The 144179-nt window shown below is 47.0% G+C and overlaps 1 protein-coding gene across 2 annotated transcripts; it reads right to left on the bottom strand.

Annotated features, from left to right (window-relative positions):
• Nucleotides 1–58638: 58638 nt before the first annotated feature.
• Nucleotides 58639–133649, bottom strand: CCDC12 (coiled-coil domain containing 12). Of its 2 annotated transcripts, none has more exons than XM_039527770.1 (8): nucleotides 133449–133649; nucleotides 88618–88688; nucleotides 67633–67712; nucleotides 63543–63604; nucleotides 63386–63420; nucleotides 61824–61900; nucleotides 59537–59620; nucleotides 58639–59012 (listed from the first exon to the last, which is right to left on the bottom strand). In XM_039527770.1, the coding sequence occupies exons 1-7, from the start codon at nucleotides 133581–133583 to the stop codon at nucleotides 59541–59543; spliced, it is 540 nt and encodes a 179-aa protein (XP_039383704.1). In that variant the 5' UTR covers nucleotides 133584–133649; the 3' UTR covers nucleotides 58639–59012; nucleotides 59537–59540. The 2 variants fall into 2 exon arrangements, with proteins under 2 accessions (XP_039383704.1, XP_039383703.1); XM_039527769.1 differs by having other exon boundaries at nucleotides 58639–59017; nucleotides 133449–133647.
• Nucleotides 133650–144179: the final 10530 nt, after the last annotated feature.

The following is a 144179-nucleotide window of genomic DNA, read 5'->3' as shown; positions in this document are numbered from 1 at the left end:
TTAAATGAATTACTCAAAGTTCTGTTTTAATATGCCTAGTAAAGAATCTATTTGTCAAAAAAAAAATTCCTGAATTTTTTTTTGTCTGTATTATTACAGACATATTGCTGACAGGTATTTTGAAATAAATTACCAAAATTATTGAAACTGGCATGATAATATTGTGCTATTTTGACAAATATGTAGAATTTTGCAGAATTTTAAAATATTGTGTACAGAATTTGTAACTTTTTGGCACACCATTTTTAATTTTTTGGTGCAGAATTCTGCCAGGAATACATCTGCCAACAGGGGAAACTGTCTCATATGGTGGTCCCTATGGGATCTGCAAATATGGAATCTACCGACATGGGGGTGGCCAAGCAAGAGTCTGTTCACATTGCAGCCTAGAGTATAGGGGGGAGACAGGCAGCAGTTACCTCTGCTTTTCTCAGTGGCGTTAGCAGCCAAGCAACGTTTGCCTCTTCTATCAGTGCATGGAATAAAGGTCCAGGAGTGTTAACCCTTAGAGTACTGAGCATACACTTCCTCTGTGAGTTACACTGTGGGGATGAAGGCAGAGTACGTGTCTTCTTCTTGTTCCTTCTCATGTTCTTTGCTTATCAGATATACCTCCAGTTCCTCTAGTACCAGCCAGCCTTTGTTCTCATCCCCACTTTCCATGATTTGGTTGGCTCTTGGGGAGTTTTGGAGAGGGGCGAATTATTATTAACCTAGTTGCTGTTGCTCTGGGAAAGCTGGAGCAGAGACAGGGCTCATCTTGCACCCGGAAGCCAGTAAGAACCGTGGTCACTCCTAACTCCTGTGGAAGTGAGTGCAATAGCTGTAGGAGCTCCATCCATTGTTCTCATGAGTCATGTCCCTCTGGCTGCCTGTAATTCCATTCTACCTATGTAGTGTGGGCATTGCACTAGGTCATAATTACGGCCATACTGGGTCAGACAAAAGGTCCATGAAGTCCAGTATCCTGTCTACTGACAGTGGCCAGTGCCAGGTGCCCCAGAGGGAATGAACAGAACAGGGAATCATCAAGTGATCCATCCCCTGTCGCCCGTTCCCAGCTTCTGGCAAACAGAGGCTGGGGACATCATCCCTGACCATCCTGGTTAATAGCCATTAATGGACCTAACCTCCATGAAGTTATCTAGTTCTCTTCTGAAGCCCATTATAGTCTTGGCCTTCACAACATCCTCTGGCAAAGAGTTCCACAGGTTGACTGTGCGCTGTGTGAAGAAATCCTCCTTTTGTTTGTTTTAAACCTGCTGCCTATTAAAAAAATAGATCTTCAGTGTGGAAGAAGAGGTGGTCCCTGACATAGAGCGCTGAAGGTGAATGAATACTTTAAGCTGATATTCCACACAGAGCCAGCATAGCAACTGGCACACCAGAGTGATGTGTCACCTGTGGAGGAGCTTCTGCACATTGTACCAAACAGAGCTTCTACAGGGCTTGCCTTCTCATCCCTGGATACAGAACGAGGCGCTTCTCCCTTCCCTGCAAAGAGTGCATTGCAGCAAGCCAGGTAGGGGCTTACGAAAACATCAGCATCATTATGCTCACCGCATACACATAGAGAAATTAGATAAAGACAAATACTCTTGCTGTAAAGTTGCAACGCAACACAACTTTATTTCTTAGAATCCAGAACCCTAGCACGTAAGAACCCAAAAGCAGAGAGAGAGGAAACAGACTGCTCCCTAAGGCAGTGAGGACTAACTCACCTTTGCTTTACAATGGCTCTTTCCAGATTGACTCTGCTCACACACTTTGCTACAGAGTCATTTAGCCTGAAAGCAGGACCCAGAGTCCCTCCTTTCCCTCCTCTACCCACTCCATCTTCTTAAAGTACTAGCTTGTAATTCCAATACAGACCTAAATATGCTACAAGCGTGGCCATGTCTGTCCCAAAGGGATGTGGCCATAGGTGGGAGAAGACAGCTGGTAGCTGCTGTGGGGCGGGTATCGGTCATCAGCAAGAGAGCCTCAGATTGCATGCTGCTTTGAGCATGGCAAGGGCATACACCCTTTCTGTCAGTGATGATAAAGCATTGGCTACGTCTGCTACACACTTCAATCTTTCCATCAGCCTCACCTCTGCCTAAGCAGGAGTCACACCTTCTGCCTTTCTAAGGGAATTATCTAGCCATTACCACAGTATCTGAGCAACACATCAGCTTTTACATATTTATCCGCACAACTCCCCTGTGAGGCAGGGAAGTGCTATTCACCCCAGTGTATAGATGGGAAACTCAGGCACAGAGAGACCAAATGGACTTGCCCAAGGTAACACAGGAAGTCTGTGGCAGAGCAGGGAATTGAACCCAGGTTTCTGGCTAATATCCAAACCACTGGATCATCCTTCTACCTCCCCTGATATAGGACAAGTCCCTTCTCCCCGCTCCCCCAGCCCTCCCTGAAAAGAGCCCCCATCTGAAAGTCCAACCCCCAGGCAGATGCCCTCCCCTAACTCCACATCAGTCCCTTTCTTTCTCCCCTTGGATGTTCTCCAAACCAGGCCTCTTCCCTCTGCAATTTCTTGGCCTGGTAGATGGGCTGAGAGACCAGCAACAGAGAGGCAGATTACTAGGGTCTGGTGGAGGCCTTGGCTTCACGGATTCTGGCAACAGGGGACAGGATCAAGGTGAGTCAGGACTTGCTCCAAGCAAGAGTCCCATCTCCCTTGTTGCATAGGCGCCAAAGAGGGGGTGCTCAGCACCCGCAGGGCTGCATTAGTATTTTTTGGGGCCCTGTGCCCCTGCTGTGTGGTTCCACCTGCTCCTCCACCTGTGTGCTGCCCTGAGCCACATCCCCTGCCTTCTTCTGCTTGCCCCCCACCTGCTGTTGCACGGGAGGGGATGTGGTGGAGAGGAGCAAGCAGTGGGCGGGGCCTCGGGGCAGAGCGCAGGAGGAGCAGAGAGGCCAGCGGCCATGGTCCAGGCACCGGGGCTCCTTCAGTGTGTGAGCCCAGAGCCACGGCACCATTGGCCCACAGTAAATCCCATTCTGAGCACAGTGTTGCTGATATCCAGAAAGCTACAGTGAGATGTAATGTCTCTAACCGGGGACATTAGTGAAGACAGCTCAGAGGTGAGTGCAATGATGTTAATTCATTATCATATAATGATGTCATTCATTACTGCTTGAATATTATTGACAGTGGAAGTCCCGCCTCCCTGGCAGGACTGAGCATGCTCCATATGCTCTAGCGGTATAAAGGGAAGGAGCCCAGCTCATTCTGGGCTGGAAGCCGCAGGGGAAGGACCTGTCTGGGCAGTTCCTGCAGAGGGCCAGCCACCGCCTCTGACTGGGCTGGGAATCAGAGCCGCCCTGGACCTGCCTGCACCCCAGCAACTGGAGGAGCCATTGGAGGCAACCGACCCCGCTGACCACGGAGGCCCCAACATCTCATGGGAGACCCCAACGCAGACGCTGGCAGGAAGTGACCCAGGGAGGTTGATGGAGTGGTACCTACCACCTGGGAAACCTCAGCATGTTTCGCTAGGACCACCCAGCTGCATCAGTGGCAAGCTGCTATGCCACTGTTAGGACCCTGGGTTGGGGCCTGGTGGAGTCGGGTGGGCATGGGCCCCCCCTACCAGGGCCACCACACCCCTTAGTGAGTGCCCCAACTTTATAGACTCTGGCCGATAGGCCTCGGTGCCCTGCACTGAAGGGTGGCCCTATAGACTCTGGCCACTAGGCCATTCTGCCTTGACCCTAGGGGCGTAGACTGTCACACTGCTTTAGTAACAATCAGATTGATAAGATATCAATGATACACACATTCAGTAACTAGAATATGGAAGAAGTGTATAAATGTGCTGAAAACAGACTCCACCCAAAACTGGCAGAGCCCCCCCCAAACACATACACTTCTTCCGAAGCCCCCACTGGCAAAAACAAAAGTCATTGCCATCCTAGCACCAACTCCCAGCCCCCCCTCGAGAAGCCAGCCAGCATCTAGCGTCCACGTGCTAAGCACTGGCTCGTAAGGGTTACGCAACAGCAAAGAACCGTGTCACATCAATGACAGCCGGCTGCCTGTTTGTAATAGCATCTCTCGCGGGGATACTCGGGTGAGGTCTGCGCTCATTGCAGTGTAACTAGCTCAGAAATCCTTCGCTCTTCCAGGAAATATAAAAGGCGAGAAGGGAGGGGAATGCTGAAATAAATAAATAAAAGCCAGCGGGAGGTGATCGACATGCTGATTGCATTAGAGCTCCGGGTAATTGTAAACAGCAGGGGAAACGTGCCTAGGATCATTGCTTAGGACCTGGTGGAGTTTTGTCTGGACCACAGTCAAGTAGGAAAAGATTTCCCTAGGACAATGAGGCATGAGGCATAAATTAGCAGAGCTGTGATATTTATGGAAGGTAATTATGGCTCATTTTGCATTTGCTGTGTGAGTGAGAGACCGAGAGGGAATGGCATGCAGGGTGTGGGGGTTTAAATGCACTGCTGAGTCTGGTTTGAAAGATGTTGAAACAGGAAGCCTAGAAGGTGACGCAGAGTCTAAGGCGACAGGACGCCTGGATTTTATTTGCACCTCGGCTACTGGCTCCCTGTAGGTACATCTACACAAGCGGGCGTCCACGCCTGGGTCCACGGATTCAGGCTTGCACTAAAAACAGTTTTGCAGATGTTGCGGCTCCCGCTGGAGCTCAGGCTCTGAAGCCTAGGGAAGGGGTGGGCTTCAGAGCCTGAGCCACGACTTAAACGCAGCTCTTTTTAGCATGGTAGCGGGAGCCCTGTGAGCCCAGGTCTGTCGACTCCAGATGCTGGCTGCATGTGCCCTGTGGGGCCTGGGGCATGTTGCTAACTTCTCTGCATTTCACTGGGGGTATGTGACATACCCAGGTACAATCTAGACTAGTGAGCAGCTTTGCCCTGCAGTCCTGGGTGCCTTACAATGCCTTGCTGAAGTAGCTCCCACCTGGGCCATCACAACCAACCTGCCAGCAGTCAAGCCACACCCTGAGCATCTGTGTGTAACTGCAGCCTGCCAGCCACACTTGGGTTACACTCTGGCTCTCACCAGCCTGGGTTATACTGCAGGGTGACCCCAACACACCCCCAGTCTTAGATTTCCCCTCAAGAATGTATGTCCAGCTCTCTCCTGGACAATACAAGTTTATATAAAGTCCGTTATTTCTTTAACTAGAAATACACCCCAAATGGAGTTTGGCAGATACTTCAATTTAAGCACAGTGGATTAGATAAAGCAACAAAACAAGTTTGTTAACTACAAAGAGATTTTACATGACTACAAGTAATGAGGCATAAAAGTCAGAAATGGTTACAAGAAAAACAAATAAATTAGGAATTAGCTGCCTTTTATAACAAACTACGTTAAATTCAGTGCAAAGTTTACTCACCACATGCTTTCAGCAGTCTTACTGACCAAACTTCTTGCATCTGGACCTCTTCTCCAGTCCAACAAATGCTTATTTTGTGAATCAATGGGTAGAGAGAGGAGGGTAGTGCCTAGGGGGTTTTGTCCCTCCTTTTCATAGTGTCAGTATCCTCCTTGAGAAACTTTTCTGCTGAGATTCAGGAGACAAAGAGTCTATGGGGAAGGATGTTCCCTGCTGCTTTTTCCTCACCTGGTTCAGTTTCTTTCATTTCCCTTTCTGCTTCATGACTGTTTACTGCTTAAAAGCAAATTAAGCCGAGCACACATTCCTTCATTTAGGACAGACCTGTTTGCCAACTTCTGCTTGGGTATGACTGTGATTTGGAACATGTGTTAATGACATCATACAGGGAAATCTTATGACTTCACGTACAGTGTTGCCTCACATATCTTATCAGGACATTCATAGAATCATAGAATATCAGGGTTGGAAGGGACCTCAGGAGGTCATCTAGTCCAACCCCCTGCTCAAAGCAGGACCAATTCCCAACTAAATCATCCCAGCCAGGGCTTTGTCAAGCCTGACCTTAAAAACCTCTAAGGAAGAAGATTCCACCACCTCCCTAGGGAACCCATTCCAGTGCTTCACCACTCTCTGAGTGAAAAAGTTTTCCTAATATCCAGCCTAAACCTCCCCCACTGCAACTTGAGACCATTACTCCTTGTTCTGTCATCAGGTACCACTGAGAACAGTCTAGTTCCATCCTCTTTGGAACCCCCTTTCAGGTAGTTGAAAGCAGCTATCAAATCCCCCCTCATTCTTCTCTTCTGCAGACTAAACCATCCCAGTTCCCTCAGCCTCTCCTCATAAGTCATGTGCTCCAGCCCCCTAATCATTTTTGTTGCCCTCCGCTGGACTCTTTCCAATTTTTCCACATCCTTCTTGTAGTGTGGGGCCCAAAACTGGACACAGTACTCCAGATGAGGCCTCACCAATGCCCAATAGAGGGGAATGATCACATCCCTCGATCTGCTGGCAATGCCCCTACTTATACAGCCCAGAATGCCGTTAGCCTTCTTGGCAACAAGGGCACACTGTTGACTCATATCCAGCTTCTCGTCCACTGTAACCCCTAGGTCCTTTTCTGCAGAACTGTTTCCTAGCCATTCGGTCCCTAGTCTGTAGCAGTGCATGGGATTCTTCCATCCTAAGTGCAGGACTCTGCACTTGTCCTTGTTGAACCTCATCAGGTTTCTTTTGGCCCAGTCCTCTAATTTGTCTAGGTCCCTCTGTATCCTATCCCTACCCTCCAGCGTATCTACCACTCCTCCCAGTTTAGTGTCATCTGCAAACTTGCTGAGCGTGCAGTCCACACCATCCTCCAGATCATTAATGAAGATATTGAACAAAACCGGCCCCAGGACCGACCCTTAGAGCACTCCACGTGAAACCGGCTGCCAGCTAGACATGGAGCCGTTGATCTCTACCCGTTGAGCCCGACGATCTAGCCAGCTTTCTATCCATCTTATAGTCCAATCATCCAGCCCATACTTCTTTAACTTGCTGGCAAGTGTGCTCCCAACTGTGGGAGACCGTATCAAAAGCTTTGCTGAAGTCAAGGAATAACACATCCACTGCTTTCCCCTCATCCACAGACCCAGTTATCTCCTCATAGAAGGCAATTAGGTTAGTCAGGCATGACATTACTCACCAACAAATTATAAGTTTTCAAATGAGACTTTATAAGACATGCCTTGTACAAAAGTTATTACAATAGTGTGTAGGGTGTGGCCACAGGGGTACACTCTGTCACAGGATAACATTTCACATGGTAGGAGTACTGGGGAAATGTATTAGTCATTATTAAATACTTTCAGATCCTCGAATGACTGGGGTCATGCACTACAAGTGTTAAATGTTACCATCAGAGTGAAGCTGTTTTAGGTGACCAGGAGACCAGAAAAAAATGGTGGCTCTACTGGGGTTAGTCTTTAGCTAGTGGCCCAACATCTCTACATGGGCAAACTTAGAGAGTTCTTGACAGTCATTTAAGCCAGCTTGTGCCAGACTTACACCTCATATTACCTCTTTGACCTCAACAGGGTTGTAGGAGCATGACGGGAGTACTGTCTGTGTGGGGTTGTTCGTCATTATCTGTGTCATGGTGCTGTCTAAGCACCAACTGAGCTCAGGTTCCCATAGTGCAAGGCTCTGTACAAAGATGCCATAAGAGACAGTCCCTGCCCTGAAGGGCTTGCAATATAAACAGAAAACACAGAGTTATTAACCTCATTTAACAGCTAGGGAGCTAAAGCACAGAAGAATAGAGGACATAGGACTGGAAGGGGCCTCGTGGGTCATTGAATACAGTCCTGTGCTATTACAGGCAACCTCATCCTATAATCTCAGTCATAAACTGATCAAGCCCCATCTGAAAACCAGTTCGGTTTCTTGCCCTCACTACTCCTCTTTTGGGAGTAGCTTAACAAAGAAGGTTAAGGGGTGACTTGATTAGTCTGTAAGCATCTCCACGGGGAACAAACATTTAATAATGGGCTCTTCAATCGAGCAGAGACGGGTGTAATACAATCCAATGGCTGGAAGTTGAAACTGGAAATAAGGCCTACATTTTTAACAGTGAGGGTAATTAACCATTTACCAAGGGTCATGGTGGATTCTCCATCACTGACAATTTTTAAATCAAAATTGGATGTTTTTTCTAAAAGCTCTGCTCTAGGAATTGTTTTGGGGACATTCTCTGGCCTATGTTATACAGGAGGTCAGACTAGATGATCACAATGGTCCCTTCTGGCCTTGGAATCTATAAATATGAGGCTGTTCCAGAACTTCACCCCTCTGATTACAAACCACCTTCTCATTTCCAGCCCAAATTTATTCCTGGCCAGTTTATCCCCAGGCGTCCTCATGCCAGCATCGTCCTTTAGCTTCAATGGCTCTTCCTGCTCCCCAGTGTAGTTATAGAGAGCAACGAGATCCCCTCTCAGCCTGCATTTTACTAAGCTAAACAAGCCAAGTTCTTCTAGTCTCCTTTCATCAAGTAGGCTCTCCATTCCCCGATCATCCTAGCAGCCCTTCTCTGCACCTGTTCCAGAGTGTTTCAGGCTAGGATATTTAAGAGAGCTAAGGGAGTTAGGCACCCACTCCCACTGAAATACAATAGAATTTGGGCACCTAATTATGTTAGACTACTTTGAAAACCCCACTGTAATTGACTAGCCCAATGTCATATAAAAAGCATGTAACAGAGCTGAGCCTACAACCCATATTCCCTACATCCCAGTCCTTAACCACAAGACCATCATCCCTTAACACTTACTTTGCCTAAACATTAATTAAACTGATTTACTGCTCCTATTTGCTTGCAGCTTTTTTTAATGCTAGCTGCAGAAGAAAATTCACTTTTACCTGGGACCCTTCAAACTTTTTACCACCTTATTCTGTAACCTGAATAACCAATATTAATTTTATTATCTGATTTTATTTTCTTCCCTCACACACCATAATGAAGTTTAAAACCAACTCTATTATCTCCTGGAATAACATAAAGGAAATCGGTATCCACTTTCCTCAGGCCAGAAGTAGAGAAATTCAAAAAATAAGCAGCATTGGTCACGATTAATAAACCGTGAAATGTGTTTCCTTTATAAGATGAATGACCTGGTCTGATTTTGCTCCTGCTTGAGGCGGGTGCAAATCAGAAGCAAATCCATTGACGTCAGTGGATTTACATTAGTTGAAAAGTAATTTAAGTGAGAGCAGAATCAAATCTTCCAATTCTGAGCTGACATGCTGGAGACGGGCAGCCATCTTGCTGACAGCGACACCATTTTGTGACACTAGGCAGGGCTCAGAAACAGCCAATAACAGCAATAGTTATGCTGTTCCAGCATCTATTGGAAGCTACGATCTTGTCCTCCAGAATCTCGGGGCATGTCTACACTACAGTTTTAAGTCGACCTATGTCAGGTGGCTGATGTCCACACTACCCTCCTTCTGTCAGAGGGGCGCGTCCTCGCCAGAAGCGCTTCCACTAACTGAAGAGGGGAAGCGTGGGGGGCTGAGAGCCAAGGCTCTCAGCTCCTCACAGCTCTCCCCACCCCACCCCGGGAGTCCTACTCCCAGCTGGAAGTGCAGTGTGGGGGCAGCCTTTGTAGGCCAAAAGCAAAATGGAGTACAATTTTACTTGAGACAATTTCTTTCCATTAGGCTTTATATTCCTTTTGCTAGCTTTGAATTAGTAAGAAGGAATTGTAGCCTTGAATTAGTCGAAAGAAATTGTTCTGAGTTTATTCTTTACAGATTGTTAATGACTGTTTTTAGAAGGATAGAAGTTTTACGGCTGTAATTGCCTTATTTACTGTTTGGTGTGAGTGAAGGATGTGTGGGGAATTCACTGAGAAAGGACAGCCAGCTAGGCCAGATGGTCAAGAAGGGAGTGGAGGAGGCGAGAGGCGCCAACTTTCACCCGGATGGCAGATTGATGACCCCAAAGCAAAGGCAGAAACCCAAGGACAAGATAAAGAGTGGAGCCAGAGGGACGAGATAAGAAACAGCTGCGGATAACTCCCAGTAACAACCCAAATAATGGTGACTGGAGCAACCTTGAACAGCTCCGGTGTAACACAGCAAGGTCCAGAGACTTGTATGGGAACTTAATACTATAAGAGAAGGGTGTATTGCCATGGGACTTCGGGTTCGTTCTGCCTCAACATCGGAGCTTCCAGCGCGTTCGCCAGAGACCCAGCTCCCCTCCCTCATGTGCAGTTTCGGATCTGACCGAGCAATACTAAGGACTGGTAACTATAAGATCCAGCTGCAGAACCTTTTGGGGTGGGTGGATGGAAGCATATGCTGATTTCAGTGCTTAAATTGTACTCAATAAACATGGCTTATTGCCTTATCCCCTTTAAAAAGATTCCGTGTGCTTCTTATAAGCATAACACCACCAGGGACTTCTTGCCTCTCGTGGAGAAATCAGCACCCAGAGTCCTGTTGCCTGGCATGCTCCTGGTGGGGAGCAGGGAGCCAGGACCCCAGGGGGCAGCAGTATGTCAGTTGTATGGCTCCAGCAGAACCGTGAAACTGACAAGCCAGCCAACAGCCAATATAAGGAACACAGTGTCTACACAAAAACAAGGAGGAGCCCTTGTGGCACCTTAGAGACTAACAAATTTATTTGGGCATAAGCTTTCGTGGGCTACAGCCCACTTCATCAGATGCATGAAGTGAAAAATACAGGAGCAGGTATAAATACATGAAAGGCTGGGGGTTGCTTTACCAAGTCTGAGGTCAGTCTAACGAGAAAATCAATTAACAGCAGGATATCAAGGGAGGAAAAATAACTTTTGGAGTGGCCCATTACAGACAGTTGACCAGAAGGTGTGAGTAACAGTAGGGAGAAATTAGTATTGGGGAAATTAAGTTTAAGTTTTGTAATGACCCAACCACTCTCAGTCTTTATTCAGGCCTAATCTGATAGTATTCCGGTTCTGCAGCTTCACGTTGGATTCTGTTTTTGTTGTTGAAGAATTGCCACTTTTAGGTCTGTTCTTGAGTGACCAGGGAGATTGAAGTGTTCTCCTACTGGTTTTTTTTAATGTTATGATCCCTGATGTCAGATTTGTGTCCATTTATTCTTTTGCATATAGAAGGACTCCTGGTTGTTTTTGCTGCTACAGACTGTGGCATAGCTCCAACCTTGTCTCGGTGGGTCCCACAATTCCAGACGGTTTATGCTAGCTTCAGAGACTCACTGCGACCCTCCACGTAGGTCTTCTCTCTCTAGGGCCAGATACAGTCTACTGAGCCCTTTTCATCAGAAGCCAGCAAGGAGGTTGGTGAGAGAACTCCCACAGTCTCTGTTGTCCTTATGGGTTTATTCAAGAACAGTTGAGTCTCCAGTCCTGACAGGGGCCCACCTTCCCCTCCCAGGAGGTGTTTCTGTAGTGGCGGGTTGGGGGTGAAGGGGACCCAGACCCACCCTCTACTCTGGGTTCTGGCCTAGGGACCCTACTGGCAGCAGCTGTTGGCAGCTGACCTTTCACTGCCAGAGTTGCTACATTTCCCTGGGCCACTTCCCCAGAGCTCCCCCGGTTCTCTCTCTTAACACCTTCTTCATCCTTACCTTAGGACTCCTTTTCCAGTGGTTTCAGGGTGTCTTCATTACCCAGCCCTTCAGCCACGCTTCCTCTCCTCTGGCTCCCTGGCTCTCTTTGGCCTGACTGGAATGAGCCTTAGAGTCAGGTGCTTAACAGCCTCACCTGACTCTTTGCAAGTTAATTGGAGTCAGGTGTTCTCATTAGCCTGGAGCAGCCCCTGCTCTGGTCAGTCAGGGAACAGAAAACTGCTTATCCAGTGGCCAGTATATCTGCCTTCTACTACTCTGCTGTTCCCAACTGGCCTGGGTCTGTCACAAGACTAACATGCCTACCACTCTGAAAAGTGTCAGCACAGACACTGCGTCACCCTAACTACACCAACATAAGCCCTATGCCTCTCATGAAGGTGGCGTTGTTATGTCGGCGTAGTAGGGCACTTACATCGGCGGGACAAGACTGTTGTGTAGACACTGATGTAGTTAGGTCAAGATAAACTGCCTTATGTCGACCTAACTCTGTAGTGTAGAGCAAGCCATAGCTTTCACTTTAAAAACAAACAAAGTTTCTAGCTGTTCTGGTTGTAAAGAACAGTGAGCAGTGGGGGAAAAATACCTGACTGGCTTCAAACCTGTGCCTGATAAGTTTATGGAGGAGATGGTATGATGAGACAGCCTACAATAGGATGTAGCGACTGCTAGCAGCAGATATGCCCAACAGCTGGAGATGGGACACCAGTTGGGGAGGGCTCCAAGTTACTACAGAGAATTATTTCCCAGGTCTGTGGCTGGGTGGTCTTGCCCACATGCTCAGGGTCTAACTGACCGCCATATTTTGGGTCGGGAAGGAATTGTCCCCCAGGTCAGATTGGCAGAGACCTTGGGGTTTTTTCGCTTTCTCTGCAGCATGGGGCACAGGTCACTTGCAGGTTAAAACTAGTGTAAATGGTGGATTCTCTGTAATTTGAAGTCTTTAAACCATGATTTGAGGACTTCAGTAACTCAGCCAGAGGTTAGGGGTCTATTACGGAGGCGGGGGCGGTGAGGTTCTGTGGCCTGCAATGTGAGGAGGTCAAACTAAAACTTAAAAGTTTGAAAAAAGATTCAAAATTGTGGCAATATTTTGTTTTGGCATTTTCTAAACGAAATATTCCAGTTTCCAGTTTAAAACAACTTTTTGTTTAGAAATTTATGCTAATTATAGTTTATAAAAGTATAAATGAAAAATGGTTGAAATTAAAAACATTTGAAACGATCAAAACAAAAAAAACTTTGATTGACCCAAACTGACTTTTTTTTTCTTTTTTTCCACCCAGTTCACAAAAAATTTCCAGATTTTGACTTTTTGTCCTGACTCAGGATGGAAAAATGTTTTTGAAATCTAAAAATTTTCATGAGACAGGAAAACAGTTTCCCGACTGGTTCTAATCTGTCCAAGCTATAAAATCCCAGCTTCATTTGGGAAGAAAAGGACATGATTCCATTCTGGCCTCTCTGGGTACATCTACACTGCAATGAAAGATCAGCGGCACAGCCATGGCTGGCCCAGATCAGCTGCCTCGGGCTTGCAGGGCTCAGGCTGCAGAGTTATAACATTGCAGTGTAGACACTCTGGCTTGGGCTGGAGCCTGGGCTCTGAGACCCCATGCGGTGAGAAAGTCTCGGAGCCCGGGCTCCAGCATGAACCTGGATGTCTACACTGCAATTTTATAGCCCCTCCACCTGAGCCAGGTGACCCGGGCTCTGAGACTCAGTGCCACGGGTCTTTTATGGCAGTGTAGATGAACCCTCAGAGATGTGTTTCATCTCCAGAGAGGGTACAGTGGGTTGGATCCTCAGCTGGTGTCCTCTGGGCACAGCGACAACTTCCCCAGCCAGGGACCTGGCTCAACATTTCTTTTTTAGACCAAAGTGTTAATAAAATATGGGGAGACCCTTACGCTCTCACGTTGGCATCGAATGTTTTCCACCCATCTCAGCGCTCTGAAGAATTATAACTCACACAGAATGGGACAAGTTCTTCAGAGTTCTCATGCCTGAGCTGTCCTTCAGTGTTGTGAAAGAGTAAAGTCCCACCGGCGTGAATGCCTCAGGCAGCCATTTTGAAAAAAATGAGTCAGGATTATTGGTACCAAACACTTCCAGGATAAAGACGACCTGAAAATTACAAACATGCTATGATTTTCCATCTGAACTTTAAGGTCCTTGGTTTTCTTTTATTACTTCAGTGAACAATGGGGCCAAATTCTGAAGCCAACACTTGCAGAATTGAAACTCACCTCCCGGCTGTTGTCATATTGCGCCTCCCCGCCCCAAAAACGTCAAACCTTTTACGGACCATGTCTGGATAGAACGATTTCATACTGTCTTCGCTTTCCCTTAATAGCTCAAAAAACACAAGAGGGCAGAAGTCACGAATAACAATGTTACGGGTTTGATGATTATTTGTTACCTTTACAGCACCCCAATGCCTCGTCTCCACTGCTTTATGGCATATACAGTTTCATCTAACACCACTTTTTGTATGGAGAACCACAGCAGTTGACTTGGCGTTCGGGTCTGTTTCTTTCTGGGTACTCTCTGTGGTGTCTGCTCCATAACAGTCACAGAATAAGAGCAACAGAAGTTTTACTGCAAATACTTGTTTGTTTGTTTTTAAAAAAGAAGACGCCGGTAATAAGAAGAAAATAGCACACATATAGCTCCGAGCTCTTCCTGGCCCTCTTGCTCCATTAAAAATGTTTGAAAGAAAGTACATTTCATAGCCTGTGAAGGATAAGTGTATTTTACCCTGTGAACTTACTTCCTGATGGGCTGGGTGGAATGGATGCTGTTTCCCTTTATGATAGTTATTTTCTACCACTCACGGCCTACCCTTTTCATTTTATATAGAAAATGGATGTTTGAGTCTTTATTTCTTTTTTAAGGTGGTCGATTTTGTGGAGTGTGATTTAAGCAAGTGAAGGTGAGCTCCCAGTACAATGCCGTGGGCAAGAAGGCGTATGTGATCCCTGGATGCATAAGCAGGGGAATATGGAGTTGGAGTAAAGAGGCGGTAATACCTCTGCAGAGGGCACTGGTGAGACCCTTACTGGAAAGCAGGGTCCAGTTTTGGTGCCCACACCTTAAAAAGGAAGTTGGAAAATGGCAAAGGGTTCATAAAAGGATGACTTGGAAAACCTGTCTTACAGTGAGGGTCTTAAGGAGCTCCATCTAGTTAGCTTATCAAAGAGAATTAAGACTTTATCGTGGTCGATGAGTGCCTATATTCTGATATTAGAGGGCTCCCTAACCTAGCAGATGGACCCAGCAAGATCTAATGGCTGGAAGCTGAAACTAGATAAATTCAAACTGGAAATAAGGTCCGTGTTTTTTAATAGAGAGGGTAATTCGTCACTGGAACAACTTACCAAGCAGTGGATGCTGCATCACTTGAAGCCTTTAAAATCAAGAGTGGATGTCTTTCTAAAAGATACGCTTTGCTCAGCCAGAAGTCATATGGCTTAATATGGGAAATACTGGGTGAAACTACATGGCCTGTGTGATGCAGGAGGTCAGAGGAGATGAACATTATGGTCCCTTCTGGCTTTAGGGTCTATGAACTTCTGTAGAAAGGTAATATGGCAGTCCTGGCTGGTTGCACAGATGCACTTTGAAACAACTTGATGCCATTATAATAATGTCTCCTCCCACCCCACCCCAATACTTTGAGGCAGAGGAAAAGAAAATATATTTGTGGAGATTTTCCTCCAAGTTAAATCAAGTAAACCAAGCTGTGACACTGCATCGTGGCTTAGGATAATCAGAAGCTCATCTTTGTGAACCCTATTTTATTGGAAGCGCTCAGAGTCCAGCCCCTTATCTTTAAACCAACACGTTTTGATGCACATGAAGGCCTGATTTCTGCAGATGCAGGGAAGAATATAATCAGCAGGCAGCGTCTGAGATCTTGTCATCTTGTGTCTACTGGCCCACTGAGAGAATAAGGAACCTTAAATGAAAATAACCACTACTTAAATAACACCAGGAATTCTGTTTTAGCTCAAATGGTTTTTGGAACTAGAAAACCAGAATTCCACTAATAGTTACTTAAGGGAAAAGGTGGAAGTGTGCAATTTATCTAGTAATTCTGTCTGTTGCCCATGGATTTGTTAGTGAGTCCTGCTTGGATGTCAATTTTGAGCCAAAAGCTTTAACTCCTGTTCTATTTGCAAACCCATTTCTACCCTCTTTCTCTCGCTTTCTTCTGGCTGAATTCCTACTCCATTTTAACAACCTCTTGTTTTAATTGATTGCTCTTCAGCATCTTAAGAATAAAAGATCACAGAGACTGGATTTCTGCTTCTTTTCCCTCCTATTATTACTTAAACAGTTAGTCAATTTGTCAGCATGCATTAATGTTGACTTTAATGAGAGTAGTGATTTATATAAAACAAAAGTATGCTGTACTTTACTTTTCAAGTTACTGTTGAAACTTTAAACCCTTTGCCAATGGGAAATTTGGAAGTCATGCTGCACAAATTCCCTTTTCAAGGGTACAAACATATTCTTGCACCTGCAAAATGCACAGTGGACTCAAATCTGAGTAATGGCGACTCTAGATCCCCACATCTGTGCTTACAATCAGGTAGTTTAAAGGTGCCAGAATTCATACTTGTGTTCAGAATCTAACAGCAGGTAGGAAAAATATGGTCCCAAGTTTTGCAGGTAGAAAAAGATAAGTGCTGGGGGAGTGTGAGGCCGTCCTCCTGAAAATGTGAACCCTCATTCTGTTCCACCCTTGAATCATCAGTTGGGCACCTGCTTACAACCCTCACGGGAGTGACTCCTATAGCAAAAGTCACAGTCGGTGGCCTATGTATCTGAAGTACTTATGGCTTCCCTTACTGTAAGAGACGAGTGCCTTGCAATTTTTAATGTATTTAAAGTGCAACACCCAGAGGTATTGATCTTTATAGTCTGGCATCAGACACATGACCTAGATCAGGGTCACCAGTGGCCAATGCTGACCCAAAGTGTATCATTCCCCATTCCCTTGAGATCCCTATCTGTGTCCACAGTAAGATCATGTTACCAGCACGGCTTAGTTCTTCGACCCAGCCAGCCAGCAATTTCAGAGAAAATGGGTTCACAATCTGTACAGGATTTACAGCACAGAGGAGAGGTTCTTTGGCAGATGGGCTCCTTCCCGTGCCGTTGGTCGACGTACCTACAAACCCTTCATGAATTCACAGCCCCGGGGAAGATGCTGAAATTAGCACCAAGCAGTTCTGTAACATCACGCCATGATGAACCCCTCAGTGCTCTCAGTCTGGGAAGGTAGGAAGTGCACCCAGGAGATAAGCAAGTTAATTAACTACGGGGCTATAGGACAACCATGTCCCATTGGTCCATCGCCCAATGAAGGGTATAAGAGGCCATGCCAATTATGATATTTAATGGAATCTAAACATCACAGTGTCCTGACTTATGACACTACAAGGGACAGGAGAACCAGGTCCTAGGTCTTTTCATCTCTAACTTCTATGCACCGAACTGAGATCACCAATTGGCATCTCATAGCCAGCCAAACAGGCATCAGATGGTGATTACTTGTGGTCACCACCAGATTTGACCTAGAGTTGAAAAAGCCTGGTATCCTAACAGCAGCCAGTCCCTTCGACTCGCCAGTCCCCCTCACCCTGCTTTGAACATCTCCCCTCCCCCCCCCACCCATGAAATCAGACATCCAGATGTCAAAACCTAGATGGAGACGAGAGACAAGAAGGGCCAGATCCTCAGCTGGTGTACATCGTCCGAGCCTTGTCTCCAATAGAGCTCTGACATTTCACAGCAGCGGAGGAAAAATGCCTGGCCGCAAAATGCCTATTTATGCATTTTGGAATCTAAACATCACAGTGCAAAAAATTAAGCAAAGTAATTCAGAGCATGAGCTCTTCTGATCGGAGGCTGAACCCATTTTCCACTGGAACGTCGCCTGGTAAGTGCTTCTTCTGTTCAGTGACACCCAGACCACTGTTGCCAACAACGTTTCCTGCTGAGAAACTAAGCCAACTTCCCCTCCAGCACCTGGATTGGCTATAGCAATACTGGGAACCTATTAAATTGCTGTTGGCTCCAGAGAGTCCAAGTGATTCAATTCAGTGACGAACACACACGTTTACTGACACAAATTCTCCCTGGCTGGGAGGTCTCTGGCTTCAATGGCCTTCACAGAGTCATGGACTCCAAGGCAAGAACGGACCACCATGGTCATCTAGTCTGTCCTCCTGCATCACACGGGCCACAAGTGCTCCCTGTATTAATGATACCTGCAACGGACCTGTGCATCTTCCAAGGGCAAAGATTTAATGAAACAAATAAATTAAATGAAAGTGTCCTAAAGACGACAACTGCTAGCCTGCCTGTCCCATATATTCACCCTTGGAGGGCCTGATCCAAGCCTGCTGAAGCCTATAGGACAGTGGTTCTCAGCCTTTCCTGACTACTGTTCCCCTTTCAGGAGTCCGAAGCCTGAGCCTTAGCTTCGCAGGACCTCTGAGGCCCCAGGCAATTGCCCTGCTTGCTACCCCCTAATACTGGCCCTACACTTGCGACCCCTACTAAACCCGTCCTGCGACCAGGGTCGGTCATAGACCATAGTCTTTGGTGTCCCCCTGCCATTTGTTAAACTTTTGAATTCCTTATTTTTATTGCATTTGTAAGCCACTTCATGACTTTGATGCACGCTTTGCGTGCATGATTTATCCCCGTTATATAAGACGATAAATTTGCACACTAGGATCTGTAAATCTATATTTATTTGTGCCGTATATAAGCAAATAAAAAAATTATTTCCTCTAAGGTTATAGAAACTTTTTAATTTTAAGAATAACTTAAATGTACTAACATCAAGAAATTGAACTGTGCACCAATGTTGGTTGGACCAATATTAAATAGTGTTACAGTAGGTGACAGCCTTAGATTGTTAACCCTAGTCCTCTAGCCCCGCTCCGCCTTATATACCCGTGAGGGCCTTGAAGGGGCGGGAGGACTCAGGGCTCCTCCGGCAGCAAGGGGGTGAAGGGGGATCGGGGCTCTGGTGGGTGGGGGGCCGGGGCCTCAGGCAGAAAGTCTAGCCTCCCTGAAGTGTGGGTCCACCTGCTGCCCATATTTATAGCCCATATCCCATGACCCACTAAGAGTCTGCAATGAATGCTTGGAAGCAAAGCTGAGAATCTAAGATCTCAGGGCACGTCTTCACTACAAAGCTAAATCGGCACTGCTGCAATCGACGCAGCGGCATCAATTTAGCGGGTCTGGTGAAGACGTGATAAATCAATGGGAGAGCGCTCTCCTGTCAATTTCTGCACTCCACCTCCTCGAGAAGCGTAAAGTAAGTTGACAGGAGAGTGTCTCCATCAATACAGCGTGGTGTAGACATCGTGGTAAGTGGATCTAGCTACATTGACTTCAGTTACGTTATTCACATAACTGGTGTAGTGTAGCTTAGATCAATTTATCACGGTAGTTTTCAGAGTAGCAGCCGTGTTAGTCTGGATCCGCAAAAAGAACAGGAGTACTTGTGGCACCTTAGAGACTAACAAATTTATTTCAGCATGAGCTTTCGTGAGCTACATCCGAAGAAGTGAGCTGTAGCTCACGAAAGCTCATGCTGAAATAAATTTGTTAGTCTCTAAGGTGCCACAAGTACTCCTGTTCTTATCACGGTAGTGTAGATCTAGCTTCAGATGCCATTAAGGGTATCTCATAGAATATCAGGGTTGGAAGAGACCTCAGGAGGTCATCTAGTCCAACCCCCTGCTCAAAGCAGGACCAACACCAACTAAATCAACCAGATGTGAGTGCAGCTCATAAAGACACTCTCAAGTTAGTTTTAATCTGGGTAGCTCAGGTGCCAGAACAGTGAAGCCAGCGCTGGCTCTAGGCATCAGCATCCCAAGCATGTGCTTGGGGCGGCACTTTTCAAGGGGCGGCATTCCAGCTCTTTGGGGGCAGCACTTTTCTACGGGTGGCACCCCGGCCCTTTTTTTCCCCTGCGATTTGGTGGCGGCACTCAGTCTTTTTTTTTTTTTTTTGGCTTGGGGCGGCAAAAAAACCTGGAGCCATCCCTGAGTGAAACCACAGCAGTATGTGCTGTCCACACCCACCCAGAACCATGAGTAATTCCTGGGGAGACTAGTCCATGGTGAAACGGCTTCATTGCTCCGATACCACGCTCACTGAGCTCTGGTCTACATTACAGAATTAGGTCAACACAAGGCAGCTTACGTCAACCCAACTCTGTAAGTGTCTACAGTAAAACTCTGCTCCCTCCGACATAACTCGCCCACCACACCGACTTCATTACTCCACCTCCGCCAGAAGGGTAGCACTTAGGTCGACGTAGTCAGGCCGACGCGGTGTCACAGCGTACCGATGGGCATTCTACTGGTGACGTGAGTCTAATGCAATGAGTATCCAATATGCCCATGCACCATAGAATGGATTCTCCCAGTGCCAACCATTCGCAAATCTTGAGTCAGCCCCACCCCCCTCCAAAATATCATGTGATTACTAAGTCTCCTGATTTTAAACCAATACATGCTGGTTTTCTTTTTTATTTGCCTTGTGGGTTTTTTTGAGCCTTTAGAGGTCACATTTCCAGGACTTCCCCACAATCACAAAGGGCAGAAACTTACTTATTTTTGTAATGAAAGCTGAGATTCTCATGTAACCACAGGAGCTCCAGAAGGTGCGGCTTTTGAGGAAACCACCCAATATCGCAAATAAAATTCACAAGAGCGGACAGCGCTGAGTTGCTCCAGTGCAAAGGTTAGCTTTCCTCCTTCATCCGTTTGGTCTGAATGCATTGCATTTGGAAGTGAAAAATTGCTGACACTTGCTAGAGCCAATATAGTAACCCTACCCCACACAATTCTGCTAATCCCTCTCCATTCTGAGATGGAACACACCATCCTATCCCAGTCTTGGGCTCCTGGCCATAATTCTACCCATGTACCTCAATCCTGACCTGTGTCAATCCTCTGCTATTCCAGTCCTGGGCTCCCCCGCACAGCTTTGCCTCTAAACCTGGCCTGCAACCCCCATCCCCCTGCTATTCCAGTCCCGTTCCCTGCAGCACATTTCTTTCTGTCTGAAATACCTTATATTCATGACTGTCATGTCAGTGAAATGTGACCAAAAATAAACGGCAGCTGTGCCCATCAAACAGATGCTAATGAACTTCCAGACAATAAAATTATATGGGGCTCTCTATTGTTTCCTACTTCTTTCTTCATTCTCCCCAGGAGCTGACTTTATGGAATTACTGCAGGAAGTTCCAGATGCCTGAATAAGTAGGGAATGGACAATCCTCGATGAGGCTAGCAGGTTGCTATATACCGTAATCTTTCGTGTATTGGGCCATAGGCTTTGCTTTAGGCACCTGTTCTAAATGTACAGGAATCACAATGAGCCCCAGATGGAGTTAGCCAAAACCGCAATGATCAGGGGTTGTAACGTGAAAGAGAAAAATCCTGGGAAAAAAAGTTATTTTTCTCCCCCGCCTGCTACGGTCCTAAGAAGCCTTGTTGCTGGCTGGTGATATATGTGGGCAAGTTTGCTGGTCTCTCCTTGTGGGCCCACGTCTGCTTCTGTTCAGCGCCGTGGCAGTTTGACCACTAATTTCATTGGGAGCGGAGTCAAACCCCTTTGTTATGTCTAAGGCCTGGTCTACACTACAAGTTTATCTCAAATTTAGCAGCGTTAAACCGAATTAACCCTGCACCCGTCCACACACCGAAGCCCTTTATTTCGATATAAAGGGCTCTTAATATCGAAATCTGTACTCCACCCCGACGAGGGGAGTAGCGCTGAAATAGGTATATTGCCATTTCGAATTAGGGTTAGTGTGGCCGCAATTCGATGGTATTGGCCTCCGGGCGCTATCCCACAGTGCACCATTGTGACCGCTCTGGACAGCGATCTGAACAGCTCCTCTTAGCTTCATGCGGGGCACATAGCATCTCCCAAAATATGCTAGTAGGTGCTAGACCAATTGTAGCAGATACTGGACCTGATCTGATCTCATTCACACCAGTTGCATGCTGATATGATAAATACCTAGCTCTTATATAGCATTTTTTGTCAATAGATCTGAAAGCACTTTGCAAAGGAGGTCAGTATTATTATCCCCACTTTACAGATGGGGAAATTGAGGCACAGTGAGATGAAGAGACTTGCTTAAGGTCACCAAGCAGACCAGTAGCAGAGGTAGGACTAGAACCTGAAGGGTTAAAATTCATGTGCATTTTATATAACAACCTGGTATATGGATTGTGCCAGCTCTTTTCCAGACCCAAAGTCCAGCGTGTGGTCAAGAGACCAGAGGTCTAGCAAATAGTGATTAGCTAAGAGAAAGCTGGGTAAACAGATCATCTTGTTTTGCTAAAATAAGCCTAGTCAGCAAATTGACAGGTGTTGGAGCTAAGAACTAAATAATTGTGTCTTATTCAGAGTTGCATATTGAACAAAGAATCCCTGTTCCTATGTGTTTGCTTCTTCTGTAGAGAGACGTTCTTCCCACAGATCCAACCCTGAGTTTATGAAAAGTTGGCACGTCAGTATAAGATATGGCATCCTCCCACCTCCCCGTCCAAGGGACCAATGCCTGCCTTAAGACACAAAGAAGACAATCTTTATTGCCATATACTTTCACTGTATCTTTGTTTTAACCCCTACGAATGTATCTGTTGAACAATAAGAGGAGCTACCCATTCCTATGGACCCCAAAAATCAGAATTCAACATATATATTTTATACTAATAACATTTTATCAAAGTATTAATTAAATGTTAACGCGCTAACTTGAGACCATGGGTGGAGACATTATGTAACCTGTTAACCGTTGGCTACTGTGCTATCTTGTCTCGCTGAAAAAACTATCCCAGGGTGTGGAACTGCCTACCCCGTCACTGTCCCCCACCCATGGAAAATCCATATATTCCATGTTAATCAATTGATTGACAGTGTCTCTGAGCCTAATAAGCAAGGTGACACTCTGCCAGCGCTGTGTGTAATAAACTCCTCTGCTTAACCTCTACACGGTGTGGATTCATGTCCATCAAACCCATATTACCTGAGTCTCTGTTCAGGCCGCTATCTGCTAGACTATACTATTGACATCAGTTGGGTTGCTCTTCCCACCATGTGAGATGAGAATCAGGCCAATTGTCTTGAAGAAGCAGCATTATTCAGTGGGCAGGTGGCTCAGCTGGGACTGGGAGACCTAGGTTCTACTGCAGACTTTGTTACTGACCTTTCTGTGTGACCTTGGGCAAGCGGCTTTGTTTCTCTGTGCTTCTGTTTTCCCTCCCACCCTTCATCTGGCTGGTCTAGTCAGATTTTAAGTGCTTCATGACAAGGAATGTCTCACTATATATCTACAGAACTCACTGCTGCAGGATGTTACCAAGGCAAAGAACTTACAAGATGCAAAAGATATTAGCCATCTATGAAAGAGAATAGCTGGCAAAATCGGATGTGTTTACAAGGGCCATCACTCCTCATGCTTCAGGGCATAAAATGATCATCAGATGGGGTTAGCAAGAAATTGTTTCTCTTTATATTTTAGTAATACAGTGTTAGGAGCACATGATAAGGGGAAGTGCATTATGATTTGCTGCAAAGCATCCACCAGTAACCAATGTCTAAGACAAGATACCTGAACTGATGGACCATTGGTCTGGTCTCCTGTGAAACTCTTCTGTTCTTAGACTTTATCTTAGACTTCTCTAAGGTCATATATATATATATATATATATGTTACAGATACCATCACATCAGAAGACAGAGTTACAACAAGCTTCCAAGCTGAACTGAAGGAATTAGCTTAGCCATATCCTGTAAGAGGCTTTAGCCTGGTGATGGGACATAGGTAAGGTCACCTTATATATTTATGTTGCATGCAGGTCAGGGAACAATTGGGTTGTAAGTGGATCCCCTGATACAGTTGTATTTGACAGACCATAAGGCAGAGGTTGTGCTACAAATGACCAAGACATGTCATGACATAAATCACTGCATCGTGATAACACTATGTCACTGCATCATTTAATGACAACATTGTGTCAGACCGAAAGACATTTTGGGATTGTTTTAATGCCATATAAGCCCTACAAACAGTACCTGGAGCAACCCTAAAGAATTGTCGTTCCCCGTTTACTCTGCCCATCAGCTTCTGCCCCGATGCCAGTTTCTTAACCATGCAGCTACGATGAACGTCGGATCTGCTATGTGATGCCTAAGAAATCCAACATGACAGTATCAAGTTTTAAAAGGGTGTAAAAAGCTCCTGTTATCAGAAATGTATTTCAATGAGTATTTTCTGCTCTAAACACAAAGGAGGATGAGACAACTATGCCGACTGGATACTTTGGAAAGCCTGCTCTGCTTGGCTAGAAGGACCCAATTGGAAAGGGCTCAAGATCCTGAGTAAGTAAAACATGTGTGAGTAAAAGGAGAATAAGCCCGGGGGTAAGCCAGTGAAATGTGTCATCGGCTCAGCAAGCAGAAAGGGGGGAGGGGAAGCACATATTTACTGCAATATGGCAAGTGGAACTGGAAAAAGAGGGTGAGGTTTCAGGAGGGACCCAGTTTGGTGTGACACCATGAGCATCAGGCCTGCCAGCTGGGGCCAGGCTGCTAGCAGACAAACACAGGCTTCTCGGCATGTAGCATATTCAGTGAGAAGTGCATATTCAGCCCTGTGCATATTCAGTGAGAAGTGTTGTAGGAAAGAGATCTTTGTTGCCACATGTCCTATTGCTGATGAAACACCTACAGGCTGAGAGAGAAAACGATGCAGTCAGCAACCACTGATTGCAAAATGGCCTCCATAGTCCTCCAGCTGCCTGGCTCTAGAAAATATAAAGACCAGCGTCAGAAAGGCATGCTGGGAAAAAACAGATCTATAAGACAACAACCCTACCCTGGGGAGAATTAGGAGCCAGAAGTCGCTAAGGGTACACAGATACTGGAGCTGCTCCATCAGGGCTAGCGTGTTAAAAACAGCAGTGTAGCTTCCATGCTGTGAGTGGTAGGAGAAGTCAGCAGCTCTGTGATCTCACCCGAGACCCTAAGTACTTACTCAAGCATCTAGCCCCTTGCACTGCTGCGGCTACATGTTATTTTAATGCATTGACTTGCTCCGGGTTAGCATGGGTATGTCTACTTGTGCTGGAAGTTATTCCTTCCAGTTCCAGGGTAGATACACCCAACGTTAGATGCTCACAGGGAAGGTGCTGAACCTATCACTGAAATGTACAACTTGGAATAGAGAAAAAAATATAGAAACTATATGCACCTTGATTTGGATAAGCATCAAACCATGAAGAATGACCTACAAGTATCTCAAGCACTGCACAATCCTTCAAAAATGTTATTAGCTGCGGTCGCAAGTCTTAAAAGAAACTCAGCAGCCACTTCATTAACTCCATCTTTCTTCAAGGCTTGCCACTTTATGTTTCTTAAAATATATTGGGTAATAAAATATTACGCTCTGATTGAGAGAGCGACTGCAAGCAAGATGGACGGTGTTGCTGGGTCTTATTTTTTAGTTTCCAGACCTGGGATGTGAGAAAACATTTTTTCACAACTCCTCTAGCTCAGGAGTTTAATTTTCTTCTTTTCCATTTGCAGCCAGAATTTATGTAGCGATTTATGCTCAGCTGAGACACCAATTTGGGAATGGAAAAACCGGAGAGGAAGATGGAGAGCTGAGTAATAAAGGAATACTCCTTAAGATGTGTGAACAGCACTTTTGTAAAGTGAATTTAGTGCTGGCGAAAACATGGCTGGTTTGGAAAGCCCTGCAGAAGAAAGCCCTCTGTTTATCCACAGAATAGATAGCAGAGGTGCAAGCTTCCCATTACTGCTCCATCAGTGTGGGCTAACTCTGAGCTGCAGAGATTACCTCCGAGTGACATGGGCAGTCTCCATAGCCCATGTCACAATACAGGGCAACTGCACCAGTGTTTCTCCTCAGTGGTTCAACAAGGGCATCCACTCTCAGGCTTCCAGGACCCTAGCAGTTGCATTTCTTGGGTGGAGACCTGCGTCTCTCCCACTCCTGACTGGGATATTTCCAGGCCAAACAGTTCTCTGCCTACACTGTTATTCTTAGCAAAAGACAGTCTGCCAAAACAGACCTGCTTGCTTTCTCTTCAGAGAGTAACAACAGTGTGACTGCCACCATTATAAGTTACAGCACAGCACTTCCTGTGCCAGCAAATTTATTCTTAAAGTAGAAAGTATTACAGAGAAAACAAATTCAGAACAATCCAAGAACCTACACGCATGCTAACAAGCTCACCAGAGATCACCACAACCCAGGGGCGGCTCCAAGCACCAGCACGCAAAGCACGTGCCTGAGCGGCAAGCCGTGCAGGGCGGCCTGCTGGTCACCGTGAGGGTGGCAGTCAGGCTGCCTTTGGCGGCATGTCTTCGGGAGGTCCGCCAGTCCCACGGTTTTGGGAGCAATTCAGCGGTGGGTACACCAAAGGCGCGGGACCGGCGGACCTCCCACAGGCGCGCCACCGAATCTGCATTACCAGCGGACCTCCCGCAGGCATGCCGCCGAATGCACGTTATCAGCGGACCTCCCGCAAGCATGCCACCGAAAGCTGCCTGCCTGCCATGCTTGGGGCAGCAAAATACATAGAGCCGCCCCTGCCACAACCTTAACATTGGCTCTGGCAGAAGAAGTCCGTTTGCAAGGCATTTGCTGGTGGTTTCAAATTCATCACAGCTTCACTTCAGAACCAGCCCACTGATAAAAAGTTTAGTCCATCCTTTATACAATTCAGGGGTCTTTGATCTGGTTGATTCCAGATGGATCTGTCCTCAATGGATCTGTCCTCAGGGCATAGCTTCAAAAGGCCTCCTAGGAAACCCACTTCATTCATATTGTGTTGGACCCAGGCTATTAGAAGAAATGATGTGGGTGAGGTGATACCTTTTAGTGGGCAAACTTCTGCTGGTGAAGGAGACCAGCTTTCGAGCTACACAGAGCGCTTCCTAATATTTACATTAGTCAAGTTCCTAGAAAAGTTACATACAATCCTACAATCACACATAAACAATTGCATTTCCAATACAATGGACCCCAAAGGTATTAAAACCTTATTCAATAAAGTTTAACTTAATTCAATAAAGTTTATCTTAATTCCATAAGGTTTGTCCAGGATACTGTCCGTCTATCACAGCCCATTCATCCGTTGACCTGAGACAGCCAGCGGAGGTTGTGGCTCCTGTGGCATGGACCCTCGTCCATTGAGAACTTGATCAAGATTAGTAGGTAAGTCTCCAAACAACGCTAAAGATAGCAATGAAGACTCCTGGTCACCCAGCTGAGCCCCTGTAGAAGGAGTCCAGCAATGAGGAAGGGGAGCCTTATAAATGTCTGCAACAGAGCCAGCCAATAGATTCCAGCTTTTGAAAAATGTATTAAAGAAAGAAAATCAGGAAAAAGCTTTTTACCAAGTTTTTCCCTGTTTTCTGACCAGCTGTCAAGCCAATTGAAATTTTGAAATGCCAAATTTCAGCCCCGCCCAAGGCCACACCCTCTCTCAACCTGGTGATGCCTCCCTCCATGACGGGCAGCTGTACACAGACGTCGGTGTGTGGCCAGGTGGCTAGAAGCAGATTATGAGCATCTCGTCACAAGGTGTTGTAGCAAGGACTTGACATAGTACCCATTACCTCTTTACAGCTACCCAATGGAGTCACCATGTACAATCATATTTATATTATAGCCGCATGTATGTTATCCCTGCAAATAACTGACTTTCTTCACCACTTCAGTTTCTGATGTGACACAAGACCTACACGTCAATGGCTTACGAAAAACAAGAAACCAAACGGACAAAATAAAAGAGCTAATATCTGCGTGCTAAGTTATTATCTTCCAGCATTATTACCAGCACTGCTGAAGTGTTAAGGTGTCAGCTATTTCCATTTTCCACTTGCAGCGAAGAGAAGGAAATACATGAAAGCTTGTTTGAGGAAATTAACTGGACCAGTGATGCTGAACGTTAACCTGCAGGAGAGGCTGTATGTATTGCAGTCAGAAAAGGAAGGCAGCTGACTATGATCTAGGCCTGACCTGTCCTTCAGTGTTCCTTTTAGAGAGGGCTAGATCCAGTCACCTTTACTCAGGATCAGATCAGTGGAACTGCTAGAGGAGTAAGCACTTACTCAGGGCAATATGGGTGACAGAATTAGTGCTACCGTAATTAGAACTTATTGTAGAATAGAAACCAATGATAATTTGCAAATAAATGCGGTGAGTCTGTTCTGCTGTTATTCATGGATTCATATTACTCATCATCCAGGAGTGCTCAGATCACCAGCTGTCTACAGTAGAACCTCAAAGATCTGAACACCAGAGTTACCAACTTACCGGTCTACCGGATACCCTGTGGAACCGGAAGTAATCAACCAGGCAGCAGCAGGAGCCCCCCCCCCCACCACCACCAAAAGCAAATACTGTACTGTCTCAGGGCTTTAGCCAGGGGCTCAGGGCTTCAGCCACAGGGGGGTTGGAGCTTCACCACAGGAGGAGGTGTCAGGGCTCCGGGCAGGGGCTCAAGGCTTCTGATTCTCTGGAGTGCTGGGGCTCAGGGCTTCAGCCCTGCGGCTCCATTCCCGGCTTCAGCCCCGCAGGGGTCACCTGGGCTCAGAGCTTCAGCCCCAGTGCTCCCCCCGTAGCTAAAGCCCTGAGCCCTGGTGCTCTCCACAAGGCTGACGCCCCAAGCTCTAAAACCCAGGCGTTCCCCCAGCTCTAAAACCCTGCACCCTGGTGCTCCCGAGGGGTAGAAGCCCTGAGCCCCCGGCCCAGAGTCCTGGTGCCCTGAGGGTCAGAAGGCCCATCACACCCCACCCCCACCCAGAGCCCTGACCCCTCCCACCCTGTGGCTGCAGCCCCAACCCCCCATGGCTGAAGTCCATAACGTCTTATTCAGAATTACAGAACATTTCAGTTACAAACAATCTCCATTCCCAAGGTGTTTGTAACTCTGAGCTTCTACTGTATTTGCAAAAGTGTCATGAATTTAGATAAACTATTGAAAACTTGTATCAGAGAGTAAATTGTTTGCCGCTATTGTTATATGGTAAAAGTTTCAGTCAACCAATCAAGGAAAGGAAACAATACCATGTGACTTAGAAGACCAATCACATGCCACAATACTGAATAGTCCTTTGCAAGAGCTATCAGCTGTAATTTGTTTGCACCAAGTTTTTGCCAAATATGTCTGGATAACATATATATTTGTAGATATCAGGATCATGTCACCTATTTACTAAAGGAAGAAACAGCTGAATTCTGCAGTTATCTGCTGTGAGTAGTTTGCACAGCTCTAATGCGGATTGTTTTATTTCTGCAGTTACTTGGGGCTTGTTACTCGGGGTCAATCTAAGATACGCAACTTCAGCTCCATGAATTGACATACTTAGATCTACTTACTGCGGTGTTTTCACTCCGGTAAGTCAACAGCTGATGCTCTCCCGTCGACTCCACTTGCATTTCTCGTTCTGGTGGAGTACCGGAGTCAATGGGAGAGCGCTCAGTGGTCGATTTATCGCCTCTAGTATAGAGGCGATAAATCAACCCCCGCTGGATCGATCTCTGCCTGCTGACTATTCTGGGGAGTAATTCAATTGGCTCTCACAAGATAAGCCTGTTTAGGATGCCTACACATTAAAGACAAATGCTGCTAGAGATCGCAGCTTGGGAACCTCAGCTGACTTCAGCTGCCATGTTGTAACAAGGACAGAGGCAGCCAAAATCCAAACCATTTAGGCAGGGCCGGCTCTAGGCACCAGCATCCCAAGCACCTGCTTGGGGCGGCACTTTTCAAGGGGCGGCATTCGAGCGCTTCGGCAGCGACACTCCAAACTTTTTTTTTTTTTTTTTTTGCGCTTAGGGCGGCAAAAAACCTAGAGCCAGCCCTGCATTTAGGATGTTAGAGGTTAAAGCCAACCCCTTGAATTGTGCCTGACAGCGAACCGGCAGCCAGCGCAGATCACACAGGTAATGCATTCCCAGCAATGGATACCACTAAGTAGGTAGGCAGGGGTGTTCTGCACCAGCTGGTGCTCCAGAGTGTTGTACAGGTGCAGCCCTATGCCGAGTGCATTGCAGCAATCCAGGGAAAAAGGCATGGAGAGCTGTGTCCAGATTCAGAGCCCAAAGGAGCAGTCCGAGCCCCTTCAACAAACGCAGATGAAAAAAGCTGCCTCCACTCTTGCTACCTGGAATCCAGTATCAGCTCTGGATCCAGTGAGCATGTAGATAAACAAAGGCTGGGAACATTCTCTAATTCAAAGAGGCGGACAGAAGCTCTCTCTTCTCCCCCTAACCTACCAGCAACACCTCAGGCTTATCCAGATGAAGCCTCAGCCAGCCCAGTCCTCAGCTAGCCACCAGTGATCCAGACCCAGCGAAACAGACACACAGAGCTGCAGTCTCAATCCAGTCTGGAATGGACAAATGCTCACCTCACGCTCGCAACTAGCAGAGAGACAAAGAACTGAATGGGCTGTGGAGTCTGTACTATCCTTTCATCCCTGCAGGCAATCCCTCCATGTGATGGTGGAGGAAGGTAGATAGGACTGCATGTGGAAAAGCTTGCCCGGCTAGTCTGTGCTACTCCTGCCCCGTGGCTTCAGTCTCTGGCACTGTCCATCCAGAACTAAAACGCACTGTGGAAAAATAACGATTTAAAGAATTACTAGATTACAGTCTGCAGATCACCGTGATTTACCCACTTCCCTCTTTCCAGCCTTTGGAGAAACGGCTTCGAATTGTCTGTCGGATAGCACGCAGTTAAATAAAAGCCCTGGTGAGAGGTTAACGGCAGATGGCAAATGCTCCCTGCAAACAGATGTGGAAATGTGCCTTCGCCTTGTTCGCGAGCGATAAAGCTGGACGCATTCCAGAGCCACCAGTACCGAGGGTGGAAAGAGCAGCAGGTTGGAGGCAGACTCTGTCTACTGTGAATACTTGGGCCAGTGGAACCTGGCAGCTAGTGGGAGGGAGATGAAAAACAGCTATTTAACAAAACAAAAAACCCAGTGGGTAAAAGCAGCTCTGTTTTATGTTCCTAGCTGTGCTTCCCAAAGTTCTTTTCAAGCCATTCTCTGGCATTTTTCTTTAACCAGCGACTGGAAGCAGCTCTTGTCTCTTCTTCTGACTTGTTTGTCTACACTACCGCACAGGGTCGATCTAAGATACGCAACTGCAGCTATGTGAATAGCGTAGCTGAAGTCAAGGTACTTAGATCTACTCACCACAGTGTCTTCACTGTGGTAAGTCGACAGCTGACGCTCCCCCGTTGACTCCACTTGCACTTCTCGTTCTGGTGGAGTACCGGAGTCGATAGGAAAATGCTCAGTGGTTGTTTGATCGCATCTAAACTAATAAATCAATCAATCCCCGCTGGATCGGTTGCTGCTGCCGATCCGGTGGCTAGTGCAGACAAGCCCTTAGGAAAATGCTATTAGAGGTTTCAAAGCAGCTCCGGGTTCATTTGGCATTTGGGATACTGGCTATTGCACCTGCAACTAATGCTATATCTACACTACCGCGGTAAGTCAACTTACTCTATGCAACTCCAGCTCCGTGAATAACATAACTCGAGTCGACGTACCTTAGGTCGAGTTACCACAGGGTCTACACCAAGGGGCGTCGACAGGAGACTTACTTTATTCCTCTTGTCGGGGGTGGCGTACAGGGATCGACTGGAGAGCAATCGGCAGTTGATTTGGCTGGTCTTTACCAGAGCAATCCCAGACTCACAGAGACAGGAGCCAGTATTGTCAGTGTCAAGCATTCAAAATCTTGAATCAGGCCCTCCCACAATCTTGAGTTTGGCTTAAAATCATGAGATTTTAAAAATAAATGGTGGGGTTCTTTTTATTTGTCTTCTGTGTTCTAAGCCATCAAATATAATACTAGTACTATCTTAGCTCCTATGTAGCTCCCGTCATCAGTAGATCTCAAAGATCTCGAAGGAGGTCAGTGTCATTAGGCTCTAGTTTACAGATGGGGAAACTGAGGCACAGCATTTCCTTACCTGACAGGGGTAGAGTGAGGTGCTCAGATGCTATGGTGGCAGAAGCCATATAAATAACATGCGTGTGAGAGAGAACTGCTGACAAGTCGCGTGTGTGCATTCTAAGACAACCAAAAACTGCTGCACCAAACCTAACAGCATCATAAACGATAGAACTGGTCAGAAAATGGTCAACTTTTAAAAACCTTGGTTGTTGTTTTTCAGAAACGTTCATGGGGTTTTTATTCTGGGTTTTCAATGAAAAATTAAAAACCTAAAAGTTTTACTGAAAAATATTCAATTTTCAGGTTTTCCATCGGGAAAAAATATAAATACATTTGGTTTTAGATGAAAATTTTCTGCAAAAAATTCTTTGGAAAAAAGGCCATTTTTCGTCAAGAAAAAGCTGATGGAATATTTCCAATCGGGTCTAATAAATAAAGAGAATATACATATACCCGTGTCACACTGTCTGGAATGGCTCAGGACTCTGAATGCCTACCTCAGGGCAGACTGCCAGAAAACGGGGCAGATACCCCAAACTGATGGTATGTTCTATAATTAGATATCACCAAGCCTGTGACAAATGTGAACTCCTGGATCACTACACCAGTCCTACCATAGTGTCACAGACAGTCCCCTTAGACTCTCCAGGTAAAATATATGCACAGGTGAGTCACAGTTTGTAATTCCAAATGATGGCAGTGATGTAATAAACTCCCAGTTTCCCAAAAGTCTTGTCAGGGTTCGCAGATTGTCTCTGGGGATCTCCGCTTTGGATCCAGGACACTTCCTTGTAAGAAACAGCACAGAGATGCAGGATCTCTCCTTGAATCCATATGTATAACTTCTAACAATGTCACTACGATGACAGAGAGTGAGGAATGCATTTGGAGTCTTTGCCCTCCAGTCATCACACACAATGACCGCTGGCTTTGAAATGAGCACTTTTCTGTTAGAGGTCCTCATTTGCATTCTTTCTCGTTTGATGGGTTATTTAGTCACAGGGGTATACCCACAATGCAAGTAAGATCCCACTCGTTTTCATGACATTTAAACACCAAATACACTCTCAGACATTTAACGATCACTTTGATCTATACTAAGCCAGAAGTGAATTGGCCAGTGGCTCTGGTATGAGCTGGCACCTGGTCTGCCAGCATCACAACTGGAAAATGAGAACTCTTGCATTCAAAACTCAGAGGAGCAACTAAGACAGGACCAAGTAAACATAGACTATCCCTGAAAGGTGTTTGTCCAAACTGTTCTTAACAATCTCCAGTGATGGGGATTCCACAACTTCCCTTGATAACCTGTCCCAGAGCTTAACTACCCCTAGAGTTAAAAAGTTTTTCCTAATATCTAACCTAAATTTCTCTTGCTGCCGATTATGCTGATCACTTCTTGTCCTACCTTCGGTGGACATGGAAAGCAATGGATCACCGTTCTCTTTCCAGCAGGCCTTAACAGATCTGAAGACTTATCAGGTCCCTCCTCAATCTTCTGTTCTCAAGACTAAACATGCCCCATTTAACTTTTCCTCATTCCAGCATTTTTGTTGTTCTCCTCTGGACTCTCTCCAATTTGTCCACATCTTTCTTAAAGCGTGGCACATAGAACTGGACACAGTTCTCCAGCGGGGGCCTCACCAGTGCTGAGCAGAGTGGGACAATCACCTCCCGTGTCTTACATATAAAACTCCTGTTACTACACAGGGGCGGCTCCAGGCACCAGCACGCCAAGCTCGTGCTTGGGGCGGCAAGCCACAGGGGGCGCTCTTTTCCTTAGAGACATGTACATCGGCCAAACTGGACAGTCTCTAAGGAAAAGGATAAATGGACACAAATCAGATATTAGCAATGGCAATATACAAAAACCTGTAGGAGAACACTTCAACCTCCCTGGCCACACAATAGCAGATTTTAAGGTGGCCATCCTACAGCAAAAAAACTTTAGGACCAGACTCCAAAGAGAAACTGCTGAGCTCCAGTTCATCTGCAAATTTAACACCATCAGTTTAGGACTAAACAAAGACTGTGAATGGCTTGCCAATTACAGAACCAGTTGCTCCTCCCTTGGTTTTCATCCCTCAGCTGCTGGAACAGGGCCCCATCCTCCCTGATTGATCTAACCTCGTTATCTCTAGCTTGCTTCTTGCTTGCTTATATATACACACCTGCCCCTGGAAATTTCCACTGCTTGCATCCGAAGAAGTGGGTATTCACCCACGAAAGCTCATGCTGCAAAACATCTGTTAGTCTATAAGGTGCCACAGGATTCTTTGCTGCTGTAACCCCCAGCTGTTTTTCTGCACAACTCCTGGGTTGGGCAATGCTTGAAAGCACCTGTTACGTTCCCTCCTGCTTGCACTGAACCTGCTGCTCCGTGTAAGGCTTTAGGAGTAAGGCCATCCTGTGCTGTATCCTCTCCCAGCCGTGCACAACGTTTGCTGGCGACAAAGGCCGACATTTTCAAACTCAAGTGAGGCACCTAAATCCACATTTAGACACCGAAAATGGCCTCCGTTTAGAGGGACCAAACATTCCTGGCTTCCACCGAAGGTCAAGCGCTAGGGAGCAGTCATGTGTATCGTGGCCTTTGCTAGTAGCGTAGCTCCTATTTGTACTGGGACCCAGCCCTCAGCTTTGTCTTCTTCACTCTGGACACTCGAAACGGTGCTGTTTGCTTCTGAAGTTAGACCTTCGAGGTCTCAAGAGACGCAGCCAGCCTGGGGCCTGTAACAATAGCCACTGGAGTCTGTGGACAATGACCCCTTCATTATTATTTGCATTCCCGTATTACCAAGAGGCTCCTGCCAAGATCAGGGCCCCACTGCGCTAGGTGCTGGACATGTAGTGAGAGTTGGTTCCTGCCCCAAATAGTTTATCTTCTCAATAGAAGAGAGAAAGGCAATATTATTATCCCCACTTTACAGATGGAGAACTGAGACACTGAGAGGTTAAGTAACTTGCCCAAGGCCGTACAAAAAGCCTGCCGCAAAACTGGGAGTCCTGGGTTCTATTCCCAAGTCCCAGGCCGGAGACTTCACCGTAATCATCTTTCCTGCAGCCCCTTGGCAGCTAACCTTGATCCCTGTCACGTGCCTGCATCCAGGAAACAAAATTCAATCTCTCACCAGCGCTCCTGAGTGTCACCCCTGATTCCAGCTCCCAGAGAGACCGTTAGCAACGAGAGGTCCGGACTGCATTTGGGATCACCCCGCTCTACCCCACTGTCAGAGCCGTGTCGCACGGAGGGATAAGCCACCCTACTCAACGTGGAAGACCCTTAAGAAAAGCGATCAGACCTGACCTGACGTTTATAGCCTCATGAGCGCACAACCCATCAGAAAACACATTGCAAAATTAAACTGCCCGAAGCAGCCGATCGCCTGCGGAGTGAGTGGCTGGAAAGAGAACAAAGAACCCCCGAGTGCTCTCTGAGTGGGCTGGTTTGGGTCTGAATACATGCTCAGTTATGGGCCCTGACAGCACCAGCTGGTGCTATGAAATCTGGGAGCAGACAGCCTTCTGGCTCGGAGGCACTCGCTCACAGATGGGAATGAAATGCAACCAAGCTTCTAGCAGCACTAGCAGAACGTTTACAAACATTTCATCTTTTGGCTTGGACTCTCCAGTCTCCTCCCTCCAAACCCATCCGGCCCCAGACCTCCCAGGCACCTTTTACAGCTGCTCAAATCCTGACGCCGAGCTGTGCTGTCTGCCACTCACAAACGGCCTGTGCATGTAGAAAGGCATCAGTTATAAAGCCAGAAGGGACTGTTGTGATAATCTAGTCTGACCTCCTGCATAACCCAGGCCATAGGAGTTCCCTAACTTAATTCCTCTTGCAGCGAGGGTTGCCAGGCGTCCAGTTTTTGACCAGAACGCCCGGTCGAAAAGGTACCGTGGCCGCTCTGGTCAGCCTTTAAAAGTCCGGTCGGCAGTGCAGCACGGCACAGCTCCCGGAAGTGGGCGGCATGTGCCTGCGGAACCCAGGCGTAGGGGCGATCAGGGAAGCTCCATGTGCTGCCCCTGCCCCGAGTGCCACCCCCTCAGCACCCATTGGCCAGGAACCACAGCCAATGGGCGCTGTGGGGGCGGCGCCTGCGGGTGCAAGCAGTGCACAGAGCCACCTGGTTGTGCCTCCCCCTTGGAGCCAGACATGCCAGCTGCGTCTGAGAGCCACGTGGAGCCAGGGCAGGCAGGGAGCCTGCTTTAGCCCTGCTGCACTGCCAACCAGGAACTTCCTGAGGTAGGCGCCACATGGCTGGAGTCCGAACCCCCTCCCGCACCCCCAACTCCCTGCCCCATCCCTGAGCCCTGTTAGGATATAGGTATTCAGGCCTGTCTGCAAAGGCCTATACTTTAAGAATCTAGGTGTATTCTTATCACTTTGCTAGTTATAGAGGTATAAAAGAAAGAATTAAAAATCACTGTCTGTGTAGTGGCCTTTTTTTACGGTGACAGTCTGAGGCCTGGTTCTTCAGCTAAGCAGCAGAGGCAGCCATAAGCTGGGAAGTCTATGGTCACATTCTCACATTCCAAACTAGTCATATTGAAATAAGGTGACATCATGACTCCATCCTGTGGGGCAGGCTGGGTTTTGTTTTCTATACGCCAAGGGAAGCCATGAATGAGTTCTTTATTTCAGAGTAAGAGAGAACAACAAAAGCCCAGTCGCCGTGGGGGGGTGAGCACAGTGGGTGTGACTCTCTCTGCCACGTGCTGCCTCTGAACTGAACACAAAATGGCCGCCGCCTCCAGCAGCCAACAGAATCCTAGCAATTTAAAGGGGCAGGAGAGGCAGAAAACCAAATCAAAACAGTTCCATCATACTTCTAATCTAGCTAGCAAGTGACTTCGCCTTTCTGCACAACGCTCAGCCCTGCTTCACAGGAGTGCTGTGAGGATAAATAGATTAAACAAAGGTGATCAAAGGTTTAGAAACCCTGACCCATGAGGAAAGGTTAAAAAAAACTGGACATGTTTAGTCTTGAGAAAAAATGAGGAGGGCCTGATAGCCATCTTCAAATGTGTTAAGGACTGTTACAAAGAGGACTGTGGCAATTATCTTTACTCCTCTCTGGTGTGGTCTTTCTCACCTTTTTTTTTTTTTTATCTGTGTGTCCTCCCTCAGGCCCATAACATTTTATGTTCTGCTACCTACCATATGGATGCTGAGCAGTAATTAGGTTGACCAGATGTCCCCATTTTATAGGGACAGTCCCAATTTTTGGGTCTTTTTCTTATATAGACTCCTATTACCCGCCATCCCCTGTCCCGATTTTTCACATGTGCTGTCTGGTCACCCTAACAGTAATAGATGCTGGAGGAGAAATCAAAGTTTTCTTATAGTAACTTGTTTGATTCGCACCGTATACACTAGTCCTGGAACAGAGGTGGTCACCAAAGCATGCGGGCCAATCCCGACTTTCAGAGATTTCAGCCAAACACTAGTGCCTGGTTCCCAGAGAGCGACTCTACTCCAAAGAATTAAATCTAGTTAGCTATTAAGGCAGAGAGCAAGTGCTCTTGCTCCTTCACACAGCTGCCTCAACGAAACAATCAGCCGGTGACTCCTGACATAACGACATTGTTTTTCTAAGAGATTTGCCCTAGGAGTTATTGTGGCCAAGTTCTATGGACTGTGTTATCCAGGAGGTTGGATTAGAGTGAGCTCTTATGGCCTTGGGATCGATGGATCTAGTTGTTGTGGGAAGCAGTTCTGGAGATGCAGCTTCCCTCGGGCAGCTCGCCCACAGAAGTCAGGCAAAGGGGCAGACAGCGCAGCAATTGCTCCTCTCCTCTTTTCCCGCACTGGGCAGAGATCCTGGCACGAGGCTGTGGGTGAGCTCAGTCAATCAGTAAACTGTGGTGCCTCCATCTGTGGGCCCTGCTAATTAACATAAGAACATAAGAAAGGCCGTACCGGGTCAGACCAAAGGTCCATCTAGCCCAGTATCTGTCTACCGACAGTGGCCAATGCCAAGTGCCCCTGAGGGAGTGAACCTAACAGGCAATGATCAAGTGATCTCTCTCCTGCCATCCATCTGCAACCTCTGACGAACAGAAGCTAGGGACACCATTCTTACCCATCCTGGCTAATAGCCATTTATGGACTTAGCCACCATGAATTTATCCAGTCCCCTTTTAAACATTGTTATAGTCCTAGCCTTCACAACCTCCTCAGGTAAGGAGTTCCACAAGTTGACTGTGCGCTGCGTGAAGAAGAACTTCCTTTTATTTGTTTTAAACCTGCTGCCTATTAATTTCATTTGGTGACCCCTAGTTCTTGTATTATGGGAATAAGTAAATAACTTTTCCTTATCCACTTTCTCAACATCACTCATGATTTTATATACCTCTATCATGTCCCCCCTTAGTCTTCTCTTTTCCAAACTGAAGAGTCCTAGCCTCTTTAATCTTTCCTCATATGGGACCCTCTCTAAACCCCTAATCATTTTAGTTGCTCTTTTCTGAACTTTTCTAGTGCTAGAATATCTTTTTTGAGGTGAGGAGACCACATCTGTACACAGTATTCGAGATGTGGGCGTACCATGGATTTATATAAGGGCAATAATATATTCTCAGTCTTATTCTCTATCCCCTTTTTAATGATTCCTAACATCCTGTTTGCTTTTTGACCGCCTCTGCACACTGCGTGACATCTTCAGAGAACTATCCACGATAACTCCAAGATCTTTTTCCTGACTCGTTGTAGCTAAATTAGCCCCCATCATGTTGTATGTATAGTTGGGGTTATTTTTTCCAATGTGCATTACTTTACATTTATCCACATTAAATTTCATTTGCCATTTTGTTGCCCAATCACTTAGTTTTGTGAGATCTTTTTGAAGTTCTTCACAATCTGCTTTGGTCTTAACTATCTTGAGTAGTTTAGTATCATCTGCAAACTTTGCCACCTCACTGTTTACCCCTTTCTCCAGATCATTTATGAATAAATTGAATAGGATTGGTCCTAGGACTGACCCTTGGGGAACACCACTAGTTACCCCTCTCCATTCTGAGAATTTACCATTAATTCCTACCCTTTGTTCCCTGTCCTTTAACCAGTTCTCAATCCATGAAAGGACCTTTCCTTTTATCCCATGACAGCTTAATTTACGTAAGAGCCTTTGGTGAGGGACCTTATCAAAGGCTTTCTGGAAATCTAAGTACACTATGTCCACCGGATCCCCCTTGTCCACATGTTTGTTGACCCCTTCAAAGAACTCCAGCAAAGGAGCTGGGCGGGGAAAGGGCTATCTGAGCTTTGCCCCTCTCATCCTTTCCATTCACTAGCGTCTGACTGATGAGCCAGCCAATTCAGCAGGGTGGCTGTGGGGAGCCGGCGTTTCACCACGGCCCCATGATGCTGGTTAACTAAGTGCCAGCAATGGCCAAGGCCGTAGGCAACTGACAAACTCATAGCTGGAAACCAAACGAACTCACCTGTATGGTAGTTTTGTTGGAAATAGGTATTCATGCTAGAATCATAGAATCACAGAATCTCAGGGTTGGAAGGGACCTCAGGAGGTATCCAGTCCAACCCCCTGCTCAAAGCAGGACCAACCCCAACTGAATCAAGAATGTGTTATAAGAATGTATTTAGTGTTTAGACTTCAACATTTCAGCTTGAACGTCGCTGCGTGCACCCGTCTCACGAGTAGTGTCTGGATTCTGCGCTATAAGGAAATAGCCGCGTTTTGCTTTATAACTTTGACAATGTTTGCTCTGACTGTGTGAACCCAGGCAAGGGAATCACCCCTTGACCCCAGCCCCCGCCTATCCTTGAGGACTATCAACAATTAAGTGGGCCATTATCAGACAAAAGCTTTGTTAATTGCCCCATCCCCCCATGGAGAAGTACAGGCAGAAGGCCTCATCCCACCGGCTTGAGTGCTGGAAGAGGGAAATAAAAATAATTGTCTGCACTCTCACAGGGCCAGCGGCATTAAACTAAAGCGGAGATCCCCAGGGGTTACCCCTGGGTCCGCCCTGAAAGACATTGTGAATTGACAGATCACTACAACTCTGTCACGCTTAGGATTTAAACTCATTTGTGTGCATGTTTGCTTGCTTGAACCTGTAACGACGTCTATTACTACTTTTTCCTAGTTAATGAACCTTTAAATAAGGTCTTACAGGCAGGGCTGAATTTGTGATGAAAACGTTGCCTGGGCTCAATCAATGTATTTACTTTCATAACCGAGGAGGCAACTTTCTAATTGCAAAAAACCGAACACCTTTGCCCCGCTCCCTGCCCCTTTCCGAGGCCCCGTCACCCACTCACTCCATCCCCCCACCCCCCGCTGTCGCTCACTCTCCCCACTCCCTCGCTCATTTTCACTCTCAGGCCAAAGTAGGCACCAGGAGAGGGCCAGGAGCTGCAACAGTTTAACTGTGGGAGATGGAACGTGGGCTTCAAATACCCTTCACCTCACCGGGGAGAGATTTTAAACACTATTGGAAAATGAATTGCCCCCCGAAAGAATCCCACTCACTCGCAATGAGCGAGACTAAAGAGACAACTGCAGGAGCTTGATTTTTCTTGTCGTCACCCAACTGTCCTGGCAGGGAATCCATTAGTGCTGCAGCCACTGACTGACCTGCCCTACCTGACAATGAACAGCATAGCGGGGGCGGGGAGGAGGTGATGCTGCTCCATGTTTAATGACTAGTTAAATTGTTTACATGTACGGCTTAAGACAATAAAATGTCATTCGTGCTGCAGAAACAGACCCCTCCCTATTTTCCCATCCTGCTAACCAATAGCATTGGCCTTGTTAGCACGAGGGCCAGCTCCAGGCCCCAGCACACCAAGTGCGTGCTTGGGGCGGCACGCTGCGGGGGGCGCTCCGCTGGTCGCCGGGAGGGTGGCAGGCGGCTCCGGTGGACCTCCCACAGGTGTGCCTGCGGATGCTCCACCGGAGCCACGGGACCAGCGGACCCTCTGCAGGCACGTCTGCAGGAGGTCCACCGGAGCCGTGGGACTGGTGACCGCCAGAGCGCCCCCCGCGGCATGTCGCCCTGCTTGGGGCGGCGAAATTGCTAGAGCCGCCCCTGGTTAGCACTGACTCCCCACTCAGTAAGGCAACTCCCATCTTTTCAGGTGCTGTAATATTTTTACTGCTTACTGTATTTTCCACTCCATGCATCTGACCAAGTGGGTTTTATGCTTATGCCCAAATAAATGTGTTGGTCTCTAAGGTGCACAAGGACTCCTCGTTGGTTTTGCTGATACAGACTAACACGCCTGTGCCCCTCTGAAAACTGGTCTCTGATAGTTAGAGCTGAAGCACAAGGTCTAATAGCCCTTCCAAAATTGTTATCATTATTTATAACAACTTGGGCTATTCTTAAACCCATTGTCAAATCTTGCTACATTCTTGGTCTCAATCACATAGTGTGGTCATGAGTTCCACAGTCTAATCACACGTTGTATGAAAATATATTTTCTTGTTCTGATTTTGCCACTTATTAATTTTATTGGCTGTCCTTTGTTCTTAGGGAGGGAGACCAGAAACTCCGGATTTACCTTCTCTTGACCATTATTTTATACATTCTTATCACATCTTACCTTCGTCATTTCTTTCCTAAAGTAACAATCCTCAATCTCTTCATATGAGAGTTTTTCCATGCCTCTAATTGACAAGGTCTAGAACGTACACCTGCCAGTCCTTGAGTGACTCAGAATCGTCACCAGTAATGAAGATTTTGCAGGGCAGATTAAACCCTCGTGACAATTGGGCAATGCAATTAAAGAGGATGAATTTGCAGCCAACACAGACCCTGAATTCAAAACTTAATTAACAAGTCTGCTGCTGCTATATGAGTCAGAGGATCCAGCTCCTTCGCTCAGAGCTCTATAAATTGAATAGGAGTAAGAAATTTGAAAAAACAACTTATTGTCACTACGGTAATACATTTATGACTATAAAAACATGGTAGGAGCAGATATGCTGAATACAAAGTGGCTAGCGATTCAGACACTTTTTAGAGCCGATTGGAATTTCAGTATATTAATCTAACCTTTTTAAGTCAATGAACCCCATTAGTCTCTCATTTAGACTATGGTGAACCCTTTGACCTCCATGGGATTGCACCAGTGAAAGAGCAGTGAATTTAGCCTACTGCATGTGAATTTGGAATCTCAGAGCAGAGGTATGTATTTATTTATATTTTATAACACTTCCATGCATTTAAAATTCTGAAGTTATCAGCTCGTGAAAGTGTCAGTCTTCCACCTGAAGGTCAGCCCTGGACAGAGGAGGAAGCCGGTTTAGCTGTACACCTAGAGTGAGTAAATAGGTTAATTGGAGCATGTCAATATGCATAATGATATGACAGCCAGGAGAAAAGATTCCAAATTCTCTCCAGCTACCTCTTTTCAGAATTCAGTCTTCTGCATACAGAAATGGCGACATCTCCAGGATAGTCTACTTAATCACACGTATAAGTTTAAAATGAATACATTGTAATGTTCTAGACCCTCTTCTCGGCATTTGAAGATGCTTGTTAACATAAGAATGGCCACACTGGGTCAGACCAATGATCCATCTAGCACAATATCCTGTCTTCTGACAGTGGCCAATGCCGAGTGCCCCAGAGAGAATGATCAGGCAATCATCGAGTCATCCGTCCCCTGTTGCCCATTCCCAGCTTCTGGCAAACAGAGGCTAAGGACAGGGCTGGTGCTTCCATTTAGGCGAGATTTGGAGGGTGGCATTTTGCCACCCTCGGCGGCAATTCGGCGGCGGGGGGTCCTTCCGCGCTCTGGGTCTTCGGCGGCAATTCGGCGGCGGGGAGTCCTTCCGCGCTCTGGGTCTTCGGTGGCAATTCTGCAGCGGGTCCTTCAGTCGCTCCGGGACCCGCCGCCGAAGTGCCCCGAAGACCGGGAACGAGGAAGGACACCACCCTCCCCCCCCACCACAGAATTGCCGCCAACGACCGGGAGCGTGGAAGGACCCCCGCCTAGGGCGCCAAAAACCCTGGCGCCGCTCCTGGCTAAGGATACTTAGATCATGGGGTTGCATCCCTGCCCATCCTGGCTAACAGCCATTGATGGACCTATCCTCCATGAATTTATCCAGTTCGTTTTTAAACCAGTCAAAATATTGGCCTTCACAACGTCCCCGGGCAACAGTTCTAGCAGCATATGAAAAGTGCAGCATATGAAAAAGTAATTCCTTTTGTTTGTTTTAAACCTGAGGCCTATTAATTTCACTGGGTGACCTCTAGTTCTTGTGTTATGTGAAGAAGTAAATAACACTTCCCCAGTCACTTTCTCTACACCAGTCAAGATTTTATGGACCTCTATCATATCCCCTCTCAGCTGTCTCTTTTACACACTGAAAAGTCCCAATCCTTTAAATCTCTCCTCACACAGAAGCCGTTCCATACCCGTAATCATTTTTGTTGCCCTTTACCAATTCCAATATATCTTTATTGAGATGCAGCGACCACATCTGCACACAATATTCAAGATGTGGGCATACCATGGATTTATATAGAGACAACATGATATTTTCTGTTTTCTTATCTATCCCTTTCTTGATGATTCCCAACATTCTGTTCGCTTTTTTGACTGCCGCTGCACACCGAGTGGATGATTTCAGAGAACTATCCACAATGACACCAAGATCTCTCTTGAGTGGTAACAGCTAATTTAGACCCCATCATTTTATATATATAGTTGGGATTATGTTTTCCAATGTGCATCACTTTACATTTATCAACACTGAATTTGATCTGCCATTTTGTTGCCCAGTCACCCAGTTTTGTGAGATCCCTTTGTCATTCTTCACAGTCTGCTTTGGACTTAACTATCTTGAGTAGTTTTGTATCATCTGCAAATTTTGCTACCTCACAGTTTACCCCTTTTTCCAGACCATTTATGAATATGTTGACCAGCCCTGGTCCCAGCACAGACCCTCAATGACACCACTATTTACCTGGCTCTGTTCTGAGAGTTGACCCATTAGTCCTACCCTTTGTTTCCTGTCTTTTAACCAGTTACTGATCCACCAGAGGACCTTCCCTCTTAGCCCATGACGGCTTAGTTTGCTTCAGAGACAGCAGCCAGGTCGGATTATAAAAAGGTGTATTAGTGACACCTAGTGGTTACTTCTGGATTTTTAAAAATTAGGGTTTTTCTACACACCAAAGTTGTGCTGCTTTAACTATACTGGTGCCATACAACCCTCCGTCGCTTTACACTGGTATCGCTACTCCAGTACAGGAAGGAGAATAAGCAATCCCAGTGTAAGGAACCATTACCACTGTGTCCACCCTATAGATGTACCCGTATAACTTGACTGGCTTAAAAACACACACACACACACAGCACACCCTAACCGACAGTTCTCTCGGTACAAAACCTGTGTGTAGACCAGGCTTGATGTACTCAGAGCCTCGGAGGTTTGACTCCAAGTTACAAATAGCTGTCCCCCAAGTCTCTCCGGTGAGGGCGGGCGTGGTGCTACGCACCTTGCAGAATCAGCTCCAAAACCACTTGGCTGCCATGGGTGACGGGAAGTCATTAAAATAAGCAGTACAGAATTCACACTCCTCATGGAGGCATATTGACCACGGCAGCCAATGAATTTATGCTGCTCTATCCCACTTTACCAACTCCCTTCGTCTGTCGCCTCTTCTCTTTTAGGGTAGGTCTACACTGCCATCGAAGGTGTGATTTCAGCACAGGCTGCCGTACCTGCATTAGCTTTACCCACACTAACGAGGCTAAAATCAGCGATGATGACACAGCAGCACAGGTTTCAGTCCCGGTTGGCAACATGAGTACGTAGCCAGGGTCCCGGGCAGGTTCGTACAGCCCCATGGTCACCACTTCTTCCCTGCTTCTATCAGCCATGCTAGCTAGAGAAAAGCTAGCAACCGCTACGCCCAGGCCCACCGACAGCAATTCCAGGCCCCAGGGCAGCACAGGCAATGGGCCCCCTGGAAAGGGATGGCTGCCACCACCAGTACCACCCTGCGCAGGTGATTTAAAAGGGCCTAGGGCTCCTGGCCGCTGCTACCATGGCAGCAGTGGAGGCTGGGGACCCCAGGCCCTTTTAAATCACCTGGGCCCCTGGGCAATTGCCCCCTTTCCCCCTACCCCCATCAGTGGGCCTGGCTACGTCTGCCCATGCTGCAGTCACGTCTCCAGCTGCACTGTGGACGTACCCACGGGTTGGAAGCGCCTTTGGACAGGAGCTGTCTCTTACTACACGTACGCACCCAAACCTGTCCAACACCTCCTGGCGCAGCTGCAATATAACCCACAGAGTATTCCTCTCGGGCACTAGTGCATGCGGACGCTGGGGGATAAACGCACAAGACACAGGCCGCTATAGGTTGCACTGGGGGGCTTTATTCTGTTACAGAAAAAAAAATGATTGTTTTTTCATGTCCCAGGCTAGTCCTGGCCTGAGCCCAGCACATCTCGGAAGAGCAGGCAACCTCATCCTCACGTAGCCAGCAGCAAGCAAGCCTTCCACTAAAGCCTGGGGCAGCCGGGAGTAGGAGGGGATCTTCCCAGACTCCCTCCCATCACGCGCAAGAACTTTCGAGACCAAGCGGACGTGGCTAGCAGGGTGGCCACCTACTCCTTGGCCGAGATGCGGCCTCATCCTCTCCAGCCTTTGGGAACGGCTGCTCCAAGAGCGGTGAGAGAGCCTGGGTTCCACCGGCCCTTCTTTTTCCCCTTCTCAGACCTCCGCACTCTTCCTCCCTGAAATAGACAAACAGGAGATTTAGAGATCAAGGAAAGAACAGGGTCGGCGAGAGCCTGGGTCTGAATTTGTGTTTGCTCCAGGCAGTTTTATTGCTATGCAGCGGGAGGGTCAAACTGAGCCATCTGCAGTCACAGAGCAGTGGGGAGCTTTGTGCAATCTACAGCAGAGGTTCTCAACCCTTTTCTTTCTGAGCTATAAAAACTCCAGAGCCCACTTGTGCCACAGCAACTGGTTTTCTACACAGCCAGTCGATTATTAGCCAGGGCCAGCGTTAGAGGGTAGCAAGCAGGGCAGGGGCCACAAGGGCCTAAGTTGCTCGGGCTTCGGCTTCAGCCTGGCGCGGCGGGGCTCGGGCTTCGGCTTCAGCCTGGCATGGCGGGGCTCGGGCTTCGGCTTCAGCCTGACACGGCGGAGCTCAGGCTTCGGCTTCAGCCTGGCACGGCGGGGCTCGGGCTTCGGCTTCAGCCTGGCACGGCGGGGCTCGGGCTTCGGCTTCAGCCTGGCGTGGCGGGGCTCGGGCTTCGGCTTCAGCCTGGCGTGGCGGGGCTCGGGCTTCGGCTTCAGCCTGGCGTGGCGGGGCTCGGGCTTCGGCTTCAGCCTGGCGTGGCGGGGCTCGGGCTTCGGCTTTCCACCTTGGGCTCCTGCGAGTCTAATGCTGGGTTTGCTCTTTGGTTTATTTTGGAGGCCCTCGTGCAATGTGCTCACGGCCAGACTCCTGGTTGAGAACCTCTGATCTACAGGGTTGGAGTTGGTTTTAATATAAAACTTAACAGCTCTCCCACCTACATAGGAATAGGCCGGGTCAGAACACAGATGGAAGCCTCAAAGCCCACCCGGAAGTGGTGTTCTGCTGATGATTCAACATCAGGCATTCTTCCCTCTGGGTCAGCTCTGAACCAATGCCCCATTGTAGTTCTAGGGAGAGTGGCTGTTAAAGGTGCCATGTTTCAGCTGAATAGACGTGAGGGCCTGACCACTGGTGGTCATTAAATACCCCATGGCATAGCTCAGCTGTTATCCCTGGTGTCCTGACCAAGTGACCAGAGAGGTCATTACATTATAGTGGGGACCTGGGAAATATTTATATTTTGATGACTATCATAGGCCCTCAGTGGATCTATGTGATACATCTCTGCCTGGGTCAAAAGGAGTGTTAAAGAAACCAGGCAGGAAAAGTAGAACCATGGCCTAGGTAAGGAGCATCCCTTCGGGGCTAGAAACCTGGCCATGGTGTTTGAAGAGGGAATCCTGAGCCCCGAGCCTGGCGCCAGGGCTGTCTGGCTGAGGCTCAGAAGAGATCAAAAGACAGTGACTGGTTAAAAGACCTGCCCTCCGGAGCAGGAGTGGAATGGTCAACACACCTAGGGTGACCAGATGACCCGATTTTATAGGGACAGTCCCGATTTTGGGGTCTTTTTCTTATATAGGTTCCTATTACCCCCCATCCCCTGTCCCGATTTTTGACATTTGCTGTCTGGTCACCCTAAACACACCTCTGAGACTGACAGACAGGCTGGCTGGGAGTCAGGGTCCCCTGGGAGATCAGGAGACACCAAGGCTAAGTCATGTCTAGCTAGGGGCTCGAGGGAAATGCCAAGCAGGGCTCAGGCAACCTGCGCGGAGGTGGCTTTGTTATTTTACATCCACTTCTCTAAGCCCTTGGGGCAAGGAAGTCATGCTTTGTTTTGGAGATGCTGCTTGTGTGTCACAAGGGCGGAGCAGAGATAAACTGCTGACAGCCTGAGAGGTGTAACCCAGAGAGCCGGCCAGAAAGTGGTTGGATGGCAAGATTTTAACCCTAAAAAGAAGCCGAGGCAGGGGTGCACTTGGGGGACTGGAAAAGGGTCTCAAGCAGGGGCAGCCTTCCCAGGGCCTGTCACAGTGATGCCCTCCAAGAGTCCCGCTTTCTCCAGAGCCACAGCTCTTCACTGTCTGTCGTGAACTGTTGTGGAGAGGTGGTCACCGCCCCTTCTCTCCAGTGTCCCGCCCTCCCACCACCTGGGTGTTTTGAGGAGAGTTAAGGGGCAGGCAGAGGGGTCATGTCTCGTGTAGAAAGACGGGGAGCCAGAGGGGGAGATATTGGAGCAAAGAATCTTCAGCTCCTCAGCACCATTGGCAGGAGATAAGGAACCAAAAGGTTAATTCAAGGTGAGGGGAGAAAATGATAAAAAAAAACAAACAACCCACCAGATCTGAATTGTGTTTTTATGGGGGGAGGTTCAAACTTCTTGTGGAGATTGTTAGTGTGTCCAATGGGGGTTATGGGAAGTAACACTTGGGTTGGTCGCAGTGATGTAACAGGTGAGGATCCTGCAGAGAGGCCTTTTGATTGCTAGGAGGCACCATGGAACGTTCATTCGAATTCCAGCACGGGGGCAAGGAGTGCTGGGAAGGAGAGCTGAGTTGTCCCGGGGCTGGCTGAAGGCACCAGGAAGGGACTCTAAATCAGTTCTTTCAGGGGGTTTCTTGTAGTTAACAGAGTGTTTGTTAAGCAGGTCAGGGGTGGAGCTGCGGTGAGCGGCTGCCCTGTTTAATCAGCCATCACATCACTCCCAGGGACATGCTCTTTATCTCACGGGAGCAGAGCGAGGGTGCCACAAGGTACATTTTTTAAGTCCAAATCTCAGCAATGACAGCAAATTGCCTGAGCCCAGGGCACAGGAAATGCAGGGCTGTAGAACTTCTCTTACTTTTACATCTCCCAAGATTTTGTAATTGTCATCAAACTGCAGCAGGCCCCAGCATGACAGGCACACCGGCCTGGTTCCCCCCCATCCCCACAGTGATACACATGGCAATTTTCCAAGCTCCTCGCCCGTGAGTCCACCAGCCCTCAGTCCCCGGTTCCTTTCCTCTGCTCAAACACAATCCAATCACTCAGCCCCTTTCACCCTCCCAGCACTGTTCTCTAGCTCTAGTTTCCTGACTAGCAAAACACCCCTCTGGGGTAGACAAGTGATATTTCCCCACTTCACTCTACTGCAAACTGAGGTTAACCCAGCTAAGATAACACAGCAAGGCAGAGGTGGGAACAGAACCCATGACACCTTCTCCCCTTGATCACTAGGAATAGGAACACAATGCCTATACCCTGGACACAATTCAGCTTTGGAGCAGGCCAAGCCAGCCTCCACTGAAGTCACCGGACAATGCTCCGACAGAGATGCCACAGGCGATTATTCCTTGGTGCTGTCCCAGGGGAGAAGCAGCCTGTCTGTGCGGTTACCTGTGGGTCAGTCTGACACCAGGAGCCGAGCCATGCTGCCGATGCAGCTGTACCTTGCTCGGGGGGCAGGCAGAGAGCTTGGATGCTGGGAAGTGTGGAGATGTTAGTCTGGGAATAGCAGGAGATCACAACTTTTACCCAGAGTGAATCCCACCTCCTCTCTGCTAGAAGCCCTGTGTGATCCCTGCATTCACCTGCCAGGTGACCCGCACCTCCACAGGTACAATAATCTGATGGGTGTTCTGCGCTCTGGTGAGCAGCACGGGAATCCTCACACCACCCGAGATCTTGGGGGAAAAGCCTTTCAGTGAACAGGATTTTGCCAGCAAAGCTTCACTAGCATTTCACAATAGCCCTTCGCAGAAAACAGGAGCGATGTAGCCGCCTGACCATCCTGAGGCAAGTCCCAGTCATTATCCCTGTTTTGCAAATAGGGAAACTGAGGCAAAGAGAGGGGAAGTGACATGCCCATGGTCACACAAGACGACACTGGGCATGTCATGTTACATGTTACATTCTTGGCTCCCAGTCCCAATCTTAGTCCATACACAACCCTACAGCAAGGACAGGAGCAGGGGAATGACCCACTCCACTTTCTTCTCCAAGCTCAACTTTTCATCAGCGAGGATTACGTAGTGGATCTCACCCTGGATGTCCCCCCTCCCGCATCTCCCAGCAGATCCCAAGAAAGGACAGACACAATGCAAACAACTTCCCCTCCATTCCTTATCCCTCCTGCAAAACATACCTTCAGCTGGGTCTGGAATCCATTCTCCTGGGTTATTGCTCTGCCATGTGGTCCCACTGCGCCCAGATCTTCCACTGCCAGCAACTCCTGCATGGTGGGCCTAGCCATGGTGGCCGCAGCCAGCACCGCAAAAGCCAAGAGAAGCAGCAGGCGTCTCATCATGGTCTTAGTCTCCCCCTGGGGAATGCACAGACTCTCTGCTCGTAATCTCAGTTGGTCTGGAAGGAATCGCAGAAGGAATCTGGCTGTAACTGGGAAGAAGGGTTGTTTGAACAGATGATCCAATTGAAAGGGTTTCTTTACACAAAGACCTTTTTTGGTCCCATCCCAGAGAGGCTCCATCTGACCAATCACTTCCCCACCCCCAGCCCACACAATGTGCATTGTGCAATGCTAAGAACAAACAGATCAAGAACAAGATCCCCAGCCGTGATGTCTGGCAGATTATCTACTGGGGGCTGTGTAATGTTTAGCAGGCACTTGGGAGGCAGATCAGAAGGTTGGAGAGAAGTCACCGACTTTGTTATTTCTTGCAGAGTCTGCTCAGGCCTCTGCAAACATCTGGTTCATGCGTCATACTCGGTTGTAGCAGGGACATTATGAGCATAGCTTCTCGGATACGAACTGAATGTGAAATCATTTGCTGGTGCACCCGCTCCCTCACTGGCAGAAGTTGTGCTAAAATAGCAAGTAACGTGCTCCACTGCTCTCTCCTGGCTGGAATCGGAGCTCCTGGTGTCTTTGGTTGTCTTGCTTTGGAGCGGACACACAAAAGAAAACAAAGGCAGTGATTGTTGTCAGCTGCATAGAGGAGAGGGCTCGCAGTCCTTCCCAGCACTGCACGCAGATTTAATTCTGTTTAGCACCCAGGACAGGGAGTCTCCAGTGCTTAAGGCATATAACAACGTAATTAACACAGTCAGAACAATGAAGCAGGAAGGAAGGAGGAAGCCCTTTGCTGGGTTCAGAAACAGAGCACCCCGTTTCTGCCAGACCCCTGACATGTGGGCATCCCTCTACCAGTCCCCCAGGGAGAGAAAATCTAGCAAGCGCTTATGGGAAATCCACATTGAAAATAACAGTTTTACACCCTGGACGCAGAATAGGAAACATCATATTTATGACATTCTTGATAGCAATCAACATCCCACCAGATGAACCCTTTAGACATTTCGATGACGCTCCCCCAGTGAATTGATTTGAACAAGATTCCTCTCCATGAAACTATGAAAACAGGGAAATCCCAGGCAGACGTTTAACAGGCACAAAAGTTTTCTGTAACTAGATGGTTACCCCCATGGCCATTACTGGGAGGAATTGCCAGGCAGCTGACCTGCTAGTGAACTAAAGTTACAACTAATCAAAAAGTATTTTTTAAAAACTGCTCGACGCTTGAAGAACCCAGCTGACAATGGGCAAGCAGTACGGAATGAACAGGTGACCGAGCGGGGGTATGTCTGTGTTAGACTGTGAACTCCATCGTGTTCTGCAAGCTGTAGGGAATGAACAGGTGACCGAGCGGGGGGGTATGTCTGTGTTAGACTGTGAACTCCATCGTGTTCTGTGAACCCTGTTTGGTTTCCAGAGCTCTACTCTCCGCTGTGACCTTCGTTTTGGAATGTGACCTTCATGCTGGATTGCACCCTCCTTTGTGGTCTACAGCCTCCATTTTGTTGCAGGTCTTGCTACCTAGCGATAAGACTATCTGTGTCTGGAAAGGTTTCAGAGTAGCAGCCGTGTTAGTCTGTATCCGCAAAAAAAACAGGAGTACTTGTGGCACCTTAAAGACTAACAAATTTATTTTAGCATGAGCTTTCGTGAGCTACAGCTCACTTCTTCGGATGCATAGAATGCAACACACAGACAGGGGATATTTATACATACAGAGAACATGAAAAGGTGGAAGTATGCATACCAACAGGCAGAGTCTAATCAGTTGAGATGAGCTATCGTTAGCAGGAGGGGGAAAAAAAAACTTTTTGAAGTGATAATTAAGATGGCCCATAGAAGGTGTGAGGAGAACTTAACATAGGGAAATAGATTCAATTGGTGTAATGACCCAACCATTCCCAGTCTTTGTTTAGGCCACAGTTAATAGTATCTAGTTTGCATATTAATTCAAGTTCAGCAGTTTCTCTTTGGAGTCTGTTTTTGAAGTTTTTTTGTTGCAAAATTGCCACCTTCAAGTCTGTCACTGAGTGGTTAGATAGGTTGAAGTGATCTCCCACTGGTTTTTGAATGTTATGATTCCTGATGTCAGAGAAAGTTATGACAAAGCCCTCAAGGGCCATCATCACTGAATGATGCTCCCCTCCTTGGAAAATGGGTTTTCCACCAGTGAGCGCGATTGACTTTAAAATGTCTCTCTACACGGAAGCCGACGGGGCGGGAGACCTGTAACCTCCTGTCTGGAAGAAACCCAATTTTCTCTTTGGTTGGTGACAGATTTTAAAACCTATTTTCAGACATACAATAGAACCTCAGAGTTCTGAACACCTCGGGAATGGAGGCTGTTCGTAACTCTGAAACGTTCAGAACTCTGAACACAATGTTATGGTGGTTCTTTCAAAAGTTTACAACTGAACATTGACTTAATACAGCTTTGAAACTTTGCTATGCAGAAAAAATATTGCACCTTAATTTTAACCATCTTAATTTAAATCAAACAAGCACAGTCACAGTTTCAAGTGCCCTCCGCACTCCAAGTGCCACCTGTGCCTGGGGAGGCGGGTAATTGCTTCAACGGTCCTGTTGGTGTGTCTGTGTGACAGACTGCGCAGTCAGAGATTTATCCACACGAATAAATCACTAAACCTCCAAAATATCAACACTGGCTGCAGCTACCATGAGATGGAAACTGGGACTTTAGTTTCCCATGCAGGGATCTACAGGAGCTTCTTGGTTGCTTGACACATCTTTTCTTCAACTACTAAAATACCGTTTCTATTGCTGTAGCATCAGCCCCCAGCTGGCACCTCCAGGGGCACTGATTCCCTAGTGGCCTTATTTTTGCAGCCAAAATCCCCAGAAAGGGGCTCTCCAAGGGTGGGAGGGGGAAAGACCCCCACATTTTCTGACCCTCAGGCCTGTCAAAGGCTGAGAACAAATGAAGATGCCAACAAGAAACCGAGACCGACTTGCCAACCCCAAACATTCAAAAATTACATGTCAGGCTCCAAAAATTCTTGTCACCTCATCACAGGCCTCCAGGAGCTGGCGCTTTAAGAAAAATGCCAAATATCGCAGGAGTCGCAATAAAAGTGTGAGAGCTGGCGACACTGCTGAGAACTGGTGCTTTCGTCTCAGAAATGGAACTGAGCCGTGTTTTCCTGCCGGAAATGGGAGAGGCCTTTCAAGGCTCAGGCAGGGGTTTGGGCCGAGCCGGGCACTTGGGGAGCTGCAGTGACTGGGAGCATGGAAAAGCCAGTGGGGGCGGAGGGATCGGAGGTCAGGGGCTGGCTGAGCCGTGGGGAGCCCGAGGTTTATTTGGGGCAGGGGTAGAGCTTGGGGGTGCTGTTGTGGGTCAGACAAAGCCTGGGGCAGCCCCCCATTCGACCCCCACTTCCCATTACTCCCCATCTGCTCCTCCCCCCACACAGCCCCAGCCATCCTGCCCCTTCAGCCCCCATTCACTGCCCTGCCCACCCCTTTCACCCCCATTCCCTCAGCCTGCCCATCCCCCCCATTGCTCCACCTCCCCCACTCCGCTCCCCCCACAGCCAGTCACTGGGGCTGTCGGGCTGCTCCCTCCATCTGCCCCAGGCTGCCTGGGCGACAGCTGTGGCCATTGAGAGCACAGGAGGGACCGTCGCCAGCCTCAGGGCTGGACCCAGCCGCCCCATGGGCCGGGAGGAGGACACCTTGGGATGTGTGTGTGTGTGTCCCTGGCACTGAGTGTCCTGGGCTCAGAGATCCCCCTCGCTTTGCAGACAGCAGCACGGGGGGTGGGGGAGCAGCTGCTGAGGGTCGGGAGGTGGGACCAGAGGGACGCAGATGCTGCGCTCTCCTCTGGGGAGGAGGCAGCATGAGGGGACACAGACCCCTTGGAAGAAGCATTGTCCAGAGGCCCCTGAGCTGGGGCAGCTCCCACCTCTCCTCCCCCTCCCAGAGGAGCCCTTGGCACAGCCCCTGGGGCTGGGTGGCACCTCGCCCCTGCCCAGCAGGCTGAGAGCCTCACACGGCAGCTCCCACTGTGCACCTCCCCAGCCCAGTGCAGGCTGTGATGCTGATGCCAGCTCTGATCAAAACAGTGGGCTGAGCTGAGAACTGACAAACTCGCTGCTGGGAGTCAGGCCAATTCACTTGTGTATTAGCAGGGGATCAAAAGAGGCTGCTAGATTGATATGAATGTATTTGGCTTTAAACTTCACAACATGAACAAGATTTTGCATGGATCGTTTTCACTTATCTGTATCTTGTCACTATTTTGCATTGTCTGACCCCCCCACCTCCTCTCTAAATCCCCCTCCCAACGTGAGGGAAGCCTTGTGCAATGCACGTGAAGGACGCTTTTCAGAAAGGTTACACGTCCTGCGTACTTCGGAGCGAGTGGTCATGGTGTACTGAGTTCAAAGACTCCCAACGCATTTCTCTCTCACAGCCACCAAAGCAGAAACCACCTATCTGTCCTGTCTGATTGTCCTGCAGAAGGTCCACCGGAGCTGCGGAACCGGCGACCGCCATGCTTGGGGCGGCAAAATTGCTAGAGCAGCCCCTGGCCCCACGTCCCTGTGGGCACAGCCCCTTCCCGGCAGTGCACCGCCTCGTGGCCTGGCTGGGAGCCGGGGAACCAGCCACTCCCCTCGGTGTGGGGACACAGGGTGGGTCCCAGCGGTCAGAGTGGAGGCCGGGGCAGGGGTTAGTGCTACCCATGGGCAGGTGGGAGGAGACTTATTCCCCACTAGAGAGGGGCAGGGAGGGGGTTACTGCAGCGGCTCGGAGCTCTGGGCTGCCCATGGGACCCTGCCCTGCGCCCCTTGGAGCCGGGGCCGTCAGGAATGAGGGAGCCAGGCTCAGAGGTTCCTGCTTTTATTGATGCAAGTGAATAAATGCAAAACACACGGGAAGCTCCAGGCTCAGCAAAGCGGGTTCATCGCCCGGCACGGAGGGACTGAGAATCCCACGACCGACAGGGCCCAGTCGTGGCCTCTGCCTGCGGCGCTCAGCAGGGGCTGGAGGTTTCTGTACCCCGCAGCCAGCAGCAAGATCACTCCTGGCGTGTAACCTTTGCCGACAGCTCAGCAGCGCTGGGGAACAAATGGGGGGAGAGGGGGGCAGGGCATCCCCTCCCCAGCCGTGGCGCCTGTTTGGCCTTTCTGGAGTCCACATCTGAAAGGTTTGAGGAAGCCTGAGTCTGGTGCTGCCTGGCAACCCTGGCTTACTTCTCCGTTTCTGTGGCCGCACGGCCCGTCTCCCTCTCGCTCCCTGAAACACACCCGGGCGAGACAGCGCTAGGGGCTGGAGGCACCGGCCCACTCCATGGCTGCCCCCTCCAGGTCGGCACTAGAGACCCCGGGTGTGGGTCCCAGCCCACCCAGGCTGCGAGGCAGCGAGTCTGGGAGAACCACAGGGACTGTCAGTGTCCGGCAGCCTCAGCCCGGAATCCCCTTTGCATTGGTCCCAGCCGAGCCCCACGTCCTCCCCACAAGACTCTTCAGCCGACAGGGGGCTGCGCCCACTGATCTGCTGTGCCCAGACCCTGTCTGTATTGCAGTGGGGGGGTCCAAAGTGGGCCCTGCCCTGCCTGGCTCAGCCATGCGCCCTGCTCGGCCTCTGTCCCTGAAGGCGTGATGGGCCCTGGGTGGTGTCAGGGCTCCCAGCGTTTAGGATCGTGGTGGCAACGCAGGAACCTCCGAGCTGGGGCTGGGCAAGAGAGACATGAGCAGGAGCTGCCCCAGCTCCCTGCAGGGAGAGTGACGTGGGGGGGTTGGGGGGAGAAGCGGGAGGGCATTAACTCACCACGGCAAACTCTCATTGGCCGAGCAGGTGGGGATTCAGGCCGGGCGCTGACGCTCCACAGGGGCCGAGAGCGAATTACCCCTGTGGTGGGGTGACACTCACCGCACGCCCAGCAGGGGGCGCCCTGCAGCCAGGACGTCTCACACTCCCCCTGGCGTTTCCGGGCCGGCTTCTCCCCGTTGTTCTATCTCTGTCATCCCTTTGCCTCCTGCCCCCGAACGCTCAGGCCCGAATCGGAGTCTGGCCCCGGGGCCCAGCTTGCGTTTCCTGCTCTGCAGGGAGCCCCTTTGCCCGGAGCTGATGAGGAGCTGGCGGCCGATCCACCGGCTCAGCCCTCCCCAGCTACAGCTGCCCTGTCCACAGGGAGAGGGCGGGGGGGGGCTGGGTCCAGGGGCCGGGTCTGCCCCATACAGAAGGTTTGGCTGGTCAGGGCAGGGGTCAGTGAGAATCTCCCCGGGGCAGGGTCATTTCTGGGGAGGCCGTAGATCCCCTGGGTGGGGAGATGTAATTCCCACAGCAGAGTTGGGGATAGGGAGGGTCCCTGCCAGAGCGACCCTGTATCTGATCCCATCCCACCCCCCGGGGACCCCAGGAAGGGGCACGAGGCAAAGAGCCTCCCTGCAGGGACGTGCTCAGAGCCCTGGACTCACCAGCGGCTGCGGTTGGGCTCTGTCCACCTGGGCCGACGACCCATCACGCGCTGCCACCGCGCCGGGACCCTCCACGCCCAGCGGCTGCTGCAGGACGGGCCCAGCCAGGGCTGCCCCGGCCAGCGCCAGAACCAGCAGCAGGAGCAGCCACAGACGCCTCATCGTCCCCTGGGGCAGCGTCTCCTCCTGGGACTGTCGAGCTCTGGGAGAGGGGCCTCGGCCTCGGGTTTGTGTGAGTGTGAGGATTTTAACCAGGCCTTCTCTACTCAGAAATTCTTCCCTCCCCAAGGGAAACAGGAAGGGCCTCGGTGCAATATGCTGAAATCCCTTCTGGGTTTCCTCACCCCACAGAAGCCTGAAGCAATAGGCAGTTACCAGCACTGACCCTGGCCTCTGCCCAAAACTGTGGGGTTTTGTGTATGGCACAAGAGAGGCACAAAGGGTAGCGGGACAGGCAACGGTCACATGCTGTTACACTGGATCCTGCCTTTCCAACTGGCCTGTGTGACCCTACACTCCCCAGCACCTCTGTTCTGACTGAGATTTTCCCTTTTTGTCCACTGAAAGGCATGAATGGGCAGTAACACCACCTGGGTCAACCATTAAGACATCGCTTGAGAATGGGACACAGGCCTTTTATATCCACACCACCGGCCCAAGTATGGTCAAGCTCAAGTGACCAGAAGTTACCAGCAGATGGATGACTCTGAGGTAGCCTAAGTGAACTGAGTTGGGGGGCCCAGTCCGGTTTCCCCCAGAACAAATGCCCACATCCCAATGACACTCTTGGTAATTCTGTTTGGCAGGTGGTGCTGTCATAGTCTTCTAAGATTCTTTTCTTGGCGTGCGAGCAAGTTTTCAGCCTTGGGAAGACATGCTGTGTGTGAGTTTTGTGCTATGCTAGGTTTTGGTGTAAAAGGGAGCTGTGTGAGCAGCAGGAGAATTTGCTCTCTGCCTTCGACTCCGATCAGAGAAAATTCTGGAGATAGAGTGGCTATTTGGCCATCTCCATTTCAGGATTGGTGTGTGCATGTAAATAAAGCAAGTTACACTTAGAATATACCCAGATTGTCACTGATTTCTCCTCCACTGGGAAGCCAACCTGCAAAGCCCCACACAGCTGCTATTGCTCAGCTGAGGGGCAGCTCTGGTGTCAGAAGAAGGGATAAAAGTACTTCACTATCCTTGGATCAAAGGCCCAAAGAAGCGCCTCAATGTTTCACAAACATCAACCATCTGCAGGGTAGGTGACACCTCCCAGTACTGAACCAGTCCCCTCTGGTGTGCAGAGCAGCACCACACAACAGGACCAGCCAGGACATAGAGAACACCATATCCTCATCCCATCGTACCAACTGAAATTCCAAGGGGAATGTAGGTAACTAGGGCACAGTTACCAGTTTGGGAAGTTAGCCAGGATTCTGGATTCACACGCTCCATCTTTTTTACAGCGTCATGGGAATTTTAGTGGCCCCAAGTGGTCCAGAACTTGGTTTTAATCCTGATTGGAAAGGCAGCGCCTCCACGAGCACAGCAGCCTCTCATCACCAAGCGTGGCATTGCCACAACTGACGAGAGAAGGAGCCCCACTGACTGAACCAGAGCCGCTTTCTGCGGAACCTCATGTTCCGTGGAGGTTTGCCCACCGAGCCAGCACTGACCCAACTCTGGTTCGCTTGTGAACGGAGACAGGACCACAGCACAAAGTTCGGTGACTGGGCTCAGAGTAATCAGGGCTGCAGTGGGCATGAATGCTGAGCCTCTTGCAAAGAAAGGTGCCTGCTGCCCGTCAGCGCCGAGGCACGTCCATGGGATAGCCTGGAAGAAGCGTGAATCCCTGCGGCCCGTTCTGCACCTGAACTGCCGACAGAAGACTGATCTAGAGACTTTTAACCCTGCACCTTTCCCCAGGTGATAGCAGGGACATTTATTTGTATCCTGTGTAAACTCTGCTCTAAAGATCCCCGTCAAATTCTTACACACCAGATATTGCGTCTCAGGAACTCCAATGCTTTTAAATGTATATAGGCTGTTCAGTATATCCCATGATGATGTCCCGGCATCGTGTCTGTTCTCTTGTGCTGTATAGTCTGATCACTGAATAGCAAGGTCACGAACTGATGTCACGTGGGAAAGTGCAGGCTCCCACTGCGGAGTTGGCATGACACTTGGCCCTGTTTTCCACGTCCGTCTTCCTCAAAGTGTTTACAACCTTCATCAATAGCTGCTCTCTGGGATAGGTCTGTCCTTGACAACGTCTTCAAAGTGACCAGCATTTCTACCATACAAAGTGAGTTTTTAAATAAATCCCACACTTATGGGAATGCTGCTACCACAACTGTGATTCAACCAGGAGCTGGCTAGCCTGGCCCCGACCCCAGAGCCAACAGCTCACCACGCTCACAAAGGGCACCTAGGAACGCACCCTGACGTTCTCCGGGCAGTTTTGATGCTGTGGGGGCCACTGAAAAGGATTATTCAAAAACAGCCAAAGCCACGCTCCAGCAGAGCTGTGAATATCGACACAGGTTTTAGAAAACCACAGCAATAATCTGACACCAAATAGGGCGTGTTCACCGCTGCTGCTCCTCACCTGTGTGCTCCTGAGCTGATGCTGCGCGGGCACCACTCCCTCCCCCCAGAGCGGATGCAGCCGGCCCACAGCCTAAACCCACTGTGAAATTAACTACCTCTGCAGCACATGCTCTCGTGGCCTCCCCGCAGAAGTGATGCACCCAGCACAGGAAAGGGACATTTTGCACCGTCGCCGGGTCATTTTATTATGAAAAAAATACTTGTTGCAGCCCAGTTTTATCTGTAACAAAACCCACCGATACAGCACGTGCTCCACAAGCTCCTGTATGTGGGGGGATCAGAAAGTAAAAGGGAACAATATGAATCGTGCGTGAATCTGTCTGCTAGAATGCAGGCGAGGCCATTTTTAGTGACCATGCAGAAAGCTCTCCAGCTGCACAGCCATTTCGGGATTCTTTTGTACAGTCATTGGTTTCTTCTTGCCCTCCGCAAAGCCTCCATGCAACGGGAGGCTCCACCCCCCATCTGTTTAAGTGACGACAGCTCACCAGCCCCTCTTGTATGTTACACAGTTCTGCCATGTGCTCAGCTGTACTGCAGGAGAGAGAAAAAGAGTCAGCAAAGGAGTTGGCTTTATAGACACCTGCACAGAAACACGCTGTCTGCACTGGCCAAAGAAGGCGTTCGCACCTCTCTAGCACACTGCTCTGAAACACGGCTTGAGCTAGAGAGATGCTACATCATTCCCTGACCAGTGTGGGTAGGGCCACAATTCTCACGTGACTGCTAAGCACAGGGCTTTTCTTCTGGCTGTGTGGTGTTCCGCATGCCACTCAGGAGCCATTTGCTCCTTTAATCTGCTCCAGTGCTTTATCTGAGAACTTTTACTTCATCAAAAGTCCAGAAAAGCTCCATTGGACACCCCTGCCCCGCCCGCAATGCCAAACCACATACTGCGAGGCTGAGCCAGAGAGCCAGGCTAAAGCATTCTCATCTCAGAGAGAGATTCCCCTCTAGGCAAGCCTAAGGGAGTTAAGGATTCTGTTAGCAAAGAGTGACAAGACCAATGTGACAAGCCCCAATGAGTCTGTGCTCTGAGGCAGCCAACCAGACCTCCTTAATCAGAATCACTTCCTTCCTGCTTCGCCGATCCAACAGCTGATGCCAGTTCTTCCTCTTGGCCTCTCAATCGCTCTCCTGTGCGGGCAACAGAAAAGCCAGTCAGTGATCATTGTGTAACCGGAGTTTAGAACGGCACGTGAAGGGGGTGATCTGAACTGTGCTACCCAAACTTCCAGGATATCCACCGACCTTGCCAGCAAGTTTCCCTGCTCCATTGATTCTGGATTGGCTCAGGTCCCAGTTATTTCTGGAGTGGATGTGAGTGTCACCCAACTGGCTGGGCGAATCTGGATTCTACTTTACAACCTGTACCACTGCAGGCTCTGGGCACATCCCAGAGACATGTGTATCTGCCCACGGTGGGCAGCAATATCACCCCTCCCCAAATCAGCCACCTGCCCATCAGGGAAGCAATCAAGGGGAACTAACAATGGTTAAGACATATCCGGGGAAGGCTTGGCTGGAAGCGTGCTCTGAGGACCAACACGTTCTGGCTGGCTGACTGCCAGAGGGAGGCAGCATTACTCTTCACCTCAGACACCTCCTCAATGCCCCTAGAGAGAGGGAACCCGGGGGGGGGCGGAGAGGGGGCTCACTCCTGACACTATTCCACCGCCTTTCATTTTAAAAAGTTCGACCGAGCTCCACTGAGCTTGCACTGGAGATCGCTCTCAGCCGTGAAATTGCTGGAGAAGCCAAGATTCAGAGCAGAACAGCATCAGTGCTAAGAGTCGTCCAGAGAGAACTGGAAAGCGAGCTCCAGCTCTCTACAAGTCCAGCATGTTAAAAACGCCCTCTCTGCTCATTTCCACTCACGTTGGAAAGTCTTTTCTGTGACTTTTTAGACTGTGACCCTAAGCTCCGCTCTGTTCACTCTACACACGACTATAATATGCTTTGTACAAAACACGCCTTGTGCAGCATCATTTGAAAACGAATCACTCTCTGATCACTAATAGGCTTGTGTGGTGAATGCACACGGTGTGTATGAAGAGTTCTGGATACATGCTGGAATGATGACTAAAGTGTGTTTAAACCAGGCATGTCCGGGGGAGTTGGTAAACAGGTCTGTCCTAAACACAGGAATGGGCTTTTACCCCAATTGACATATAAGCAGTAAACGGGGCCATCAAACTAACAAGGGGAGGAGATCACAGGAAAGAGAACACTTTTCATTTTAGCAAACACCTGGGAGGGAAGAAAGAGCAGGGAGCTGCCTTCTCCACCAGACTCAGCATTTCCTTTCTCATAGCTTGAAGGAACTGTGCCTGGAGAGGAACCTTCAGAAGAATCCATTTCAAACATTCTCTGCAGAAAACCCAAATCCTCTCTCTCATCTAACATGACAAAAGAGCCAGCACTTTGGGTTCTGGAGGAGATCCCGATGGGAGGAGCGAGGGGGGTGGTAGCCCCCGTCTTGTCAAAGACTGGGTAAGAAACACCATCTTGAACAAAGCCTGTACCTTAAGTTTTAGACTTTTAGATGCATGTTTTCACTTGTAGTTGCTTGAAATCAATTCTAACTTTCTCTCTTACACTTGAACTCACTTAAAATCCTATCTTCTTTCGTCATAAACTTGTTTTACTTTTAATCTAAACCCACAGTGCTGTGTTCAATTCAAGTGAACGTTAACTGCAGTTAATGTGGCAAGCTGTTTGGTTTTGTCTCTTTAAAGGAACAAACGAACCATATTATTTCTGTGAATATTGCAGGAGCGGGCTGACATGGCAGGGGGCACGGGTTTTGCAGTCACCTGCTAACATGAACCAAGACTGGTAAAGACAAGAGTGTGTCTGTGATAACTGAGGCCGGCTCTTGGATTCAGAGTGGTTGAATCAGAGCTGAGAGCACAGAGAACATGGTGTGCAAGCTGCCTGCATGTGCATCCCAGGCAGGGAGCACAAACAGCGGAAGCATTTTGGGGCACTCAGGGTTGTAATACAAGCGGTGACCCAACCTCCCACTGGTCTGAATTGCTCCCTGAGGTGTGACACTGACGATCAACAATATTTACTGCCTGAAAACGAGGCCATGATTTTCAAAGATAAATACGCAGGCACCTAAGTAAGTAGCCTGTTTCTCAAAGGGCCGAGCTCCCCCACAGATCCCTCTGAGCTCAGGAGCAAGTGCTGGGAGCACTTATTCAGATGCATACAGAGCAATTGAAGAGCCTAATTTTTGTCTCCTGGCTTTGAAAAATCTTGGCCCCAGTCCTTCCTAGTCTATCACCATTTCCACGGCTCCTGTCCGTTAGTTCAACAGCAGCAGTGCACTTACTTATCAATTCAGCAATTGCCCTCTGCGTTCTCTTCTCCAGTTTTTCCAGTTTCTTGGCTACGTCTCGCTTTAAATCCCTGGGGGAGAGGATGGTCATTTAGCAAGAAAGCCCAACACACAAGCACACACAGACACAAAGCTAGCCCAGCAGAAGGGATCCATGCATCTATTCAGAGCCAGTCTGGGGTCTTGGATTAAAAACAGCCACAGAGACACTGTAAGCTCCTTGGGGCAGAGATTGTGTCTTACAGAGCAAGCTGCTGGCACTTTAATCATCATCAGAGCCAATGCGAGGGCCACGCAGACCAGTCGGATGGAATACCCCTGCCACTGGTGTCCCTAAATCCCACCGCCTGAGCAGGGGAGCAGCAGCATTCCATCCAATTCCTGTTTTAAGGGAAAGGGTAAGAAAAGTGCCAGCTTCATGGGAGGGATGAGTGTCACCTCACTGGGGGAAGAAGGGGAATGAAGAAATCCTCGGCCTCTGCCCCTCTCCACAGGGCAATTCTTGCCCTTCCTAAGTGAGAGAAGACAAGCACCATCTACAAGACCAAGAACTCCATAAATTCCTGGTGGCCACAAGTCTCTCTGAACTGCTGACACTATGCAAGACCCACAACTCGCATTAGTCCCTCCTCAATGCCCGTGCCCAGCGATCCATGTGGCCCAATAGTCACACTCAAAGAGAAGCCAACTCACCAGCCAAGCACAAAACACCAACACTCAACCAACGAGGAGAAAAGGTCTAATGCTCCACGCATGCCAGCCCTGTGTGATTTGTGATGTATCTATCGGGCTTCAGAACAGGAGGATGTGAAAACCCAGCTGAGGAGCACAGTGGGCCGGGCCAGGCCCTTCTGTGCCCCTCATTTCCATCGGGAACCTGCCACACACTCTTTGAACACAGATGCTCTTGGCTTCAGAGGCCCCTGTCAGTAACATATTCCTTTGCTAGTTAATCTGTGCACACTGTTCCAGCTCTGTGCGTGAAGCCTGGTGCCTGTGCCTGCCCACATGCTGAAATCAAGGTGCTGTCATGCTGTGGGACCATTGCTCACTATGTGTTTGTACAGTACCTAGCACACCAGGGTCTTGATCCCAATCGAGCCTCCACATGCAACCACAGTGCAAAGAATACAAGCGTCACCAGATCCCTTCATCACTAGCCAAACAGAAACAAAACCAATTGTATCCATCCTAGAAACTCCCAGAAGGTGGAGATCAGCACCACTTATCTGTCCCATCTAGCAAATCCCCCAAGAGCCAGAGCCTGTTCATTTTCTACAGGATATTGCCTAGGGTTTTCTGCCGTGGTGTCCAGGGATGGGGATTTTAGTTCTCCCCTTGGGAGACTGTTCTATACTCAGATCTCACTCCTGGGAAGTTTCCCTTGATATTGAACATAAGTTTCCCAATTTCTTGTTGTCCCAGCTGGTACAACCTTAACAGGGTTAAAGTTATGGAAATAGCTGGAGAGCGTCCCTGCTACCATGAACACACACGCGATGATTAGGACTAAAAGGACTGAATCTATGCAAGCTAATTCCTAAGATAGCACTTACCAGTCTGGCTTTCTGGGGGCGAGGTTTGCCAAATCCTAGGGGAAAAGGAACAAGGGAATTCTCATTCAGAGCAGCCAAACTAATGTAATGGAAAAGAGTGAGTTTACAAGGTGCACAATTATATTTCAGACCAGGTATTGAAGATCAAGACACATACCACTTCTTCAATGATAGGCTCTGGCTTCGCGGCTTCTAGTTGGTCTTTCACCTTATCTTCCACTAGAGGGAACAACAGAACAACAAATGTTAACAGAGTGTCTCATAAGAAAGCCAGCACGAGGACGATGCTTCACTTTAGTATTTAAGAAGCTTTTACAAAACCTAACCCCAATAGACATGCTCTGGAAACTACTTCGGTACAAAAACATTCCCCTGCAACTTTTGCAACTCAAACATTGCACTCCAGAAGCGAAACTGACCATAAACCATGTGAAACTGACATCCATTGTCTGAATTGAGAGAAATGTGAGAAGTGAACAGCAGCAGCACTGAAGTCAATTGGACTCAAACTGTGTTTTAATATAACCTCTGCTGCTGTAACACTGGAAAGGAAATGGATTTGCTTATAACATATGACCTGAGTTGACAATGTCAATTTAAAGCAAGCGATGCACAGGAGTGAGCATTCCTGCTGAAGCAGCATTTTCTACAGCCCTGTCTCTCAACCTTTTTTATATCAGGGACCAGCTTGCTGCCTTCCTAGGCTACAGTAGGGAGATCACAGGGACTGGCACCGATGCACAGACCAATTGTTGAGAAACACTGTCTTAGAGGAAGGGCAGCGCCCCACAATCTGAAGAACTGATAAGATGACTGGTAAACTTTATTCCCAACTATTACTGTAGTTAGTGTAATCATGGGAGACTTCCCACTCCATAGGTCTGTGGCAAGTTACTTTAAACTCTTTACATTATCCATCCCTGAACTCCGACTTACACACAGCATATGATACCTCCTTCCCTCCTGCAATGGGCACATCCACCACTGGGAATGAGACACCCCGACCGGGAGAGCTCTGAACTCAGAGAAGTATCCGAACTAGAGTAAAATCCCTGCTTCAAAACTAATGTAAAGCCCCAAGTGGAACAAGAGACAAGGAGAAACCGACGGCAGAATTCCGTCTTTCTTTCTGCCCAGACCTTGCAAGAGGGAGAGGCCTGGTCCCGAACACTCCAAGAACAGCAATATTTACAGGAAGACACGACTCTGCACTTGAGAGTGCTATTTCAATCACATGCCCCCTCCCCCGGGTGTTAGAAATCCGTTGAGGAGTGGGAAACTCTAGCCCGTTGGTTTAATTTGTGTCTGTTTTGTGCTTTCATGGATGCTCCCGGCCAGAGAGGAAACGAATTTGAATGATGAAAACAAAAACACAGAAACTTGGAAAAGATGAAGTATGATTAGTGAAGGGTGCTGTCTGGCACAAATCGAGGGCAGGGCAGACTCTACTCCCTTGGGAAACTCAGGCTGGATCTATAATATGTTAGAGCCCAATTCTGCTTAGAGCGTGGTTCAGTTCAGGCTACAGGAAGGCGCTCTCTCTGTACCAGTGGTTCTCAACCTGGGGCCCGCGGGCTGTTTGCAGCCCACTCAGCACACGGCTGCGGCCCACGTGACCTCCTCAGGGCCATAGAGGATGTATATAGTGTGTGCGGATATGGCCCATATAGCACAGAGAGCTGCATATGCAGCCCACAATAGTAAATGGGTTGAGAATCACTGCTCTGTACTGTGAGACCAGGCTGTGAGAAGGGATGACTTGCAGTGGAGAGATCCTCTCCATTTTGTTACCTGACTTCTACGTCAAACTATGCAGTTACTTCTTATGTGGTTTTAAATGAATACACCCTCTTTTGATACCTAACAGGAGTCCTGACTTATCTCTGCCCCTTCCACAACAATCACTGATTTTAAACAAGCCAACAACCCAGATTTCCATGTTTCAGCTACAGAGCAACTCCCCTCCCAAGGCATACAGCACCATACAACACTTGCAGAGGCAAGGTTCTTGAAGGCAGCGTTGGGCTATTACAAGCCACTGGCATTCTCTTTAAAGGAGATCATAGCTCTACCGAGGGGCTGGTAAAGATGACCGGTTCTCAGACATCACTGGAAACAAATCGAGGCAGCTATGCCCACTTCCCACTATTATAATTGTGGGAAAATGCCATCATTGTTTCACAGGAGGGCAAACTATGAGATTCTGCCCACAGCTGAGATCCACAGAGGCCCCAGTATTTCTAATTATAGCCACCGCTCCCGCACTCAGCACTCTAGGGTATTCTTCATCCTTTCCACACTAATTCCTGACACTCCCATTATTTGGCACACATTTTAAAGAGCTCTCTTCTGTGAGGGTTTAACACCACCATGCTAGCAGCAAGACAAATAGGGATTTTTGTTTTACATTAATTAAGGGTAAGTGGATTTTCAAGCTGGAGAACGGTGCCAGATTGAAAGCCCCGAAGTTATGGCTAATATTGTCAAACATGGTTGCTTAAAATTAGGTGCCTGAATAGAAGTGGCCTGGTTCTCGGAGGGTGCTGAGCACCCTCCAGCTCTCACTGACTTCCAGGAGAACTCTGCTCCTCTGAAAATCAAATGACTAATTTACAGGCCTGAATTTGGCTTTCCAGACCTAACTTTAGGCACTCACATTGGGAACCTTTGGCCCGATGTTGTCTGCCCACAGAAAAGGTTTGGCGTGGGTAGTTGCAATGTAATCTCCTCCACTGTGCCACATTGATGTGCCTCCACCCCGACCTCAAGGGAACCACCACTGGAGGGCGGTCTCCATGCTCCTTCAATCCTTGGCACATCTCCCGAGTCACTCAAAGGAGCCTGTTCGTGACACACACAGACTCTGGCTTAACAGAATTGGCTCTGAACCTCACAGACTCATTTCGCACAGGCCATCCGACTGCCGATAAGTAGGAAAGCCCTTTCCATCACTTCTAACCCGAGCTGGAGTCAAACCCATGAGGAGCTAGAGAAGAAAGGATCGATTGCTCTGTTGAGACGCCTCTGGCCCATTCTTTGGAGACATAAGTATAAATGACTTGGTAGTTACCTCTGCTGGGAGGTGAAGCTGCAGTGTTGTCCCTGCCTATGCAGACCCTACTCCTGCTCATTTCCCGCTAATAATGGCCATGGCCTGTGGGAGAGGTTTATATGAAGTGTAAAAACCCGGGACATGGGCACTGAACCACTCTAGTCTAGTCTATATAGGACCAATCCACGGTCACACTCAGACGCCTTCTAGGCTATTGGGACTATTTGCTCATTTCTCCGATACTGCTGGGAACGATGATTTAATTCATCCCCCGAGCCATTCGAGGTTCCCCAACTGGGCACTGGGTACCACCCAGCTGAGCTGGACCAAGTTCGACGCGAAGACTGACAGACCGTGGGAGGAGCAATAACGGTGTAAATACTGAAAAGAGACTCGTTTAGACTAATCTCTTCAGAGCAGGGACTGCAGCTTGTTCTAAATTCCCAGAGTGGCAGGCACGTGCCCAACACCATCTAGTTTAAAATAATAAATTGGACAGAAAAAATAAATCAGGCAGGTGTCCAATAGTTGGTTTGAATTGAAAAAGAAAGGACTGGTGATATGCAACTTTTCACCTCGAGGTCACCGGGTCAAAGGCAGCGAAGGCAGGGCCGGCGCTTCCATTAGGCGTTTTGTGCGCTCAACAAGGGGCGCATGGGAGCTTCCAGTTGCACTCCAGTCGCGCCACGGAAAACAGCAGCAGGCATTTGAGCAGCTCAATGACTACCGCTGTCGCCTGCGGCGGCGTGATGGGAGCGGAACCGGAAGCTCCCGCGCGCCCCGGGGGGAGCGCACAAAATTCCGCCCCCCGAATTCTGCCTAGGGCGCCAGAAATCCTGACGCTGCTCCTGAGCGAAGGTCAGTGGCTTAACTGATGGGCAGCAGTTTGGCGGCCAGCATCCAAGGAGTATGGTGGATCTCCCCTCAGTGCCCAGTGGAAAGGATCTACATGAAAACTGTAAGTGGGCCCTTGTTGGCAGCTAGAGCAGAGGCCAAGGACTGAAGCATTCCTGCTCCAGCACTAGCAGAGATGGTCTCTCCAGATAGGGCAACGTGGAGGAAATTGGACCTGTTGCTGACCCTTCACTCTCCAGGGTGATCAATCCAGCACCTTTCACATCTTCTAAGTTTTGTTTTTTAAATGGGGGGGAGGCATCATTCCCAAGCTCTCAAAAACTCCCTCTCCAGCACCTACCTGAGGCTGGCTTGGCCTGAGGCACCTTCCTTTTCTTGAGATCTTCATCCTCAGGAACATAATTTCGCAGCTTGAGCTCCCTAGAAAGTAAGGGGAGAAAGCAGGAGAAGTGTAAACACACGCACATTCCCCCTCAACAGGCTGCCGCCATCTTAACTGACATGCCCAAGAGCAGAGATACAGAAGCCAAAGTTCTCACTTTCTATAATCAATAAATAAGAAGAGAGACTTTGAACTAGATGGACACAATTGAGGCTGGTTGACCTGCAAAGTGAGGCAAATTCGACAGACCAGCCACTTGCTCAAGCATTTTCTCTGTGGCAAACAAGGCTTCAATAGGGAAGTGCTGGCTGTGGAGGGGCCCATATTTCACTACTTCGTTACACATGGGATTACACTGAAACAAGCGGGTTTGATTCTCCCAGCAGGAAAGCCAGAATGGGGTCCATTGGCCTGTGGCGTAATGCCACTGCTGACGTGACTGAAGCCAACAGAGTCACAGCTCTGGCATCGGGTCAAGGTGCAAGAAGGTAATGGTGTATTTCAAGGTAAGATAATTTAAAGGTTAATTGGAATTGAACAGCCCTTGTTTGCCTCATATCCAGGGAGTTTAGACCCAGCTACTTATGGAAGGTGAGCTGCAAAGCACCATGCCAAGAGAACGCGGTGTGGATTTCTGTGCAGAGTTCTTCCACTCGGGCTGCGTGGAGCTGGTGGGCAGGCGGAGGGAAGCTATGCTCAGCCCAGAGATGTGTGTTCATTAACCCTTTCCAGGCCAGGATGTGAAGGGTTCCAGAGATGCTGCCGAGCCCCTCTCCTGTTGGGTCCATTTTTTGGTCTTTTTCATAATCTTTCTCTGGTTTAAGTCTGTTGTTTTTAGGTGTTTTGATGCTAATGGAAGTCCTGACCCTGCACATATGTAACTCTACTCGTGTGTGTAACCTCATTACTTGAGTGGGATTACTTGTACATCAGCTCGCACAGCAGGGAGCTCCCTGGTGCCACAGTCAGACAAATAACCACAATAAATAAGAATCTGCGTATGTTTTTGCAAGATCAGGGCCTTGGAAGGCGAGATCTCAGAGCAGGGATCTTGTCTCATATGCTTGTGAACAATGCTAAGCAACAGCTGGTGCTATATAATAGTATTTTAGCCCATAAGGCAAATTAAGAAGATTAAACTAATCTAACACTTTAGATTGGTTTATCTGTTCAAGATGCTCTAAAGCTTTCAATTGGTTTAAGTTGTTAATGCAGCCTTAAGGCCCTCAGTTTAAACTGCAAAATACATTAAAAATTGTGGGGGAGGAGAGATGAACAAGAGGGTTAGAGAAAAAGCCAAGGGGTGGGAGCCAATCGTGTTGTTCTAAAAACCGTTTCTTAAATGCTGCACCGGAGAGTAATTCACACCTAGAAATTCATACCTACCCTGCGATACCTAAGGGGCTGTGGGCTCTTCTATTCGTAATGAACCTTGAAATTAACTCACTTCTTGGTCAGGCACTTGCATCAGTCAGAACTGCCCTGGAAGAGCATTTGACTGCTGCTGTTCAGCATATTGGATGCAGGGCCGGCTCCAGGGGTTTTGCCGCCCCAAGCAGCCACACACACACAAAAAAAAAAAAAAAAAAAAGCCGAGATCGCGATTACGATCTGTGGCAATTCAGCGGGAGGTCCTTCGCTCCAAGCGGGAGTGAGGGACCCTCCGCCGAATTGCCGCCGAATACCTAAAAGTGCCGCCCCGCTCCAGAGTTGCCGCCCCAAGCACCTGCTTGATAAGCTGGTGCCTGGAGCTGGCCCTGATTGGATGACAAAACATTTTCATCTAGATCCTGTGTAAATAGTGAATAGTATTTTTTCCTTTAAAAAAAATAATAAAATCAGTGATGGAGCAATTTGGGATTTTGCAACTTTTAATGGCCAGTTTTAACACAGAGGCCATTTCCCACTGGATTCTAGGGCCTCTGTCTTTAAAGGCAAGTTATATGTGAGGTATGTTTTATGTTTATGCCTGTTTTAATCTGAAATCATTCTTGTCACACAAAAAGGGGCAGCATTTCACTTGCTACTGTATGAATTCCTCCACCCAGACACCCAGCCAGCGGTCAACGGTGTTGGTCTGTCAGTTCTGATGCTGGGAACCAATTTCCGGTGTTTTTAATAGAAACAAAACAGATCCCACAAAATCAGCTGCACTGCACAGGTTCAAAGTATCAGTTTCTTTTGAAGTCCCACTTTTGTTCATATTTTGGTAACGTCAGGAGACCCCAGCCAACATCAAGGCCCCACTGGGTTAAGTGCTGTACATACATATAGTGAAAGCCGGTCTCTGCCCCAGAGAGCTTACAGTCTATGTAAACAAAGCAGGCAGGGGGCAAGAGAAAGGGATAGAATCTACCCCCTTCCCCCACAGCGACAGGAAAGGTAGTCCAGTGTCTAGGGTGCTAGCCTGGGACTCAGGAGACCCAGGTTAAATTCCCAGCTCTGCCACAGACACCATATGAGCTGCTTGGTCTTTCCACGCCTCAGTTCCCCAACTGCGTCGGGATCACAGTACTTGCAAGGGGATTGGGGGAATAAATGAAAATTTGCGGTGCTCAGATACTACCATGAGGGGGCCCCGTAAATATCTAAAATAAGCAGAAGAGCAGGAACCAAGCCCCAGAGTGATTTAGTGACTTACCCAAGAAGTTTGTGATACAGCCTGGAACTGAGCCCACATCTCAAGTCCCCCCCACTCTAACATAACACCATGAACCAGACCAACCTTCCCACCATTGGGCAGACACTGGTAGAACCGATTCCAGCAGAGATTAGCATGGGCCTGAAATACAAATGGAGGCCAAACATTTCCCCCTTTGTGTCAAATGCAGGTCAGAGTTCATGGGATTCACTTTTAAACATGGCAATTGTGCTTCTTATGTAGTGCACTTGGCCCTGGGGAGAAATCTTTCACTAAGCTGGGCTTATGAAGGAAAGACAGAGGGGGGATGGGAAGCGACTGATTAACCTTACAGGACCAGGTGTGTGATGACGACAAGAACTGCTCCCCTGAGCAGCATCTTGGGGACTCCCAAGGGTGCAGTCCCAGGGCCTGGCGTGATCAGTGGGTTTGCCAAGATCTCTAAGGTTAAAATGAAGGCAGCAGTGGCCGATTGCTCTCGTCCAGGAGGGTCAGGATACTCAATACCTACTGAAGTCAGCAGGAGTGGCCAGGTGCCCCTTGCCTCACAAGAACCAGCCCTTTGTGCTGCAGAGTAGCAATCACTAACAGTAGTGGCTTACCACGGTTCACTGATCACCTCCCAGAGGGCTTTCCAATCTTCAATTCCCTCCCCAGGGCCAGGGGAATGACAATATACTGCTAGTTCTCCAAACAGCACATGGAACATGGATTCTGTTTGGATAATGAAGAGAGCAGCCCTTCACCCCAGTCAGGAACAGCTGGACAGGGTGCAGACTTAGCTGTTGTCACTACACATGCACAATAACAGCGCGACAGCCGACTCCCAGGCTCCTGCAGCTGCTCGGCTCTGTGCGCACACACCCCAGCATTGGCTCCTTCGGGCCGCCCAGGGAGCAGCACTGAGGCCACGTCGAAGAGGGAGCTGGGCACCTCGGTTCTGCATAAGCTAGGGCGAGAGCTACAACACAGGTGAAGAGCAACTCCATGGCAGAGGGGTGGGGAGGAGGCGAGGGAGCGGTGAGGTGGCAGGGGAGGTCACGCCAGCAGCTGGGTTGGGGGTTTCACAAGGGGTTTGCATGCCAGCAGCTGGGCAGGGTAGCACAAGGGCAGTTGTTCTGGGGGGTGCAGACAAGGAAGATGTTCAGATAATAGGGTTCCAGATAAATGGGAGCAGACTGTGTCTAGGTGGGGAAAACGAAGCTGAGAGGTGAAATGAACTACTCAATGTCACAGGGTGGGTGTCAGACATCAGCATAGGGATCGAGAGCACCTAGCTTCCCATCTTATTTTCAGCCCACTGAAAATTGCAATGTATCTTTTTGTGCCTGCGTGGGAAGAGGAATTTAATCAATAGAAGTTAATTTACTATCCTCGAGTCCTACCAGGGGAGTTAATTCCTTTCAGCAACTGCTAGCTGGCATGCTCCTTTCATTCCTTCTGGTCTCAAATGATTGATCAATTTATTTTTTTTTTCAGCACAAGGCCCCAGTGCTGTTCACACAAACATCTCAGGGTTATTTATGTGTTTATTAACAGTCCCCACTAAGCTGAATTCTGTTGCCAGCCTGGAGAAAACATCAGTAACTAATTCATCCAGAAGGTAATTGGATGTCAGGCAGTGCTGTTAGACTCTTGGCCGGCAGGCTGTGTCTAGTACGCTGAAGGGGTTTCTCTTACTAAGCCGGTAGAGTCAGACTCTGCAGAATGGAAACATTCATTTAAAAGTTCCTAGCTGCTTTAGTTCATGTCAAGAAGGTTTTCCTGTGAACGGAGTGTAAACCAACGCAGACTTCCGGAGTTCAGCCACTTCAAAACAATAGCTCAGAGCAAACAAGTCAATGGGGGTGGTACCACTAAGCCGTACTGTGACACTTGACAAGCCGGATTTCCAAATAACCATGTGGAATGTTGTGCCTAGTTGCGTATGCAGGTGCCACAGCCGGGTGCTCGGACAAGGAAACTGCTTGGACAAGTGGCCAAACAAAAGGCAGAAAGCAGCAGCAATCCGAAAAGCACTCTGCATGGTGTTTCCCCTGCGCCTCACTTCCTAAGGCTCCGCAAGCTTCTTTAGGCAAGCGAAAGGGTCAGCCCATGCGGAGCCACTTGCAGAAGCTACATGAAGGCCACGTTCTATGGTCCTTGTGCAAACCTCCTATTGGCTGCTAGATTTCGAGAGGCCTCTGCCACCCTCATTTTGTAAACCCACCTCCGACTGAACAGAGTTAAAACCCTAATTTGAAGTAAAAGGGGGAATCCTGGAGAAAAACAGACATAACATAAGAATATAAGAACGGCCGTACCAGGTGAGACCAAAGGTCCATCTAGCCCAGTATCTGTCTACCGACAGTGGCCAACTCCAGGTGCCCCAGAGGGAGTGAACCTAACAGGCAATGATCAAGTGATCTCTCTCCTGCCATCCAACTCCATCCTCTGACAAACAGAGGCTAGGGACACCATTCTTACCCATCCTGGCTAATAGCCATTTATGGACTTAGCCACCATGAATTTATCCAGTTCCCTTTTAAACATTGTTATAGTCCTAGCCTTCACAACCTCCTCAGGCAAGGAGTTCCAAAAGTTGACTGTGCGCTGTGTGAAGAAGAACTTCCTTTTATTTGTTTTAAACCTGCTGCCCATTAATTTCATTTGGTGACCCCTAGTTTTTGTATTATGGGAAAAAGTAAATAACTTTTCCTTATCCACTTTCTCAACAACACTCATGATTTTATAGACCTCTATCATATCCCCCCTTAGTCTCCTCTTTTCCAAGCTGAAGAGTCCTAGCCTCTTTAATCTTTCCTCGTATGGGACCCTCTCCAAACCCCTAATCATTTTAGTTGCCCTTTTCTGAACCTTTTCTAGTGCCAGTCTATCTTTTTTGAGGTGAGGAGACCACATCTGTACACAGTATTTGAGATGTGGGCGTACCATGGATTTATATAAGGGCAATAATATATTCTCAGTCTTATTCTCTACCCCCTTTTTAATGATTCCTAACATCCTGTTTGCTTTTTTGACCGCCTCTGCACACTGCGTGGACGTCTTCAGAGAACTATCCACGATGACTCCAAGCTCTTTTTCCTTACTCATTGTAGCTAAATTAGCCCCCATAATGTGTCTCCTGGTCACACCTTTCCCAACCGTGTCCAGGAGAATTTCAGCCTGGCCTATGGCTGCCCCATGCCTTGTGAACACAGTGAGGACCAAGGTGATCAGCCTGTAGGGTTTTAATGCTGGTGAAGTTTACACAAACCATTTCTATTAATACCAATATCAACCCAGGGCCGCAGGATTGTGTGTTAAGTGAACTGATCTGCTGACAAGGCAGAGCCAAGTGGGCTCCTGGCAAGTTGCCCCTGCAGTCCTTGGTGTTGCAAGGCTTTGGCAGCCTTAAACCCACTCTCCACTTGGGGATATGCAGCATATGGACCAGGTAGGGAGGAGGCTCTAGCACAGTAAAGAGAATAAGGTTTAAATCTGATTCCCCAACAGGCAGGGATAAGAACATAAGAATGGCCGTACTGGGTCAGACCAAAGGTCCACCCAGCCCAGTGCCCTGTCTGCTGACAGTGACCAATGCCAGGTGCTCCAGAGGGAGTGAACCTAACAGGCAATAATCAAATGATCTCTCCCCTGCCGTCCATCTCCACCCTCTGACAAACAGAGGCTAGGGACACCATTCCTTACCCACCCTGGCTAATAGCCATTAATGGACTTAAGATTCATGAATTTATCTAGTTCTCTTTTAAACACCGTTATAGTCTTGGCCTTCACAAGCTCCTCAGGCAAGGAGTTCCACAGGTTGACTGTGCGCTGTGTGAAGAAGAACTTCCTTGTATTTGTTTTAAACCTGCTGCCCATTAATTTCATTTGGGGGCCCCTCGTTCTTAAATTACGGGAACAAGTAAATAACTTTTCCTTATTCACTTTCTCAGATTAGTAATGCAGTTTAGTAATAAAATAGCTTTTTGCCCATTGACGCTAAGCTGAATTCCAATCCCATGTCAGACTACAAACAAAAACATGGGGGTTTTATCACCGTTAGCCTCCGATGGAGATTTATCCCTGAGACAAAACAGCAAGTACAGAATTTGTTTGGTGCTGCTCAGGACTGAGATAGCAGCACTGCTGTGCGCCAGGACTGAGCTGCACCAGCAGAGCCATGTAAGGGGCCTGGGATAAGGATAGCAATGATGCTGCAGGGGCAGAAAACTATTCAATGCCTAGATGTACTACAACCAGTTCCAGCCATGGCTTTTTGTTCACCAAATTCACGCATGAGTGTTTGAAACAAACAAAAAAGGATCCCTTTAATTGTTCAATATAAGACAATGCCACGCACCTGCCTCCTGTAATTAGCCGTGCCTACTGTTCCTGGCAGCTGCCTCCCTGAGGTGCTCATGGATTATGGAGTTAATCCCCAAGGCTCCAGTGCTCAACAGGAAGAGACAGAGCTGGTTTAAGTTAGTCTTTCCCGCTCTCTGACTTCTTGCCCACCCTCACCCTGTGGTTCCTTGATGATCTGTAATGTTTTATGGCAAAGAGGTAGTGTGATGCCAAATCAAACCTAGTCATTTATTGTAGGAGATGAGGGATTAAATGTGCTATCTTGAAAAGCAAAGGCTTACAGAGGCAGGAGAGAGTGAAGTCAAGGTAACTGATTTCTCTAGCGCTCTTTCATCCCCCAAAACAGATCACAAAGCACTTCACAGATGATGAGTTTGATCCAAATCTGGCTGAAGTCAACGGAAAGATGCCCACTGACGTCAGTGGGATTGGGATCACGCCCTGTATTTGGGAGCCCTCCAATGCATGGCAGCCTCTTCTGGGGTGAAAGGCAACACTGGTTTAAGAGCACACAGCAATGCTACGTGGCCATTTAGATGCTACAAAAAAGTTATCATTCATTCTGCCAGTTACTAAAAAAAGAAACCCCTGTTAATGCAACGTTAAGGCCGCAGTGTTAAGGAATCAAAGTCAGACAATAAGGATGTTTAGACTGAATTAATCGCCTTATCTTTTCCCCATTTACCTTATCTTTGCCCCTTCCCCCATAGGCCCAGGCACCGTGATACATTTAATAAATGTGATCATGTATTTCTCAGATACAACATAAGACACCTCAGCAGCAGAGTGGAGGCCTATCGGCAAGACTGGCCCAGATCCTCCATCACTCCCACCAAACAAGGTGCAGCTGGGTACGGCAAGCTCTTACTGACTGTCACCTGGGGTCCAATGGAATCCACAGTGGCGTATTGTCCTTTTAATGACATCTCTCTCTGGTTTTAATCTTCTACCATTTTTTGTACAAATGGTTTTGTAGTTCAACAAAAATACAGCATTATCCAGAGAACGCAGCTTCCTACCTTATGACTTCACCAACCCCACATTTGGGAATGCACAGGCGAGCTACTATGACCGCATGCACAACTGCAGTAATTGAGCATCCAATTGACCAGCACAGTAACGAATGGGACAATAGCACACGGCACGGTATTTCTGAAAACACGGTTCTAGATCATTTGGTTCTAGGCAACAAATACGCCCATTACATTTATCTGCATTATAGAGCACAGACATGGAACCGCAGTTACGCCCTTCCACTACAAGTCCCCTTTTTGACACTCATTGTACTACATCTAGTATCAGTTCTACTGGCACCTCCACTGGGAAAGGATTTCCATAAGGGGTCAAAAACCTCATTTTGAGGCATCAATCAGGCATCACCCAGGTGTGATGCAGCTGGTACTGGGAACTGCTGCACGGTAAAAATGCAGTTGGCATTTGCAACCAATACAGAGTTTGAAGAGTAATTCCTATAAGATGTGAAGAACTAGCTTGATGCAAAACAGAGGATACTTACAAGGTGCTTAAAGCTTTCTCCAGCTTGTTTGCTTTTCACTCTAACAGTGCTGAGTGTTTCGCGCAGTGAACACTGTTTCCCAATTAATAAATGGGCTTTCAAAGCCTTCTGGTGATGCTTTTGCACACCATCTCCCTCATGCCCGTCTGAAGTGTGCTGTAATTTGCCAGGAAATCTTCTGAGAGAAACTTCCTCAGATGCAGAGCCCATCACATGCTCCAGCTGCTATCACAAAGCAGCCACTTGAACTCTCATTAACTAGAATGCTTAAAAAGGCAATACATTCGCATCTTGGAGAGGACAAGGTTAGTAGCGAGGAACAACTGTCTAGAACACTCAAGTGCACTCTTTTAGGGGAAGAGTAATGTTTGTTAGCGTTTTGAAAGGCAGGATGGGCAGAAGGCGCTGAAGCACTTTTTACTGGAGGGAAGGCAAGGGGAAGCTTGCTGTAGGAAGTAGCAGTTATATGGACCTTGTAAATATTGCAAGGGCTCTGCTCCTGCATAATTTAGAAGCCATCCCCCACTAGCTCGCCTTCCTGCCAACCACCCATGCTCCTCCAATTCTGACAGCTCACAAAACTTTAGACATTTCTAGATTCTTTCCACACACTCATTCTCTCAAGTCTTACTGCTCTAGATGGCAGCTGAAGACTACAAACAAGATGGTGCATCGTCTGCCCCAAGCCACAGCCAAAGCTCAATGGTTCATAATGCCCAAGATGCCAGCTGGCTCCTATTTTGAAGCACAAGTGTCATGTTAGTGCCTTTCTGTTCTTGGGAAACAGTTGTTATGTTTAAGGAAGTCCTGCATGTCCTCCTAAGTATCTCAGCTGTTTCTGGTCATTTCCATCAGAAGCCTCAGGGAAATACCATCTGGTTTTGATTATTCACTGCACTTTAACTTCCCAAGCTGCTCCACAGCTTCATTTTTATAGTCTTCAATTTCTGTTACAGTCACTCCAATTTGCTTTAAAAAAAAAAAAGTGCCCTTGAAATGGAAACTCTTCACTGTCCTCTAAAGAGAGACTGATATAAAAACACTCCTCTGCTACTTCAACATCCGCTTATCTTTGGGTGGTCTAGGCCAGTAGTTCTCAACCAGGGGTCTGGGGCCCCCTCCGGGGCCCTCGAGCAGGTTTCAGAGGAAGCCTCCAAGCAGGGCCAGCATTAGATTCGCTGGGGCCCAGGGCAGAAAGCCGAAGCCCCACCGCATGGGGCTGAAGCCCAGATCCCTGAGCCCCACCACCCAAGACTGAAGTTGAAGCCTGAGCAATGCCCAGGCAACTGCCCTGCTTGCTACCCCCTAACACCGGCCCTGGCTTTTATATGCAGAAAACCAGCTATTGTGGCACAGGTAGCCATGGAGTTTTTATAGCATGTTGGGGGGGCCTCAGAAAGAAAGAGGTTGAGAACCTATGGTCTAGGTGGCCCACAGTCACACTGATTCTTTGCTTCAACATGTAAAGAATTTATGTACGTTACCTTGATCTCTTTACCTGGTTCTCCTGGAGTCTCTTTGCCCTTTTTTTTACTTCCAATTTGAACCTTTACAGGCAGAGTTGTTTAATATGTCCAAGGCATTTGGACAAAGATTTCTGTATTTCTGGAAGAAGAATTTGCAGCCTTACATTCTTGAACTTTTCTGCTTTTGTCTATTTCTACAGACAGTTCCACCACTAACCTGCTGTGTGTGATCTTGGGCAAGTCAATTTACCTCTCTCTGGTTCAGTTTATCCATGTATAAAATGGGAATACTATGTTCCTATCTCTTGGGGTGCTGTTTGTAGGTCGTAGTATGGAAGGTGCTAAGATTTTCCTCTCTACCTGTTGTTGAACTTTCCCATGCTTTAATAACCCATTTCCCACATAGTTTTCAAGGTTACCCTTTCATATCTACCACCATCTACTTCCTTTGGTATTTCTGGGTCTAGCAGCCATCCATCCATCCATCCTTGACCCTCAATCTCAGCAGACTGACTTGGAATGAAGGGTTCTTACATTTTCAAGCTACTCTATTTATCATCCTTCATATTCTCATGCACGGAATTTGCTGTATTTGCTCTGTTGTTGACATAGCAACCAAGAATTTTTTTCTGAGAGTATATTACTCTACTGTTAAAAATAAAATAAAAGCTCTCTCATCTGGCCGAGACCACCTCTTGTCCAATCACAAAGAGAAGAGCTCTACCACAGTACCACCTCCTGGGGCAGGAAGCAAATGCATTTCTAAAGGACCTGCCAACACAGAAGTCCAGAAACTATTGTCTGCTTAAAATGGTGCAGTTCTTTCCCATCATGCCTGGATTCCTTACCCAACGAAGGGCAGAAAAGGAACGAGAAACAAAGAGAGGGAAAAGTAGCTCCCCACTGCCTTCTCCTCAAAGACAATTTAACTTCAGAATCAGTGTGTTGCCATGCATTGTAGGTTGGCTGCTTTCACTAAAATAACTGAGCGTGTTGAAGCACATTCTATCTTCCCCAAGCCGCTGCCTAGGGCTCCTTTAGGCACTTTAGGAATGTCAAAAAAACAAGCACATCATTAGCCTGTCAGACCCCAAAACAACACAGGCTGGAGAGGTGTCTGGTTTCTCAAGAGGGATTCCTCAGGGACCACGTGAGCAAGGGGGAAATAGCCAATTCTGGATGCTGCTAAGCACAGCTGAAGTAGAAGGGCTTCAAGCACATGCAGGTGCCATGTGCCCATCATGTCTCACATGATGCCTGCCCAGATTATTGGGCACATTCCAACTGGATACAAATAATCTAACCACCAATTACAAAACAGATTTAGAGCTACCCAAAGAATCACAGAACCTGGGACCAGCCTGGCAGCTTCATGGCAGCACAACAGAATGAGCTCCCCTGACAGACAAAATCCAAAATCTGACCTTAGCTAAGGCATGTGTCAGCATTGCATCTAGGGGCCATATTCCCAAGTTACGAATCGCAGCAATTCCATCTGGAAAGGACCACATATCCTCCATCCCTTACAACGGCTTCCTTACTTGGTTGTCTCAGACACACACTACCAACCATTCTGCAGGCATGGAGGAAACCTTTGTGCAAAGAGACTGCCCCCGTCGAACTCGAGTAGCACCCCAGCAGTGACGAGACCGGCAGATCATGAACTGTGCTGCCAAAAGTCTGCTGTCAAGAATTTGCAGGGCTGGCCGAGAACGCTTTCATGCTAGGGTCTTTCAGCTGCACTGTCCCTGCTGATTGCAGCTGTTGTGGTGGATATGGGGAGAGGGCTCTAAGACAGACTGCCTTGGCACAGCAAGGGCAGATTTGGAATTGCACAGGGAGGGAGCTAATGCAGTGCGAAGCACCAGCGCAATGTGCAGTCAATCTCTGTTTAGCAGGTGAACCACTGTGTGTTGGACCAGCTAATACTTGTGTGGAGCCTTCACCATAAAATCCAGGTAGACCCTGTTGCAACAGTCTATCCTGGACGGAAGCCTGTATCGCTATCACTTGGTGCTCAGCTGAAGGAAGGGAGCACATCTAGCTAGCCTCAGAAGTGAAGCAGCACTGCTGGTTACTGCTATTGGAGCATCAAGGAGTAGCACTGAATCCTGTAGGACACGAAGTCCAAGCTCCACCTTGACCATCGGAGGATAGGAGTCCTCAGAGGGAGAGATCAAAGCTCCTAACAGTTCCTAAAAGTGCTTCTCCTCTCTATCAGCCTCACTTTGGTTTTACCCAGGTTGGGAAGAGTCAGCTGCTTTTTATCCCCCTATCTAGCCCTCAGGCACTGGGACAATTGTTTAAGTGGAATTTAGACTGGAGTCTGTCCTCACTTCCAGGAACGGCAGCAGGTGGGAGCACTGTGGAGGTGGCACATGCTCAGACCCTGGCAGCAAAAGGATGAAGAAGATGTCAAGATGTCAGTCAAGGACCCCAGGCCACATCAGGACGACATTAACAGGCTCAACTCTCACTACCAGGACAGTGGGCTACTAACAATGTGTCCACAGGGGTAAACAAACGCAGACCATCATTAAGGGTCAGGTGTTACCCCTGCATATAGCAACAGTGGTCTCTCCTGTAGAAAAGTAACTACAACAGCCAAGAAATAGGTACCACTTTCCAAAGCACAAAGGCTCTGTATTTGCACAGAAGTTGTTTCTGGTATCACCCTTGTTGTTCTTCCTTTCCAATCTATTGCTAGGCAGGTTTGCCATCTTACTTTGTGTGTATGGAATCTGAAGACTGGCTGTTTCAACCTGACCCATGACATCCTGCCATAAACCAGGGGAGAGGGCACTTCACAGCCCTGGCTTCCTGCAACTCCTCCCAGGAAATAATTCTCCGCAAGCAGCACTGTGTGGAGTTGTAATTCTTAAGGATGACTAAGTGCTGAAATGCCAGCAGCGGATTAATTACAGCCTTGTGAAGTTTAATTGCTAGCATGGCTGGTTAAGTCACAGGTCACGCCTTTCACTCTCCTCCACCCCTGCCATGCATTCTCTGACATTCCTCACGAGCCACAAGCCCAGATTGCAGAACTACAGTATAATTTCCAAGCTCAGAGCATTTCTTTCATGGGGTGGAGGTTTAACTCATCAGTGAATGATGGTTTATGGGAATGAGGCATGAGATCAGTAGTCGCAAGAACAGCCCTACCTTACGTAAGTAACCTGCTTTCTCCAAATCATAGAAAGCAATCAATAGGAAGGGCCAGAGTCCACCTGCACCCATCCTTTGCAATTGCAGGACATCGTCCATGTGAGTGGCAGCTCACAATTGATCCTAACGGTTGTTTCCTGATCAAGAGTCTGGAGAAAGTGGTAAATAAAGCACACAAGCTCCTTGCCACTATGTTCAAGGTGAATCACCAGAGTCAAGTTCGGTGATTAAAGATGTATGGGAGCAAGAATTGCCAAGGGTTTGACACTTTCGTAGAGAGGCCTATTCAGCACTCACTTTTGTGTTGGTATCTTGCAGCACAAAAGCTTGTGGAAAGAGGAGGAATAGAAGGTTTCTTAGGCCTTGGCTACACTTGCGACTTGGAGCACATTAAATCAGCCCCAGAGGTGTCCATACTGGCAAGGCACGTAGAGCGCCCGGACTCTGCAGCTGGAGCGCCCCTGGTAATCTACCTCCACGAGAAGCATAGAGCTTGCTAAGCCTGGGCTGGAGCGCCACAGTGCCAGTGTGGACGCCTTGGTCTATTAATGCGCTCTGATCGGCCTCCAGGAAGTGTCCCACAATGCCTGTTCTAGCCACTCTGGTCATCACTTTGAAGTCTACTGCCCTGTCCTCAGGTGACCAACCATCAGACCCGCCCTTTAAATTCTCTGGGAATTCTGAAAGTCCCCTTCCTGTTTGCTCAGCAACGCATGAAGTGCTCTCAGCGCATCTTTCGACATGACCATGCCTCCATGTGCCAGGCGATCCCCAGTATGGAGCAATGGAGAGGTACTGACTTCATCAGTGTTTGGGGGGAGGAAGCTGTCCAGTCCCAGCTGCGCTCCAGCCATAGGAATTATGATACCTACAGGCAGATATCAAGGGCCATGATAGAAAGGGGCCATGACCGGGACGCAGTACAATGCAGAATCAAAGTGAAGGAGCTGCGGAACGCCTACCACAAAGTGTGGAAGGCAAACTGCCACTCTGGTGCTGCCCCCACGACCTGCCGATTCTACAAAGAGCTGGACTAGATACTAGGGGGCGACCCCACCTCCACTCCGAAGAGCACCATGGACACTACAGAGGCCACAGCAGCCCAGAGTGCAACAAGGCAGGAGAAAGAAAGCGGGAGTGAGGGTGCTGAGGAGGAGCGGGGCCCATAGCCAGAGGATGGCCCGGCATCCCTAGATGCATGCAGCCAGGAGCTGTTTTCAAGCCAGGAGGAAGGTAGCCAGTCGCAGCAGACGGTGCTTGGGGAAGAACAAACAGCGGAGGAGGTGCCTGGTAAGCAGTTGTTAGGTGCAGGCTGTTGGGGCAAGTAGGGTTACAGAAAGAAGGGTTAGAGCTGCGTGCATGCCTAGATGCGGAATAGGGCTTTGCTGTGCTCTCTCGGGGGGGAGCTCAGTGGTTTGAGCATTGGCCTGCTAAACCCAGGGTTGTGAGTTCAATCCTTGAGGAGGCCACTTAGGGATCTGGGGCAAAAAATGGTCCTGCTAGTGAAGGCAGGGGGCTGGACTCGATGACCTTTCGAGGTCCCTTCCAGTTCTAGGAGATTGGTATATCTCCAATTATTACCTTACTACATCGCGGTAATCGGCCTCAGTTATCTCATTGAGGGTCTCAAGCCAAAGCTGCACAGGTTCTTTGGCAAAGCTACTGTGGTCCTTGTCCCAGTCAGGCTAACATGTCTGCGCCTCTGTGCCGTGAGGGGCAGGGGGACCGTAGCTGCACACAGGCAAGCGGCATAAGGGCGAAGGCGGAAGCTGCAGTGTAGTAGAAGACCTTCCCTTGCTTCCCCAGGTCACCCTCAGCAGCGAGATATCTTCCAGGACTAACCCATCCTGTGGAAAATGTGGGGACAGTGTTGAGTATAGCAGCCTCCTGCAGCTGTTGGCTCTCCCCGAGACACAGGACCCCAGAGGACAGTACAGCCCTGGAACAATCAGTCCCCCCTGCCCCTGTGGTTACTTACCATTTCAGGGCTCTCATGGGTTACGTGCGCTTGGGACAGGCAGTTTGTGTTGTTGTGTACAATGTGCTTGTCTTTAAGATCAGCCGAATCGTTGCTCTGCCTACTGTGAACAATGCTGCCTCTGTTCAATGTTGCATTTTGGCTTTACAGATGCATCCTTGAGATCCCAGCCGTCCTTGTTATCAACGGCCGAAAGGCTGCACAGACTCAGGAAGCGGCTGCGAAGAAGCAAGGAGGACCTTCTGCATGAAGTCATGCGGCAATCCCTTACTGAAAATCAAAAACTGCGGGAGACCGAAAGGAGGCTCCGCCAGGAGAATGCAGATCGCTGGCAACAAACCACAGAGCGGCTCCTAAGCATTATGGAGCGCCAAGCAGACTCGACGCAGGCGCTTGTAGCACTACATACGGAGCAGATCCGTGCCCGCCCCTCGCCCCCCCTTGTCCCAAAACTCTTTCCCTTGTGACCCTATGTCACCACCAATCCACTTTCCCCAACATCCGGTTTCTTATCACCACCAGCTGCCTCCAACACCTGTAACTTCACCACCCAGCCCTGCAAACTACGACCCTTACCCACTGCACTCAACCCCCATCACCATGCATTTTAGCCAGCCTGAAGTGCAGCACTCATTGCACGGCACTCCAGACTGAAAGGCTGAATATGATAACAGGACATACGCAAATCTGTGATTGTTCCGTTCCCCACCCACCCCCTTCCCTCCTCCCACACAGCACAGATGTGTCATGCCATGTTTGGTTCTCCAGCAGTTGTGTTTCTTTTCAATAAATGATTTTTTTTTTTTTGGTTTTGGAAACATTCGTTATTGCATTAAGTAAAAGATACCGTAGCCCAGGAAAGCAACAGGCACTGCTCATCAGTGCATCATACGTAGCAAACAAATATGCCTGCTAGCATTGGAACCACTGCACTTCACTCCCCTGCAGGGCACTAAACATTACTGGTGGCTTTCCGCATCGAACTGCTCCCTCAAGGCATCCCTAATCCCTACGGCCCTGCACTGGGTCCCTCTAATAGCCCTGCTCTCTGGCTGTTCAAATTCAGCCTGCAGGCATTAAACCTCAGCAGTCCATGCCTGAGTGAAGCTTTCACCCTTCCCTTCACAAATGTTATGTAGGGTACAGCACACGGCTATAACCGTGGGGATGTTGTCATCGGTCAGGTCCAGCTTCCCATACAGACAGCGCCAGCGGCCCTTTAAACAGCCAAAAGCACTCAACAGCCATTCTGCACCGACTCAGCCTGTTGCTGGACCGCTCCTTGCTGCTGTCAAGGCTCCCTGGGTAGGGTATCATGAGCCATGGCATTAAAGGGTAGGCAGGGTCTCCAAGGATCACGATGGGCATTTTGACTTCCCCGACAGCAATCTTCTTGTCTGGGAAGAAAGTCCTGCCTTGCAGTTTCCTGAACAGGCCTGTGTTCTGAAAGATGTGTGCATCATGCACCTTTCCAGACCAGCCTGCATTAATGTATGTGAAATGCCCACAGTGATCCACAAGCACCTGGAGAACCATCAAGAAATAACCCTTCCAATTTATGTACTCGGAGGCTAGGTGGTCTGGTGCCAGAATTGGAATATGCGTGCCATCTATCGCCCCTCCACAGTTAGGGAAACCCCTTTGTGCAAAGCCATCCACAATGTCACGCACGTTGCCCAGAGTCAAGGTTCTTCTGAGCAGGATGCGATTAATAGCCCTGCAAACTTGCATCAACACGATTCCAACAGTAGACTTGCCCACTCCGAACTGATTAGCGACTGATCGGTAGCTGTCTGGAGTAGCCAGCTTCCAGACTGCAAGCACCACGCGCTTCTCCACTGGCAGGGCAGCTCTCAAGTCTCATGTCCTTGCGTCGCAGGGTGGGGGCAAGCTCAGCACACAGTCCCATAAAATGGCTCTCCTCATCCGAAAGTTCTGCAGCCACTGCTCGCCATCCAAGACTTGCAGGATTCAAGGTGTGGGAATATCATGGATTTATACGGTGGCATTATGGTATTTTCTGTTTTACTATGTAGCCGTTTCCTAACGGCTCTGAACACTTTGTTACCTTTTTTTGGACTGCTACTGCTCATTGAGGCGATGTTTTCCGAGAATTATCCACAATGACTCCAAGATCTCTCTCTCGAGTGTTTACAGCTAATTTAGGCCCTATCATTTTGTGTGTATCTTTGGGATTATGCTGTCCAATGTGCATTACTTTGCATTTATTAATTCAGCCACATAGCAACCTGGTAGCTACACTGTTGGCAACATGTGATCCTCCCTCCCAACCTCAAGTGTAGCAGGAGGTACAGCTGGCCAAAGACAGCCAGAAGCAGCTTAGCAAAGCTGGTGGAGGAGGCAGGCAACTAAATAATTTTCTTCTGATGGTTTTCACAAGGAAACCAAAGCTGGCGGCTCGGTTCTCTTTTTTCAGACTTAGGTCAGTCACATTGGTTAGATGATATATCCAGGGTGTAAGCGTAGGTCACAAGATTATTTAGTGGACAATTACAATTCATTTGCCTGGATCAAGATTTTGGTTGTCTTCAACTCCAGACAACAGGGTTTTCCTTAGCCTGCTGCATAGCCTCTGCAGTGCTACAGAAATGCTGCTGCAACCTTAACTATGGTACAGTTAGCAGCTGTCCCATACGCTTTGATTTCTGGAGCCTACTGCTTCTCAAGTTCAGGATCAACCTGATCAGCCCACCTTTAGCGACTAGCCAGACTCACGAGCACTATGGCAGTACACACACTAGGACCTGTTTCAAGGGACTGGGGGAGTTCAGAGACACTACTGGAAGATGCACATCTAGAATGGAAGCAAGGTATCAGGTTCCTGGAGCTGTAGGCCACCCCTATTTTTAAAAGAATATTTGTCTGGTAAAGGAGTGAGCTAATAGTGAAATTCTTCAGTACATCAGAGAAGTTGAATTGCAGAGCTAATCTCTCTATCAGCTGAACAGTTAAAACTGAATTTGAGATTCAAACATCCGCTACAGAGAAGAGACTGTTCTAATTTGCCTTGCAAAGTTACATTTGGATCCTGACAACACAGCGAGTAGTTGGACAGACACACACAAGGGTCTTGCAATCTATCGGGTAGTAATTGCTACAGAACGCAAACTTTACTCTTTTTACAATCAATTGTGCCTTCCAAAGCATGCGACTCCCCCTGACCTAGCCGTGAGCATGCATCCGTGGGCAGCGTTGGGCCCACTGATACAAAACTGACTTCTGACAGGGAGCAGCTGGTGTCACGCTTAAAGCTTTCTTCTCTCGTACAGCTGCTCTGAAGTTTCAAGGACTCCGTACACAAGTGGAAAGACCCTTTGGCCTTTATGGCACCAGCCAGAGGTCAGGAGATTATGAGAGTTTCCAGTAGTCCCTGGAGGAGAAGGTGGTTTGCCAACTCCAGAGTTCACAGGCTGAAGATTTGGTATGAAACAATGTGACTTCTGGCACAGTTCGAGCTCCTCACTGTGCTGCCTGACAAGACATCAACATTTAAAAGGGAGGAACTATAGGGCTGAAAGTGAATAGAGGCTGTTTTTCCGTCACAGTTAGGGTTCTCCAAAGAGAACATGGCTAATATCATTATAAACCAGGGTGTGGATGTAAGGATGCATCCCTGATGGCACAATAATGCCATCTCGTATGGCAGAGATGCCACAGGTCTGACACGTCTCGTCACCGCGTCACAATATGCATCATCTTGTTGCTCACTCGGTATATCAAGTGGCAGAGGGCTGAAATGTAATAGCAGCTCATTCATTATTCACCGGGCTCTGTACCTTCAACTCGTGGCATGTCGGCTCACTTACCTTCTGCAAGGCCCCGCTACCCTTTCAGGCACAAGAACAGTTTGATACACAAGTTTGCCTCTTCACCCTGCTCCATCCCAAGAGCCGCTCTCAGCACCAGTGCAGAATGGCACCCGGGCAGTCCTTGCCCACACACTTCCGCAGCAGAATTGAAACAGACCAGGGACACAATATGTCACTCTGCTCCTGTCGGCATCATTGAGCAAGTGTTCATGTGCAGAAGCAGCAGTTCAAATGGAGCTCTCCAGCAGGGGGATTTCTACACTGCCAGATGGTGAGGAAGAACGTGAAATTCCCTTGATCGCACACTAAATTCAAAGCCCCCGCGTCCTCTGTTGGGACCCGCAAATACTTATCGGTGGCAAAACCAACTAAGGAGTTAGCAGATTTTGCCATCAAGAAAAGCCTGTAACTGATCAACTCTGTCTTTACACCTTGCAGCTACAAGGAAAGCACAGCAGCAGGCCACCATTAATGTGAGCCCCATTTGGCCTTTGGCCCTTCGCTCATGGGTGCCAAAAATAACTCCATACTTAAGGCAGGGCAGGAGGAGACAAAGATATAACCATGGAAGAGGCTAAATTGTGTTCAGATTCTGATAATCCTGTTTGGGATGGCCTTCCCCTTGTGTGTCAGTCCCTAAGGCAGGGGTGGGCAAACCTTTTGGGCCGAGGGCCACAACTGGGTGGGGAAATTGTATGCAGGGCAGGGGGTTGGGGTGCATGACGGAGTGCAGGGTGTGGGAGGGGGTGCGGTGTGTAGGAACGGGATCAGGGCAAGGGATTGGGGCAAAGGAGGGGTGCGGGGGTGTATGAAGGGGCTCAAGGCAGGGGGTTGGGGTGCAGGAGGGGTGTGGAGTGTAGCAGGAGGCTCAGGGCAGGGAATAGGGGTGCAGGGTGTGGCAAGGGGTTGGGGTGCAGGAGGGGTGGGGGGTGTAGCAGGAGGCTCAGGGCAGGAAGTAGGGGTGCAGGGTGTGGCAGGGGGTTGGGGTGCAGGAGGGGTGCGAGGTACAGGCAGGGGGCTTAGGGCAGGGAGTTGGGGGGCGGGATGCAGGAGGGGTTCGGGCTCCGGCCCAGTGCCGCTTACCTAAAGCGGTTCCAGGGTGGCAGCGGAGCGCACCAGGACCAAGGCAGGCTCCAGGCCTGCCCGGGCCCCACGCCCCGCCGCTTCGGGAAGTGGCCGGAACCACGGCCCTGCACTGCCCGGGGGAGGTGTAGACGGGACAGGGATCCGCGCACTGTCCTTGCCACGCCTCCAGGTACCACCCCCGAAGTTCCCTGTTCCCGGCCAACGGGAGCTGCGGAGGGCGGTGCCTGGAGGCAAGGGCAACACACACAGCCCTGTGCCTCCCCCCACCCCCAGGCCACAGGGACGTGGTGCCGGCCATTTCTGAGAGTGGCGCGGGGCCTGCGGCGCCATAGGGGGCAATCCTGCGGGCTGGATAGTTTGCCCACCCCTGCCCTAAAGGTATGTCTACACAGCAACTAGACACCCATGGCTGGCCCGTGCCAACCAACTCAGGCTTGCAGAGCTCGGGCTGCGGGGCTGTTCCATTGCTGAGGAGATGTCTGGGCTCAGGCTGGTACTCAGGCTCTAGGACCCTGTGAAGCGGGAAGGTCCCAGAGCTCCTGCTGGAGCCTGGAAGTCTACATGGCCATGAAACAGAGTCGCACTGGAGTCAGCTGGCACTGGCCAGCCAAGGGTTTTCCTTTGTGTGGACATACCCTGAGAATTATTCCCAAACAGAAGGGCTGTTTGCATTTCCTAAAGTGTCTGAAATGGAAAACTTCTGACTGATAATTTCCTTTTTACTAGGGCTGCACTGTGTGTGGTTTTTCACTGTATTCCCTCAATGTCAGATAATCTTCACTGAGAGAGTAATTCACAGTAAGATATCTGGGCACTGGAAGCCACGGAAAGATCCTAATTAGCAAACCATGGAAAGCAGCACTAAGACAACACACAGTCAGAGACATCCGTCTGAAAAATAAACGAATTACTTGTGTTTGGTGGCATCCTCTTCGTCGTCTTCTCTAAACTGCTTATTCTCAGGTTCACCATTGTCCTTATTCTGAAAAACAAACAAAGTTTCTGTCAAGCTTCTACTTTCCACAATTATGCACAGTAACAAAAGAATGGAGTGGCACCAGAGCCACATTGAAAAGAGGACACAAGACCGATATGAACACCAGTGTTCTGTACAATTTAAATCTGACTTGCTTTTAGGCAAAGATTGAAAATTGCAGCTTTGTGTCTTAGCTTGCACCAAAGACAAGGAAATTTAAATTATCTTCTCCTTAGAGGCAGCCATGACACTCAGAACAAATATTCTCCTTATTTCTGGATGTTCAAGCCAATTCGGTGAGTGAACAAGCAGCCGTGGTAAATTCTAAGCTAAGAGACCCGGTCTGCAGTATAATTACAACCTTGTTTTAAACGACAGAGTAATGTTGAGAGTAGGGCATGGTAGGGGCAAAGGACAATGCAGTAGATTGGTAACAGCCGTGTACAGCTTCACCATGTCACAAGGCTGGGGAGGAGAGCTGAGTTTGGATCTTGAGTTCCCCTGGCTAGGAGGGAAGGCTGAATTCTATTCTGGTCAATAACTGAAGTGACAGTGACTGGATCTGAAGGGAGCCACATGTTGATATGAAGAGTCCTATTCCGTCCATCTCCCTGTGAGTGCAGGATTATTCCCTAGCATACAACCAGGTTATGTTTACACTAGCCTGCTTTCTGAAACATATCCCACGTTTGCTAGCGATGGGTCAGCTACAGAGTGACTGCAACAATGGGAGAGCGCTGCTTTTAGACAGTGATCCAGGCAGCTGGTGACTTCGTTATTTAAAATAACTACATAGGAAGTTTTAACAGGTTTACAAATCATTACTACATAAATCAGAAACAAAGCATTAATGATTACAACACTGAGCTTATCTTTTTTAGAGAAACATTACGCAGAAATAGAATAATCAAATCTCTATTTAGTAGGGTGTTACCATATTAGAGTGAGTCACTTTCCACTAGCCACGCTGTGTTTGCTGGTGATTGCAGTGAGTGCAACTCCTGACTACTCATATTTATCAAACCAGCCATGTCCATCAACCTTAATATTAAAAAAATCAGATACGTATGCTAGGATTTATGTGCAGGGGAATGTACTTTGAATAATCAATGGTAACCAAACATCTAAGTATTTATTGGCCCTCTGTTTTGTTGAGTATGGAATTGATGCATTATTCTTTCCATAACAATGCCCCATATTTTTTGGAGCCATTCCTCTAATGTGGGGCTTTTTCCCCCCCTCCAATGAGGCAGTATCAGTAACCTAGCAGCTATTAGCAGATGTGAAATTAATTCTTTGAACCTGACCAATTCCACCAGCAGGATTATCAAAGGATCATTTGGTAATCCTCCTGGGGATTTTTGGTAATCATTTGGTAATTGTGACGTTATCTAACTAAAATATGACCATGCAAATCACTGCTGCTGCCACTGTTATATAACTGCAACGAATCTTACACAAAGTGTGACGCGTGGCCAGAAAGGGTTAAGCATCCTGCAGGATAATTGACCCAGGTTCAAACTTTAGAGACATGTTAGAAAGGTATGTAAATGGTAATTAGGGCCATTCCATGTTAGATAGGCTAGAACTCTGAAATGCAAACCTATATTGTTAGAAATTAAAGGTGATACTAATTGTGTTTACTGATATCTTGTTTAATGCTTAGCCATGTAAACAGACAGTTCCTGTCTGTCACTATAGCTATTAATTCAGAGATCAAAAGGGAATATTAACATTTAGATGAATCTTGGGTGAAATAATGTCATTGTCTAGATGTCACTTTAAAGTTTCTGATAGACTGTCTAATGGATAAACTGCCTTATGTAAATCTGTGTAGCTAATTACCGGTGACACTTAGGAAACAGGTCCACTTCAAAGTATCTGTGATTGCCTATTGTTCGCCTAAGGACGCCAAACTATAAAAAGATGCCTTGGGTCCCAATCCTATTTATCTCAGACCTGCCTGATGCTTCATGCAGGGGAAGCTTAAGTCATAAGGCTGAGATCCCAGACCTGACTGGACCACCCTGAATATAAACATTTGGACTATACCCTATGAACTATTTCTGAAATAACTCTTTGCAACTACAAAGCTCACCGTCTCTGCTATGAATTCAATCTCAAGAATTGAAGTCATGCCTGTATGTATATTGATCTTTTAACCAATACTCTCTCTCTTCTTTTTTAATAAATTTTAGTTTGGTTAAGAAGAATTGGCTATAAGCGTGTATTTGGGTAAGATCTGGAATATTCATTAACCTGGGAGGCAAAGTGTCCGATCTTTTGGGATTGGTAGAACTTTCTTATATGATGAATAAGCTTTTCAGTAATCCTCATCAGATTTGACTTGGGTATCTGGGTGGAGGCCTAAGGCTGGGTTACTTTAAGGAACTATGTTGTTGGCTTCTGGGTAACCAGTGAGGTATTACAGAAGCTGTTTTGTGCTGGCTTGGTAAATCTAAGTGTTGGAATATCCACCAGCTTTGGGGATTGTCTGCCCCATTCTTTGCAGTTCACCTTAATTGAGTGACCTCAGCTGGCTCCCCTGGGACTCTGGGCACAGTAATAATTATCCAACATTTATAATATTTCATTATGAAGCATATCCCAAAATTCTCTAATAACCGGACAGGTGTACCATACCTCTTTCAACACAATTTCACCAACTTTTATCCCCATTCACTCTCTCTATATATTTTAAAACCTGACTGGTGTGAGGTACCACTGAAATAGATATTAAGGAATTTTGTTTTATTTAGGTACAGACTGAGGTTGCTGACTTTTTTCCCAGATCAAAGCCAGTTCCTCTGGGGTAATCTGTCTATCCAATTCTTTTTTTCTTTATTAATATGTAGACTTTTTTTGGTTAAGAAAGTCATCAGCAAAGATTGACATTAATTTGTTATATTTTTTTTTCTAATCAACAAGAAGCCATCACTTCTACTAAAGTTGGGTTTCTATGGAAAAGTTTTCTAGGAAATTGGGAAACATAATGCCTAACTTGAAAGTACTGGTACCACAGGAGAGTGGGCCAGTTAAAGCAGGTTTCAGTTTCTAAATGAGTTAGAAAAGTTTCTTTGGTGAACAGTTGGCCAAACACATGTATTTCATGGCTCTCCAAAACTTCAAAACTCTGCTGTATGATTTGGATTAAAATTTGGATTATTTGCAATGGGGGTAATTAGCAAAGAAAATAAATGTATTATCTCTGGTTCTGTCCCAAACTCATACAGTAGCCTTTGCTGAAGGATTTATATAAATTGCATGAAGACATGTACATAGGTGAATTTGGTTTGTTTTAATCCGTGCTATCCTAGCAATATTTAGATTGCCACAATTTTCCTGTTCAATAAAGACCCAGTGTTTGCTTGAGCTGGCTGGCTTGATAGTACCATGTAACATTTAGAACTAGTTCACCCTGTTTAATGGAACTGTAGAGTATCTGCACTCTCTCTCTTTTCTTATTCTGTATGAACTCTAACATTCTTTGTATTCTTGCTAGAGCTTCCCCAGAAGATTTTGAAACAAGGAGGATATCTTTGGCAAAATATTCAATTTGACGGTAAATATTCTTCCTCACCAAGAAACTGTGCATTTCCCTCAGCATGCAAACTTTGTTCATTTGCTGAAGTAGAGGTTTGACATCTTCTTCTGCTATCCCTCGATGCGAGGATGACATCTGCCAAGGGGGTTCGTTGGTGAGTATTTAAGTGGCAGAGGAACGCAATTCGTGCCCTGCAGATTTTCCCACAGAAATGGAATCTTGGAGGAGACATACTTGTTGGCTGAACTGTTGTGCCCTTTCTTTCCTCCTTTGTCGCTTCTGTCTCATGAGCACGTCTGTTCTCCTCAAAGTGGGCGGTGGCTTGGTGTATGGTGTGACGCCACTGTGTTCCATTTCACGCCAAGTCCTCCCAGTGTGTTGGGCTGATGTCTCCCTTTTTAAGATGTACTTTCAGTATGTCTTTGAAGTGCTTCGGATGCCCTCCGCAAGACCTCCTTCCCTGATTTAACCGAGAGAAGAGTACTTGCTTCGGGAGGAGAATGTCAGGCATACGTACGCAGTGGCCAGCCCAGCGGAGTTGGTATTTAATGACCTGCGCTTCTACATTGCTGATGTTGGCTGCAGAGAGAATGCTGATGTTACTGTGCCAGTCTTCCCAGCTGGTCCTGAGAATCCTATTGAAGCAGCATTCCTGGAACCACTGCAGCGGCTTGAGATGTCGTCTGTAGGTCACCCAGGTCTCACACCCATAGAGAAGGGTGGGGATGACAACTGCCTTGTAAACCAAGATCTTAGTACCTGTTTGTAGATCCCTATAATTGAATACTCATTTGAGTAGTCTTCCAAAGGATGTGCTGGCACAGCTGAACCTGTATTCAACTTCTGTGTCAACGCTGGCTGGTTAGGAAAGGTGGCTGCCAAGGTACGAAAAATGGCTGTGACCCAGGCTGTGATAGGCATCTGCAAAAAGATTTAGGGTGCTTTGCAGGTTGGCCTGTGTGTGTGCAAGAATGACACAGGAATCTGCATACTGAAGGTCAGTGATGCCAATTCTCGTGATCTTAGATTTTGTTTGGAGACGTTCAAGATTGAGGTGTTGGCCATCCATATGATCCTGATTCCCAATTCCATCAGGAAGGTGGTCGCAAATGAGAATCAGGATCACGGCAAATAAAATGGAGAAGAGTGTTGGAGCAATGACACAGCCCTGCTTGACACCGGTGCAAATGATGAATGGTTCAGTCTCTGAGCCGTTGCACAGAATGGTGGCTGTCATCTCATCATGGAGTAGTCTGATGATGGAAATGAATTTCTGTGGACAGCTAAACCTACACAGCACCTTCCATAGGGCATCATGGTTGATAGAGTCAAAGGCCTAGGTTAGGTCAATGAATGGCATGACAGTTCCGGGTGTTGCTCTCTGCACTTTTCCTGAATCGGTCATGCCACGAAGATCATGTCGGTTGTGTCTCGGGATGACCTGAAGTCTCGCTGTGATTCAGGGAGGAGTTCCTCAGCAAGGGGGGGAGGCAGTTTAGTAGGACCCAGGCAAGAATCTTCCCTGTGATGAAGAGGAGATCAATACCTCTGTAGTTCCAGCACAAAATTGACATCTTACAGCTGTTTCAGATTGTTTGAGATTTAATTCCAAAGTATCTTATGGAATTTGTTGCCCATTTGCACCCAAATGTTTTCTGGAGGGACAACTTCTCTGTATCTGGAAAATTACACATAGTGATGTCTGACCCAGCTCACAGCAGCTTTACATGACAGTTCTTAAGGCATGTCTACCCTACAGCGGCACAACTAGAGTGCTGCAGCTGTGCTGCTGTAGTGCAGTTGTTCCTTACATCGACGGAGAGGTTTTTCTGTCACTGTAATTAATCCACCTCTTTCAGAGGCGGTAGCTAAGCTGATAGAAGAATTCATCCATCAACTAAGATGCGTCTAACTACCTCATGCAAGGCATGAAATTTTTCACAGCCCTGAGCGATGCAGCTAGATTGACCTAAGTGAATGTAAGGCCTCAGAACATTTGTGGCCACTGGCATTCAATCTACACTAGTGCTACCACTGCAAATACCTAGATATACCTTCTTCTACTATGGTCAATGATTAGATACAATGTGCTGAGACAGTACGACAATGGGTGCAATAGAATCTCTCTCCCTGGTGTCTTCCCTGACGGGAGGGAGAGCAAATGAGGCATTGTCCCTTTTTTGGGTGAGAGTGAGTAGAGTAAAGGAGATAATGGGGATTGTGGCAAGTAGGGAGCATAAGAACAGCCATACTGGGTCACTTCAATGGTCCATCTAGACCAGTATCCTGTCCTCTGACAGTGGCCAGTTCCAGATGCTTCAGAAGGAATGAACAGAACAGGGCAATTTCAAGTGATCCATCCCGTCATCCAGGCCCAGCTTCTGACAGCTGCAGCTTTAGGGACACCCAGAGCATGGGGTTACATACCTGACTATCTTGGCTAATAGCCATTGATGTACCTATCCTCCATGAACGTATCTATTTCTTTTTTGAACCTAGTTATACTTTTGGCCTTCAGAACATCCTCTGGCAACAAGCTCCACAAGCTGATGTGTGTTATGGGAAGAAATACTTCCTTTTGTTTGTTTTAAACCTACTGCCTATTAATTTCATTGGGCGACCCCTGATTCTTATGTTATGTGAAAGGATAAATAACACTTCCTTATGCACTTTCTCCACACCACTCATGATTTTATAGACCTCTATCATATTCCTCCCCCGCCCGGTTGTCTCTTTTCTAAGCTCAACAGTACCTGTCTTCTTAATTTTAACTTGTTTGGAACCTTTTCCATGTGCCTAATCATTACTGTTGCCCTTCTTTGCGCCTTTTCCAATTCAAATATATATGTTTTAGATGGGCCGGCCAGAAATGCATGCAGTATTCATATGGCATTATGATATTTCTGTTTTATTATATATCCCTTTCCTAATGGTTCCTAACATTCTGTTAACCATTTTTGACAGCCGCTGCATATTGAGGGGATGTTTTCAGAGAATTATCCACAGTGACTCCAAGATCTCTTTCTTGAGTGATAACTCATTTAAACCCCATCATTTTGTACATATAGTTGGAATTCTTTTTTCCAATGTGCATTACTTTGCATTTATCAATACTGAACTTCATCTACCATTTTGCCACCCAGTTTTGTGAGATCCCTTTGTAACTCTTCACAGTCAGCTTTGGACTTAACTATGAGGAGTAACTTTGTATCATCTGCAAATTTTGACACATCACTGTTTACCCCCTTTTCCAGATCGTGTATGAATATGCTGAAGTCCCAATAGATCCCTGGGGGACCCTTCTATTTACCTCTTTCCATTGCGAAAACTAACCATTTATTCCTACCCTGTGCATCCTATCTTTTACCCAGTCACTGATGCATGAGAGCACCTTCCCTCTTAGCCCAAGACTGCTTAGTTTGCTTAAGAGTTTTTGGTAAGGGATCTTGTCAAAGGCTTTCTGAAAGTCCAAATACATCTATTAATCTGATCACCCTTTTCCACATGCTTGTTGACTCCCTCAAAGAACCCTAATAGATTGGAGAGGCATGATTTCTCTTTACAAAAGCCATGTTGACTCTTCCCCAACATACCATGTTCATCTACATAGCTGATAATTTTGTTCTTTACTATATTTTCAGCCAATTTGCCTAGTACTGAAGTTAAGCTTACCAGCCTGTAAATTCCAGAATCACCTCTGAAGACTTTTTTAAAAATAGGCATTATATTAGCTACCCTCCAGTCATCTGGCACAAAGCCTGATTTAAGTGATAGATTGCATACCATAGTTAGTAGTTTTGCCATTTCATATCCGAGTTCCTTCAGAATTACCGGGTGAATACCAACTGGTCCTGGTGACTTAGTACTAATTTATCCAGTTGTTCCAAAATCTCCTCTATTGACACTCAATCTGGGATAGTCCCTCAGACATGTCACCTAAAAAGAATGGCTCAGATGTGAGGATCGCCCTCATGTCCTCTGGTGAAAAACGATGCAAAGAATTCATTTAGTTTTTCCACAATGGCCTTGTCTTCCCTGAGTGCTCCTTAAGCACCTCCATTGTCCAGCGGCCCCACTGAATGTTTGGCAGGCTTCCTGCTTCTGATGGACTTAAATAATGTTTTGCTGTTAGTTTTGTGTCCTTAGCTTGCTGCTCTTCAAATTCATTCTTGGCCTGCCCTATTATACTTTTACTCTTGACTTACCAGAGTTTATGCTTCTTTCTATTTTCCTCAGTAGAATTTGACTTCCAATTTTTAAAAAATGCCTTTTTGCCTCTCAACTGCCTCTTTTACTCTGCTGTTTAGCCAGTGGGTGGGTTTGTTGTTGGTTTTTTTTTTTTGGTCCTCATACTTACTGGGGTGCAGAAGTGTACATTTAATTTGATCTCTATCATGGTGTTTTTCAATAGTCTCCAGGCATTTTACCCTGGTGACAGTTCCTTTTAATTTCCATTTAACTAGTTTCCTCATTTTTGTGTAGTTCCCCTTTTTGAAGTTAAATGCTACTGTGGTGAGTCTCTACCATTTTCCCCCCTACGAGGATCTTAATTTTAATTACATTATGACTCCTATTACCAATCGGTTCAGCTATATTCTCCTCTTGTACCAGATCCTACGTTCGACTTAGGACTAAATTAAGAATTGCTTCTCCCGTTGGGAGTTCCAGGACTGGCTGCTCCAAGAAGCAGTCATCAATGGTGTCTAGAAATTCTATCACTGCATCACTTTTTGAGGTGACACATATCCAGTCAACGTGAAGAAAGTTGAAATCCCCCATTATTATTGCATTTTCTGCCTTTCTAACCTCCTGGGGCATTTCACAATCACTGTCACCATCCTGGTCAAGTGGTTGGTAGTATATTACTATTGCTATACTCCTATTATTCAAGCATGGGATTTCTCCCCATAGAGATTCCATGGCATAGTTTGAGTAATTTAAGATTTTTACTTTATTTGACTTTCTGCTCTCTTTCACATATAGGGCCACTCCCCCACCAGCACAATCTTCTGTCATTCCTATATACTTTGTACCCTAGTATCACCATGTCCCACGGATTATGCTCATTCCATCAACTTTCCCTGATGCCTCTTATATCAATATCCTCATTTAATGCCAGGTACTCTAGTTCATCCATCTTAGTATTTAGATTTCAAGCATTTGTATACTAGCACTTGCACAGTTTCTCAATATTCAGTTGCTTGCCTTCATATGTTATATTTCAGTGAGACTTTTACATTTGACTGCTCCTCACTACCTCCTACCTGCACTTTACTAACTTCTTTCCTATCTTTACTAGGATATAGAATTTCCCTTTTAATAAATTCAGCCCGATGTTTCCACAAAACTGTGTGCTCCTCCACACTGGTCAGCTTTCCCCCAGCACTTAGTTCAAAAAATCCTCTACAACCTTTTTAATTTTAAATTCCAGAAATCTGCTTCCGTTTTGGTTTATGTGGAGCCCATCCTTCATGTATAGGCTCCTCCTTTCCCAAAAGGTTCCTCAGTTACTAAGAAATGTAAAACACTCCTCCCTACACCATCATCTCATCCACACACTGAGATCCTGCAGTTTCACCCGGCTTCCTGACTCTGCACATGGAACGGGAAACATTTCAGAAAATGCTACCATGGAGTTATGGGTTACAGAAGAGGCAGTAAGCCTCAAAACCTGCATGGAAGCAGCAACAGGTTGCCGATCGCTAGCATAAATACCTGTAAACTGCATTCCCTTCCTTCTGATTATCTGCTGCTAATACAGCTGCACCAGACAGAACAAAAACAGAGTAGATCTGAAACCCATGTCCTAAAATTTAGGTCTCTCTCTGCCAAGAAAAATTAATGCTGGTTCCTTCTTTGCAACAACGGCTGTTAAACAAGATTTCAGGTTTCATTAGCAGGATCATTCAAACCACGGGCTAATGTTCCCAGTTCCCAGAGTCAGCCTGCAAAGCCAGCCTGAGCAGCACAGCTTCTCCAAAACTAAACTAGATAAGAAATAATCATGGCTTTACAGTTAAGTGTTCTTTTGTCACTGAGTCTTTTACAGAAGGGCCTTTGTTCAGTCTGTTTTCTCATAGCACCATGGTTGCTTAATCAATAGATCAATGTGTGCATCATACTTCCTTTTGAGACTGCAGGGAGAAATCCTTGTATTTCCCTCAATTCCATTTCCAGTCACCCTACAAATTATAAAGTAGGGCTCTCAGTGTTGGTCTTGAACAGTTTAGCAATACATGCTAGCTGAGAAAAGTAAAGATACCAGTTAGTAGTGGGTTACGGAGGTGCACTAGGAGAGGGTTGTGTGTCTAAAAAATATAAACTCTGTCTTCCAGGGTGTAGCTGATTCATAGTGCTCCTAGTCAATTTCACACTGGAGCACAGTCACAAGGTTGGCAGCAAGAGGACTGCCTATTGAGTAATGCTTAGGAAGCTGAGATTTGAAGACACTTCATATTTATTTCTCCACCCACCTGCCACCCCGACTGGACTGGAGCTTCATGACTCTGTTGCACAGGAAAACAAATTATTGGATCAATGCAACAGAAAAGGGCCCTGAAAATGCCTGTAGCCCCATAGAATAATTGTGCACAAAGACAACAGCACAGAGGGGAAGGGTAAAAAAAAAATCACAGCACAGCATCAATAACCATCATCTTTGCCTGTGGACAGCAACCTCTTGACACAGCATGGCTCTTTACACAGACTCCCCCCCAACAGAAAGTCACTTCTGACACACAGTACAAGCTGGGACCTATCTACACAACAGCTTAGGTCAGAAGGTGAAACACCAGCAGATTCTTACAGGAATTCTAAGAGTCTGTCACATTTCTGAAGGTGTTAGCTGCTGTCCTTTCAAACTAAAGCAATGTTTGTTTCTGAATCATAGAATATCAGGGTTGGAAGGGACCTCTGGAGGTCATCTAGTTCAACCCCCTGCTCAAAGCAGGACCAACCCCAACTATTATTTTTGCCCCAGATCCCTAAATGGCCCCCTCGAGGACTGAACTCACAACCCTGGGTTTAGCAGGCCAGTGCTCAAACCACTGAGCTATCCCTTCCTTCGGCCAGTTAAACCTGTAACCAACCTGCTGGGCTGCTGCTTGTGTACTAACAGGAGCTGCCTTATCAGCATTTCTAGTTAGCATTGCTGGAGTCTGCTGCAGACTATGAGACTGTGTAGGAGAGTTTTCCTTTGAGCTATTCCAGCAGGGATAAGACAGAACCTGTATGTAGGACAGAGAGTTTACAGTGACGATACTTTGTCTATCTGAGGATCTCAAATGCTGGAGTGGGTGGCAATAGCCCCAATCTACAGGTAAGGAAACTAGTGTACAGAGAAACCAAGGCCGAGTAAGGAGCAGAACACCTCTCTTCATAGAATCTTAGAATATCAGGGTTGGAAGGGACCTCAAGAGGTCATCTAGTCCCACCCCCTGCTTAAAGCAAGACCAACACCAACTAAATCATCCCAGCCAGGGCTTCGTCAAGCCTGACCTTAAAAACCTCTAAGGAAGGAGATTCCACCACCTCCCTAGGGAACCCATTCCAGTGCTTCACCACCCTCCTAGTGAAAAAGTTTTTCCTAATATCCAACCTAAACCTCCCTCACTGCAACTTGAGACCATTACTCCTTGTTCTGTCATCTGCCACTACTGAGAACAGCTGAGCTCCATCCTCTTTGGAACTCCCTTTCAAGTAGTTGAAAGCAGCTATCAAATCCCCCCTCATTCTTCTCTTCTGCAGACTAAACAATCTCAGTCCCCTCAGCCTCTCCTCATAAATCATGTGCTCCAGCCCACTAATCATTTTTGTTGCCCTCTGCTGGACTCTTTCCAATTTTTCCACATCCTTCTTGTAGTGTGGGGCCCAAAACTGGACCCAGTACTCCAGATGAGGCCTCACCAATGTCGAATAGAGAGGAATGATCACATCCCTCGATCTGCTGGCAATGCCCCTACTTATACAGCCCAAAATGCCGTTAGCATTCTTGGCAACTAAGGCACACTGTTGAGTCATATCCAGCTTCTCGTCCACTGTAACCCCTGGGTCCTTTTACACAGAACTGCTGCCTAGCAGTGCCTAGCTGCCTAGCATGAGATTCTTTGGTCCTAAATGCAGGACTCTGCACTTGTCCTTGTTGAACCTCATCAGATTTCTTTTCGCCCAATCCTTTAATTTATCTAGGTCCTTCTGTATCCTATCCCTACCTTCCAGCGTATCTACCACTCCTCCCAGTTCAGTGTCATCTGCAAACTTGTTGAGGGTGCAATCCACGCCATCGTCCAGATCATTAATGAAGATATTGGACAAAACGGGCCCCAAGACTGACTCTTGGGGGTACTGCACTTAATACTGGCTGCCAACTAGACATGGAGCCATTGATCACTACCCATTGAACCCGATGATCTAGGCAGTTTTCTATCCACCTTATAGTCCATTCATCCAGCCCATACTTCTTTAACTTGCTGGCAAGAATACTGTGGGAGACTGAATCATAAGCTTTGCTGAAGTCCAGGAATAACACGTCCACTGCTTTCCCCTCATCCACAGACCCAGTTATCTCCTCATAGAAGGCAATTAGGTTAGTCAGGCATGACTTGCCCTTGGTGAATCCATGCTGACTGTTCCTGATCACTTTCCTCTCCTCTAAGTGCTTCAGATTTGATTTCTTGAGGATCTGCTACAAGATTTTTCCAGGGACTGAGGTGAGGCTGACTGGCCTGTAGTTCCCCGGATCATCATCCTCCTCTTTTTTAAAGATGGGCACTACATTAGCCTTTTTCCAGTCATCCGGGACACGTCCCCCAATCGCCGTGAGTTTTCAAAGACAATGGCCAATGGCTCTGCAATCACATCAGCCAACTCATTTAGTACCCTCGGATGCAGTGCATCCGGCCCCATGGACTTGTTCTGGTCCAGCTTTTCTAAATAGTCCTGAACCACTTCTTTCTCCACAGAGGGCTAGTCACCTCCTCCCCATGCTGTGCTGCCCAGTGCAGTAGTCTGGGAGCTGACCTTGATTCGCTCACCAGACGGCACTATCCTGATTATTTACTAATACTGGGAAAGAGGCCCTTTATTGTGCCATTTTAGCCCAGCTTATGGTTCTGTTGTGTTTTTTGCAGCCACCTGTCTGTCCTTTCCAGCACACTCTAAGTTCCACCAACCATCTGGGATTCCTATCTGAACATGTGCATTTTCTAACAAAGCAATCATACAATTAATAGTGTCATTCATTGCAGCCCTGTTGTCCGCTACTTCCCCCTTCCGCCTTCCCTTCAGCTTCTTCCTTGGCAAGCTGCCTTCCACCATCATCTTCTCCAGATGGTCTCCACTTCTGCTTACTGCCTATGTACAACACTAACTTTCACTTCTCAAGCTCCAGGAGAGGAAACATTTCTCTTCGCAACACTGCATTGCCCAGCTATTGGCTTCTATTTCCAGTAATAGCTCCACATTTCAAATGCTCCAGTCATTTTCCCTCCTTGGAGGTGGTCAATTTCCACAAGTCTGCAGAGCAATAAGTCAGTTCAAGGCACTAGCCAGAGAGGCTTCACCTTTGTTTTCTTGTATTTAAACTGAAAGCAGCAGGGGAGTTGAAAACAACCCTGTATTGCTCTGCCCTGCTCTTATTTGTAGCACATCCTCTTTCTGGTATGCCCTGTGGTGAGACTCCAACAATGCCGGTTATTAGCAATAGTAAGTCACACCACTGGAGGTAGCTGTATAGCTAAGGCCTACAAAACTGCATGCTAGCTGCCTGCAAATGAAAGTCTTTCTCATATCTCAGTCTGCTGGGCATAGACAGCCCTTGGATGAACTACCAGGGTAAAATATATATATATTTGGATTGCAATGTTTGAGAACTAAGTAACTACCAGACTGGCTTGAAGCCACCAATATTAAAATTACTTTTGGGTGGATAAGGTATGGCATTAATAAAGCAAAGAGGTTTAAGATAAAAAGGACTTTATTTTACAAAAACGTTAAAGGGGACTTAGACTATTTCCTGATAAAGACACAACTCCCCTCTCCCCCGCCCCAAAGGCCGATGCTGAATTATTCAAAGAGGACTAGCATCCCGATGCTACACAATGCCAGTGGCAAAGATTCACAAAGAACAAACTGGTAATAGCCCAACTTAAAAGAATATATGTGGACACATAAAACTGCAGAATCTGGGCCCTGCAAGAATGTTTGATGGAAGTTAGGGTATAGTCAGTATCCATGTGTTATCTTCTTATTCCCTTAACAAGTGCCAGATGGCAATAAAGATACATTTGGCTGCAGTACACTAAGTAAATGCCAGATGGCGATACTGCAGAAAAATACATATGGTGGGTGTAGCCAACTGTCAGCAAGAAACCGCCCCCTGCTTTTCTTCCAGCCTCTGGGCCATTGCTGTCCCAGCACTCACCATCTACACCCAAAGAGCTGCCTTTCCATGCTAAGGATTACTGGTAGCATCTAAAGGACTGTGCTCAGATCACAAGGTCTATACCCTCCATTGCAGTATCAATGTCCCCAAATGCCTGCAGCATTTTGGGGGAAACCACCAGGTTATGTACTACAGCAGCTTCCTGAACTCAAGCATGAACGGCATGGGACAGTACGCCTTGTTGGTCAGCAGGAGGGAATGTGGTCTCAGCAGGTGTTTCAACCTCCTGCTTTTCCCCTTTATACAGTTTAGTGTTACATCTGAGATCGTGTGCCATAAACACGGGTATCTTTCTTCTCAGATGATCAGCAGGCTGAGCCCGATCCTGTCAGATGCAGCAGTGATCTGTGGGTTTATCACCTCCCAGCGGGATTACTGTAATGTCCTAAAACCGGGGAACGGTGAAAGCTGCAAAGCAGCTCCGTTTAGTTCAGTGTGCAGCCCTGCACCTTCCAACTAGAGCAGAGTAACAGGAGCACATCACCCCACGGCTCCATGTTTCTCTGGGCCACTGTTCAGTACCAAGATATTTCAGTGTCCTGGTCCCAATCTACAAAGGCCTCAGTGGACAGGCCTCGACTACCTGAGGATACTGTGCTTGTCATCGTGAGTACAGACCGGCACTGTCATGAGAAATGCAAAATTAATAGAGCCAAGGCAAGGCTATAAGGCTTTTCCAACAGCAGGACCTTCTCAATTAACTATACAATCCTATCCCCTTAAAAGCTAGAGGAGCGCCATCTCTTTGCATTTGCATTCATAGATACATGCAATAAAGCCAAGAGGAACTTAAGTCATCTAGTCTGACCATCTGTCAGTCACAGGACACAGAATTTCATCCAGATACCATAAGAACATAAAAATAGCCCTACTGGGTCAGACCAAAGGTCCATCTAACCCAGTATCCTGTCTTCTGACAATGGACAGTGCCAGGTGCCCCAGAGGAAATGAACAGAACAGGTCATCATCAAGTGATCCATCCCCTGTCGCTCATTCCCAGCTTCTGGCAAACAGAGGCTAAGGACACCATTCCTGCCCATCCTGACTAATAGCCCTTGATGGACCTATCCTCCATGAATTTATCTAGTTCTTTTTTTAACCCTGTTATGGTCTTGGCTTCACAAGGAGTTCTGGCAAGGAGTTCCACAGGTTGACTGTGCGTTGTATGAAGAAATGCTTCCTTTTATTTGGTTTTAAACCTGCTGACTATTAATTTCATTTGGTGACCCCTAGTTCTTGTGTTATGAGAAGCAGTAAACAACATTTCCTTCTCTACTTTCTCTACACCAGTCGTGATTTTATAGACCTCAGTCATATCTCCCCTTAGCTGTCTCTTTTCCAAGCTGAAAAGTTCCAGTCTTATTAATCTCTCCTCATATGGAAGCCGTTACATATCCCTAATCATTTTTGTTGCCCTTTTCTGAACCTTTTCCAGTTCCAATATATCTTTTTTGAGATGGGGCGACCACATCTGCACACAGTATTCAAGATGTGGGCGTACCATGGATTTATATAGAGGCAACATAATATTTTCTGTCCTATTATCTATCCCTTTCTTAATTATTCCCCTGTATTAAGCCCAATAACTTGTGTACGACTAAAGCAGATCTTCCAGTAAGACATCTAGTCTTGACATGAAGACATAAGGAAATGAAGATTCCACCACTTCTCCTGGTAGTTTGCTCCAGTGGTTAATGACCCTCCCTGTTAAAAAATTGTGCCTAATTTTTAATCTGAATTTGTCTAGTTTAAACTTCCAGCCATCATTTCTTGATATGTCTTTCTCTGTTAGTTTAAAGAGCCCTATAGTGCCCAGCATTTTCTCCCCACAAAGGTACTCATGCACTACAGTCAAATCAGCTCTCAGGCTTCTTTTCAATAAACTAAGCAGCTACAGCTCTAAGTCTCTCACTGTGAAGCTTTTTCTCCAGTCCTCGAATCTTTTTTGTGGTGCTCTTTTCTGCAACCTATCCAATTTTTCAACTTCCATTTTAAAAGGTGGCCACCAGAACCGGATGGAGTACTGCATTACTGATCTCACCAATGCCATACACAGAGGAAAACTCACCTCTCTCCTCCACCTCACTCCTCCCAGTTTATACATCCAAGGATCAAACTGGCCCTTTTTGCCAATGCAAGGTCACGTTGATTTTCTTATCTACTATAACCCCTAAATCCTTTGAGTCCCTGCTTTCCAGGATACATTCCAACATTCTGTAGGTGTGGCTTGCATCCCTTGTTCCCGGATGTGTAACTTTGCATTTGGCTGTATTAAAATATTTTGTTTCAATGACCCATTTTACCTAGCAATCCAGATTACTCTGTATGACTGCCCTGTCCTCTTCATTTACCACTCCACCGATCTCTGTGTCATCCACAATTCTTTTAAAATCAGCAGTGATTTTATATTTACTTCCATATCACTGACGACAATATTGAATGGTGTCAGACCTAATACTGATTGTTGCAGAACCCCACTAGAAACATCCCCATTCAATAATTCCCCATTGACAACTACTTTGAGATCTGTCAATTAGCCAGTTTTTAATCCATTTAATGTGTGCTTCCTTGACATTGTATTGTGCTAATTTTCTAATGAGAATGTTGTACAGCATTAAGTCAAATGCCTTACAAAAGTCTAAGTCTGTTCTACCTACAACAGTGATGGGCAACCTGCATAATCTGCTGACCATGGTTCGCCATCCCCGGCCAATGGGAGCTGCGGGAAGTGGTGTGAGCCAGGCACATGCGGATTACCCTAGCGGGGAGGCCTCATGTGGCCCGCGGGCCACAGGATGCCCACCACTGATCTACACAGTTCACTTTATCAACCAAGCTTGTAATCTTAAAAAATGGTATCAGGTTTGTTTGACAAGACCTGTTTTCTGTAAAATCATGATAACTGGCACCAATTATATTCCAATCCTTTGATTCTTTATTGACTGAATCAGCTTTTCCAATATTTTGCTGGGATCGATGCCAGACTAATCAGACTATAATTACCCAGGTTATACTGCTTATCCTTTTCGAATACTGGCAAGATAGAAGCATTTTCCAGTCTTCTAGAATTTCCCCAGTATTCCAAGATTTATTAAAATCTAACTTCAGCTGGCCAATGATCTGCTTAATCTTTGAGGACATTTGGGTGCAAGTTATCTGGGCCTGTAGATTTTAAAAATATTTATCCTTAATACGTGTTGTCTAACATCCTCCTTAGCCACTAATGTCCTGGAAAGTAATTCAGTCTCATGTGATGCTAGTGCAGAACTCTACTTCTTTCCAAATAGATTTATTGAACATTCTTCCTTTTCTGTACCATTCTTAACAATTTTCCCATTTTTAGGATTTTTATGTTCCCAATAAAAACTAATTTTTGTCTTTGGCTCTGCCAGCCATGGATTTTTACCTGGTGTTTTTAGCTTCCCTTACCAATTTTCTACACTTCATAATTTATAATTTATATTGATTGCTGTCTGCCTCCCCTTTTTCTATTTTTTGTTTCTTCCTTTTTTATTTAATTGCAGCATTTACTTCCCCTCCTAACCCAGTTGGGCTTTTACCCTGAATTGTCCCCTTTCTTAACTATGGAATTGTGGCTTTTCTGTCCTCTAAAACTACCAATTTTCATGCATATTTTTCTGTCTAAATATTTCCTCCCAATCAATTCCTCTCAGAAGTTTCTTCATCTTTGAGAAATTAGCCCTTTTGAAGCACCAGGTATATGTATTACTGGTTAGGACAATCCTGTTTGCCCATCCTAACTGCAATCAGGCCATAATCATTGGCCCCTAGACAACCAACTACTTCCTTTCCGACAGTGTCTTCAGAATGGGCCAGATGGCACCTCCTGTCTCCCAGGAATCAATATGAACTTCCTTTCCTTGGAGTCTCAGTGGAATGGTGGAGAACACAAATCCCCCAGGTCAAATTTTGCTTACACAGTTCTGCTAGTGACCAGACACCAATTTGAAGGGTGCAGTATCTAGGTAAATACACAGACATGAATATTATCCAGGTGCACAGAGCCATTTGTCCAGCAGCAATCAATGTAGATTTCCCCATTTGATAGTATTCTTGGCTTAAGGCTAACAGCAGCTGGTTGGACACAGACATACACACATTCAAGAAGCTGTTTCAATGAGGACTTAGGAACATAAGATACAACTTTGTGTCTTAATGTTAATAAGCAAAGAGGAAGATCATAAGCAAAAATTAATATAATAACTCACAAGCAGTGGAGGGGGAAAGCAGAGCTATAGTACATGGGGATGCTGAAAAAATTTGGTTTTTAACAAACGAAGGGAATTAAATGCTCCAAAACGTCGTTAACACGGAGTTAAGGTTGCCCAGTGGTGCCTCGTGCTGTTCCCGAATGTGAAGCATGCCTAACTTTAGGTTTCTAAAAACTAACAGATAAAAAGTTAAAGGACAAGCCAGCTCCTCAGTGCAATCTTAACCCTGCCCCCACCCCAGCCCCCCTGAGCTGGGAATGGTTCAGCAGAGGTAGTGCAAATATTAAACGACCAAGAAATGTGGCAGGTTCTCCATTTCTTGTCATCTTCAAATCAAGACTGGATGCCTTATTGGAAGATGCTCTAGTCAATCACAAGATATTAGGCTCAATACAGGAGTAACTAGATGAAATTCTCTTGTCTGTGTTATACAAGAAGTCAAACTACATGATCTAGTGGTACCTTCTGGTATTAAAATATGTGAATCTATAATAAGTAGCTTAGAAGGACTAAGAGAATGTGCCATTGTTGGTATTCCACAGATCTGAATTTCAGCACTTCTCTGCATGCTTACTTCATCTGCATTCCCTGTGTTAGCTGGAGCTGTACTGACTAGTAGAGGGATTTGTTGTAACAGCTTGGCAGAGGTGTCTCTATGATATGAGAAGAGGGACATGTGTACCTTGAGAGAGCAAATATGCCTCATTTCAGGGCTGGGTTTTGTAGGCTGTGTCACTAGAGGTGCATGAGGGGGTGTCGTCTTGCCATAGGCATTGTCAGCATTCTGAGGGGACAGAGGTCTCCAGGGCACAGTGAGGGGTAGGGAAGGCAATGTCTCAGAAGAAATCCTCTGGCCAAGGTTGAAGATTTGGTAACAATTAGCAGGACTGGGGTGGTTTGTATGGAGTAGGCCAGAGGTGTAGGTACTGTAGCTCCTGTTTGCTACGCCTGACCTAACCCCAAGTTTTGCCTTAGCAAAGAGAAGGTTTTACAGTTAGATTGTGTCCTGCAGTGCTTATATGCTCTGTTCCTGGAGTGTTCTGTAGCATCTGTGAGGGTCGAGTGCTACTCTGTGTTATTGGCATGGTGGGGCTTCACTTAGAAAAGGTAGACGGAAGGTTGTAATGAAGCACGTGGCATGTATCCTAACTTTGTATTGCCTGGTTTTCAGAAATGTAGTCACGCTCCACATTCGGGAAGGGCATGAGGCACCACTAGGTAATCTTAATTCTGTGTTAACAAAAGTTTGGGGACATTTAATTCTCTTAGTACCATGAATGGAAAACACGAGAGGATCGTTAAGTGCCATCCACTTTACAACACCATTGGGTAGCTGAGTTTCCATTGGCGACCTGTGAATTTTTACACAAATACCAAAGGATCAAGCAATTTTAATTCCCTGACTGGGTAGTTAATATGAATAAAAGCAAATATTAAAAAAGCTTCATTTTAATATTTACAGAGAAGAGCCAGGAAAACATAAAATTTCATAACTACATATTCAGGTCTTAAAGATCCATTGATACTTTGTGACAAACCACTATTTAGAAACAATTTTCTTATACCCACCCTGTTTATTAAAGTATGAAAACATGACTGTTTTTAAGAACCTCTGTGGTCCTGATGCTTATTCCTTATTGAAGTCATAAAACCCTGTTCAATCATAGTTGGTTGCTATGGAAATGATTAAATCACAGACAAAACATTGTGACTTCACATGAGGAACAATCAGAAGGCGTGGAATAGGCTCTGAAAACTAAATATCCTGCTTTCACATCAATGCCTCTAAAAATCCTAAGCAAATAACTACAGGCACCAATTCTTACATGTCCTAACTAATCAACATGAACACGTTTCTCATACATGTATAAAGAAATACAATTTTCATCGCAATAACCTTAAATTCATGAAATGGTGGGTTTGCTATTTTAAATATACTTGTATTATCCAAATGTCAGTGCCTAAGTATTTTCTTTCAACAACTACTGTTAAATGTGAAGTATCCGTGGATGTATTTTGCAATTGACAGCACAGCTGCTATCACAACTGAAATTAATGACACAGAAGTTCCGCAGAAACCAAAGCTATACACAGAGCTTAATAATTTTATTTACTAGCTATAGCTGCAGAATCCATGGTGCAGTCACATGAACTTGCAATGAGATTTAACTATATGAAAAATATGAAGGGGGCAGAAACAAGCCAGTTTTGAGCCGGAAGGAGATAAACAAAAATGAAGATTTTAAATCAGGGTTTGTCTATTGTTTTTAAATAGATTAGTGAACCAATGCTGCAAAAACATTACCCTTTACCATCCAAGAAAGTCTGGCATTATCTAGGCCAAACCAAAGTTATAAGGGGGTGGAAGGTGTAAAAATAGCGCATAACAATGGTTCAGCCTTAACTATTCAGAGGCTATAATCTCTCTGTAATAGTTCAAGACTTTGGTACAATGGATTAGCCAAGAACCAATCCACAATTTTAATTCCAAACTTGCTCTGTCACCTTAAGTAAAGTCCTTAATGATCCCTTGATAGGTTGTTATTGTTTTATTTTAAGTACTTAAAATTCTTTTTCAAAATGTTTTTCCAAACGCCAAGCCTCCAGATCCAGTCATTACGGAACCACTAGAGTTCCTGAGTGTGTGGGATGCTACTCTAACAATTCCCTTTCCCAGCAAGTGATTTGTATAGATTTCACTTGTATTGATCAATGCTACTGTATTATTCTGTGACATTAGAAGTTGGCACTTCCTTCGAATGTGTTGAGAGGGGACTGCTATTAACAGAATCTTTTTGGCAGGTGTTTTTAGTATTCTCTTTTCTTATTACTGCAAGAAGTGTTCCCATGAGGTTTTTCAACATCTTCAGAGGCGATCATGATCCCATAATGAAACCGCTTTGTTTAGGTCGACACAGAATGCTGCTAAGAAATGTGATGCGCCCTGCACAGCAGGAGCCAGTAGGGAGCTTTGTCTTTGCTGTTGGGAAAATGCTTTCACATGAACATGGTCACAGCTGCTAATTTGCAAGAGCATCAACAAGCAAATGTGTAATATTTCAGAGGTAAACTGGTGTTTGTCTTGCACCTGAGTCTAGATACTTTCTCTGAGGAAATCCCCTCTATCATGGCTAATGCCTTAAATGAAACAAGCCCCCATAAGGGACTACCTAGCTCAGTGGTTTGAGCAGTGGCCTGCTAAACCCAGGGTTGTGAGTTCAATCCTGAAAGGGGCCATTTGGGGATTGGTCCTGCTTTGAGCAGGGGGCTGGACTAGATGACCTCCTGAGGTCCCTTCCAGCCCTAATAATCTGTGATTCTTGACATCTGCAGATAGCAGAAAACCATCCCACATCCCATGAATTAACCTAGATGAATAGTAGAATCTGGCAGGTACAATCATCTCACAATGATTTATGCAATTAAGAATGTGCATCAGCTCTCTTAAAATGTGTATCAGTTCCTGAAATACATTCATTCTAGCATAGGATTCAAAACTACATAGCAATGTGTTCCCACCTTTGAGTGGGCCTGACTTTCCATCCTATGGGGCAGTGGCACAAAGACACCGTGGGAGGACAAAACAAAAGTAACTTCTTATAGAGCCAGTGAAGACTTATCTTCTGAGTTTGACAAACTAATAGCTTGCAAGATGCATTCCTTCCAACATATGGTAACCGATTTACAGTACATCACGCGCTACGACAATCTCTGCATCGTTCAACACAATTTATAAAACCAAGAAATAATCCTCAGTGCTGTATTTTAAAGAACTTGGAAACAATTTGCTTAATGTGGTCCCAGATCACTTTCTACCATACAGACTGCACACTTCCTTTCTATCACCCAGAACAGAAACTCTCCCTTGTGTTTCACACTGAGCAAACAAACAACAAGAAACTCTTAGTTGCCAAAAACCCCAGAGCAAATTTTACTAAACCCGGGACCATTTTTAAATGATCTTGGATAATGAGAACTGTTCTTTTTCCTAGGGTTGGGGGAAAAGACTAGTTGGCTTGTTCAGTTTTTAGAAACATTTCAGCTAGACTGGTACCTTTGCTGTCTTAGGGCAAAAACAAAAATAAACGCCACACATGGCTGGTTTCACTTCTCCATCAAAAAAAAGAAAAAAAGAAAAAACAGGGAGGTTTGTTTTTACATGCAAGGACCTGTTTAGAGATAAAAAATTTAGCTAGAACCAAGCAGAAACTTCTCTGGGCAGATGAACTTTCCCCATCCCCACCCCTATATTTACAAAACAGGTTGGTCTCAAACTATACAGGGAGAATTTCACAGCTTTGCACACAGCAATTAAGCATTGCCACTTAGGTGCAAGACAGATCTAATTCTGCATTTTTGGAGCTGATGATTAACCTATTTTCTGGAGTTTCTTTTTCCCTTCATGAATTAAACAAAAAAGCCTGCTGAAAGGCAGTGCCAGTCAGCCATGCAAGAACATGAGCCTACTTTCCCAGCTACGCAGCCATGGGTTTTTCTTAAAAAGCTCGTATGCATTCAACCTTGTTCTTCCAGGCAGAACATTTCTGGAGAAACCTGTTTGTTCACAAAGAGAGTTAAGATCTTCTCAGCTTGTCATTATCTATAAAGGACGATGAGCTCTGAAGCAATACAGGAACTAAACTTAAATCGGAAAGCCTACAGTGAGAATCATCTAGCAGTTATCTAGCTAAATGGATCTCAAATCACTTTACCAATTGAATGCTTAGGCTTTGTCTACACTAGCACATTTGTCGGTCGGGGTGTGAAAAAAAACACACCCCTGACTGACTAAAGGCTTGGCTACACTTACAAATTTGCAGCGCTGCAGCAGGGTGTGAAAACACACCCTCTCCAGCACTGCAAATTGCGGCGCTGCAAAGCGCCAGTGTGGTCAAAGCCCCAGCGCTGGGAGCGCGGCTCCCAGCGCTGTCCGTTATTCCCCACAGGGAGGTGGAGTACGGACAGCGCTGGGAGAGTTTTCTCCCAGCGCTGGCGCTTTGACTACACTTAGCGCTTCAAAGCACTGCCGTGGCAGCGCTTTGAAGTGTAAGTGTAGCCAAAGCCTAAGTTTCACCAACAAAAGTGCTGGTGTGGACAGTGCTATGCTGACAGGAGAGCTCTCTCCTACAGGCAAGAAGCAACTACAGCGACACAGCTATAGCAGTACAGCTTTGCCACTGTATGGTCTGTAGTCTAGACATAGCCTTAGTGAATGGGATAGGAAATAGCGAAATATTGTCATATAAATCATCATCCCATCATACAAATCAATGGGATAAACTCATCTTGGGCTCAGAGGTCTGCAATCATAACTCATCTTTGCACATGGATATCTGTTCACCTAGCACTCCTATGCCAGTAGTAATAGGATTGCTCAGTGCCCCGTATGTGAAATAGGGATAGTACATATCTATCTGACAGAAATGTTGGGAGACTAAATGAACACCATGCCTGAAAAGCAAGTCAAGTGCTTGGATGGAAGGCGTGACATTTATCCAATGTGTTTAGAAAGATTAAATCGTTCTAGTAATTGGATGTTACTGAAGAACAATGTTTTAATTATAAAGTCTCTCAGTACATCTTAACATGAGTGTTAAGTGACTTGCCCAAAGCCACTGTGCAAGTCAGCAGTAGGGTAGGAAATACAGCTGTTTGGAAAATGGAGTTCCCCCGTCCCAGCAGAAAATTTCTACTTTTCAGCAAAAATGAAAAACCAAAATAGTTAAACTGAGAAATACTGCCGCAGCGCCTCATGAGCCCATTCTCCTTTATAGGACAGGTCGCCGTGGGAGTGGAAGCCTAGCTAACAGAGGAGAATGTGGAAACGAGGGAACTGAACACCTCCTTCCACCTAAATCAAAAATATTTAGAATTTTGGTTGAAAACTTCACTTTGCAGGGTTCAATTTTTCAGTGAAAAAAAATCAGAAGACTTCCAGAGAAAGCAGATGCTTTTTATGAAACATTCCATTTAGTCAAAAGCCCAACTTTCTGTCAAAAAATAGAAGATTTTCCATCGATACTGTCAACCCCAGCAGTGAATAAAACTTGAGATCAGCATAGTGTAACAGGGCGGGCAAAGGAGTCCGGAGACCTGGGTTCTATTCCTTGCTCTGTGACTTCGGACAAGTTGCTTTCTGTGCTTCTGTTTACACATCTACAAAACACAAGGATGATACTTACTCACCTTTGCAAAGTGCTTTGAGATTTACTGATGAAAGCCGCTACATAAGCACAATGCATTAGTATTAAATGAAAAGAGCTATCTATAAATACAAAATTGCACAATTTGGGTTGAAGAAAGTTCAAAGTTCAGAGTTACAAAGCTGCTTATCATTTGTATAAAAAAAAAAAAACCCTGCCAAAAATGAGAACTCTCCTAAATTTGGATGTGATTCTCTAAAGATCTTAACATCCTGAACAGATGATCAAATATTCAAACACCACATGATAGCATTACTTTGCCAGCTACATTTCAGTAGTGACCTGGTGGCAACAGCACACAGCAACAACACACAAGTTTAAGGACAAAAATGAATAACGCAATGAACAAATGTATGGCAAAATTAGGGAAGCAGAGTATAATTATAAAACACAGAATTTGGCCCACATACTGAAATTAGCACTCCTCATCTTGCAAAGAGAGTGTCATGGGATCTGCAAAGACCACAAGAGGTCAGCAAGAACATTAGGCTTTTCATCTCATCGGAAAGACCAGCCCCCACAAACCCAGCATTCCCTGATATGGTAGGGCACTGCTACAATACTTCTAGGGGAAGTGTGTCCTCTGTGAATCCCCAAAGCCGTTGCTTACAACATTTGGGTTTTTTCTAGGTCTCCTAATCAAGTACAGATCAATGCTACCTTATCTTATGAAGCTGGATGAGATCACACTGTGAAGGGCTCTGACTGCAGAAACCAAGGTTTGAGTGAAGTCTCTACAGTTCTGACCCTACTAAGCATATTTCCTCAGAATAGGGGACAATTTCCACATGTTAAGTCTTGAGGAGGGACGATGTGAACGTAGCTTTGTTCTGAATGAAGATGAAGTAGCATATGTTCCATTTGAAAAGAAATAATTAGGTAATAAGATAGGGCTAATACAGAAAAAAATATATCTTTAGCCAAAACTCCTGGACCAGCCAGAGAAATTACAACAGGAAGGCATATGGAAAGGATTTATAGCTGTATTTTTACAAATGTTAAAACAGATGGGAAAGGAATCTAAATGTGAATTTTAGGGGAAAGAACCGGTAAACAGTATGTGTGTATTCTCAAAAGGAAGTGGCAGTAGATTTGACTGATATTTCTCCATAAGGCATCCATTGCAACTGTAACACAGATTTAAAAGAAGCTTTTAAAAAAGACCACTATTTTACAGTATCTGACATATTAACCAAGAATCCAACTTCCATCCGGAGTAAGACTATCACTAGTTATTTTAAATTCTGGAATATTTAAGTTTTGCATAAAAGAACAATTATGCCATCCACCTACTGCTGTCTTTTGGAGAGGCTAGAACATCTGGTTAAAGATTCAATTACTTTTGTGCAATTCTTGTTAGTTGGTAGCTAGGCAGAGAATTGCCTGATTCAGAAGGAGAACATTTCCTCTGTTGAACATGGCAGAGGGGCATTGCTGGCACAGGAACCAATCCCTGCAACAAAGCCAGTTGCCAACTCTGTCCGCATATCTATTCTAGGGACACCATCATAGGACCTAACTACATCAGCCACACCATCAGGGGCTCGTTCACCTGCACATCTACCAATGTGATTTATGCCATCATGTGCCAGCAATGCCCCTCTGCCATGTACACTGGACAAACTGGACAATCTCTACGCAAAAGAATAAATGGACATGAATCAGACATCAAAAACTGTAACATTCAAAAACCAGTAGGAGAGTACTTCAGTCTCCCTGGACGCTCAATAGCAGATTTAAAAGTGGCTATTCTTCAACAAAAATACGTCAAAAACAGACCAACAAGAAACTGCAGAACTGGAATTAATTTGCAAACTTGACCACCACCAAATTAGGCCTGAATAAAGACTGGGAGTGGATGGGTCACTACAAAAAAATTATTTTCCCTCTGTTGTACTCACACCTTCTTCTCAACTGTTGGAATGGGCCACATCCATCCTAATTGAACTGGCCTCATTAGCACTGACCCCCTCACTCAGTAAGGCAACTCCCATCTTTTCAGGTGCTGTGTATTTATACCTGCCTACTGTATTTTCCACTCCATGCATCTGATGAAGTGGGGCTGCAGCCCACAAAAGCTTATGCCCAAATAAATGTGTTAGTCTCTAAGGTGCTACAAGGACTCCTCGCTGTTTTTGCTGATACAGACTAACACGGCTGCCCCTCTGAAACCTCTCACCACGTAGTGCACTTCTATTCATCTGGCTCCATCTCCTAGAACTTGCCCTGCATGCCTGTGCAGCCACAACTGCTGGAGTGCAGTCTAGTGCAGTGGGTCCCCACCTGCGGTCGTACCCCTGGGGGTACACAGAGGTCTTCCAGGGGGTACATCAACTCATCTAGATATTTGCCTAATTTTACTACAGGCTACATAAAAAGCGCTAGCAAAGACAGTACAAACTAACATTTCATACAATGACTTGTTTATAGTGTTCTATATACTGTACATGGACATGTAAATACAATATTTATATTCCAATTGATTCATTTGATAATTATATGGTAAAAATGAGAACATAAATAAATTTTCAGTAATAGTGTCCTGGGACACTTTTGTATCTTTAGGTCTGATTTTGTAAGCTAGTCGTTTTTAAGTGATGTGAAATTTGGGAGTATGCAAGACAAATCAGACTCCTGAAAGGGTTACAGTAGTCAGGAAAGGTTGAGAGCCACCGCTCTAGTGGTTACTCCAAGGGACTTGGAATTAGGGGTCCTAGGTTCTACCTCCAATTCTGCCACTGATATAGCGCGACCTTAGAGAGACCAAAGAACTTGCCTATGCCTCAGTTTACCAGTCTATAAATGGGACTGCTACTTACATCACAGGGAAGTCGTGAAATTTAGTATTCACAAAGCAGTTTGAAAGCCTTAGGTCAAAGGTGCTACAGATATGCAAAATATGATTTACTTAGAATAGACTTTTTTACTTTTTATGTTAGCTCTTTTGCCAGGTTGTGTTCTGTTTGAACTCTTGGAATATGGACATTTGCTTAACTGTCAAATAAATGCTTTGGCAGACATGCCCAGTCTTGAAAGGATTAACTACTACAAACACTCCGCCTGCAAATGGCATTATCTAAATTGACTAGCGAGATAGAACAGCTAAGTAACGTTTCTTCGTGGATTAGATGACTAACAATTTGTCATTGCGAATTGTCTTGTACATTGCTGGTGAAATAATTTTGTCTGCAGGTTTTCATATCTAAACACTTGAGCTTTGCAGTGATAGCATATTATTTTCTTGATAAGCCCTAAATAGAAAGAGCCTTGGCTAGCGCTGAAGTGTACATTTTTGTCTCCTTGTAATGTAACTTTACTATGCTGTGTTGTTACCAAAGCAACTATTTTCTCAGCCACTTTGTTCTCCGCTTTCGAGAACACAAGCTGCTGCTACACTCTTTCTTCTAAAATAAAACGAAGAGGGAAAAAAACATTTGAAGAAGGCATGCTGCCAGTCTCCATGCTATGCATCCCTCTCCAATGTGGAGAGATTCCCCAGGTTAGAGCTTAGGTTGGTTTAGTTAGAGTTCTCCACTGCTACAGACGTGCTGTCTGTTTAGAGCTGCAGTGAAAGTGTGACGTAGTACATAAAGGGGCTAGCGAAAGAGAACTCAGCAAGGAACCTGTCACAGCACATGGACAGCTCCTAGTTCCCTTTGCTGGTTGATATTTTCTGGCCAAAAACAAGATAGCCCCATGATGCTAGCTAGCCTCATGTTCCTACCATGTGTGCGCTTTGCATTCTTCCGTTACTAGCTGTCAGTGCTGGGAATTCGGTTCTGCTCTACTCAGGATGTAACACCACACCCATTGCCATGGTGTGAGTAGCGGTTAAAGAGCATACACGTTCCTGCTACTCTCGCCCCACCTTGATATCACAACCTGTCTGTAATACCAGTGGCAGCTGCTTTTGGACTGGAGCTGGGAGACTTCCCCGCCCAGCAAACCAGCTCCTTCTACCCTGAACAGGTTCAGAGCATGGGGTTTATTTACTGTACACAATTTGGAAAAAGTCCCACTCTAGTATTCAGCTGGCTCTGTAACTGCAGTTTAACGCTGCTCCCAGAGGGTTGGACGGGAGCAATGTTGGTGCACAAATAAGAAAAAGCTATATTTGGAATATCCCTGCACAAGAAGTGTCTATTTATAATGCACTATCTTGTTGTGTCAGTAATACGTAGCATTTACACAGCATTTTCCATACAACTGTACTCTCAATAACCATGAAAAAAACATTCTCATCTCCATTTTACAGGTGGGGAAACTGGAGCTGGGCAGTTTGCTTAAGGCCATGCAGCAAGCCAGAGCTGGAATTTGAACCCACAAATTCCCAACTCACATGCATAGTTCACTAGATCATGTCTCTTAAGATTTACAATATTATGCTTCTACACCGCTACCTCGATATAACGCGAAACGATAGAACATGTATTTGGATATAACGCGGTAAAGCAGCGCTCCGGGGGGGTGGGGCTGCACACTCCAGTGGATCAAAGCAAGTTGAATATAACACGGTTTCACCTATAATGTGGTAAGATTTTTTGGCTCCCAAGGACAGCGTTATATCGAGGTAGAGGTGTATATGCACATTTTATATACTTTCACTCACACTAACTCAGAAACTGAATCAGATGCTGGAGACGGACGGGATCTAATAAGTTATCTAGTCCTTTGGCCTGCCAGTGCAGAATTCTTCCCTTTTGCAATATTTGCTACTGTCACGGTACGTTTAAAACTAGACTGGACGAATAACGGCGCTTCCACCATTCTCTTGGAAGAGTATTCCACAGCCAATGGAGATGTGATTAGATACCAAAGCAATGAGTCTCTTATAAATACTTAAAATAGTGCATTGTACGGAAGATTTTTTTTCACTGATATTAAGCCCCCTTTTTCCCCCTTTCTCCTAGTTGTCGATACTCCTGTCACCTTAATTCCTTAAGCCCGCCTCTAGTCTGTGGTAACTGAGTACATCCTCTGTGCATGTGGGAGCGGACCATGGAAGTGACATTACTGGAGAGGAATCCTTAGTCTGTGCCCTTTGACAGAGAATCCCCAAAGGGCTGGGGCCAAACAGCCTTATTTCCCTATCTTTTCTTAGAGGCTTTGACAGTTGTTTCATCTCAGACAGCAAGCATGAAATTCCCAGACAGCCCCAACCCACTCAGAGTTTAGTAAGACAAGATTTATTTAATAAGAGAAAATCTTATTAGAAGGAAGGTAGGTCTGATGGCTAAGGCATTGATTGGGACTGAGAAGGTCCAAGTTTTATTACCAGCTCTGCCATAGACGTCTTGTGTGACTTTTCTGTGTGCCTCAATTCCCCATCTATACAATGGGGTAATGCCTCACAGAGGAGTTGCAAGAATAAATCTATTAGTGCCCGTGACGCAAAAAAGGAACGAACACAATGGTAGATAAAACAAAAGAACCAGCACACACATCTCATTTTAACTGCTGCAAAAGCTGATCTAGACAGGTACCTTTCGTGTTACAGTGAATAAACAAAATCTTATACTTCTAGAGAATGTAACCTCCTATTCCAGCTTGCCCCTTTTGCTATGACCCTTTGCAAAGCGGTACATCTCAGACCCAGCCTGTCACGTCAGGCATCTCATGTCATGCTCATGGCATCTCTCCGTGGTCACTCCATTACACCTCTTTGTTATATTGCTTGGCCCGCCCATGATATCCCTCACATGGCTCTATCCAAGGAGGGTAATTCTTTTATGAAACACCCACTGTAAGCTTCCTAAATCCATTCAGATGGTATTCATCACTTAGGATAATCAGTTTTGGTTCCCAATTTTCTGTATCACTTTCACAGCTGAAGGAGGCGTCTGAAAGTTCACACACACATACATCCCTACCTTCCAGCCACTGAATATCTGTGTTTCAGATTATTTTTCTGTGGCTGTAAATACATCACCTTTGAAACATTCATGCTGTGTGCGAGACATTTTGAATAGCAGAATGATGTGCATTGGCTGTATTTAGGGAACTAAGATTTTAAAGAAAACAAATGTCAAGCCCCGTTAAAAAGAGATAGTGGGCTGTCAAATGGAACCTAACCAGATCTGAAGCCAAACACATTTTCAAGTTTCAGAGAAGGTGTTAGAAAAAAGAGAGTCAAACAAGTGCGTGGGCGGGAGGGGCTCAGATCGCGTTTTAACCACATTATTCTCCAACAGACAGCAAGCTATTCAATTCAAGTGAGTCAACTTCAGGCGATTAACAGCAAGGGCTCAAGACCATGGTGATGCTGCCCCCAGATTCACTGCTCACTTCCTTCAAAAAACAAGGTAGCTTAAATTCCAGTGGAAAAAAGGTGCCCTGATTCTCCCACACTGGGCTATTTAAACAAGCTGAACAAAAATTTCTGATGGGCCGGAAGCAGGTGACGTCGGAAGTTTCATTTGAAGCAAAGGGGTAGAGGATGTCCATAGGAGAATTTAGTATTAATTTCATAACTTGTCTGCCTTTGCACTACCCTCTGGAGCTTGTGTCCATTCACTGCGAGGATACGACCAGATGAAAAGATGCCTCATGTCAGTCATCTATTTCCATGGACCCCACTCAAAAGCTCCAGCAGAAAGAGTCAGACCGCACAGCTGGGACCACTGAGCAGCAGATTAAAGGAGCCAAGGTTTTAGTGCAGCACAGTTTGTGTTGAAAAGGAGCAGTTAATCTTTTTTATGAGTACAGATGGAAAAAAGGAAAAATGATGTGAAAACTCTCTGCCCATTACCATGGCAATGCAAAAATAAGTCAAGATAATGAGCATCGTGAAAATCCAATCCCATAAACTTATTGCCAGTTTCTCATGTGAAAATTAATCCTCATTTACAAAATAAATATGGGATCTCACCGGGTTTTATTATATTACAATGTTTTTACACTGGGGAAAGGGAAGATGTCCAAGTGAGTTTGCAGCAGTTTTCAAAGATTTGCCTCTAAATGCCAGTGTGTTAGATTGCTTTGCTGCTTTTATTCAAAACTGGAAAGCAGCATCTTACGGAAACTGCGAAAAGCATCAATACAGGAAAAAGTGCTAGTCACGTTTAGTTTGCCATTAGCATCTATTTGTAGCAACCTAGTTCTGTTAAATACTCACCTCAACCAACAACAAAGCTGCTTTAAAAATTAAAAAGCAAAGAGCGTGAAAACACCTAGATAGCAAGAAATAGAAATGAAATGTGGTCACATGCTGCCATACAGAAGGAAGGAGACAGCCACCTTGGAGGTGTGTGGACTTGTAGTCTAAAGGTAGAACTAGGAGCCAGGGAATTCTGAGTTCACCATTCACTTGTCATGTGACCACAGGCAGGTGACCACCTCTCAGCTTCAGTTTGCCCATCAGTAGGAAAGGAGGATGTGAACCAGCCTCTCTTTGGTTTTCCTATGCTCTATACCAGTGGTTCTCAACCAGAGGTATGCGGACCCCTGGGGTTATGCAGAGGTCTTCCAGGGGATGCATCAACTCATCCAGATATTTGCCTAGTTTACAACATGCTACATAAAAAACACTAGAGAAGTCAGTACAAGCTAAAATTTCATGCAATGACTTGTTTAAATATTGCTCTATATACACTGAAATGTAAGTACAGTATTTATATTCCAATTGATTTATTTCATAATTATGTTGTAAAAATGAGAAAATAAGCAATTTCTCAGGAACAGTGTGCTGTGGCACTTTTGTAATTTTTTTGTCTGATTGTGTTAGCAAGTAGTTTTTAAGTGAGGTGAAACTTCAGGGTATGCAAGACAAATCAGACTCCTGACAGGGGCACAATACTCTGGAAAGGTGGAGAGCCACTGCTCTACACCACATCTGTCTCTCAAAGGAAGTGATGGAAGCCCCACGATTCCTCGGTCTAGTTTGACTATGTCTTCCTATGTCAAAAACACAACATACAAGCTAGATATGATTCAAAGACAAATAAACAAGTACATAAAGATCAAAAACAACCACTTCTGTCTGAAATTTTACCTACTTTTGTTAAAGTAATTATTATAAATTGATAGACCACTGGAAAATATCCCCCATTTATTTCCTTTGTGCATTTAGGAGCACTGTGTCTAGTCATTTGCACTGTTTCCCCTGTATAGTCATTTTCCCGTTTGTGAGAGTTTTTCAGACAGCAATGGCAGAGAGTAACTCGTTTTAGAAAATGGAAAACAAAAATAAAAAACCACAAAGACTGGCCGGGGAAACAGCACAAGTGTAGAAACCTAAGACTGGTTTTAGCTTTGTTTGAAACCGATCAGCTTACAAGTTAACAGCCTCCCTCTAAAACAGATATACTACTTTTGTGCTTAGCATTTGTGCTGCACTGCACATGCCTTGTATCTGTATATTCGTATGGAGAGTTTGATCTCTGCACTAATAAAGCTTTTTCTCTCTATTCCAACCCTCCTGTCATCCAAATTTTAGAAGGAACCAACTAAAAGTACGCAGATGCAAATACTCAGTAATTCACCACACAGTGAGGCCTCACAATTTTCAGTGCTTGATTTTAATGCTCAAATTTTGTTAAATAAACATCCTCTCTCTCTCAAGTAGTCTGAATTAACAATACAGTAGCAGCTTCCTCCCCTAGCAAGAGCAAGCCACAGACTTTATCACACCAGCAGCGGCCAATGAACATTTCCTCCCCCATTTCAAAACCTAAAGGTTACACACACAATTATTTCAACATTAGAGATTAAGCAGCAACCCCCAGGTTACAAAGCAGTGTTTAAGACAACTGCACTGTTCGAAAATATATTGCTAAAAATATTACTAAGTAACTGGTTGTGTGAAAAGAGCTCAGCTCACAAGAAAGGCAAAACAGCTCAGTTGATTCTTTTATATGGATAATTCACAGACCCACAGCTTCACTATAGTACTAGCAGCAGGAAAGAACCAAATCATACTTTGTTATGTATTGTAATTAAAATCAAAATGCCTCCCTAGAGCGAAACTAACTATTTGGACCACACATTGGCACATCTGTGGTATCCAACAGCAACTAAGAAAAACTCGGTTTTCCCCATTTTACATGCTCGGTTTTCAAAACAGTATATGGTAGATGGATTTCAAATAGAGTGACCAGATGTCCCGATTTTATAGGGACAGTCCCGATATTTGGGGCTTATTTTTATATGGGCTCCTATCCTCCCCTCCCCTCCCCCCCCCGGCACGGTCCTGATTTTTCACACTTGCTATCTGGTCACCCTAATTCCAAAATCTCTGTTTAGAATATATTGAGGCATCAACAATTCTAACGAATGCCTGCTCCAGTTTACACAGGGTTTTCACCTACTTACAGATGTACCACACTACATGCCCATAAAGTAGCCCTTTGAAGAATCCACATCATATGACTTTTTCTGGTTTTGAAACATTAAATTTCATAAAGAGAAAGCGCTCAAATACTCCAGTGATTGCCGGAAGGTCAAAATCCTAAAATAGACAGATGCAGATGTACAAATAAGGTAGTTTCTCAAGAGCCAATCTCTTAGACACCATCCTTGCGACCATGGATTTCACCTCCCTATACACCAACATCCCTCACAATGACATCAGCGTTGCCTGCCTCAAATATTTACAAGATAATGGGCAACCCTCATATCGGCCTCAAACACATCACCAAACTCATCCATTTCATCCTCATGCACAACAATTTTACATTCAGCAGCAAACACTTTGTCCAAACCATGGAAACAGCTATGGGTACTAGGATGGCTCCCCAGTATGCCAACCTCTTCATGGGTCACCTTGAAGAAGAATTACTGGATAAATGCACCACAAAACCTGAGATAGATCAATATTTTTACATGCTCTGGACAAATGACCTAAACTCCCTCATAGATTTCCACCCAACTTCAAAAACCACCACACATCTGCTAAACTATCTCTAGAACACTCCCACACCTTCCTGGACACCCCTATCAGCTTCAGAAATGGAATCCTACAGATAACTATATACACAAGAAACCCACAGACCACCACACCTACCTGGACAGATCCAATAACCACCTAAAATACATCAAGAAATTTGTTATCCACAGCCAGGAACTCTGATACCACAGACTATGCTCTGAGTAGAAAATCCAGGATATATATACACATTAACACACTTAAAACTCCCTTTACCAAACAAGGACACTCCACCAGAGAAATAGTTTGCATCATGGAATGGGCTGCCCAAACACTCTGAGAGAACCTGCTTCAATACAGAAATAAAACCACCTCCGAACTCACACCCCTAGTTGTCACCTGCTGCCCCACACTGGAATCTATATGGGGTATCATTAAACAACTGCAATCCATATTTAATGGGGCCCACATCCTGAAAGAAATCTTTCCTGAACCCCATCTGCTAGCCTTCAAACAACCCCCAACCTCTCCAAGCTCATCATCAGAAGCAAGATCCCCACAGATCAGGATATACCAACTCAAAACAACACCAGACCCTCCCAGAATAACAGATGCAAAACCTGTAGACATATCTCCACTGCTACGATGATCAACACCCGCCACAACACACCTTTCAATATCCATGGGCCCTACACATGCCTATCACAACATGGGGTGTACCTCACCCACCTTCTTTTGGAAAAGAGCCACCTGAAGAAAGACGCATTTACGGGATTGGCTTTGCCATCAAAAATAAGATCGCCAATCAGCTTTTGGAGCTTCCCATGGGGATCAATGAACGTCTCATGACTCTTCAGCTCAAGCTCAGCAACAACCAATATGCCACAGTCATCAGTGCATATGCCCCAACACTTGATGATGAGGAAGACAACAGGGAGCAGTTTTATAGTGCTCTCGATGCAGTCTTCACAGCCACACCTAAAGCAGACAAATTCATCCTTCTGGGAGATTTCAATGCCAGAATCAGACAGGACTCCCAACTCTGGAGCAGCACAATAGGCAAAGAAGGGGTGGGAAATGTAAGCCCCAATGGTATTCTCCTCTTCACCAAATGTGTGGAGCATGACCTGCTCATCACAAATACCATCGTTAGGCAGAGTAACAACTTTAAGACCACCTGGAAACATCCTCGATCCAAACACTGGCATCTTCTTGACTAGGTTATAGTCAGAACCCGAGATTTGACTCCATATAACACAAACCACAAGAGGTACAGATCACTGTTGGACAGACCATCTATTAGTAAGATCACTCATATACCTGCAGCTCACTCCACCACACCGCAAACATCCAAAGACTAAGCAAAAGCAGTATAACATCAAAACACTTCAAGACCAAGCCAGCTGCAAGACGTTCCAGCAACACCTGTCTGAGAAACTAACTAACTTTCCTGATAACATCATTGACATTCAAGAGCACAGGCATCAACTTAAAAATAGCATTCACAGTGCACATGCTGAAACTATAGGATATTCCACTTATCAGCACCAAGTTTGAGTTGACAAAAACAATGAGGAAATCCTAGCATTAATTCAAAAGAAAAGAACTGCATTCTGTAACTGGCAAAATGATTCCTCTAACCAACGAAAACATGAGGCTTACCACTTGCTCAAAGCCAAAGTAGGCTACATGACATCAAAAATAAGTGGCCGCAAGAGAAGCCTCTGAGATCCAGGGTTTTTTGCAGACCAGGATGGCATGAGAAGCTTCTTTCAAGCAAGAAAAGCTACATATGGGCCAAGCTCCAAAGGCCCAAGCACCTTATATTCCCAGGATGGCTCCAACCTCCTCAAGAACAATGTGGCCATTAAACAACGCTGAAAGGAGCAAGCACTTTGAGAGCCTACTAAACCCCGAATCCATGGTCTCTGAAGACACCATCAAGTCTATTCCACAACGCTCAGCAATGGAACACCTTGTTGATGTGCTATCTTCTGAGGAAGTCTGGCATGCCATCACTCAGACAAAAAAAAAAAAAAAATCACAAGACACCAGGCCCAGATAGCATCTCAGCTGAGGTTTTTAAAGCTGGTGGAACAATGCTCCAGCAAAAACTTTGCCAACTCCTCGACAAAATCTGGATCTGCAAAGAAATTTCACCTGACTTTAAGCACGCCAATGTTGTTACAATATTTAAGAAAGGGGACAAATCTTTGTGCTGGAACTACAGAGGTACTGCGCTCCACTCCATCACAGGGAAGATTCTTACCCGAGTCCTACTAAACTGCCTCCCCCGCCCCTTGCCGAGGAACTCCTCCCTGAATCACAGTGTGGGTACAGGCCATCCCGAGGCACAACTGACATGATCTTCGCGGCACGACAGATTCAGGAGAAGTGCAGAGAGAAACACCAGGAACAGTTCATGGCATTCATCGATCTAACCAAGGCCTTCGACTCTATCAATCATGATGCCCTATGGAAGGTGCTGTGTAGGTTGGGCTGTCCACAGAATTCATTTCCATCATCAGCCTACTCCACGATGGGATGACTGCCACCATTCTGTGCAACAGCTCAGAGACCGAACCATTCATCATTTGCACTCGTGTCAAGCAGAGCTTGGCATCACTGACTTCAGTATGAAGATGACTGTGTCATTCTCGCACACACAGAAGCTGACCTGCAAAGTACCCTAAACCTTTTTGCAGATGCCTATCACAGCCTGGGTCTCTCTCTCAACATCGGGAATACCAAGGTATTCTATCACCCCTCACCTGCACAAATTACTCTTCATAGTCTACAAATCACCATCAGCGGAGAACCCCTGGAAAATGTGGACCATTTTCCTTACCTTGGCAGCCACCTTTCCCAACCAGCAGGCATTGACACAGAAACCTTGAATGGTCCCTTGAAATGTGTTAACTACTTGTGCTAAACAATCTATTCCACCTTGTATTTAGCTCTGACACGTACTGTTTCCCAGGCCTGAAGAAGAACTCTGTGTTTGTCTCTCTCATCAATAGAATTTGGTCCAATAAAAGATATTACCTCACCCACCTTGTCTCTCTAATATCCCAGGACCAAAATGATTACAACATCACTACATACAACCTCTTAAACATTTGCAACAGAAAAAGAGATAACGCTAAGTTTGTAATGTCAACTCGCTTAATGGAAAATTGTGCTAAGTGGGAATAAGATTCTCTGTGTACTAAGGATGGAATTTTTAAGTGCTTACGTGATTTAGATTTACAAGTCCCATTGACATTCAACAGAGCTTGTGCTCCTAAGTCACTTAGGAAGTCCAACCCTAAAGGTTTTGATGTTGGTTCCATGCAAGTGCCCATTTAATACCAGTGACCAATTTCTGATTTGGGGTTAATTGTAAAAGAGTTTTCCCTGCTCCAAACAGCACTTTGGACCCAATCCTGTGTTTCTTATGTAGGTAAAGCTCTCCAACAACTTCAATTAGGAACTGCAGTACTGGGATCTAAAGAGTCAGCTGAATCCTGCAGTGCAAGTGGGTTTTCAATTTTCCATGAGGAATGATACAACTACCCTCCATCTTATTTTCATTTGCTGTAAACGAATGATGTTGAGGCGCATGCTTTACAGTCCCAATCCTGCAAACACTTATACATGCAAGTAGTCCCATTGGCAAAGAGACTGCTGAAGTACATGAAGTTAGGCATGTGTCACTAGAAGGCTAGGAGTCACTAGAAGTCTTCCGAAGAATGAGCTGTAGCCCACGAAAGCTTATGCTGAAATAAATTTGTTAGTCTCTAAGGTGCCACAAGTACTCCTGTTCTTTTTACTAGAAGTCAGGTAATCACATGCATAAAAGCTTTAAATAAATCTAAGAGACCATATTCTCTAATTGTGTTCCAAGATTTATAATCAGATAGTGATGCTGCACTCAACAGCTAAGTGATGGCCACTGAAAGCAACCAGGCATGTAGTATTAAACTTTAAAATGAGCCTAACTTAATTCTTTAGCAATAATAACCTTAACAAAGGGTGAAAAACAGCACTCTGTTTAATTATTTGATTTTCAGCTATTTAATGGGAAAAAAGATCGGTCATATGAAAGAAGCGGACAATAAGTGGTCTGGACTACACGGTACTATAAGAGAAACGTTAGTATATTCATTAAAATTAACATAATAAGATTTAAGCAAGTTGAGAAAATTATGATGCAGCTACAGTACAAATGCAGCTGCTGCTTCTAGTACTTATTATGCGGTTTTACACTTTTGTATAAAATGCATGCAGTGTCAGATTCTTCCACCCCACTGCTGTGCCGAATGACTAAGTGATAAACTTCTCCCCAAGCGTTCTCTCTTATGTTCACATTTGGGAGAGGCTTGCTCCCATAGCTATAATATGACGTACACTCAGTTACTTGGGGGGAAAAACAGGGGTTGTTCTCCTAAGAGCTGGAAGCACTTCTCACTCTCTGTTTCAAAATTAAAATTCTTAAAGTTAAAAAGACTGATCAACATCATTATGTGAGTGTTACCAAGGCTGGCATCAGAAAAACCGGTGCTGCTTTCCTCTTAATTGGACGTGGCACCAAAAACATCAGCTAAGTGCCAATTATATAACCAACCTCTTTCAAAGATATTTAAATATCCTAAGCCTGCAGAAAAATGTGCAAGGCCATATTAAACATTACAACACTGTCCTGTGCATTTCCTCCTCTACAAAGAAACAAAAAGAGGGGAAGTTTATTCTTCAAAAAGCACTGTTCACATGTTGTCCCTTCATATGGATTTCTGTTCGATACTAAATAAAAGGCTACTTGAGCTTTTATCAGTTTTACACCTTCTCCAGTTACTCACAAATACATCAGCTTTTAGGAAAATTGTGTGGTATAATCAGGTCCTGGTCCGTGACTGCAGCTCCCTTAGGCACCATCACAACACAAATAATCATACAGGGTTAAAAGCACCTTCCATGCATGCTAGCCACTTAGCTTGAAGTGATCTTCCAGCGGGGGAAAACCCCCTGTCCCTAGAAGCCCAAGACAAGAAGTAGCACCCTCTGAGTAAATAAAAGTGTCAGGTTTCCTGCCCATCGGAAGAGAACAAGGGAGGATGAGTGCAGGATCTGAGCAACAAGCAAACTGAGCTGCCAGTTAGAGGGGAGGGTAACCATAAGGGCTGAGTGGTAGTGAACCAAAGAACTTAGTGGTAAGGGGAGTAGGGGCTGAGCAGAGCATAACTACTGAGTTGCCAGTCAGAGGGGTGATGAATGGGCCTCACTGGTACCAACGACATACAATACTTTGGGAGAAGGTGATAGCATCCTGGAAAGAACCTCTGCTGGGCCTCAGCTTGAATGTGTTTTTTAGTGCACTGATCAGGGGTCTATGGTGAGTGGAGAACCAAGAGATGTGGTTTAGACTTTTCTGCTACAGTTAGGTAGTTCAAAGGCAAGCAGCTGTTTAATTTTCCAGCCAAGTTGAAATAGGCTGCATAGCAACATCTAGAGCCTGGTAAGTTTCCAGCAGAAGCTTTGGCCAGGCAGACTTTGATTTGATCTTAAGAGGGAGAATAAAGCGTGCACGCTAAAGGCCACAGTCGGAAAGTGGCTATCATTTTCATGTCAGAAAGATAAAATGTTGTGTACTTTGCAGAAAGCATGAGAAGCTTGGTCATCGAGACACTCTGATTGTAAGCGGGTGTAAGACCGTTAGAATTGGCTTCCTAAACATACACAACCACCTCTGCTGCTCACACGAAATGCATGGAAGCATGAAACATGTCACTTTGCCCCCGAGAAGCTCCCATTACCGATTGCTCCATAAAATGCTCCATGAGAAGACCTTAAACTTGGCTACCTTGTTGAACACCAGCTATAGAGTTGTTCAACATGACTTCAGTTTGAGATTCTGAAATACACTGCAACCTGCAAGCCAAAGATGGCCTTAATCTTGGAGCAAGCTATATTTAACAGCCACAGAGGGAAATGCTTTACAAAGAAAAACAGGGTCTGAGAAAAGTTTCTCAGAAATACAGTCAGAAAGCTAGGTTTTATTACCATACTTGCTGCTGGATCCACTGGATCTGTAGCTGAGCCAAGAGTCTGCATACATCAGTTTTGTGTAGGATAGAAACCTTGTACTACAGTATCTTTGTGATACAGTACACTTGGAACCTGGGACAGCTGATGGTAACACACAGGGAATAAGATCAGCTTTAGCAGTGGCACGGATTGAGTCAGAAGAGTTCAAACCAAATTTCAGATTGCATAGCGACGACTATGGGCTTTTCAAATGTTGTACAGGCCAAGTTTAGATAAGGTAGTTATGCTGTGCACTGCACCAATCACAACCACCTCTATTGTGTAGCTCAACAAATGTTATTCCTTTCTTTAAGAGGGAGTTTGTTTTGGAATATGTTTTCCAATTTTACTATTTAAAGTGGCAAATAACAATAACAGTTTCAAGCTCTGGCTGATGACTTTGATGCTCCTATGAGCTACTTCAGAAGCATCCACCATGTACACTCAGTTGTTGGTCAAGACGCAATAATGAAGGCAGTGATAAGTCATCATTTGGTCCACATCTATTATGAAAATACTGCAGAAACGAAGTCAAGCACTGATACAACCCAACTTACAGGAATTCTTAAGGACACCAACACAGGTAAATTTAAGAGCATACCTCTTTACTTTCCAGGGAAAGGCTCTCTTGTTGAGGTGTAGCACCACCATTAAGTGGGATCCAACAGGAACTCAAAAAATTATCTGGCCACACATTGCATTTGTTTACTTAATTTTGAAAACTACCCAAATGAAGAAACAAAGTAAGCCACACAATACACTCACCCAGCATGAAGCAACTGTTTCCTACCCAGAAAGAGGTCAACACATTTATTTTGCATGTTCCTGAGCAGCACAACAATGGAAGCTTTCACTCTGTAGTTCGCCTGAGAAAACGATTTACATCATGAAGTCTAAGCCAGCAACTGAATGAAAATGTGGGCCAAGTTCACACCTGGTGTCAAGTCTACGACATCAAAGGCACTACAGATGTGTAGTGTAATACCATTTTTTCTAGAAAAGCCCAAATTCTTAACTGCATGGATTTCTTCTGAACTTCCAAAGACTCTAACCAGCCTGAAGTGACTCAATACCCCTGAGGAAATAGAGTGCAAGTCTCAGAATTAGCCTCTTTCTCGCTAGGTGGACACTTTAGTTGTAGCTGACTCAACTCCTAGGGCAGGGGTGGCCAACCTGTGGCTCCGGAGCCACATGCGGCTCTTCAGAGGTTAATATACGGCTCCTTACTGAGGCACTGATTCCGGGGCTGGAGCTATAGATGCTAACTTTCCAGTTTGCTGGGGGGGGTGCTCACTTCTCAATGCCCTGCTTTGCCCCAAGCCCTGCCCCCACTCCACCCCTTCCCCCAAGGCCCCTGCCCCTTCCCCTGAGCCTGCCATGCCCTCGCTCCTCCGCCCCTCTCCCCATAGCCTCCTGCCCATGTGAAATAGCTGATTGTGGGGGGAGGGGAGAGTAGGCAATGATTGGTGGGGGCTGCCGGCAGGTGGAAGTGCTGGAGAGTGGGTGTGGGGGCTGCTGATGTATTACTGTGGCTCTTTGGCAATGTACATAGGTAAATTCTGGCTCCTTCTCAGGCTCAGGTTAGCCACCCCTGTTCTAGAGACATGACAAGACTCCCATAGTGTAAGCTGAGCCTCAGATGTCTCCAAAGGCAAAGAGACAAAAGAACAGGGCAAAACATGGTACCATGTACAGGAAGGGAATTTAATAGAGGGAAGGAAAATATACATCACCTTTTTTAAATTACCTAGAAAAATTACAAAGGCTCTGTGCTACCTGGTTCCTTATCTTATCTGCCAGTCCATATAGGCCACAAACTAGAGTCTTATTTTCTGCAACCCCCATTAAAGACCAAGGATAATAAAAGAAGTGGAACTAATAGTTTTCAAGAAGCCCCAGGTAAACAAGCTCTGTATGTGTCTCCAAAATGACTATAAAACTGTCCTAATGAGACTCAACAATTGCACCCCTCCTTCCCACAATCTTCCAGTTCCACCTTTGGGGAGAAAAGAGAATGCCCTGACCAAAATTGACTTAAGTCATTTTGTAAGGTCATCCTGAATTTACCTGCCGAGACACTTATACAAACCCCACCACCTTAGTACCTAAACATCAAACCAGAGTGATGCAGCAAGCAGTGATTGCAAGGCCATTTTTAACTATCCCAGAAATAATTTCAGGGTAGTAAAACACCACAGTATTATTATTAATACAGTAATACAGGCCTAGAAGGTGCAGTCATGGACCAGAACCCCATTGTGCTAGGTACTATACAAAGGGGCAGTTACTATTCCATACAATCTAAGGCTCCAGGTATGTTGACTACATACTATTTTCTGTTGTGTTTTGCACTGCTCTGTAGTGTACCTGCTACTGATTTTAGGCTGATTTTTGTAGCTCAGACCCATTATCCATTTGGTACAGATCATCTATTGTACAGCAATAAGTACACTTATAGCGCTGTAGTCACCTCACAATGTGACAATATCAGATTTCAGCATCATGAAGTAAATGGTTTTTCCCTGAAGGACAAAATCCATGACGTGGTAACTCTGTCTACTTTACACACAGAGTTCAGGCACTGAAAATGAAGATCAAGCCATCTGAGTCATTCATTGCCCTCTCCCCAGTGATTGTTGAGTAACTTCTCACCTCTCCACAGGACTCATGCCCATCTTTCCTCCTTCTTCAAAGGGCTCTTTCTCCACTCACCCAAACCAACCCCTTCTTTCATTTACTGTCCTCTTGTGAGGTTTTTCCACACAGCTGATCAGGGGCTGGTAGTCTATCTTTTTTATCATTGCAAATTTACCATCACAAAGCACAAAGTTAGGAAACCAAGGCGATAAGAAATGAACACAGGACTGAGAGCCATGAAACGCCCAAGTCATAATCATGGGACTGACACGTGCATGGTCTGAGCAAATCACACACCCATGTCTCAGTTTCCCCATCAGTACCATGCAGGTAACACTCTCCTGATAGATTGTTTGGGGGATTAATTAAGATTTGCAAACCCCTCCCCCCAACCAATAAATCAGAAACTGCTATAAAAATACAAAATATTTGAATATGATAGAATTAATCCCCAGTTTATACTTAACTCTGACCACCGATCCCCATTTGTGCACTTCATATTGGGGCTTATTTATTATTTTAACACCACCCAAAACTAAATGAGCTAAGTGCCATCCAAGACAGAGAGCAGACATGATCCCATGGAGCTTACAGGCTAAAACAGACACAAGGTAAACAAGGTGGATGAAAAGTAGGGTGACCAGTAGGGTGTCCCGATTTTATAGGGACAGTCCCAATTTTGGGGTCTTTTTCTTATATAGACTCCTATTACTCCCCACCCCCTGTCCCAATTTTTCACACTTGCTATCTGGTGACCCTAATGACAAGACAACAGCCAAGAGCAGGAACAGAAGAGTAGAGGTGGAAGAACAAAGCTTGTACATCAACAGGGGAACATGGTTATTCAGCAAAGGCTAATACACAGCACCATGGAGCAAAGATAACAATGAATTAATAAGTAGCAGAGTAGGGCGCTGATTCCGCAATTCGATCCACACAGGGGATCCCCTACAAGCATTACAGAGCTTTTATGAAGTCAATGGGATGGAGGGGCCTGCCCACAGAAATCCAGTTATGGATCAGGGGCTCAATCAGCAGGTTACTGGTTGGCTCAGTACCATGGGCAGGTCCCATTGGAGCACACGCCCTTCCTGCCACTCCTGAAAGGTTCCCTCAGACACCTCCCAGGCTTCTCCCAACTCCTATGTGCACCTCCCCACTACCCCGCTCCTCTATGGCCACCCCACCAATTCATCAGTGCCCCCCACCCTCCTTGTGCCCCGCACGAATACTGAGTGCACCTGTCTCCCTCAGCTCCTCTCATCCCAGATGGCCTCAGCTGCCCTTTCCCCTGCAGCCACTCCTTAGACTCCACCCCCACCACTGGGTATAGTCACACCCCACAAGACCCCCTCATCCCCCCAACACCAGCAGCTCCCAGTCCGCCCCACGCCACCCACCCCTGGGTGACACTCGGTGCTCCCCGATCCCGTTACACCCACAGATCCCCTCATCCCCGCTCCTTCCTCCTCCGCACAGAGCCCCTGCTCCTCCCCACTGGGCTCCCACCCCTGGGTGGCATTGGTGCTCCCCATCCCCCTACACCCCACAGAGCCCCCCCCCCCCCAGCTCCCCTCCCCCCGCCCCCCCCCCCCCCCCCTCCCCCCCCCCCCCCCCCTCCTCCTCTCCCCTCCCCACTCCCACCCACACCCCACACCCCACCCACCCCTGTGCTCCTCCCCACAGGGCCCCCGCCAGCTCCTCCTGCTCCTCCCCCCCAGGGCCCCCAGCTCCCCCACCCCCCCAGGGCCCCGCGCGCCCACGCCGGGGCCCGGCCGGGTCACCTTGTGCGCCCCCGTCCGGCTCCGCAAGGCCTTGAGCCGCTCCCTCCGCCGCAGCGCCTCCTCCTGCAGCCGCCCCACGCCGGAGCCGGCCGCGGGAGCCGGGCCGGGGCCCGAGTTGGCAACGGGGGCCGCCATCTTCCCCAGCGCCCGGCAGGCACCGCGCGGGGGAGGGGACAGGCCCGGCCAATCGAGCGGCCTCCTCAGGGACAGGGGGAGCCCCGAGCGTATCGATCGGAGCCTGAGCGCTTCGGGGGGGGGCAGGAGAAGGGAGCAAAGGGGATGGGTCAGGAGGAGGGAGCAGGGTGGGGGAGGGGAGGAGAGGGGGTGGGGCAGGAGGAGGGAGCAGGGTGGGGGAGGGGAGGAGAGGGGTTGGAGCAGGAGGAGGGAGCAGGCTGGGGAGGAGAGGGGGTGGGGCAGGAGGAGGGAGCAGGGGGGGGGCGGGGAGCAGAGGGGGTGGCGCAGGAGGAGGGAGCAAGGGGATGGGGGAGGAGGAGGGGCAGGGGCAGGAGGAGGGAGCAAAGGGGTGGGGCAGGAGGAGGGAGCAGGGTGAGTGAGGGGAGCAGAGGGGTGGGAGCAGGAGGAGGGAGCAGGCTGGGGAGGGGTATAGAGGATGGGAGAGGAGGAGTGAGCAGGGTGTGGGAGGGGGGTAACAGGACTGAGAAGGAGGAAGGGGCGAGTAGGGAAGTGGATGGGAGAGGGGAGGGCAGGGGAGAGTCAGGGACAGGACAGCAGCAGCTGCCCTCAGGAGCAGGCCTCCCTTTCCCTGCTAGTCTCTAGGCTTGCCGGGGTTGGTAGGCTGCTGTCCCTGGCTCCCCACATGCCACCCAGGATTCCTGTCATTGGGAAACCCCACCTGGCCCCTAGGTCTCTCCATCCACAGGATGACAGTCTGGCCTAGGAATCTGTAGCCCCATCTATCCCAAAGCACTGTGCGAATGGAGACACAAATGGGACACTGGGTTCATTTCACCCACTCCTGGGGTGGGAGGCTGCAGCATATGACAGCTCTATACGGCAGTCCCACGTCCAATTGAAACGACGGATGTAGGGGGCATGAGTATAATTGGCTGAGACAGATTTTCTAATGTATAAAAACAAGAAGAAAATAACCCTTACACAATCCCTCTTTCAGCCCTTTATATGGCTTTAAAAAAGCTAAAAGGGCAGAATCCCAGGATTTTTCACCTTGTTTTCTTTGTGCTCATCCCACAGCCCTCTGACTGTGAACGATTTGTTTGTGTCACTCACACACCTCCTCCTGGGGCTTGACATCTACCCGGGGGGCACAGCTGTCTTCAGGGATCGTGACTAGAGCTGTGGTCATGAATGTAGCTGGGTCCAGACCTAACCCACCAGAGGACAGCAGAATCCCCGTGACCCTTTCAGTGCCTGGCTTCTCTGCTCAGAGTGACAACCATGGGCAAAAACAGCCCGAGGAGAATTCCCCTTGTGAAAGGGACCTTCCTGTTGAGTTTGTGCCAACAGAGGCAACTTCTGCACCAGCTGCAACTCTTCCCTTCCAGGGTAGCGGGTACTCCAGCGGTGTGGCAGACCAGAGCTCTGATTCACTGACTGCTGGTATAAGGTCCCTTGGCGAGGCCGGCAGCAGAGGAGAACTGGGCTCAGTGAGTCCAGTTAGTGTTGACTATTCTAGTGGTTTCTGGGATGTGGACATTTGAGACCCACCAAATTCATTTAACCAAAGAACCCACCAGTAAATAAGTAAATATTAGTAAATAAGTAGCACCTTAGAAGCAAATAAGTTATACTAACTTAATTCAGCCTTTAAGTTAATAACTTTCCAGCAAATCTGCCAACAAACTGGAAGCTGCTTTGCTTTTTTTGTTACCGGTGTGGGAACCTTTAACAACCCAATGCACTGAGCAAAGATCAAACAGGACCCCTAGGGGGAAATAACCTTTCTGATGACACAGTGCGGCACAACCTTCAAACCCAGAGAGGAGCCCTGGTTCAACCGTTTTTACAGTCACTACATCCGCACTGAGTCTATGACATTATACAGCAAGCTACCTTGCCTGCTGGAGATAAAGCACGTTTGCAAGCTTTGCATTTCTCGGGTGGCAGCTGCTGTAACTTCTTGGCTGCCAGACTGAACAGAAGCATACTTGGCTAGGTTTCAGGACAGACACTTATGTCTGACTAAGATTTTCACATGATTTAGAGTAACCATTTTAGGCCCTGATCCAGTGCCCATTAAATTCAATAGGAAGAAAGTATCATTATCCCCATTTTACAGATGGAGAAACTGAGGCACAGGGTGGTTAAGTGACTTTCCCAAGGGCATATATACAGAGTCACTATAATAGACGGGTTAGAGCTCCAGGGGTCCTGACTCACAGACCCGTAATCAGACCACTAGAAAACACCTCTCTCAAGTTAGGTGTTCATATTTCTTCATGCACAACACAAATGTGGCTCTGGGCTTGTCAGAATTACGTTAGTGTCATGAGTTGTTTTCAAGAGAAAATCAGTCCCACAACAGCCTCTGTCAGTTAACTAAACAGGAAATCCTGCTTTTAAAAATAGCTAGAGACAAAATCAAAGAAGAATTAAACAGTTTAAAATACAGTAAATTACACCGTTAAAACTTTATAGAGCTCCATGCCACAGGTATTAGGCAGGTCATTTTGGAACAGAAAATATCACACCCAAACAACTGGTTCACATGCTGCATTAAAGAGTACTGTTATGTGAAGGTCTCCTGAATCCACATTTTAGCTGGTTTCTGCCTAAATGTAAACAAAGCGTGAGGCTATCTAGATAGATTCAGGTAGGAGGGCACTGACAGTGCAAATACAAGACCTTGGGAAGGATACTAAGCTAGATGGGCCCATTGGTCTGACCCAGCGGGACAGGGAGGGGCAATACCCGGCTAGGTGGCCCCATTGGTCTGATCCAGTGTGGCAGAGAGTGGGGGGATACAAGACTAGATGAGTCCATTGGTCTGATTCAGCCAGGCAAAAGGAACAGGATCAAGCCAAATATATATCAGGTATTGTTGAAAGTGTATAAAAACTGCAAAGCTCCAGTTTGCAAGATCTGCACAAACATTTCTGGTTTCCTTAAGCCAGATGTTTGCATTTTAAAGAATTGAAAAGTGGTTATATTAAGCAGATGTCAAGGCAAGCCTATGGAAGTAGCATTGTCAGCAGCCAGAACATGCATAATGAGACATCGGACGAAGGAATCTGTAGGTCAGTGTCAGAACGGGTGAAGGGCAGGAACGAATGCAACTCGTTAGCATATTGCTTATCTGCTCAGAGGTCTTTTGGAGACATCCAGCAGGAGAAGGGACCTATTTTTAAGTTTAAATTTGATAGAATGCCTTTTTAAACATGCTTGTTTGTTATGACCTGTATAGTTCTTCACAGAATTTGTACTTGGGCCATCTAAGTGCCTTCATTGTTTTAAACTGATGTGTAATGAGATTTTATAAGAACTATATTGTGTATGTAAAGATAATAAAACTGTATGTTCATAGTTGCAATCTACACATCTCTTTTTTAATCTCATCCCATTTCATTTGTTGTCCTAGAGGCCTCACTGCCCTGAGAGGGGAAGTCCAGGATTCTGGGTTCTACTCCCAGCTCGCCAATCTTAGCTAAATCGTGTCACAGCTTTGTGCCTCAGTTTCCCCATGTGTAAAATGCAGCTAACACCTACCTGCCAGAGCAGTTAATTTACTAATATTTGTAAAGTGTTTAAAGAGCCTCAGGTGAAACACTTATGAATAGGGCCCTACTAAATTCAGAGCCACGAAAAACGCATCACTGACCGTGAAATCTGGTCTTCTGTGTGCTTTTACCGTATACTATACCGCAGGGGTAGGCAACCTATGGCATGGGCAGCTGGGCAGCTGGAGAGCAGTGGCTGTTGGCCAGGCACCCAGTTCTGACAGCAGCGCCCTACCAGCAGCAGCACAGAAGTAGGGGTGACAGTACCATACCACGCCACCCATACTTCTGTGCTGCTTCCTTCAGAGCTGGGCGGCCGGAGAGTGGCAGCTGCTGACTGAGGGCCCAGCTCTGCAGGCAGCAGTGCAGAAGTAAGGGTGGCGATACCATATCATGCCATCCTTACTTCTGCGCTGCTGCTGGCGGTGGCTTTGCCTTCGGAGCTGGGCTCCTGGCCAGCAGCAGCTGCTCTCCAGCTGCCCAGTTCTGAAGGCAGCATCACTACCAGCAGCAGCACAGAAGTAAGGGTAGCAATACTACAATCCCTCCTACAATAACCTTGCAACCCCCCTCCACATACACACATGCACAACTCCTTTTTGGGTCAGGATCCCTACAATTACAACACCGTGGAATTTCAGATTTAAATAGCTGAAATCATGAAATCATGGCACAGAGCGGGAGCTGTAATGCACACTCACCAGTGGATTACACATACACCGAACTGCACGTGCAATAGTGCACATCTCGATAGGTGCACAACTGCACCTGCACAAATGCATGAGAATTTTCTGGCTGAAAATCAGGCCTTCAAAATAATATATCCAGGGCACAAGTTGCAATTTCCTCCCCCTGGTCCCCCACTAAATAAGCTGTAATGTTGAAGCTGTCATGAATGCCTCAGCAATTTATTCTGTTCATTTTCTTCCAGCAGTAATGCTGCATGGAGTGTAATTGGTCCGAACAGATGTTAATAAAATCATTCCTCAAAACATGCTGAGTCAATGAAACCCTCCTGGTGTTTAAATAAAGCCAAAGTGTTTGTGAGAACAGCTGACTTTCCTCCACCCCCCAGCTCTAAAATGTAGTCCACATGCCCTGGGTTGTGCCAAAACTCACCCCCTTCCTGGGTTTTGACTCTGTTAACAAACACACAAGACAACACAAAGTGCTGCCCAATCCTTCTTCCCAGGCTTGGCTGCTCTTCGGGCTCCTCGTTTAGGCCTGCTCAGCTCACCCCCTTGGTCCTCTCTCTCTGCCTGAGGCTATGTCTACTCTGCAGCTGGAGGTGTGAGACCTGTGCTAGCTTTAATCTAGCGAGGGCAGGTACCAAGAGCAGTGAAGATGCAGTGGTGAGGCCTTCAACACGGGCTAGCAATGCAAGTACGTGCCCATGGTTCTGGGCAGGCTTGTACAGCCCACATTTCTGCGTTATTTTTAGCTACACTAGTTCAATTAAAGCTAGCGTGGGTACATCTTCCCAAGCTGCAATCACACTTCAATTGCAATGTAGACACAGCCATAGGCTACGTCTACACTACCCGCCGTATCGGCGGGTAGCGATCGATTTTTCAGGGATCGATATATCGTCGTCTCTCTATCGATATTATATCGACTCCCACCCTTCGATCGCGATTCGAAACTCCCGCCCACCGCCGCGACGCGCGGCGGACGATGGAGAGCCCCCCCATCGATCGTCCGTGTCGATATAATATGATTATCGATATATATTGACTTCTATATGGCTGTCTCGCCACGTGTATCATCGATTTCTCTTATTCCCTTTTTTGTAGACCAGCCCTCAGACTCCCAATCCCTCTACTAGGACAATCACCTTCTGAAGTCTGTTTCCTCCCTTATGATTGCCTCTTAGGCTTGATGTTCCTGACAACTGTTTCAGGGTGGGACTAGCTTCAGGACAGACCCCTCACCCTTCCAGCCCTGGGCCAGTGTGTGTAGGGTTGTGCGGGGGGCAGTCTGGTCTCTCTGCCTCAGTACATTTCTGTCTCAGGAAGCTCATTCCTGGGAAGCTGGCACTGAAGTTGGAGCAGCACTGGGTCGGTGAAATCATCCCCTCTTGAAATTCACAGTGCGGGCGGATGAATTCCCCTAAAATATAAATCAAGCACAGACTGCGTTTCATTGCAACGATCCAAAGGACAAAATGAAGACGGGCAGGTGCTGTCCCTCGCCGTGTTTGCCGGTGGCCTCCCTGAGCCGGCGCTGAGATCTGCCACTCATGTAATAAATAATGATGGATGAATGCTTTGCGCTTCTCATCCACGGGCTTCTAAGAGCTTTATGGGCATTAATTAATGGAGCCTCCCAGCAGCCCTGGGAGCTGGTATGTGTCTTATTCTCATTTTACAGCTGAGAAAACTGAGGTCTGGGAGATTAAGTGGTGAGGTTACCCGGCCAGGAGGTAGCAGAGCCAGACAGAATACAGGTATCAGAGGGGTAACCGTGTTAGTCTGGTTCTGTAGAAGCAGCAAAAAGATGTGGTGTGGATAGACTACAACAGAGTTTTTTTTGCATGAGCTTTTGTGGTGGTACCCACTTCTTCGGATGCAAGCAGTCAAGAAGAAAGTACTCACCCACCATGCTGCACAGAATACAGGATGCTTGGCTTCCAGTCCCTTGCTCTAATCACTAGGCCCTACTCCCTCCTGGATCTGAGCTCACTACAGTAGCAACCTTTTCCTTAAGCCTCCGCACTTGGACACTACCTGACTTTTTAAGGGTTCTAGTTCAGTGCTGGCCCTCGCCAGGGGTCCCAGCTTTTGTCGTGGGGTGTGGTGCTTGCTCTGTAGGACTCCCCTCCTCTGCTTTAAATGGTCTGGCTTTTAGAAGAGGAAAATATCTGACATTTACATAGTCGCTTTCCTCCCGAAGCAATTCGGACACTTCCCATACTGCAGCGACAACCTTCTCTAGGGATTGCTCCCTCCAGCAATGAGATGCAGCCAACAGTCATGGTCAGTGTAGTGTGGCGTCCTGGCTCCCGGCCGCTCCTGAGAGGGAGGAGCCAGAACAGCCACCACAGTGGGCGGAGCCATTGCCGCCTGTCCCCACCCCCCGGAAGTCAAGGGGCGGGACAGGAAGTATAAAAGCCCCGGCCCAGCACTCAATTGCAGCCTGGCGGCCGGAGAGGACAGATGCTCCTGACCGAGCTCCTCCGGGACCGAGCCTGCCCCGAGCCCGGTACCCTGAGGAGGACTGGCCGAGCCTTCCCCGAGCCCAGTATCCTGAAGTGGACTGGCCGAGCCTTCCCCGAGCCCGGTACCCCGAGGAGCTGCCGTAGCCCCCGCCCCGTCCTGAGGGAGAGCCAGCGCGCTAGCTAGGCTCTCTCTCGAGAGCCCATGGTGTGGGACCCAGCGCCGGACACCAGTAATGAGCAGGTACCCATGGAGGAAATGGAAAGTAGCCGGGGGGCTGACCCCAGTCTGGGCTACAGCAGACTGTGAGCGATGTCGGTGTGTGTTGGTCAGGGACCCCACCGACCAGCAGCAGACTAACTGCTGTGTGGCCCCCCCCCGTCTGGGACACAGTGGAGTGGGTGGGCCTGTGTCCCCCCCTGCCACCCCACTCACGGGTGGCAGTCTCCCCCTCATCCCAGCGCTCAGACAGAGAAGTCTGGACTTACCAACTGGTCGCTCAGCTCCTGCCAAGGACCTGAGCCCTGAACTATTGGTGTAGCTCAGCCCCTGCCTGAGGGTCTGAGCTAGAACTGCTGTTTGCTGCCCCCCCCCTGACTGGGGGGGGGGGGGCCCTAATACTAACTCTTGTTTATTTGCTGCTGCCCCCTGCTGAGGGTCTGAGCCCGTGGACCTTCGGAGACTGATTTGCGGATTTAGGGCGTGTAGTGAGGCGGCCTGGCTCCCGGCTGCACCTGAGATGGCCGAGCCCCCACACCGGACCCTTACAGTCAACAACAGGATAGGACCAGAAGTGAAAATGAATCCCATAGCAGGCTGACCGCACAGGGCGAGGGAGGTGCAGCACAACATTAGGACCTCCACTGGAACTGAGGCAGATGTACTGACTTGCTTTTTGGTTGTGTTACACCCCTTTCCCCAGACCTGACCTACGGTAGGTCTACACTACTGCTTAGGCGAGAACCCCCAGGGTACATACCCTACACCTCCCACGTTTACACTGCGATTTCTAACAGTGCCAGAGCCTTTCCCTGCTGCCTCCTCTCTGCCAGAGCCTTTCACTGCCACCTGTAGCTACCCCCTGCCATGTGGACACAGCCAGCCTTTCACTGCTGGGTGTAGCTACACATACCCTGCATGCCGCCACAAGCATAGACATGGCCCTATGGAGACTGTAAGCTGCTCGGGGCGGGGACCTTGCGTTCCCATTTGGACTGGACATGCTGTTAGTGCTGCACAAACGAAATGAATAGAAACTCTTGCAGAAGCACCGTGGGGCCTTTCGCAGCCAGGCCCAAGGTTTTCAGGCTGCTGTTAGCTGTATGGCAGTAGCCCTTAGACTCCAGCTGAGCTCAGGGCCCTGTTGTGCGAGGCATTGTACAGACCCATCGGAAGAAAAACTCCCTGCCCGGAGGAGCTTACAGCCTAAACAGACACGACAAAGGGAGAGGAAGTGACTTACCCAAAGTCATACAGCAGACAAGGTCTTACCACTTCCAGTCAAACATTCCAGCTATTAGACCACACTGGGATGGTGCAGCCAGGGCCCTTCCCAGGGCATGATTTTAATACTGGTTCAAGGCAAAGCACCCCAACTACTGGCTGATCAACAGCATACCTACAGTGCCCAGCTCTTTTCCAAGGCAGCCTCCCCTCCAAGGGCTGACCCTGCTTAGCTTGTGAGAGAGAAAGGGGAACCCAGCCAAGCCGGCCTGGCGGTAGGATAGGATGATCCTTTGTTTCAACAGCTTCAGCACCAATTGCTAAAAAAGGCACCTGGGGACAGAACTTAAAATAACACCAAGCCTGAGCATCAGGCACCTGCCTCAACAACCCAGCCACGGAGACCATCAGCTCACGTGTGTCGGGAGCTAAGTATCACGTGTTCACGGTTATTAGGCCAGCTCTGGAGGCTCTGGCCTGTTACACTGTTTATCCACCTGGCCCACTCAGCGGAGAGGCTGAGGAATGTTAATATAAACCCACAGTCTCGGGTTCAAAGGTTTTTGAACTGCTGTGACCCTTAGTCAGGGGCTGAGCCCTGCAGCCTGAGCGGGTTGGTCCATTGGCCTCAGGATGCTGCTTGTTTAAATAAAGGTTGCAGGATCAGACCCCGTATTGGGATGGTCCTGCCCACGCTTCTGGATTTTTAGGTGCCTGGTCCTGCTCCCAGTGAAATTAATGGCAAAACTCCCATTGACAGCATCAGGGTGGGGGCCCTCTGTGCGAGGAGTGGGTCAGGAAGGCTGTTTGGCAGCTGGTGCTGTAAAATAAGCAGCAGCATCCCTGCCTGCGGGCTAATTATACCACCAGGTACTCAGCCCCCGCTGAGTGATTATCATGCTGCAACCAGCTCACTAGCACCCATGGTTCCTGAGCCGCCTCAGGCACTCCCAGCAGGCCCCTCCACATCCGGAGGGGTTCCCGGGTCAAACTGTGATGCCAGCTGGTTGCCGGAGCCTGCGCTGTGCTCTCCCCAGCAGCGAGGGCAGAGGGGGGTGAGTCCAGGCCCCGCGAGATGAGTCCCACTGCTCGGGCTGTTGCTGATGCCTGGGGACTCATACAGCCCTTTGCCTCAAAGACACCATATAGATCTGGAATAAGCGCCTCTCCCTGGTATGGGGGGATATCGTATGGCCAGCCTGCCCAGCACCCCTGGTCAGAACAGGAGAGGGCCACGGGGGGGGTGGGGTGGTAGGAGCAAGGCCTGGCACACCGGGCCCTGGTAGTTCTGGGTGACTGGGCAACAAAATGGCAGATGAAATTCAATGTTGATAAATGCAAAGTAATGCACATTGGAAAACATAATCCCAACTAGACCTAGAAAATGATGGGGTCTAAATTAGCTGTTCCCACTCAAGAGAGATCTTGGAGTCACTGTGGATAGTTCTCTGAAAACATCCACTCAGTGTGCAGCCACAGTCAAAAAAGCGAACAGAATGCTGGGAATCGTTAGGAAAGGGATCGACAATGTGACAGAAAATATCATGTTGCCTCTATTATAAATCCATAGTACATCTTGAATACTGTGTGCAGATGTGGTCGCCCCATCTCAAAAAAGATATATTGGAATCATAGGCGCCGACTTGCCCTTTTTCGCATGGATGCTCGACCCCCTGCTCTGCCACTGGCTCCGCTCCCACTCCATCCTGTCCATGAGGCCCTGCCCCTGCCTTGTCTCTTCCAACCCCTTCCCCAAAGTCCCTGCCCCAACTCCACCCACTCCCTGCCCCTATTCCAACTCCTTCCCCAAATCCCTGCTTCTTCCCTGCCTCCCCCCGTGAGCGCACCACATTTCCACTCCCCCCCTCCCCGACCGTGCTAATGCTGCCAAACAGCTGTTTGGCGGTGGCCGGGCGGGAAGCACTGGTGGGTAGGTGGAGGAGCGGGGATGCAGACCGCTTGGTGGGGGGAGGAAGAGGAGGAGGTGGGGGGGGAATGAGGGGAGCTTGGCTGCTGGTGGGTGCAGAGCACCCACTAATTTTTCCTCCTTGAGTGCTCCAGCCCCAGAGCACCCACAGAGTCGGCGCCTATGATTGGAATTGGAAAAGATACAGAAAAGGACAACAATAATGATTAGGGGTATGGAACAGCTTCTGTATGAGGAGAGATTAATAAGACTGGGACTTTTCAGCCTGGAAAAGAGCCGACTAAGGGGGGATATGGTAGAGGTCTATAAAATCATGACTGCTGTGGAGAAAGTAAATCAGGAAGTGTTATTTACTCCTTCTCATAACACACGAACTAGAGGCCACCCAATGAAACTAATAGGCAGCAGGGTTAAAACAAACAAAAGGAAGTGTTTCTTCACACAGCGCACAGTCAACCTGTAGAACTCTTTGCCAGAGGATGTTGTGAAGGCCAAGTCTATAACAGGGTTC

The sequence above is a fragment of the Mauremys reevesii genome, linkage group 2 (genome assembly GCF_016161935.1).
Source record: "Mauremys reevesii isolate NIE-2019 linkage group 2, ASM1616193v1, whole genome shotgun sequence".
Lineage (NCBI taxonomy): Eukaryota > Metazoa > Chordata > Testudines > Geoemydidae > Mauremys > Mauremys reevesii.
This window is presented reverse-complemented; position numbering and strand designations above follow the sequence as displayed.

Coding starts and splice junctions, on each gene's coding strand:
- CCDC12 (XM_039527770.1), bottom strand. CDS start 133,583: ATGGCGGCCCCCGTTGCCAACTCGGGCCCCGGCCCGGCTCCCGCGGCC. Junction 67,713..88,617: donor GAGGATGCCACCAAACACAA/GTAATTCGTTTA, acceptor CTTACTTTCTAG/GGAGCTCAAGCTGCGAAATT. Junction 63,421..63,542: donor AGCCTATCATTGAAGAAGTG/GTATGTGTCTTG, acceptor CTTTTCCCCTAG/GATTTGGCAAACCTCGCCCC.